Raw genomic sequence first — 144,179 nt, forward strand, 5'->3', positions numbered from 1 at the left:
AGGCTCAAAGATCGCTGACGCTCAGATGGCAGTAGTCGAGCTGAAAGAGTACCAAAAGACTGCCGATCCGAGTGAATTGCTGCGAACCAAGAAGCCCGCCTCAGAATCAGCTTTTCAGTCGGCTGGCGAAACAAAGACAGTCCACATTCACCCGACCGACCCCGACGCTGCTCCGACTCACATCTCGACGACGCTCGACTCCAAATAGGAAGAAGCGCTCATCCAGCTCCTCCGTGAGAACTGGGATATCTTCGCATGGAAACCCTCTGACATGCCTGGAGTTCCCAGAGGGTTGGCTGAGCACCGTCTACGAGTCGACCCAAAATTCAAGCCTGTGAAGGAACATCTTCGACGGTCTGCCGTCCAGAAGAAGCAAGCCATTGGCGAGGAAGTGGCTTGGCTCTTAGCAGCAGAGTTCATCCGAGAGATTTACCACTCCGAGTGGCTCGCCAATGTCGTCATGGTCCCCAAAAAGGACAAGTCGCTCCGCATGTGCATTGACTTCAAGCATATCAATCGGGCCTGCCCGAAAGATCATTTTCCCCTCCCTCGCATCGACCAAATAGTCGACTCGACTGCGGGGTGCGAGAGACTGTCTTTCCTAGACGCCTATTCCGGATACCATCAGATCCGTCTGTATGGGCCCGATGAGATCAAAACAGCTTTCATCACTCCATTCGGGTGCTTCTGTTACGTCACCATGCCGTTCGGCCTCAAGAACGCCGGAGCCACGTTCATGAGAATGATTCAGAAGTGTTTACTCACTCAAATCAGTCGGAATGTGGAGGCATACATGGACGATATCGTGGTCAAGTCCCGAAAAGGTTCCGACCTGCGGGCTGACCTTGCTGAAACCTTTGCCAATCTCAGGAGGTATGATATCAAGCTCAATCCATCAAAGTGCACATTCGGAGTTCCAGGTGGAAAGTTACTCGGTTTTCTCGTTTCCGAACGAGGGATCGACGCCAATCCTGAGAAAATTGGCACCATACTCCGGATGAAGCGTCCTGTACGCGTGCACGATGTCCAAAAGCTTACAGGCTGCTTGGCCGCTTTAAGTCGATTCATTTCTCGTCTCGGTGAAAAGGCGTTGCCTCTTTACCGACTGATGAAGAAGTCTGACAAATTCGAGTGGACTCCAGAAGCTGATGCAGCGTTTGCAGATCTCAAAGCTCTGCTCTCCACCCAGCCGGTGCTTGCTGCCCCAATCAGCAAAGAACCTTTGCTGCTTTACATTGCAGCCACAGGACAAGTTGTCAGCACAGTACTTACGGTCGAGCGGGAAGAGGAAGGAAAGGCCTTCAGAGTTCAGCGCCCAGTCTATTACGTGTCTGAAGTTTTGACCCCTTCAAAACAAAGATACCCCCATTACCAGAAGCTTGTATATGGGATTTACATGACCACAAAGAAGGTTGCACATTACTTCTCTGACCACTCCATTACAGTCGTCAGCGACGCCCCACTGTCAGAGATTCTGCACAACAGAGATGCAACTGGTCGAGTGGCCAAGTGGGCGATTGAACTCCTTCCCTTAGATATCAAGTTCGAGGCAAAGAAGGCTATCAAGTCCCAAGCAATCGCAGATTTCATCGCCGAGTGGATTGAACAGCAACTTCCGACTCAAGTTCACTCGGAGCACTGGACCATGTTCTTCGATGGATCTAAGATGCTTAATGGTTCCGGCGCGGGAGTAGTCTTAGTCTCCCCCCGAGGAGATAAGCTCAGATATGTTCTCCAGATTCACTTTGATTCCTCCAATAATGAAGCAGAGTATGAAGCACTTTTGTATGGGTTGCGCATGGCCATTTCACTCGGCGTCCGTCGCCTCATGGTCTATGGCGATTCGGATTTAGTGGTTAACCAAGTGATGAAGGAGTGGGACGTCAGAAGTCCGGCTATGACCGGTTACTGCAACGCAGTAAGAAAGCTAGAAAAGAAATTTGAGGGGTTGGAGCTTCATCACATTCCCCGACTGAAAAATCAGGCAGCTGATGATCTGGCAAAGATAGGCTCCAAGAGGGAAGCCATTCCCAGCAACGTGTTCCTGGAACACATCCACTCGCCGTCAGTCCAAGAAGATCCCTTCACAGAAGAAACCCCGCAGCCGAAAAGTGCCACAGATCCGACTGAAGTCGAAGTTCCTGCCGTGGTCGACCTAATCATGGAAGTCTTGGCGATCACTCCCGACTGGACGGTACCGTACATCGCGTATATCCTAAGAAAAGAACTCCCGGAGGACGAAGAAGAGGCTCGACAGATCGTCCGTCGATCCAAGGCCTTCACAGTCATAAAAGGACAGTTGTACAGAGAAAGCGCGATTGGAATCGGTCAGAAGTGCATAACACCGGAAGAAGGTTAGATGATCCTTGATGAGATCCACTCGGGGACCTGTGGTCACCATGCATCCTCTCGGACTATTGTGGCCAAAGCATACCAAGCGGGATTTTTCTGGCCAAGAGCAAATGAGATGGCAAAGGAGATAGTCGACAAGTGTGAGGGGTGTCAGTTCTACTCCAACATGTCACGCAAGCCCGCATCAGCCCTGAAGACCATTCCACTCGTCTGGCCCTTCGCTGTCTGGGGACTGGACATGGTCGGTCCTCTGAGAACAGGCAGGAGCGGTTTCACCCATGTGCTTGTGGCAGTCGACAAGTTTACCAAATGGATTGAAGCTAAACCCATCAACAACCTCGATGCTTGCACTGCTATTAGTTTCGTCAGAGGACTAACATTCAGATATGGAGTCCCTCACAGCATCATCACTGACAATGGGTCAAACTTCGATTCAGACCAGTTCAGAGCCTTTTGCGCCTCTCAAGGCACTCGAGTCGACTATGCATCAGTCGCCCATCCCCAGTCGAATGGACAAGCTGAAAGAGCAAATGGTCTGATCCTCAAAGGACTAAAACCTCGACTAATGCGTGATCTCAAGCACGCGGCAGGTGCCTGGGTCGACGAGCTTCCGTCAGTTCTGTGGGGATTAAGGACCACCCCTAACCGGTCGACTGGAAGAACCCCATTCTTTCTTGTTTATGGAGCCGAAGCCGTTCTGCCAAGTGATCTCCTTCACAACGCTCCCCGAGTCGAGCTTTACACCGAAGATGAAGCAGAACAGGCTCGGCAAGATGCAGTAGACCTCCTGGAAGAAGAAAGAGAGATGGCCATGATCAGATCGACCATTTATCAGCAAGACTTGCGTCGATTCCATGCCCGGCATGTGAAGAGTCGAGCCTTCCAAGAAGGAGATTTGGTCCTCCGAGTGGATCAACAGAAACCACACAAGCTTGCTCCTACTTGGGAAGGCCCCTTCATCATCACCAGAGTCCTCCACAACGGAGCGTATCACCTCTACAATGTTGATCGCCAGATCGACGAGCCGCGAGCTTGGAACGCGGAGCTGCTCCGCCACTTTTACACTTAAGTTCCTTCCTATAAAGATGTAATAAGAGAAACTTCCGCAGTTCATTTTTATCAAAGTCAAGAGTGTTCCAATGATTGCTGTCACTTTTGTTTACATACGAAAACCCCCAGTGGGTGACTTAGCCGCGAATCCGTTTCGCCTAAGTTCAAAAAAATCCTACCGAGTGGAGAGCAAACCTCCCACTCGGGGGCTTAGCTGCAGTCCAGCACTCGCCTAAGTTCTCCTACGAAGAGACTTAGCTGCAGTCAGCACTCGCCTAAGTTTGAAAAATCCTACCGAGTGGAGAGCAAACCTCCCACTCGGGGGCTTAGCTGCAGTCCAGCACTCGCCTAAGTTCTCCTACGAAGAGACTTAGCTGCAGTCAGCACTCGCCTAAGTTTGAAAAATCCTACCGAGTGGAGAGCAAACCTCCCACTCGGGGGCTTAGCTGCAGTCCAGCACTCGCCTAAGTTCTCCTACGAAGAGACTTAGCTGCAGTCAGCACTCGCCTAAGTTTGAAAAATCCTACCGAGTGGAGAGCAAACCTCCCACTCGGGGGCTTAGCTGCAGTCCAGCACTCGCCTAAGTTCTCCTACGAAGAGACTTAGCTGCAGTCAGCACTCGCCTAAGTTTGAAAAATCCTACCGAGTGGAGAGCAAACCTCCCACTCGGGGGCTTAGCTGCAGTCCAGCACTCGCCTAAGTTCTCCTGCGAAGAGACTTAGCTGCAGTCAGCACTCGCCTAAGTTTGAAAAATCCTACCGAGTGGAGAGCAAACCTCCCACTCGGAGGCTTAGCTGCAGTCCAGCACTCGCCTAAGTTCTCCTACGAAGAGACTTAGCTGCAGTCAGCACTCGCCTAAGTTTGAAAAATCCTACCGAGTGGAGAGCAAACCTCCCACTCGGAGGCTTAGCTGCAGTCCAGCACTCGCCTAAGTTCTCCTACGAAGAGACTTAGCTGCAGTCAGCACTCGCCTAAGTTTGAAAAATCCTACCGAGTGGAGAGCAATCCTCCCGCTCGGGGGCCTAGCTGCAGTCCAGCACTCGCCTAAGTTCTCCTACGAAGAGACTTAGCTGCAGTCAGCACTCGCCTAAGTTTGAAATCCTACCGAGCGAGAGCAAACCTCCCGCTCGGAGGCTTAGCTGCAGCCCAGCGCTCGCCTAAGTATGAAACACATCTCATTTCCCAAGGACGACGAGGGGCAGGTCGACTGCCACCTTCTCCTGGAGAGCTTCGCCACAAATACAATGTGCGCTCCCTCCCACTCTGCAGTAACAGGGTGTAGATCGACTACTACCTTCTTCTTCGGAGCTGCACCACAGACACAAAAGTTATTTCGAGTGAAGATCAAATTCCACTCGACGGGTCATCCACAAACAGATTCAACGACAAATCAAGTTCAAATAAAGCCTAAAAGGTCCCAGAGACCTCAGATCAAAGTACTCGAGCCCCCGGCTCGGCAGAGTTTAGCTATTACACTTCCACTCGGCATTCCGAGGCAAATTTAAGGCAGAGTTTAACAGATTACAAAATACACTCGGCATTCCGAGGCAAGTTTTTTTTCATTCCTCAGGAGGAGGAGGACTGGCAGGGGCGACAAACTCATCCAAGTCGACCCCGTCTGCGATACGGGTAGTAGCAGCAATAAATGTCTCCATGAAGTCCTAGAAGTTGTGCTTCCTCGTGTTGGCGACTTGGATGGCGGCCAGCTTCTCCTCCCGCACCTCCTTGCAATGGACGCGGACTAGAGACAGAGCCACGTCAGCGCCACACCAAGCTGAAGACTTCTTCCACTCCTGCACTTGGTCAGGGATTCCGTTGAGTCGAGTCATCAGAGACTCGAGATCATTCTGGAGCGTAGACTCTGGCCAAAGCGTCGGGTCGATCCTCGTCATGGCAACCTTCAGTCGAGCCAAGTAATCCATGACGCCGTCAACACGAGATTCCAGTCGGAGCAGGTTCATGGCAGCTTCATCTTTCACCGGAGAGTTGATTGGATCCAAACCTGTTTTGATCCGCCCAGTCTCCTCTTCAAAGTTCTGGCAAAGTTCTGCATACACGACCCAAGGATAAGTCAAATTTTGTAAAACCGAGCCGACACAAAAAAAACCCAGTCGGAACTGAGTGTGCACCTTCGAGCTTGATGTACAACTTCTTGGCAAGGCTCCTCAAGTAGCTCTCTAGGTCGTCCCTCCTGCGAGCGATGCCTTCCATCTTCTCGTTCAGGCTGAGGTTCTCCTTCTTCCAACGCGAACACTCCCTGTTGGCTTCATTCAGAGCGGTCTTCAACTTGGTATTATCTCCTTCTAATTGGTCGACCGAAGCCAGCTTCTGTGCGGCCAGAGCGGTCTTGTCATGAGCCTCCTTACGGGCAGCAGCCAAGTCCTGATCCTTCTTCGCCAGAACTTCTTTCAGTTTTTCTGCAAAAAAATGATGAGTGAGTCGGAGAAAGCGAAAAGATACTCAAGCATAAAAACTAACCAGTCGACAAAGGCGTCTTACCTGCGGCGCCGTCTCTGACCTTCTGCAGCTCTGTCCTGGCCAGCTCCAGATCAAGGTTCATTTGAATTTGCTGCTTCTCCAAGTCAGCCAAGCGGGTTCCAAGATCACAAGATCTCTGAAGTCAAAGGGGAGGAGTTACAATTTCAGTAAAAAAAGCAACAAAGGCAATAAATACTAAGACTACGGTCGACTGCCAGCAGTCCACCATAGTCTCGGGGACTACACCCAGTGGGTGCACTTAGCGTGCCCCCACCGGTTCCTATCCCACCCGACCGACCCCTGAAGTCGAGTCCAAGACAAGTTGCTTCCGAGCAGCTAAGAGACAATAATGGAGTTTCTAAGACTACAGCCGAAGCGAAACATTCGACAGTAGCCTCGGGGACTACACCCAGTGGGTGCACTCAGCGTGCCCCCACAGTAAAAAAAAGAGAGAAAGACGTCGACTGCCCGCAGTCGACAGGATACCGTTCCATTCGACATGACCCGATCAGACAGAGCGAAGAAACTCAACTACAACGACTCAATTTAAAGACTACAGTCGACTGCCAGCAGTCCACTGTAGTCTCGGGGACTACACCCAGTGGGTGCACTTAGCGTGCCCCCACTCGTCCAAGAATTGGCAAACACACCCAGTGGGTGTATAAACTTAAAGATCTTCGGAAAAGAGATTCTTCAAAGGACATATCGAAACAGACCAAGTGTTGAAGTCGACTGACCTGGACATTGCTCTGAAGAGCCGAGCTTGCGTCATAAGCCGCCTGGCAAGCCTCCCGAGCCAGTTTCACCTGTTCCATCATGATTCCAGCCTGGCGTACAGCCTCCTTCGCAGCAGCCGCTTGGTCCTCAGGGACAGGGTACGCAGCAAAAAGCGAAGACGGATCCATAGTCGACGCTGAAGGCCGCACACTCGTTAGAGGAACAACGAAAGTCACGGAAGCCCGAGTGGGTTCGCCATCGTCCCGAACTACGGCCTCAGGTGCCGGAGTGGATTGCGGAGTCTTGCCAGCCAACGCCTTCTTCTTCCTCTTCACCCTCAGTGGTTCGTTGTCGTCATCGTCCGGGAGGTCAATAACATGAGGAGGAGCTGCAAGGAAAACATTCAATCGACCAGAGTCGCAATAAAGTTTCAGTCGACTCGAAAGCAGGACGTCAGTGATCAGGGTTGGAGGTGACAGCGTCCTCCATCTCTTGGTCGTCGTTCCTGGCGGAGACCTCAGAAGTTGCACCACTGCAAATCTCGAAAGTTAGTCAGTTGGCCCAGTGAATCGACCAAGGATCCGTCCACAGTCGACAAAGGAAAGCAAGTGTTATTGTTACCCAGAAATGGTGGGAACAGCTATCTTCATCTTGGGCAAGGCCTTGGGCAGCTTGGATGGCGTCGCTCGTGGGTGCTTGGGAGCCTTCCCGGTCGGCGGAGGAGAAGAAGTCCGAGGGCGTTTCGACGACTGCCCAACAGGAGCAGTCGCCTTGCCACGTTCCTGCGCTGGATCGTGGGTGAGCTTGGATCGCCCCTCCGGGCGGGAGGGTTCAGCCTCCTCCTCCTCTTCGCTGGAAAGATGTCGTCGCCTTCCTCTCCCTCACTGTCGGACTCCCACTCGCCCTGGTCGTCCCCGCTCTCGCCTCCGCTCCCCTCACCTTCCTCAGTCGACCCTTGTGCCCCGTTGGGCGTCGAGTACATCTCAGTGGTCGCCTGGAAGACAACAGACAGGACGAAAGTCAATCGACTTACCCAAAGAAGACCAATACAGAAGGCCAGATATCCGACACAAAGACATACCTGATCCACTTCATATGAGTTGTCGAGTGGAATTACCCTTCTGGCTCCTCGGGGGTTGTCTTTGTTCCCCGTGATGCTTGACAGCCACCCCTCCAGCATCTCGTCGGTGACCTCCTCCGGGTGGATCCGAGTGGTGTCGTCAAGGCCAGAATACAGCCACATCGGGTGGTCTCGCGCCTGGAGCGGTTGGATGCGCCTCTGGAGAAAGACCTCTAACAGGTCCATCCCAGTCACCCCCTCACGGACAAGCTCAACCACTCGACCCGCCAATACCTTGACTTGGGCCCTTTCCTCCGGCGTGACTTTCAGAGAGACAGGTTTCTCGGCTCGGTCGAGGGAAAAAGGAGGAAGACCAGTCGACTGTCCGGGGGTCGCCTGGTCCTGGCAGTAGAACCAGGTCGACTGCCAGCCGCGGACCGACTCCGGGAAGGTGATAGAGGGGAAACAGCTCTTCCCCCTCGTCTGGATCGCCAGGCCCCCGCACAGCTGGATCACTTGCGTCTTCTCATCACTCGACTTGGCCTTTTTAACCGACTGAGAGCGGCAATTAAAAATATGCTTGAAAATCCCCCAATGCGGACGACAACCCAGGAAGGCCTCGCACATGGAAATGAACGCGGCAAGATAGACTATGGAGTTGGGGGTAAAGTGATGGAGCTGCGCTCCGAAGAAATTCAAGAAGCTCCGGAAGAATGGATGGGGAGGCAGAGAAAACCCTCGGTCGATGTGGGTGGCGAGGAGCACGCACTCACCGTCGCGGGGTTGAGGTTCGATCTCCCCCCCCGGGAGACGCGCAGCCTCGTGGGGAATGGCTCCTCCCTCGACCATGTCGTCGAGATCTTCCTGCCGGAGCACCGATGGCATCTAGTCGCCCTGAATCCAACCCTTGGGCAGGGCGGTCCGGGAGGAAGATCCGCCTCGTGCAGACCTCTTTCCTTTCCCCGCCGCCGCCACCTTCTTCACGCGCTCCAAAGCAGTGGTCTTGCCCTTCACCATCGTCGCCGGCGAGGTCTCACACGAGCTAACAGCGCTAGGGTACGACCGAAGGTCACGGGAGGGCTGGCGAAGGGAGAGAGGAAGAAGGAAGAAGAAGAGAAGCGCACGGCTTGGAAACCCCGAGCCGGCAACTTATAAGGGGCCGCTCCCGAGTGGCTGACTGGTAGGCCCAGGCAGTCCAGTCAAATCCCGCAGCAGACGCGCGCGCAGCACGTGGCGAAAAAGGCGACGCGAGGATCGAGGAGTTTCCGCTTTATCACTTCCGATTACTATGGATGCTCCTGTCCCGCGCGCTTCCCAAAATCCGAATCCCGTGAGATCCGCGGGCCGCAGAACCACTTGCCAAAAACAGAGTATCCCGCTCGCACCAACACTCGGCATGTCGCAAGCAAAGATATTCACTCGACGAAAGGCCTGGAATGGATCAAGGCGACTGAAAGAGGTTGATGACGTCATCCGTGACAACTGACCCTAAACGAGGCACTCATACAGCCCCAAAGAACCAGTCGGAAAGGATCCCCAACTCTTTCCCCACTCTAACCTCGATCCATTCGGGGGCTAATGATGAAGCTATGTACCTAGGGTAGGGGCACGGACCCGTCCAAAGAGCCCTACCCAAGGACATCCCTAGAAGAAATCACCTATCAATCGACTTGAAGGTACCCCACTCGACAGGTTCAAGACACTCGACCAAGAAGCTACCACTCGACCATGAAGCTAATCACTCGACTGACAGGAGACCTACAGTCACTCCGTAGGCAAACGGTCAGCTGTTAAGTAGTCTTCATGGTCATTATAGCACTTTATTAGAGGCGTTACCAGTAACGCCCAATCTTAAATGTACCTTAAACCCTGCATTACTGAGGGCAGGAGGGGGCCGACAAACTCTATATAAGCCAGCCCCCTCCTCAGTATGAAGGGATCGCACCCCTGTAATCCATACACGCATAATCCAGTCGACCGCCTCCGGGCTCCGAGACGTAGGGCTATTACTTCCTCCGAGAAGGGCCTGAACTCGTAAACCTCGCGTGTAACAACTTCCCAATAGCTAGGATCTAGCCTCTCCATACTCACCCCCCTACATCACTGTTAGAGTCAGAACCAAGACAGGCGGGACCCGCCTGTCAGCCTCTCTGTCCTTTCTAAACGAACCGTTTTCTGAAAGCGTCTTCTGCCAAATGCGTTTTCCCTCTGGGCCGGCGTATTCTTTATCGAAGCGTTTTCTGTTTTTACAAGTTAAACCCTAGAAACTTTCTGTTTCATTACAGATGAGTCCCTGGACAAAAACCTTTATAACTTTTAAACAAAAATATATTTTTGATTGATTCTTTTTCTGTCCTCTTTAGAATTTTGTCTAGTTTTTTATCAGATTTATTTGAAAAAAAAATTGGAATAATTTTTGTGCACCTCTCGGTATTTACGTTAGCGCGTGTGTTTTCTTTATACCGTAGATACCGAAGGAGGTGACGGAACCGCGGACTTCACCGAGCTAGGCTCCAACTACTCTGAACCAGGCAAGCATGTTTGAACTTTTGATATGATGATTGTTTTGGCATGTTTGCATTAAGTAGTTTCATGGCATGTTGATGAGCATACCGACGAATGTCATGTTACATGCAACGATGAGGCAAGTGAGTTTCGAAAATCCATAAGTGGATGGATGTGAGTATGCATGGCCATGTGTTGGCATGAGGATGGGTAAGATGGCAGTGTTGTAGCATGCCAGTCTTATGCCAGACTATATGACTTCAGTGTCAACCCGTATCGGACCAGTTCCTTCCATTTTTCCTTCCCTGTACTACCACATGTTTTCCGCAAGGAATATGGCTTAGTAAGTTGCAAACCGCTTTCTTGGTACACACCAAAAGGAGAGGCCGTGATGATGGTTCCATGGCCCTAGATTAGAGCCAGTCATCCGGTCAGGGGGCATGGGTGTTTCCGGTTGGGACCGAGAGGGGGGCACCCCTTAGAGAGCGTGTATATAAATTTGATCCCATGCTATTCGAGATTGTGATCTCCCTGTCTCAAAAGTTTTTCTTGGACGATGTCTAGGGTGATTCCTGGCATCGAGAGGTAGGATGGGTGTGTACTGGCTAGCTGTGTTTTCTTCCGAAATACTGTAAACGGAACTAGTCCTTCGTGACTACGAAAATCCGTTGGCTGTGGGAAAATTTTTGTACAAACTCTGTAGAGTCATATATTCCGTTGAATCATCTATTCCATGTCCAAGTTCGGTATTATCTTATCCTGACAAATGTTAGTTTTGATGACAGAGACTCCGGTGAATCACATGAGTGCTAAGTCCGGTTAAATGTTTATTCCTGTGGATGGACTAACCCGTTTATTATCATGAATTGAATATTTATTATGAGTATTATTTACTTGTGAATAAAAGCCCTTTCTGCGATGTCGCTCAGACGTCCGACTGTGGCATTGTTATTATTTACTTTCAATAAAAGCCCTTTCTGTGATGTCGCTTAGACGTCCGACTGTGGCATTGTTATGATTTACTTTCAATAAAAGCCCTTTCTGCGATGTCGCTCAGACGTCCGACTGCGGCAGTACTGTTATTTACTTCCAATATAAGCCCTTTCTGTGATGTCGCCCCGACGTCCGACTGTGGCACGCATGTCTTTTATTTTCAGTTTAAGCCCTTTATGTGGTGTCGCTTAGACGCCCGACTGCGGCATGATCTTTATTTATTTGTTCACCCTTCGAGGCGTCGCTTCAGACACCTGATCGGTTTCCTATTATTTCTTTTTGTTGGGTTTTCAGGCGGACTACCGCCGATTCCCTTTTTACTTACCTTGCTTGCTAAATTTTGAATGTGCATTGGTAAATTAATCATGACGCATCCATGCATGCATTTGTTATATCTTACGTCCGAACTGTCTTGCGAGTACTTTCAAAGTACTCACCTGGCTTGTTGATTTGGCCAGATGCTGACGAAGGAGATCTCATGGATGAAGAATTCGATAGTGAGTCCGACGCCTAGAGGAATCCCAGTCAGTCTCGTGCGACCCTGGATTTGGTCACTGTATTATATCCGCTTCCTCTACCAAATAAATTCATCGAGCCTCACCTCGACGCTCGATGAGATGCCAGTTTTAGAGTCATGTATCTCACTCCCCGCTGTGATTTTCCACCACCACCCTATCCTCGAGTCAGTAGTATGCCTCCACACCACTGTGTCATATCCGCCATTATGTATAATTATTGGTGTGCTTGTAATAATTTGGTTGAGCAACCGTAGCTCGACCCTGTAATATATTTTGTGCTACTGGCTTATTGTATCAAGAATTTGTCTACCAGTAAGGAGGATTTTTCTCATACTGGACTCAAAAGATTGGTTTCTCAATAAACATTTTTATTGAAAAACCAGTTGTGACAGGATACTTTGATTGATATGCACGAAGGCACCGACTCCGTCAAGGAATCCAAATTGGATGTGCTTCAAAGTCAACTTGACAAGTTCAAAATGAAGCATGGTGAAGGTGTTGCTGAAATGTACTCTAGGCTTGCTCTTATCACAAATGAGATTGCCGGCTTAGGGAGTGAAGAGATGACCGATAGATTCATCATCAAGAAGATCCTAAGAGCCTTGGATGGAAAATATGATACTGTGTGCACATTGATCCAAATGATGCCAAATTACAAAGATCTCAAGCCAACGGAAGTCATCAGAATAATTGTTGCTCATGAGATGTCACTCAAGGATAAAGAGGAACTTCACAACAAATCAAGTGGTGCTTACAAAGCCTCATGTTAAGCCCCCACATCATCGAGTGAGAAACAAACCTTCAATGAAGAATTGAGCTTAATGGTTAAGAACTTCAACAAGTTCTACAAGAGTAGAAGCAAAGAGAGAAGCTCCAAGTCAAGGTCCTACAATGACAAAAGATCTTCTAGTCGAGAGCGAAATTGCTACAATTGTGGAAGGCCTGGACACTATTCCAATGAGTGTACGGCCCCCTACAAGAGAAGAGAAGATTCTCCCAAGAGAAGAAGTAGAAGAGAAGAATCACCATCTACAGAAAGAAGGAGTAGAGATGATCGTTATGAATGAAGACCCTCACAGAGAAGCAAGGATTCGGAAAGAAAGTACAAGTCATCAAGGAGCTACACAAAACGAAGATATCAAGCTCATGTTGGTGAATGGGTATCCTGCTCCAACTCCGACAACCACTCCGAGAGAAGCTATCACTCCGACTCCGAATATACTCAAGATGAAGGTGTTGCCGGTCTAGCACTTGTGACAACCAATTCCTACGACATATTTGACTCACCAAATGAAGGAGTTGGAACATGCTTCATGGCTAAAGGCCCAAAGGTATCACACCCCGAGTATGTTGATTTCAATAGTGATGAAGATGACTTGTTAGGTGATGATGATTTACTTGTTGATAACTCTAGTGATGAATACTATGATGAAACATCAATTAATCATGCTAATCAAGATAAAACGAATGACAATGATAAGGAGAAGATTGAGTCTCTAACTAAAGAACTAAACACTCTTAAGTTAGCTCATGAAACTATCTTAGGAGATCATCGAGAACTTTTAAGGACTCATGAGAAATTGCGCTTTGAAAAGCTCAACCTTGAGCAAGAGCATGAGTTCTTAAAAGCAATCAATGATGATCTTCGTAAGAAAAGTTCTTCTTACATTGCCAAGCGTTTACTCTTATCCACTTACATGCCTCAAGTCAAGTCTAGTAACAAGAACAAGAAAGATTCTTCCTCTAGTAGTAACAATAATCATGCTAAATCCAATATTGTTGCTTCTAGTAGTTCTCTTGATTCCACTAATGATTCTCTTAGCCAAGTTACACTTGAGCAAGAAAATAGCATATTGAAGGGAATTATAGAGAAAGGTGTTTACAAGAGCCTTGCCGGAAGTAAGCAATTCGAGGAAATTGTACGCAAGCAAGGAAGGCACCGGAAGAATCAAGGTGTTGGTTTTGAACGAAAGTTGAATGCCAATGGAGTTGAGTGGGAAGAAGATCAATACCCCAAGACGAAGTTTGTTCCTCAACAAGAGAAGTATGATCCTACTTCTTTCAAAGGGACACAAGCTCAAGATGATCTTCCACCACAAGACCACAAGCAAAAAGGCAATGACAAGCTTCAAGAGGAAATTGATGCATTTGAAGAAGCTCCTAAGGCCTTGGTCAAGTGGGTTCCCAAGACTACTTCAAGTTCCACTTCATCAAGTACAACTACAACACCGAGGATTCCCATCAAGATGGTGTGGACCCCGAAGAAGAACTAGAGAGTTCTTGAGGGTGACTCCGCCAACATACTTCACTCTTATCATCTTGGCAAGAACAAGTGCAATCAACTTCCACATCTTGCACTAGTTCAAGGAGTCACAAACCCTCTTGTTGGTAAGACAAGGGACAAGGTAACCTAAAAGTCTTCATAGACATCATCTTGTGTGTGCATCACTCTATGTCTATGGATATCCTTGTTTGTTCCTTGTGGGACTAACCCGTGTAGGTATTGAAAGTGCAACTCACTCCAATGGATAGCTTCAAATGATCTACATCAACATTGAGCATCCACATCTTCAACATCTACATGAAGTCATCATCGACAAAACCCAAGGTTAGTTCATCCCTCTTAGGGGGGATCTCACATCTAGGGGGAGCTTTACTCTAAGAATTGAGCTAAAGCAACTCTAATGGTGTGAACACAACAAATGCTTTATGTAAAAGTGGTAACCCCACTTGTGCCTAAACGATGAGTATGACCTATGATCAAATCTTCTCATTTGACTCCTAAGTCAATATACTCATATATAGATGACCTAGTCATCGCCAATTGTTTGATAGATGCTAGAATTGGTTGTGCATGCTTTGCCACATATTTCAATTGCCATTTTATTGTGTGAGCATGTTGATTGCGTATTTTACTCATTCGAGGACATCCACTTGTTGTTTTGATTGAGTGGTTTTCTTTTCTTTTGCCAAGTGGATGGACAAGAATGCCTAAGAACCCTCTCTAGCTATCTATGCTTTTCTCGTCTCAAACTCTATTCATGCTACATCACAAAATTTGATCAAGTCAGATTCGAACCACTCTGTGTGAGGAGAACTCGGAGTCCCCGATTCGTCATAGACTTAAACTTCCAAAACTTCTTTGTGCTTTTCGGTGTGACCGATTCCTCCATTTCGGTCATACCGAGATCACTAAGTCGATCTAGGTTTTCAATCTTGCTGCAACCGATTTGAACCTTTCGGTCACACCGAGTTTCAGTAACTGCTTGCAGTTATGAATCTCGGTGCCATCGAGTTGTTCCACTCGGTCACACCGACAGGGTCGGGCTATATGTACTCACGGGCAAAATTTTGGAAATTTCTCCGAAACCCCTTCGCCCGCGCATAGCTCGCTCTGCCTCCTGGGTCTCCGGATCGTCCTCCTCGTCACCAGCCGCCTCCTATCGCTGGTCTTCGCTGCCGTCAACGGAATTCTTCCCCGCCGTTGCCACCGTAGCGAGTTCATCGCCGAACTAGGGTATGGACTCGATCACAGTGCTATCCCCGTCCGATTCCTAGCACATTGTGTTCATTATGATTCTTACCAGGATTGAAATGCTTCTATCTAGTCAAAACACTCCGTAGATTAAAGTTGAATTGAAACTTTAGGGTTAGGTTTCCGCCGAAACCATCTTGGACCATCCGAGTTGTGGAACTCGGTACCACCGATTCGGCTCAGGCCATTGCACATGTAATTTTCGGTCTGACCGAGAATTGCAAATCGGTGTGACCGAGTTCAGGACTTTGTGAAACCCTAGCAGTCTCGGTGCCACTGAACTGTGACTCGGTCTGACCGAGTTCACTAGTTTAGGTTGCAACAGCTGCTTCGGTATCACCGAGTTTACAAATCGGTTGATCCGAAATGCTTTCTGTGGAAAACTAAAACTAAGTTTTTGACTCATTCTTTTGCAAAAACCTCTACATTTTGTGATGCTCATCCACTCTATCTCATCTATATCTATTCACAGGGTCTGCTATCAGTGTTTGCAATATGTCTGATCAGAGTGACAGCCAGAACAGGTCAGAGGAGCAGGTTCACCTGAGTGAGGGCACTTGTCCCTCTAGAAGTTCAGATGATGGTAGCAGGAGCACTCCCAGCAACTTGCCCAAAGCTGCCACCAGAACAAGGAAGAAGAAAACTTTAGAGTCTGAGGATGAAGACTATATGGCAGTTGAGGACGAGGCCACTTCCAAGAAGAAAGTGGTTAAGAAGGAATATAGCACTACTGCTGCCACCAAGCCAGGCATGAAGCAAAAGGTTCCTGCAAAAAAAATTCCAATGTCTAAGGCCAGAGCATCTACTCAAGTCCCTTTGGGATCTGAACCCAAAGAGGCTGCTTCAGAAGGGAAGAAGAGGAAGGAGAGGATCAAAAAGACCATTTCTAGAGTGCTTGGGAGATCCTCAATCATGAGAGATTCTGAAGAGGAAGAGGAAGAGGAAGAAGAGGTTGCTGCACCAGCACCTAAGGCCCAGAAGCTTATGGGTGATGCTATCAGGACAGGGGCTGCTTCATCAAAGCCCAAAGAAGCACCCAAAGCAGCCTCCAAGCCCAAGAGTGCACCTAAGAGGAATACCAGGAGTATACCAGCTGCTGAGAAGAACAAGGCCCCAGTGCCTGAAGTTGCTGCTGATGAAGATGATGAAGGACAAGTCCTGAGAAAGCTCAAACCCAAGATTCCAGACCACAATGATGCTCATCTTGTGGCTGAGAACATGAAGATCAGGAGAGACTCAGGGTTGAGGCTATGGAGAGAGACAGATCCATATGCTACCAGGAGAAGGACTGATGTTGATTACAGGTTCCACACAAAGGAACAACATGACTTCTATGAGACAGTGTTGTTGGACAAGAAGCCTATAGTGTGTGAAATGAGGTGGGTCGACTGGAAGTATATCAAGGAAAATGAGGAACACTATCCTGGTGTGTTTGACAGCTTCAGTGCTTGTGGAGTTGCAGACTTTGTTGGGCAGAAGCTCACAAAGTGGAATGAGGAGCTCATAATGCAATTCTACTCCACAACACACTTCTATCCAGATGGCAGGATAGTATGGATGTCTGAAGGTACAAGGTACCACTCAACTATTGAGGAATGGGCAAATCTGATCAATGCTCCTAAGGAAGAAGAAGATGACTTGGATGTCTATGCCAAGAAGATGGATCACAACTCTATGGCAAACATGTACAAGGAGATTCCTGAAGATGATCTTGGGACTCACCAGTTTGGGTCAATAAAACACTTGCTGTCAAGGCTGCCTACAATCAATTGGATCCTTAGGCACACTCTCTTGCCCAAGTCTGGTGATCACAGAATGATTAGAGGCCATGCAATTAACTTGCTACATATATTTGATGTGCCACAGAAGTTCAAGGTCATGAGCCTTATAGTTGAGACTATCAAGAGGACTGCAGCTGACCAAAAAAGAAGTTGTGGATATGCCCCACAGATCCAGGAGTTGATAAACTCAAAGATGGGCACAGGCACATACTTGTTGGATAAGGAACACTTGCCTATCTATCCTGACTTTGAGGACAATCAAGTTGTGATGAATGAGAATGAACCATCATCAGTACAAGCTCAAGAGAAGAAGGAGAAAGCAAAGAAAGAGAAGGCTGCCAAGATGCCAACTCAAGAGGAGGCATCTGAGAACTTTTTGAAAAGCAAGCAAGATCAGCTTGGCTACTTGATTGCATCCACTCTGAGGATTTAGAAGGGACTGGCCACCCTAACTCAAAACCAGGAGAGCTTGGAAAGAATCGTGGAGCAAAAATTCTATGATTTAGATGTCAAAGTAACTGACATTCAGTCAGTTCTGGAGCAGCTACAAGATGACATGCAGGAGAGGAAGGGCAGAACAACCACTGATGCATTTGCCAGAGTGCCTCGAGCTCAGAGATCAACTGCAGTGCCAGTAACAGACACCAGAGCCACTTCATCTGCACCAGCTACAGCTTCAGTGCCACCAGCTCCAGCACCTACTCCATCAGCTCCATCCACATCAACTGAAGCCTTCATCCTTGGCGTTCTCCGGACACCACCACCTGAAGACCAAGCCTGAGAGACGTTCTAGTGCTATGCATTTTCTATGAACTTTTTGGTAACTTGTTGCCAAAGGGGGAGAAAAATGTATAGATCATAAGCTTTGAGAGAGAGAGAGAGAGTTTGCTTTTGTTCTCTCTTGCTTTGGTGGTTGAACTTTGTCTGTCTTTTGATTGCTTGAGATACTATGCTATTATTTGTGAGACATTGATGATCATGTCGTTGATCATAAGCTACACTTATGCTTGTTAGATGATATTATCTTACTTATCCTAATATGATCATTCACTTTGCTTGGTGATGAGTGCATGTATTTAATTCTTATCATTTTGAGCGCTCCACCAAGATGTATGTGACATGGAAGAGCAACCCATGATCCTAACTCATTGTGCATTTGCAGTCCAAAGCAAATCTTAAGATATGCACAAATTTAGGGGGAGCTCTTGCTTTTCACATACCTCTCAAAGCGACAACATCTTTCACTCTTATTATCATTTGTCGAAGCTTTGATCTATATGTTGTCATCAATTACCAAAAAGGGGAGATTGAAAGTGCAACTATCCCTGGGTGGTTTAGGTAATTCCTAACAACATATAGCTCATTGAGCTAACATTATTCCAAGATTAATATTTCGAGAAAAGTTCAATGAATGGCATGGCATGGATGAGGAAAGTGGATCCCTCAAAATTATAAGGACAAAAAGTTTGGCTCAAGCTTGAAGCTCAAGACTCTACATTTTATATTTTAGTGATCCAAGATTACATTGAGTCTATAGGAAAAGCCAATACTATCAAGGAGGGATGAGATGTTGCTTAATGGCTTGCTTGCTCAAAATGCTTAGTGATATGCTCCAAAATACTCAACTACCTTCCCACATCCACATATGACCTAAACCAAATGTCAGACTCGGCCCCACCGATTCTTTCTATCCGGCGCCACCGAGTTTCAAATGTCATAGCCACTGCCACAAACCCTAGGCAAATCGGTCTCACCGATAGGGATCTCGATCTCACCGAGATGGGATTGTAATCTCTCTGTTTCCCTTTGCAACGTTTCGGTCTTACCAAGATGAGCAATCGGTCCCACCGAGATTGCAATGTAAACTCTCTGTTTCCCTTTTGTAACATTTTGGTCTCATCGAGATGAGTGAATCGGTCCCACCGAGTTTACCTGACCAACTCTCTAGTTAGCTTATTACCAAAATCGGTCCCACCGAGTTTGTGTAATCGGTCACACCGAGATTACGTTATGCCCTAACCCTAACCATATCGGTCCTACCGAGTTGCATCTCAGTCCCACCGAAAATCCTAACGGTCACTAGGTTTGCTGGATCAGTCCGACCGAGTTTGGCAAATTGTGTGTAAAGGTTAGATTTTGTGTGGAGGCTATATATACCCCTCCACCCACTCTTCATCCCTGGAGAGAGCCATCAGAACATACCTACACTTCCAATACACATTTTCTGAGAGAGAACCACCTACACTTGTGTTGAGGTTAAGATATTCCACTCCAACCATATGAATCTTGATATCTAGCCTTCCCCAAGTTGCTTTCCACTCAAATCTTCTTTCCACCAAATCCAAATTCTGTGAGAGAGAGTTGAGTGTTGGGGAGACTATCATTTGAAGCACAAGAGCAAGGAGTTCATCATCAACACACCATTTGTTACTTCTTGGAGAGTGGTGTCTCCTAGATTGGCTAGGTGTCACTTGGGAGCCTCCGACAAGATTGTGGAGTTGAACCAAGGAGTTTGTAAGGGCAAGGAGATCGCCTACTTCGTGAAGATCTACCGCTAGTGAGGCAAGTCCTTCGTGGGCGACAGCCGTGATGGAATAGACAAGGTTGCTTCTTCGTGGACCCTTCGTGGGTGGAGCCCTCCGTGGAATCACGCAACCGTTACCCTCCGTGGGTTGAAGTCTCCATCAACGTGGATGTATGATAGAACCACCTATCGGAACCACGACAAAAACATCCATGTCTCCAATTGCGTTTGAATCCTCCAAACCCTTCCCTTTACATTCTTGCAAGTTGCATGCTTTACTTTCCGCTGCTCATATACTCTTTTGCATGCTTGCTTGAATTGTGTGGAGATTGCTTGACTTGTGCTAAGATAGCTAAAATCTGCCAAGAACTAAAATTGGGAAAAGGCTAGATTTTTATTTGGTCAAGTAGTCTAATCACCCCCCTCTAGACATACTTTCGATCCTACAGATGATAGCCAGACCGCAGATCAAGCTTGGAGAAGACCGTAGCACCCGCCAGTTCATCGAGCAGTTCATCCACAATCGGCAGGGGAAACTTGTTCTTGATCGTCGCGTCATTGAGCCGGCAGTAATCGACGCAAAACCTCCAGGTGCCGTCCTTCTTCTTGACCAACAACATAGGTGCCGTGTAGGGGCTCACGCTGTGTGTAATTATCCCTGAGTCCAGCATCTCTCGGACCCGCCGCTTGATCTTGTCTTTCTGCAGAGGAGAGTAGCGGTAGGGGCGAGTATTGGCCGGGATCGCCCTTCCACCAACGTGACGGCGTGGTCATACTGATGGTGTGGTGGCAGTCCGTGGGGCGCGGCAAAGACGTCGGCGTACTCGTCGAGGAGGTCTGCAAGCGGGGTGTGGCTTGGTGACTTGCACTTGGTTTGAACAGGCGAGCAAGCATCCACCATGGCCATTGCCCAAACCTCGTTGTCGGCGATCAACTTGTGAAGTTCGGCTGGCTCCACCACCGTTAGGGTCTCGGTGGCCTTCGGTTTGACGCCGCGTAGCGTGACCTGTTCGCCATCGTGGAGGAATGAGACGAACTTGTCTTGCCAGTAGCAATTCATGGGGCTGTGCTGCGCCAGCCAGTCCATGCCCAGTATGCCGTCGTAGGCACCGATGTTGAGCTCGCGCATTGGTGTCGAGAAGGTGTGCCCCTGCATCCACCACTTCAGGTCGGGCACGATGCAATCGCAGGTAAGGCGGTCGCCATTGGTGACCCGTACTTCCACCGGCGGTAGAGGTTGGGTTTGCGCACCGATGTGGTCGACAAAGCTCTTGTTGACGAAGCTGTGGGTGCTGCCCGAGTCGAGGAGGAGCAGCATGACTTGGTTTCCTACCAGCGCGCGCAGGCGAATAGTACTTGGCGAGTCAGAGCCGCCCAGCGCCTGAGCTGACAGAACGCAACACTCCGCAGCCAGATCTGGTGGGGCGGGCTCGTCCAAGAGCTGGAGAGCATGGATCGCGTCGTCGGAGAGGACCTCTCCATGCTCTCCCACATGGATGGTGAGCAATTGTGCCGGCTGCGTGCAGCGGTGCTCCCATGAGTATTTGTCACCGCACTTGAAGCAGAGGTTGTTGGCGCCTGTAATCCTACAACTGACGCTCCCGAGCGAATTCGTCACCGGCAGCGCGTGGGGCTGCCGCTTGGCACGGTTTCGCCGCGTTCGTTAGTAGAGGAGGGCGCCCTGGAGGGACTGGTCGGACCCGTGGGCATGTCATGCCCAGCTCTTCCTCCTGAATGTGCGCCAGCACGGACGCGCGGGTGATGCTCGACAGGGCTTGTAGGCGAACCGCGGCGCGCAGCTCGTCCTTTAGGCCCAACAAGAACTGGGTGATGAAGAACTTGTTGTTGATGAAGGGATCCAACACCAATAGGTGATACATGAGTTCATCAAACATCGTGCGATAATCGGCGACGCTGCCAGTCTGCCGTAGTTGGAGAAGACGGTGCATAGTGAGCTCAAACTCGTCCACGCCGAACTCTTCGAGCACGGCGGCGGAGAACATGTCCCATGACAGGTTGGGGTGACTCTGGCGAAACGCCTGGAGCCAGTGCGCTGCTTGCCCCTCGATGTAAAGAGCAGCACTGGGCACCCAAAATTGTTGGCCACCTTGTAAAGCTCAAAGTATGCCAAGCACCAATCCAGCCAAAGGTAGGGTGCGGATCCATCGAAGCGGGGGAAATCGTGTTTTGGGGGTTTGTGGTAGGAGCTCTTTGGGTAGCTGGGGCTGGGCGGCGGCGCGGTGACCCCAGCCAGAGGCGCACCGAGAGGGGGAACCGGAATGAGTGGTGGTCGGTTGTCCCCCAAACGAGCGTGAGCAGAGGCGGGGCGATGGGGCTCCGTGTGGGGGGGCTGGTGGCGCGGAGACGGCGGTGGCGGTGGTGGTGGTTGTGGTACCAGCGTGGTGACACAGCCTGCCGGAGAGGCCGAGCCATCGACGGTCTTGCGGGCCGCATCGATGTTGGCCTACGTCAGATCGAGCTGCCGCGAGAGACCCCGCAGCTGCAGCGAGATCTGGTTGTTGAAGGAGAGTTGCGCCTCGAGTTGCTTGTCACGGAGAGCGGTCTGCTCGCCGAGCTTGGTGAGGAGGGAGTCGAGCATTTTAGCGATGTGGGCGTTTCCTTCCTCCATGGTTTCCAGGACTTGCCGCGTCACAATGGAGGGCTTCGAGGGTGCTGTTGCTCCTGCCTGAAAGGGGATCAAACCCCGCGACGGATTTCAGGCGAGATCCGGCGAGCGGACTCGCACCGTGCGCGGTGGATGTTACCGATCCACCTCCCAAGCTTCAGAAGGTGCAGCGGCGGCGAGGGGAAGAAAATTTTCTGTCTCCGAATACCAATGTAATGCCCCTGATCCGAGAGGTGATCGGCGATCCAGAGAGGGTGAGAAGGAGCAGGTGAGGAAAGGGGATGAGCTTGGAGAAGGGGTAGGGATTGCAGAGGGAAGTTTAGATACAGAAGTGATTTACACACGCATGCCTCACACGGCCACAGGCGGCCACCTTTATCGTCACCCACGCCTCAACTTGGCCGGCCAGCTGGCTGGGCCCACCAGCCAGCTCTTAGGCACACTAACAGCTGGTTAGGTGTGACACGGGGCTGCCAGACCGCCGCCTCGTCTAGCTCCTCTGCCGGTCGCTCACCCAAGCCAGGGCACACAGTCGCAAGTACGCAGCTAGAATAATTAGGCAATGTCACGATTAATTTCGGAATATAAATTATATGATTAAAGCAATTATTTTTTTGCAGGCAAAGCTTGCATATCATTTCATTTCATTGATAGAATAAGTCAGATTGAGTATAGTAGATGATTCAATACATGTCACGCACGCAAGAGACGTGAACATGGTGCACGAAATGGGCAGACATGAGATGCTCGACCCAAACATAGAAACACAATAAACTCGCCGACCAGAGAAACAGTCCAACCAACAACTAGACAACCAATATCTCCAAAGACAGCATCGAGGACGTCGTGAGAATACAAGACAACGCCTTCACGAAGAAGAACGACACCAAGACGCCATCGTCATCCGATCTGCAATACCAAACCTAAAGTTTCCCCTGATGCTCGAAGAGGGGCATAGATATCAGCCATGGCAGCGCCTCCAAGAAGGGAACGACCCCCACACATGTCTTCGCTGCCAGCACAAGATGCAGGGATTTTCTCTAGCCAAATTCAGAGCAGTCCCAAGCCGTCGGAGAACGAGTCAGAGAAGAGGAAGTCGAGCCTAGGACGGAACTGCGACTGTAGTAAGGGGAGCCATGCCCGATGCCAAAGGAGGCACCGGTTGTTGCCGGACGTGTGAGCTTTGAAGGAGGGCAAGGCTATGTGGCTGGGCGGAATGAGAAGCAGTGAGGGTGCGATGGTGGCCGAAGGCCCAAATGAGCAAGGATCTAGAAGGAAGTGCAGATCCAGGCTACCGGGACCGGAGCAGCAGGGGCGCCAGCGGGCCAAAGGAGCTGGAAGGGGACGCAACTCCTGGAGCGTGCCAGAGCCAAAGATGTGCCTAGATGGACGCCCAACCAAGGGCACCCGCAGGGTGTTGGGTCCGGAGATGCCAAGGAGCCAGCGAGGCATAGGAGCAAGAAAATAGTGCACCTCCTAGGGTGCGCCTGATCCGAAGTCACGCAGGCCGGCCATGGACGCATGTCCTTGGCCGCCGGGCCAAAGTAGCCCTTGCAGGGCAGGGATGAATGATGAAGGAGTCTTGCACGCAGCCAAACTCACGGTCGACGCGCTACAAGAAGCAGCAACAACCGGTCACAACCCTGCACCTCCATGGTTGCCTCCGGAAGACGCTGACCCGAGCAGAGGGACGAGTGGTGGGGGTCGGGGCGCAGCAAGGAGGGCACGCCTGGTCGCACCAGGAGGAGCATAGCCGAGGAGACCAAACACTCCAGCTGCGGGCCGGGAAAGACAGCACCAGGGGAGGCCGCTCCCACCGCCAGTGAAGGCCGTCAGAGCCTACAGTGAATGGATCTGGGGGAGTGGCGAAGCGGAAGGGCAGGCGCGAGGGGGAGAACGGCCCCGCCGCCGCCATCCCTGGGTCCGACACAGCTTCCCCGGGTGTCCCTCCGACGGCAGCCGGCGGCGCGGGGATGGGCGGGAGGAATGGCGGCCGGCGGTGGCCGTGATTCCCCCCGAGTCACTTGGTGCAGCGATGTGAGGGTCGGGAGGCTCTGACTTTCATATTAACACAATTTTTAGCATGCATAGATGAACAAAACATCATAAACTACAACATCCCATGCAAAATGAAGCTAGTATAATAAAAGACTGGATCATATGAAGACACGCATACTGATTGACTGCAGATGAAGTACCGGTGGTTGTTGGAGAGGCAATGTTGTTGGTGAAGACCAGCCGAAGCAGAGGTTGATGAATATAACGCGCAACAGCGCCTTTTTTGAGGTAAACGACTCGTGGTGAAAACGCGATCAGCCACATGAAGCGCTTTTCAATAACCTATTTTGCCCTTTCCCAGTGCAAGATCACAAGGATGAGAGGCTCCGGAGACCTGCTCTCTCATACGTCTCCGTCGTATCTACTTTTCCAAACACTTTTGCCCTTGTTTTGGACTCTAACTTGCATGATTTGAATGGAACTAACCCGGACTGATGCTGTTTTCAGCAGGATTGCCATGGTGTTATTTTTGTGCAGAAATAAAAGTTCTCGGAATTACCTGAAAATCAACGGAGCATTAATTTGGAATATATAATGAATATTGGAAGGAAGATCCACGTCAGGGGCTGCCCCACCTGTCCACGAGGGTGGAGGCGCGCCTGCCCCCCTGCCTTGTGGGCCCCCTGATGCTCCACCGACCTCAACATGGACTCCATATATTCACTTTCGGGGAGAAAAAACCAGAGGAGAAGGATTCATCGCGTTTTACGATACGGAGCCACCGCCAAGCCCTAAACTCTCTTGGGAGGGCTGATCTGGAGTCCGTTCGAGGCTCCGGAGAGGGGAATCCGTCGCCATCGTCATCATCAACCATCCTCCATCACCAATTTCATGATGCTCACCGCTGTGCCTGAGTAATTCCATTGTAGGCTTGCTGGACGGTGATGGGTTGGATGAGATTTATCATGTAATCGAGTTAGTTTTGTTAGGGTTTGATCCCTAGTATCCACTATGTTCTGAGATTGATGTTTCTATGACTTTTCTATGCTTAATGCTTGTCACTAGGGCCGTGTGCCATGATTTCAGATCTGAACCTATTATGTTTTCATCAATATATGAGAGTTCTTGATCCTTTCTTGCAAGTCTATAGTCACCTATTATGTGTTATGATCCGTTAACCCCGAAGTGACAATAATTGGGATACTTACCGGTGATGACCGTAGTTTGAGGAGTTCTTGTATTCACCATGTGTTAATGCTTTGTTCTGGCACTCTATTAAAAGGAGGCCTTAATATCCCTTAGTTTCCGCTAGGACCCCGCTGCCACGGGAGGGTAGGACAAAAGATATCATGCAAGTTCTTTTCCATAAGCACGTATGACTATATTCGGAATACATGCCTATATTACATTGATGAACTGGAGCTAGTTCTGTGTCACCCTAGGTGAAAGTGCTAGTTATCGACTAGAGGGGGGTGAATAGGCGATTTTTACGAAAGTCTTCAAAACATGGAAGTTTCGAAGACAATCGATAGAAATGAACCTATTAACATGCAGCGGAAGGTAGACTACACTAGGCAAGCCATAGTCAAGTATTCAATGAAGTGAAAGCACAAAGACTAATAGTAGCTAGCCAGTGTGGATCAGGATGGAAGACAGTATGAAGCCAATCAGAACAAGCAGTCACACAGTAAAGACAAATAGATAATGCAAACAGGCAATGACTTCACAAGGACCAACTATAAATAAAGAGATGGGAAGGATAGAACTAGTTGCTCGTTGAAGACAATGATTTGTTGGACTAGTTCCAGTTGCTGTGACAACTATACGTCTGGTTAGGGATGCTGAGATTTAACTCAGAAGACCGTGTCTTCACCTTATTCCCCTTGGGCTAAGGACACCCAGTCCTCTCCCAATCACTCTGGTAAGTCTTCAAGGTAGACTTCCAAACCTTCACAGACTTTGTTCACCGGCGATCCACAATGACTCTTGGATGCTCAGAACGCGGCGCCTAACCGGCTGGAGGATTCACAGTCCTCAAGTGTAACAAGTCTTCAGATCACACAAACAGGAAGACTTCAGTGATGCCTAACACTCTTTGGCTCTGGGTGTTTAGGGCTTTGTCCTCGCAAGGATTTCTCTCTCAAAGGCTTCGAGGTGGGTTGCTCTCAAACGACAAAAGCCGTGCACTAACTCTGAGTAGCCATCCAATTTATGGTGTAGGGAGTGGGCTATTTATAGCCACTAGGCAACCCGACCTGATTTGTCTGAAATGACCCTGGGTCACTAAGGAACTGACACGTGTTCCAACGGTCAGATTTCAAACACACGCGGCAACTTTACTTGGGCTACAAGTAAAGCTGACTCATCCAGCTCTGGATAATATTTGCATCACTTCAGTCACTCTGACTTTGTTCACTGGGACCCCACTTAACAGTACGGTGGTTCCTATGACTCAACAAAGAAGAAAAGGAAACAACGAAACAACTAAGTCTTCCCGCTCCATAGTCTTCACGTGATGTCTTCTCTTGTCATAGTCTTCAATGTGAATATCTTCACATACCACCTTTGTCTTTAATGTCTTCATACATTTTTAGGGGTCATCTCCGGTAGGAAAACCGAATCAATGAGGGACTACTACCTGTGTTATCCTGCAATTCTCACAAACACATTAGTCCCTCAACCAGGTTTGTCGTCAATACTCCAAAACGAACTAGGGGTGGCACTAGATGCACTTACAATCTCCCCCCTTTTGGTGATTGATGACAAACTGGTTGAAGTTTTCAACGGGGATAAAAGTATGTGAAATTGTAAAGGATTTAGGTATTGTCTTCGTAAGTAGAAGAAAGGCTCCCCCTGAAGATGTGCATATAAGTATTTTGCTTTTGAATGCAAATGCACATGACAGGTTGTACTTGCGGAGCTCCTGTTCTACTTATGAAGACAATCCATCATGCATGAAAGTATATAACGAAGATAATGACATGCATAATGAAAAATGGATGTCTGCAAAATGACTTTGTGCGGAATTTATCATCGCACATGCGGAATTTATCATCGCGTCACATAGTGTCGAAAAGGTAGCAGATGACCATCAAGTTTAAGTGTTACAACTCAAAACGAACCAAATGTATCAAAAGCGAGAGTTGTAAGCACTTGGCAAATGTAGCAAAAGTATAGCAACCACCCATATGGATCCGCTTGAAGACTATCAACTCATATGCTTCTCCCCCTTTTGCCAGTAATGACCAAAAAGGGTTGAAGACATAGAGCTTCTACTCATTCCCATGAGGAGTAGGCGAAGTAGCAGGGTCGCCGTTGAGGTTCGGTGGTGCAGAAGAACTTGGTGCAGTGTCGACACGCGCTGAAGTTGGAGGTGGAGAGGTAGCATCATCTTGATCATCTATGACTCTGGCATTGACTGTTGCAGCCGAGGAAGAATAGTCAGAGTCTTCAAGTGAGGGAGTCCAATGCAAGTGAGCATTTCTTGGAGGAGTTGAGTCAAACTTGAATCTCTCTATGAAGCCATTGTCTTGAAGATCAGCTTCAGCACTGAGCAATGTCAAACTCTTCCAAGACCTCCGACAGGTTTCATGTGTAACAAAGGCATTCTTGGTGGCAAGATTGCGAATGCGATTGACGTCCACCAAGAGGCTTTGCATCCGACACTTAAGCCAGTCATGATGCTTATCCTGTTTCTGATGTACAGCGACGAGAAGCTCTTAGTCATTGAGAACACGAGATCGCTTCCGAGGCCTTTGAGCGATGGTACTTGCAGTGGCTTCAGTTTGGGTGCGAGGGGCACGTGTATTGCCAGCCAAGGGATAAACACGAGAAACGGCCAGAACTCCTTCGATGGGCTGGGTGAAGCTTTGATGATCGACATTGTGAAGATAAATTGGCTCCTTTGCAGGCTCTAGGTAAATGGCTTCGACAGACAGATCAACCTCTGGCAAGAATATAAGGTGATTGCACGCAGACGGCTGATAGTTGATAGCAGAGTGAAGCTTGATGAGGCGCATTACCCATGGAGCATAGAACTTCAGACCAAAGATGTCGGAGCCAGATGCAGCCAACTGCCCGATGAAAAAGTCTTGAGCATTGAAGCTGATGCCATTGAAGATATAGAAAACCAAAGTCTTCATTGCTCCTTCAAGCTTCGCTATAGATGAATGTCCTTTGATAGGCCATAGAGTTCGCCTGATGATATGATAGATGGTGCGGGGCAGATACTCTAGGTCTTCAACAAAGAATTCCATTGGGTATTCAGCGTCGCGTGGTAGAGGCTTCATCATGCTCAGCATTTGGCTCATGTTAGGCTCTGGCTTCTGAAAAATGCTCTCCAAAGCATTCTGGTGTTGCTGACAACCTGGTTCATAATATTCGCCAGGAGTGGGCAGGGCTATGAGCTCAATGATGTCTTGGGATTTAGCTTCATGATGTACATCGCCCGTCATCCACTCAAGGATTCAAGTCTTCGGATCCCTGTTGTATCCATGAATGTGGAGGGTAGCATAGAATTGAAGCAGAAGTTCTACATTCCAATGTTCCTTGTCAGTCACAAAGTTGAGCAGACCCGCATCACGGAAGCAGTCAAGAGCTTCTTCAAGGCAAGGCAATCCAGCAATGGCTTCATAGTCTAGATGCATATGAGGGAAAATGCGCCCCTGATTGTATAAGATGCAAGAATAGTAGCTGCGTTGCTGATAACTCCAGAATCGATCTGAGGTGATTCTTGGCCTTGTGTAGGGGTTCTTGTCACTGTCAAAGAATGTGTTGTGTGCCTTGAAGCCATTCAGATTAAACAATCCTGGTGAGGTTGCAGTACTTGGAAACCGTGGTAGCCTCGGCTTTGGCTTCTTGACCTGAGGCCTGTGCTCCACATGATATTCAAATTGTGGACCGGCAGCAGGTGGAGGAACCAGAATGGGCCAGTGGACGGTGGTAAGTAGCCCTTGATAGAATGCTTGCTCAATGGTGTGTGGCCTGGGAGGTGGTACAGGAGCAGAGGCATTATCTTCGAGCAACAGATTTGCTTCGGGTGCTGCATTGGCTTCAGGTGCATTCACTTCTGGCACCACATTGACTTCAGGTGCCATATTAGCTTCAGCCATGGCAACGTCATTGACTTCAGTGTTGAGGTTGGTGGCCGCCTCAGTATTGGTAATGTCCACTTCAGGAGCTGGAGGGTCGGACATGTTTTCTTCGAGAACAACTTCAGGGTTGGACGGGGGTGTAGCAACACGTTCTTCTTCTCTTGGTTCTTCTTCTTGGTCAGCGGCTGATGCAGCCGGAATATCTTCAGCCGCTTTGGCTTCAGATTCAGGGATGTTCGCAGTAGGAGAGGCTTCAGGAAAGACTTCGCGTGAAACGGATTGGCGCTCTTCTCCTTCTGGAACACTTGACAAAGTGACATGCGGCCTTGGTCCTTTGCGAAGCCTGCGAAACGCTGGCGACGCCTGTGGAGATGGATTTGGTTGGGCCTCAAGGTCTTCATCTTCAATCACGGGAGTGGTGACCTGGGTTGGGGGAGTAACTGATGTTTCTTCATCACGAAGGGATTCTTGAGAGTGATCAGCCCATGAGTCATCCTGAGCAATTGGAGTCAATGGACGACCAATGCTGATGTGTTCGCTGTTCGTGAGAACATGCGAGGATACCAAATTGTGCTTGATCTGAGGAAGGACTTCATCATCTTCAACATTGTCTTGATGACCAATGTCTTCAGCTGCGGTGGGGTCAACAGCTGGAATGTCTCCAGCTTCAGGAGCCTCTGTGAAAGCAGGCTCATGAACTATCAACTGGCGCTCATGATGTTCAGACGCAGGATGAGCCACTGAGATTGGCTCGACAACAAGGGGAGCAGCCCGGTCTCTCTTCTTTGTCTTTCTCTTCTTAGTCGGTGGAGCATCATCAGTGGTGGCTTTGGTCTTGCACTTTCGGGCTTCGGCTTCAGCTGCCCTAGTTTTCTTGAGCTCTGAAGCCACTGTAGGAACCTTAGGCTTCAAGCCTGTCATACTGGCCGGGAAGACAATGTGAGGTTCTTCCTGCCTTGATGCTTTTGGTTGGGCCATAGCAGGCTTCTTCTTCTTGGCAGCCATTCTGGGGTCGATGCCTGGTCGCCCCAAAGCCTTGCGCTTTTCAACTTCATTGTAGCCTTGAACACATTTGGCAGTGAGATTCTTCATGCGCTCACGAGAACCTCTTTCTTCTTCATGTTTCTTGTGAAACGCCTCCTTGAGCTCATGCAGCATGACCTTGAAGTTTCGAATGTCTTCAACATTGAGCTTGGCCATGTGCTTCTTGAACTGAGCCTTTTCATAATCAATCTTGTGCTTCAGCTCAACAATCTTCTGTGCAAGAGCCAGCTCAGGAGCAATGGCTCCATGGAAAGAGAAGCCGAGGCCAACTGGGAGCTGAAGATCATCAAAACTGAGGTCTGGGCTGTCAAACCACTCATCAATAAACTTGTACATGATCTCCACATCAAAGAGGGGAAGATCATTGAAGATTTCCGCCTCTTGCTTGCTCTTTATCAATTGCTCAAGAGCATCATCGCCAAGATCGTCGTCGCTAGACAGATCAATAGCGTCATTCTCGTTTCTCAAAACAGCAGCAGGAGTCAGAACATGACTAGAGGAGTGCACGGGCTTCTTCTTTTTCTTCTCAGCCTTGGAGATGCGAGAGAGATCTTGCTACCTCTTGAGCTTGTGTTGGATTTCCCCGAAGAGGAAGGGATGATGCAGCCGAGTAGCGTAAGTATTTCCCTCAGTTTTTGAGAACCAAGATATCAATCCAGTAGGAGGCCACACTCAAGTCCCTCGTACCTGCACAAAACGATAGCTACTCGCAACCAACACGATTAGGGGTTGTCAATCCCTTCACGGTCACTTACGAGAGTGAGATCTGATAGATATAATATTTTTGGTATTTTTGGTATAGAGATGCAAAGTGAAAAGTAAAAGGCAAAGTAAAAAGCAAAGCAAGATTAAAGTGATGGAGATTGATATGATGAGAATAGACCCGGGGGCCATAGGTTTCACTAGTGGCTTCTCTCAAGAGCGTAAGTATTCTACGGTGGGTGAACAAATTACTCTTGAGCAATTGACAGAATTGAGCATAGTTATGAGAATATCTAGGCATGATCATGTATATAGGCATCACGTGTAACGCCCTCGATGTGGCTATATCTCCTACGTGTCGAAGCATGACTTAGAGGCATAACCACATTGAAAGCAATGTCGCAAGTGAGGTAATCTTCACAACGACCCATGTAAATGAAGAAAGGGGAAAGGTACATAGTTGGCTTACACTCGCCATGTCACACAAATACATAAATAAGTCATTACATTCATCCAATAAACTCAGGGTCCGACAACGGTACCAAAATAAAGATCAACCCCCAAATGCGATAAAATCCCTGATCGCCCCAACTGGGCACCACTACTGATCATCTAGGAAAGACACATAGTAACAACGAGAGTCTTCATCAAACTCCCACTTGAGCTCAAGCGCATCATCTGGAACGGTATCATCGGTGCCTGCATCTGGTTTTGGAAGGAATATGTGAGTCACGGGGACTCAGCAATCTCACACCCTCACGATCAAGACTATTTAAGCTTATAGGTAAGGCAAATGTATGATGTGGAGCTGCAGCAAGCGACTAGCATATATGGTGGCTAACCTATTCGCAAAAGAGAGCGAGAAGAGAAGGCAAAGGCACGGTCGAACAACTATGATCAAGAAGTGATCCTAGAACAACCTACGTCAAGCATTACTCCAACACCGTGTTCACTTCCCGGACTCCGCCGAGAAGAGACCATCACGGTTACACACGCGGTTGGTGCATTTTAATTAAGTTAAGTTTCAGGTTATCTACAACCGGGCATTAACAAATTCCCATCTGCCCATAACCGCAGACACGACTTTCAAAAGTTCAAATCCCTGCAGGGGAGTCCCAACTTAGCCCATCACAAGCTCTCACGGTCATCGAAGGATATTCCTTCTCCCAAGACAATCCGATCAGACTCGGCATCCCAGCTACAAGACATCCTCGACAATGGTAAAACAAGTCCAGCAACACCGCCCGAATGTGCTGACAAATCCTGATAGGAGATGCACATATCTCGTTCTCAGGGCACACTCAGATGAACACTATGTACAACTAAAACCAAACCTCAAGTTTCCCCGAGGTGGCGCTGCAAGTGGCTCTGTTTGGACCAACACTCAAAGGAGCACTGGCCCCCCCGGGGGGGGGGGGGGATTAAATAAAGATGACCCTTGGGCTCCGGAAACCCAAGGGAAATAGATGCTAGGTGGCAAATGGTAAAACCAAGGTTGGGCATTGCTGGAGGAGTTTTATTCAAGGCGATCTATCAAGGGGTTCCCATTATAACCCAACCGTGTAAGGAACGCAAAATCCGGGAACATAACACCGATATGACGGAAACTAGGGCGGCAAGAGTGGAACAAAACACTAGGCATAAGGCCGAGCCTTCCACCCTTTACTAAGTATATAGGTGCATTAAGATAAACAAGATAATATGGTGATATCCCAACAATAAACAAGTTCTAACAAGGAACGATCTCGAATCTTCACCTGCAACTAGCAACGCTATAAGAGGGGCTGAGCAAAGCGGTAACATAGCCAAACAACGGTTTGCTAGGACATGGTGGGTTAGAGGTTTGACATGGAAATTTGGGAGGCATGATAAGCAAGTGGTAGGTATCGTAGCATAGGCATAGCAAAAGAGCGAGCATCTATCAAGCAAAGATAGAAGTGATTTCGAGAGTATGGTCATCTTGCCTGCAAAGTTCTCAGAGTTGCCTTGATCCTCATAAGAGAACTCCACGGCCTCCTCGTTCACGAACTCGTCTCTCGGCTCTACCCAAACAAGAACAACAAGCAAAAGGAACACAATCAACCACGTGCAATGCTCAAGCAATATGATGCAAACATGGTATGATATGCATGATGCGATATGTGATGCATATGCAAGATTTGGAAAGGAATGATTGAACCTGGCCTCAACCTGGAAATCCAAGAGTGCCACTGGAAAGGTGAGATGATTTCGGTCGAAATCGATATAAAGATCACCGGAATCGGATGCACGGTTTGGTAATGGCAAGAAAAACAAATATGGCACCGGTCTGCGATTAACAACAAGTAGCCATCTAAATGCATCAAGATAAATATGCTACAACACTCAAACATGACAACAAAATACATGGCAGGGATCCACTCATGAAGCTTGACAAAAGATGAACACTGAGCTACGGCTAATTCTTCCATTCACATGTTCAAACAAGCACGACAAAAGTGCAAATGATAACAGGTTTCAGACTTAGTGAAATTAACACAAGTCTGGAATTTATCATCAGGAAGCAATCTTTAGAGCATGAAAACTACATGCCACAGGAACATATCATGGCAAAGAAAGGCATGGCATGAAGCTACTCTAAGCATATAACAAAAGTCCCTTAGTGACCTTGAGCCAAAAGGGATCAGAAAATACAATTGCAAGCATGTGAACATAGCAAAACATAAACAGATTCAGACTTGGTGAAAAACTGGAGCATGCAAAACAGTTAACAAGTAGGCATGTTTACGAGCTCGATGCACTCACTACAAGGCATTTCATGACAAACTAAGCATACACTCATCAAGAAGACATGGCATAGAAGCTAGACATGGCAAGAACAACATCATAGCATGCACGGATCAATAGCAACAAGCTTGGCAAAATTGCTAAACATGTCAACAATCTGCCAGGAACAATTTTATAGCAAAAGTAGAGCTCGATTGACTCAAGCTAGGATGCTCCATAATTGCAAAAAAAGACATGGATGGATAGAGCACCACAATATATACAAAACATCCTTACTGATCATGCTCAAAAGAGGCACGGATCACTAGGAAACAACATGAACATATGGCATAAAAATAATGACAGGGCAAGGACTTACTGAAATTCTAAGTCCCTGAAATCAGCATCATTGAGTAAGCTACTTTGCATGCTTGTGCTAGTCACCAAAAAGATCACAAAAATACATGGCATACACCTCTGTAAAGATGGCATGGCATTCTACAAAACACATGTAGAGCTCAGGATCATAGCATGCACACATTAATCATGGCAAAAATGACAAAAGGCCAATTGCTTAAACAGATCTAAAATATTCCTCACATAGCCCTCTTCCAACAGCATTTCGGGCATCAAGATGAGCTCAAATGAAAATGATGCAATGAGATGAAATGATGTACTCGTCGGGACGAACATTTTGATATGCTACACGCACGAATCGGAGCTACTGGTGCAGAGTTATGACATGTCAAAGTATGCATAAAATTCTAGGGTTTCGGGGAGAAGTCAACCGTGTTTGGATCTGGATCTGAAGCTACTGTAGCTTCACGTGAACCGAGGTTCGCCGGAACCCTCGAGGTCGCCGGAGTTTGAGGTTGAGGCGGCTGGGACGTGTTGCGGGGAGGCGAGGAGGTCGGTGGAGAGGGGCCGGACGGCGGAGAGCGAGCCGCGGCGAGCTTCTCCGGCGTAGGCGGGTCGAGGAGGCGGCGGCCAGAGCACTGGAGGGCGTCGGGGCGGCGAAGCGCGCCGGCGGTGATGGCGTGCGGTGGCGCGGCGGAGGGAGCGGCGCCGGACGGAGAGAAGACACGAGCGCGGGCGGTGCTCCGCTTCGGGCCGGACACGGGCGGGACAGGTGGCGTCGGCGAATTGGTCGGCGGCGGCGGGCGGACACGTCCGATCGGTGGGATTTTGTCCGGCGGCGGCGGGGACGAAAAAGGCTAGGGTTTCGTCCGGATTTCAGGGAAGGGATCTATATATAGAGGTAGAGGGAGCTAGGAAGCTCCAAATGGAGTGCGGTTTTCGGCCACGGGATTGTCATCGAACGCTCTAGACGATGGAGGGGTTTTTGGTGGGTTTTGGGCCACTTTGGAGGGGTGTTGGGCTGCAACACACACGAGGCCTTTTTGGTCCCTCGGTTAACCGTTGGTGTATCAAACGAAGTCCAAATGGTACGAAACTTGACAGGCGGTCTACCGGTAGTAAACCAAGGCCGCATGACAAGTCTCGGTCCAATCTGGAAATTTTTAACGCCCGCACATGAAAAGAGGTAGAAAGGACCACCGAAGGACATAGGAGCGCCGGAATGCAAAACGGACAACGGGGAAAATGCTCGGATGCATGAGACAAACACGTATGCAAATGCAATGCACATGATGGCATGATAAGAGAGCATGACAAAGACAAAACACACGGAGACAAAAACCCAACAACGAGGAAATAAAATAACTTAGGGCCGAGAACGGCAAGAGTTGGAGTACAAATAAGGTAAATTACATCCGGGGTGTTACAACACTCCACCACTACGAAAGGATCTCGTCCCGAGATCTAGGACTGGAAAAACTCCGGGTACTCAGAACAAAGGTGATCCTCGCGTTCCCAGGTGGCTTCATGGTCGGAATGATGTGACCACTTGACTTTGAGGAATTTAATTGACTTGTTGCGAGTCTTGCGCTCAGTTTCTTCAAGAATAGCAACTGGGTGCTCATGATACGAAAGGTCTTCTTGGAGATCAATGTATTCGAAGTTGACGGTGCGGTCAGGAGTCTTGAAGCACTTGCGGAGTTGAGATACATGGAACACGTCGTGCACGTTTGTGAAGTTGGAGGGAAGCTCAAGTTGATAGGCGAGATCGCCTCTCTTGCCTAAGATCTTGAAAGGACCCACGTATCTAGGGGCAAGCTTCCCTTTGATACTGAAGCGACGAGTACCTTTCATTGGAGAGACGCGGAGGTAAACATGGTCTCCGATCTCGAAAACCAAATCACGATGTTTGCTATCATAGAAACTTTTCTCGCGCAATTGCGCGGCTTTGAGGTTATCACGAATGACTTTGCACATCTCTTCTACCTCTGTGATCAAGTCATTTCCAAGAAGTTGACGTTCACCAGTCTCTGACCAGTTAAGAGGAGTACGACACTTCCTGCCATAGAGAATTTCAAATGGGGCCTTGCCCGAACTCGCTTGAAAGCTGTTGTTGTAGGAGAACTCGGCATATGGAAGACAATCTTCCCACTTCATATCGAAGGAGATGACGCAAGCCCTGAGCATATCTCAAGAATCTGATTGACACGCTCGACTTGGCCACTAGTTTGGGGATGAAAAGCTGCGCTGAAACGGATGTTGGTGCCCATGGCCTTCTGAAAAGAATCCCAAAACTTGGAGGTGAAGATGCTGCCACGATCTGAAGATATCAACTGCGAAATGCCGTGCAGAGAGACAATCCGGGAGGTATATAGCTCTGCCAATTGAGCTGCTGTGATAGACTCCTTGATAGGAAGGAAATGAGCCACTTTAGTGAGTTTGTCGATGACAACGAAGATAGCATCATTGCCACACTTGGACTTTGGAAATCCAGTCACGAAGTCCATCTCAATATGGTCAAACTTCCATTCTGGAATGGCAAGAGGTTGGAGGAGACCAGCTGGCCGTTGGTGTTCTACCTTCACTCTTCTGCAGACATCACATTCATTCACGAACTGAGCAATTTCGCGCTTCATTCAAGTCCACCAATACGATTGCTTGAGGTCATGGTACATCTTTGTACTTCCAGGGTGGATAGAGAGGAGTGAATTATGAGCCTCATTCATAATGACTTTACGAAGGTCACCTTTAGGCACAACAATGCGATCCTCGAAGAATAGAGTATCCTTGTCATCAAGACGATAGCACTTGTACTTGGGTTGACTCTTGGCAATCCCAATCTTCACATTCTTCACCATAGCATCAAGAAGTTGAGCCTCGCAAATCTTATCTTCCAAAATAGGAGAGACTTGAAGGTTGGCCAGAAATCCTTGAGGAACAACTTGCAGATTGAGTTTGCGGAAAGCTTCACAAAGCTCGGGTTGGTAAGGCTTGAGAATCAAACTGTTGCGGTAAGCCTTCCTGCTCAAAGCGTCAGCAATTACATTGGCCTTGCCTGGAGTATATTCGATACTCAGATTATACTCTTGAATCATTTCGACCCAACGAGTCTGCCTGAGGTTGAGATTAGGCTGAGTGAAGATGTACTTGAGACTCTTGTGGTCAGTGAAGATGTCCACTTTTCTTCCCAATAAGAGATGTCTCCAAGTCAAAAGAGCATGCACAACTGCCGCCAACTTGAGGTCATGAGTGGGGTAGTTCTTTTCATTGGACTTCAACTGGCGAGAAGTATAGGCCACAACTTTCTTCTCTTGCATCAACACTGCACCAAGACCTTGAAGAGAGGCATCACAGAAGACCTCAAACGGTTTGGACTCATCAGGAGGAGTCAGAACTGGAGCAGTGACTAACTTCTCTTTCAAGGTGTTGAAAGCGATGTCACATTCAGGAGACCAAACGCACTTGACGTGCTTCTGAAGAAGGTTGGAAAGAGGCTTCACGATCTTTAAAAAGTTCTCAACGAACCTTCGACAATAGCTTGCGAGACCAAGGAAGCTGCGGAATTGCTTCACGTTCTGAGGTGGTTCCCAAGTCACAATTGCAGACACCTTCTCAGGATTCACAACAATGCCCTTGGCAGAGATGATATGCCCAAGGTAGAGAACCTCATCGAGCCAAAACTCGCACTTTGAAAACTTGGCATAGAACTGATGTTCTCCGAGCTTATCCAGAACCAAACACAAGTGCTTGGCATGATCTTCCTTGTTCTTGGAAAAGACCAAAATGTCATCGAGGTAGACCAAGACGAAGTCATTTGTGTAGGCGTTGAAGATGAAATTCATCATGCGAGAGAATGTTGGCGGAGCGTTGACGAGGCTGAAAGACATGACAGTGTATTCATATGAACCATAGCTTGTTCTGAAAGCTGTCTTGGGGATATCTTGTTCACGAATGCGAATCTGATGATAGCCCATACGGAGATCAAGCTTGGAGAATACTTGAGCACCTTTGAGTTTTTCAAACAGCTCATTGATGTTGGGAAGTGGGTACTTGTTCTTTATGGTCTTCTTGTTCAATGGACGGTAGTCGACACAAAGTCGGTCCGTTCCATCCTTCTTCTTGACAAAAAGAACACCACAACCCCATGGAGAAGAACTTGGTTGGATGAGACCCATTCACTCTTGAATATCGAGTTGCTTTTTCAGCTCCTTCAACTCTTCAGGTCCAAGCTTGTAAGTACATTTGCAAACAGGGTCCGTGCCAGGCTCAAGATTGATGACGAATTCAACTGGCCGATGCGGAGGAATTCCTGGAAGCTCTTCTGGAAAGACGTCTTGATATTCGCAAACGACTGGAATTTGAGAGATGGCATCCAGCTCGCCCTTCTCATTGAGAGAAAACAGACGGATGGTATCATCATGAGCGGCAAAGACAATTACATCCTCAGACGAATGAGTCAATTGAATCTGCTTGGCAGCACAATCAAGATGAGCCTTGTGCTTAGAAAGCCAGTCCATTCCAAGAATAAGATCAATATCTGAGTTACCAAGAACATTAGGAGAAGACAAGAACTTATAGTCACCCAATGTGATTGAAACATCCAGAACGCATACTTGAGAAGTCATTTGACGGGCCGGAGAGACAATAGCCAAAGGTTTCGGCAACACTTGATTAACAAAATCATGCTTAGATGCAAAAGGTCTCGAGATGAAACAATGCGATGCACCAGTGTCAAAAAGAACTCTTGCAGGAATATCGTTAACAGGAAGGTTACCCATGATGACATCTGACGAGTCCTCTGCCTGAGTTGCATTCATCAAGTTGACCTTGGCGTGCTTGGGGTTATGCTTGACCACAACTGTACTTGCAGATCTCACAGGAGGAGGAGGAAGACGCCTCTGATTGAAGCATTTGTTGGCATAGTGACCCTTCTGTTGGCACTTGTTGCACGTGACCTCTGAAAGCGGACGGTGATACGGAGCACTTGATCTTGGAGCTTGAGACGAAGTCTTGTTCTGAAAGCCTGGGTTGGGTGGGTGGGAAGATCCATTGCCACCTTTGCTCTTCTGCTGATAAGGCTGACAGAACGGAGGAGGAGGTAGCCAATACTTTTGCTGCTTGGCCACTTGAGTTGAGGAAGAAGGAGTTGCATCTCTGACTCGCTTCTTGGAAGCATCACACTTCAGTTGGGCAGCCTCTTGCTTCATTGCCATGTTGTAAAACTCATCGTACTTCTTGGGCTCAAAAAGGACGAGAGCTAGCTGGAGTTCTTCTCTGAGACCACCTCTGAACTGGTATATCATGCTCTTCTCATCAGGGACATCTTGCTTAGCGAAACGGGCGAGCTTATGAAACATGATGTTGTACTGGTAAACAGACAAAGAGCCTTGCTTCAGGTTGCGGAATTCCTCACGCTTGCTCTCAACAACACTCTGAGTAATGTGATGAGCTTTGAAGTCTTGACGGAATTCATCCCAGGTAATCACACGGCCTCCTCTGGAATCTTTGTATTGCTGAAACCATTCTGCAGCTTGGTCTTTGAGTTGGAAGGATGCAAACTTGACAAAGTCCTCAGGCCTGACGTTACTACACTTGAAATGCTTGCATATGTCCACGAGCCAATCATCAGCGTCTGAGGCCTCGACACAGTTGCTGAAGGTCTTTGGCTGGTTAGCAAGGAACTGCTTGAGTGTAGCAAACTGATTCTGATTGTTGCCATGGCCATGATTCCCTTGGTTGCGCTCTTGAAGAATTTGCATGATCAGCTGCGTGTTTGCATTGGTAGCAGCCATCACAGCTTGCCATGCCTCCAGAGGTGGAGGTGGTGGTGGCGGATCCTGATTCTGATTGTTGCCTTTAGCATGAGCCATCCTGAAGAGGGTGACATCCGTTAGCATCTTGACAGACATATATTCAAGCTAAATCAAACGGATTGAAATTGCAACTTATAGTCTTCACATCCGAACAAAATGAACGAATGCATTCCAATTGAAATGGTCACATTTCCATAAATTGAGAAGCCACTTGAATAGATGTAGAAGAAAAACAACAAGGTACGGACAAGAACAAATACTTGGTGAGGATTACCCAATCCCAAACCAAATATCCGCGGAAGAAGAACTAGAGCTACAAGAATTCCCACCTATTAAACTCCCGAACCTTTCAGGTTATGCAATCAGGTGTTGGGGATATAGGGGAAGCATAATATCTCACCCAAAGCTAGCAAATCCTACATCCAGCTGTATCCATCCTTCAACACATAACCAAGAAACCTTCGAAAATCATTTACCTCAACCTTCGAAAAGCATCCGTTATACAAGTTATGGCAATACTCCCGAACTCCCGCCCCAGTACTGGGTGGCGTCGAGGTTATCTCACCAACAACTGCATAAAAGAGATTTTCGATGTCGGCGAAACTCAGGTATTCCAGAATCTCAACAATAAAATCGTGACGACAACACCTCAGAGCTCAACTCCCCGGGACACTGCCACAACCCCTAAATGACAGGAGGCACCAAGAACAATGTTCTTGTCACAAAACCACTGGAATGATTCCAAGATACCCAAGTGATCCTAAATTTTTTTAGTGAAATTTGAGAAGAGAAGAGTCAAAACTCTACGTCAGGATGCCTTACCAGAGCGACGAAGGGACTGAGGAGTAAAAAGAATTCCTAACTCTCCGATATATATAATCCAAAATGACTCAAAACATTTTTCTAGACTCAACAACGCTAGCGATTCGATCAAGCAGGGGGCTCCTAAGGTCGGGGAAGGCTCCGATTACCAACTTGTAACGCCCTCGATGCGGCTATATCTCCTACGTGTCGAAGCACGACTTAGAGGCATAACTGCATTGAAAGCAATGTCGCAAGTGAGGTAATCTTCACAACAACCCATGTAAATAAATAAAGGGGAAAGGTACATAGTTGGCTTACACTCGCCACGTCACACAAATACATAAATAAGTCATTACATTCATCCAATACACTCAGGGTCCGACTACGGTACCAAAATAAAGATCAACCCCCAAATGCGACAAAGTCCCTGATCGCCCCAACTGGGCACCACTACTGATCATCTAGGAAAGACACATAGTAACGACGAGAGTCTTCATCGAACTCCCACTTGAGCTCAAGCGCATCATCTGGAACGGTATCATCGGTGCCTGCATCTAGTTTTGGAAGGAATCTGTGAGTCACAGGGACTCAGCAATCTCACACCCTCGCGATCAACACTATTTAAGCTTATAGGTAAGGCAAAGGTATGATGTGGAGCTGCAGCAAGCAACTAGCATATATGGTGGCTAACCTATTCGCAAAAGAGAGCGAGAAGAGAAGGAAAAAGCACGGTCGAACAACTATGATCAAGAAGTGATCCTAGAACAACCTACATCAAGCAGTACTCCAACACCGTGTTCACTTCCTGGACTCCGTTGAGAAGAGACCATCACGGTTACACACATGGTTGGTGCATTTTAATTAAGTTAAGTTTCAGGTTATCTACAACCGGACATTAACAAATTCCCATCTGCCCATAACCGCGGGCATGGCTTTCGAAAGTTCAAATCCTTGCAGGGGAGTCCCAACTTAGCCCATCACAAGCTCTCACGGTCAACGAAGGATATTCCTTCTCCCAAGACAATCCGATCAGAGTTGGCATCCCGGTTACAAGACATCCTCGACAATGGTAAAGCAAGTCCAGCAACACCGCCCGAATGTGCCGACAAATCCCGATAGGAGCTGCACATATCTCATTCTCAGGGCACACTCAGATGAACACTACGTACAACTAAAACCAACCCTCAAGTTTCCCCGAGGTGGCGCTGCAAGTGGCTCTATTTGGACCAACACTCAGAGGAGCACTGGCCCGGGGGGGTTTAAATAAAGATGACCCTTGGGCTCCGGAAACCCAAGGGAAATAGAGGCTAGGTGGCGAATGGTAAAACCAAGGTTGGGCATTGCTGGAGGAGTTTTATTCAAGGCGAACTGTCAAGGGGTTCCCATTATAATCCAACCGTGTAAGGAACACAAAATCCGGGAACATAACACCGATATGACGGAAACTAGGGCGGCAAGAGTGGAACAAAACACCAGGCATAAGGCCGAGCCTTCCACCATTTACCAAGTATATAGGTGCATTAAGATAAACAAGATAATATGGTGATATCCCAACAATAAACAAGTTCCAACAAGGAACGATCTCGAATCTTCACCTGCAACTAGCAACGCTATAAGAGGGGCTGAGCAAAGCAGTAACATAGCCAAACAACGGTTTGCTAGGACATGGTTGGTTAGAGGTTTGACATGGCAATTTGGGAGGCATGATAAGCAAGTGGTAGGTATCGTAGCATAGGCATAGCAAAAGAGCGAGCATCTAGCAAGCAAAGATAGAAGACATTTCGAGGGTATGGTCATCTTGCCTGCAAAATTCTCAGAGTTGCCTTGATCCTCGTAAGCGAACTCCACGGGCTCCTCGTTCACGAACTCATCTCCCGGCTCTACCCAAACAAGAATGAAAAGCAAAAGGAACACAATCAACCACGTGCAATGCTCAAGCAATATGATGCAAACATGGTATGATATGCGGGATGCAATATGTGATGCATATGCAAGATTTGGAATGGAATGATTGAACCTGGCCTCAACATGGAAATCCAAGAGTGCTACTGGAAAGTTGAGATGATTTCAGTCGAAATCGATATAAAGATCACCGGAATCGGATGCACGGTTTGATAATGGCAAGCAAAACAAATATGGCACCAGTCTGCGATTAACAGCAAGTAGCCATCTAAATGCATCAAGATAAATATGCTACAACACTCAAACATGACAACAAAATACATGGTAGGGATCCACTCATGAAGCTTGACAAAAATGAACACTGAGCTACGGCTAATTCTTCCATTAACATGTTCAAACAAGCATGGCAAAAGTGCAAATGATAATGGTCGGTGGCGGCGGGCGTACACGTCCGATCGGTGGGATTTTGTCCGGCGGCGGCGGGGACGAAAAAGGCTAGGGTTTCGTCCGGATTTCGGGGAAGGGATCTATATATAGAGGTAGAGGGAGCTAGGAAGCTCCAAATGGAGTGCGGTTTTCGGCCGCGCGATCGTGATCGAACGCTCTAGACGATGGAGGGGTTTTTGGTGGGTTTTGGGCCACTTTGGAGGGGTGTTGGGCTGCAACACACACGAGGCCTTTTCGGTCCCTCGGTTAACTGTTGGAGTATCAAACGAAGTCCAAATGGTACAAAAATTGACAGGCAGTCTACCGGTAGTAAGCCAAGGCCGCATGACAAGTCTCGGTCCAATTTACAAATGTTTAACACCCGCACATGAAAAGAGGTAGAAAGGACCATCGGAGGACATAGGAGCGTCGGAATGCAAAACAGACAACGGGGAAAATGCTCGGATGCATGAGACGAACACGTTTGCAAATGCAGTGCACATGATGACATGATAAGAGAGCATCACAAAGACAAAACACACGGAGACAAAAATCCAAGAACGAGGAAATAAAATAACTTAGGGACGGGAACGGCAAGAGTTGGAATACAAATAAGGTAAATTACATCCGGGGTGTTACATCACGTCCGTGACAAGTAGACCGAAACGATTCTGCATCTACTACTATTACTCCACTCATCAACCGCTATCCAGCATGCATCTAGAGTATTAAGTAAAAAACAGAGTAACGCTTTAAGCAAGATGACATGATGTAGAGAGATAAATTCATGCAATATGAAATAAACCCCATCTTGTTATCCTCGATGGCAACGATGCAATATGTGCCTTGCTGCCCCTTCTGTCACTGGGAAAGGACATCGCAAGATCGAACCCAAAGCTAAGCACTTCTCCCATGGCAAGAAAAACCAATCTAGTAGGCCAAACCAAACTGATAATTCGAAGATACTTGCAAAGATAACCAATCATACATAAAAGAATTCAGAGAATATTCAAATATTATTCATAGATAGACTTGATCATAAACCCACAATTCATCGGTCTCAACAAACACACCGCAAAAAAGAAGAAGATTACATCAAATAGATCTCCACAAGAGAGGGGGAGAACTTTGTATTGATGTCCAAAAAGAGAGAAGAAGCCATCTAGCTAATAACTATGGACCCGAAGGTCTGAGGTAAACTACTCACACTCCATCGGAGAGGCTATGATGATGTAGAAGCCCTCCGAGATGACGGCCCTCTCCGGCGGAGCTCCGGAACAGGCCCAAGATGGGATCTCATGGATACAGAAATTTGCAGCGGTGGAATTAGGTTTTTGGCTCCGTCTCTGTTCGTTTGAGGGTACGTAGGTATATATAGGAGGAAGAAGTACGTCGGTGGAGTTTCGATGGGCCCACGAGGGTGGGGGCGTGCCTGGGGGTATAGGGCGCGCCCCCTACCTCGTGCCCACCTCGAAGCTTCCTTGGCGTAGGGTCCAAGTCTCCTGGGTCATATTCGGGAAGAAAATCACGTTCTAGAAAGGTTTATTCCGATTGGACTCCGTTTGATATTCCATTTCTTCGAAACACTAAAATAGGCAAAAAACAACATATTCTGGGCTGGGCCTCCGGTTAATAGGTTAGTCCCAAAAATAATATAAAAGTGGAAAATAAAGCCCAATATAGTCCAAAATAGTAGATAATATAGCATGAAGCAATCAAAAATTATAGATACGTTGGAGACGTATCAGATCTTCAGACTGCACACTTGGTGCAGGAGGAGCAGTGGCCAGAGGCTTGCGCGACACTTTTGGTGGAGTGGAAAGCTTCGAAGCCTTAGATTTCTTGTGCTTCTTTGGCTTTGGTGGTGCAGGCGCTTCGTCAGAGTCAGCGTCGTCTGCAGAGTGATCCAAGGCTGCCCCTTGAACTTGAATGTGAGTGATGAGACCTTCTAAGTTGTAGAAGGGCCCAACAAGATTGGGTTCAGCTTCGCGTGTGCCATTGGCACGTGGCACAGAGGGGCCTGGGTTGAAGTCTAATCCACAAGACTTCTTGTTTTCCCTGGCCGAGTTCTTGGCAAACTGAAAGTTGCGCTTGAACAGATTGTCATCTCAACACCATAGCAATGACAATGGGTCGGCATCAGTAGGCTGTGGCCCTCGGACCATGCAAGGGTAGAATACTTGAGCAATGGCTTCAGTTCTGATCTTGGGTTGAAGATTTTTATAGAGAATATCTCCCCAAGGATGCGTGATAGCATTCTTCTCAGCATACTCCTTAGTGACGAATCTGTACTTGAACAATTGCTCGGCCCAATATCTTCGAATCCATTGGATTCGTGTCTTGCGCTGACCATAGATTTCTTCGGGGTCAGTTTTGTATAGTTCATAGAGATCTTCGGGCAGATCCATTGATGTACCCCCACGGTGCTGTCTGCCACCCTTCCTTGCTGATTTCTCTGTTGCCATGAAGTTTAGACTAAAAGGCTTCGACACTGTCAAAGTCTTCCGTCTGCTGGTCAGACAGGAACTGGCTTCGGGAGAATTTATGTGATGTTGTAAGAACTCTGCAAATGAATGCAGACTATGAGAACCAAGGGATTCTCCCACGGACATGTACCTGTGACAGCATTAGAGATGCGAGGGAAGGGGAAGAGGTCATATGCATTCTTAGAAGATTTTGAAGATAAATCAGTTTAGAAGACATTGACCTCATAGTGCGAAGACATTCACTCATATGTAGAGAGTTGGTTCCAGATTTGTATGAATCCATGAATAAGTACACGTGAGGAATCTAACTACTTTGTGAAGCATAAGTGAACATACTTGGCATGTTATGAGATGCAGAACAGGATAGATCCAACTTTGTAGGAACAGAAACCACTTATGGTTGAAAAGGATGAATCTATCGGATCAAAAAGGACTATAAAAAGAGTTTCTATTTACCACTCGAGGAACTGCTAGACGGAGTAGGAGATGAGGCCGAGCAGTTCGATCTTCCGTGCCCTAACTTCGCGACGGAGGACACCTACGACGACGGCAGAGAAGACGATGTCCGCGGCTGGCGTGATGACGACGTGAAAGTGCAACTATCCCTAGGTGGTTTTGGTAATTCATAACAACATATAGCTCATTGAGCTAATGCTATTCCAAGATGATTATTTCAGGAAAGCTCAATGATTGGCATGGCATGGATGTGAAAGTGGAACCCTGAAAATGCTAAGGAAAAAGGATTGGCTCAAGCTCAAAAGCTCAAGACTCTTCATTTTATATTTTAGTGATCGAAGATCACATTGAGTCTTTAGGAAAAGCCAATACTATCAAGGAGGGATGATGTGTTGCTTAATGAGCCTCTTGCTTCATGTGCTTAGTGATATGCTCCAAAACCCTCAACTACTTTCCCATATCCACATATGACCTAAACCCTAAGCCAAACTCGGTCCTACTGATTCTTCCTATCCGGCGCCACCGAGTTTCACTTGTCATTAGCCACTGCCAAACCCTAGCAATTCGGTTCTACCGATAAGGATCTCGGTCTCATCGAGATGGGATTGCAAACTCTCTGTTTCCCTTTCGTAACTTTTCGGTCTCACCGAAAGAGCGAATCGGTCCCACCGAGATTGCAATGTAAACTCAGTGTTTCCCCTTTGTAACTTTTCGGTCTCACCGAGTTCCACTCGGTCTCACCAAAAGAGCAAATTGGTCCCACCGAGTTTGCCTGACCAACTCTCTGGTTAGCTAATTACCAAATTCGGTCTCACCTAGTTTGTGTAATCGGTCTCACCGAGATTACGTTATGCCCAAACCCTAACCATATCGGTCCTACCGAGTTGCATGTCAGTCCCACCAAAAATCTCTAACGGTCACTAGGTTTACATTTTCGGTCCGACCGAGTTTGTTGATTCGGTCCCACCGAGATTGGAAAACTGTGTAATGGTTGGATTTTGTGTGGAGGCTATATATACCCCTCCACCTCCTCTTCATTCGTGAAGAGAGCCATCAGAACACATACACCATTCCAACTCATATGTTCTGAGAGAGAACCACCTACTCATGTGTTGAGACCAAGACATTCCATTCCTACCATATGAATCTTGATCTCTAGCCTTCCCAAGTTGCTTTCCACTCAAATCTTCTTTCCACCAAATCCAAATCCTATGAGAGAGAGTTGAGTGTTGGGGAGACTATCATTTGAAGCACAAGAGCAAGGAGTTCATTACCTACACACCATTTGTTACTTCTTGGAGAGTGGTGTCTCCTAGATTGGCTAGGTGTCACTTGGGAGCCTCCGACAAGATTGTGGAGTTGAACCAAGGAGTTTGTAAGGGCAAGGAGATCGCCTACTTCGTGAAGATCTACCGCTAGTGAGGCAAGTCCTGTGTGGGCGATGGCCATGGTGGGATAGACAAGGTTGCTTCTTCGTGGACCCTTTGTGGGTGGTTGCTTCTTCGTGGACCCTTCGTGGGTGGAGCCCTGTGTGGACTCGCGCAACCGTTACCCTTGGGTGGAGCCCTGTGTGGACTCGCGCAACCGTTACCCTTCGTGGGTTGAAGTCTCCATCAACGTGGATGTAGGATAGCACCACCTATCCGAACCCCGGGAAAAACATCCGTGTCTCCAATTGCGTTTGAATTCTCCAAACCCTTCCCTTTACATTCTTGCAAGTTGCATGCTTTACTTTCCGCTGCCAATATACTCTTTGCATGCTTGCTTGAATTATGTGATGATTGCTTGACTTGTCCTAAATTAGCTAAAATCTGCCAATAACTAAAATTGGGAAAATGTTAAGTTTTTATTTGGTCAAGTAGTCTAATCACCCCCCTCTAGACATACTTTCGATCATTCTTCGGTATCACCGAGTTTGAAAATCGGTAGATCCGAGATGATTTCAGTGGGAAACTAAAACTAAGTTTTTGGATCATTCTTTTGCAAATGTCTCTGCATTTTGTGACGCTCATCCTTTCTACCTCATCTATAATCTGTTCACAGGGTCAGCAGTCAGAGTTTGCAGCATGTCTGATCAAAGTGATAGCCAGAATGTGTCAGAACAACAAGTGGTGATGAGTGAGGGCACTAGTCCCTCCAGTTCTTCTGATGAAGGCAGCAGGAGCACTCCTAGAAACTTGCCAAAGGCTGCCACGAGACAGAGGAAGAAGAGAACTTCAGACTCCAAAGATGAAGACTATGTGGCAGAGGAAGAGGCCACTTCCAAGAGAGTTGAGCCAGCTCAAGGCACTAAGCCAGGCCTGAAAATCAAAAGGCCAGCAGGCAGGCAGCCAATGTCAAAGGCCAGAATGTCAACGGAGAAGCCCATAGAGCCAGTTGCAGCTGAGGGCAAGAAAAGAAAGGAAAGGGTGAAGAAGACTGTGGCTAGAGTGCTTGGCAAAGCTTCCATCATGGAAGAGGAAGAAGAAGAAGAGGTAGCTGCACCAGCACCCAAGGCACCCAAGCTAATGGGAGATGCCATAAAATCAGGGGGAGCTGCTTCCAAGGCCAAGCCAGCTCCAAAGCCAAAGCCAAAGAGGAACACAAGAAGCATTCCTGCAGCTGAAAAGAACAAGGCCCCAGTGCCTGAAGCTGCAGAAGAAGAGGAAGAGAATGTCCCAAGGAAGCTAAAGCCCAAGATCCCAGACCACAACGATGCTCATCCTGTGGCTGAGGATATGAAGCTTAGGAGAGATTCAGGGCTGAGGAAGTGGAGAGAAGCAGACCCATATGCTTCAAGGAGGAGGACTGCTGTTGACTACAGGTTTCACACCAAGGAGCAGCAGGATTTCTATGAGACTGTTTTGCTTGATAAGAAGCCAATAGTCTGTGATATGAGATGGGTTGATTGGCAATACATTAAGGACAATGAGGAGCACTATCCTGGAGTGCAAGACAGCTTCATAGCTTGTGGAGTAGCTGACTTTGTTGGGCAGAAGCTCACAAAGTGGAACGAGGAGCTTATCATGCAGTTCTACTCCACGGCACACTTTTACCCAGATGGAAAGATCACATGGATGTCTGAGGGTACAAGGTACCAATCCACAGTTGCTGAGTGGGCACAGATCATTAATGCCCCAAAGGAGCAAGATGATGACTTGGATATCTATGCCAAGAAGAAGATGGACCACAACTCAATGTCAAATATGTACAAGGAGATCCCAAATGAAGCACTTGATACCCTCAAGTTTGGCTCAGTACATTACCTTCTGTCAGGGCTCCCGACTATCAATTGGATCTTGAGGCACACCTTATTGCCCAAGTCAGGTGATCACAAGATGATCAGAGGCCATGCTATCAACTTGCTACATGTGTTTGATGTGCCTCAGAAGTTCAAGGTGACTATCAAAAGGACTGCAGCAGATCAGAAGAGGAGTTGCGGATATGCCCCTCAGATTCAGGAGCTCATCAACTCCAAGATGGGCACGGGCATATACTTATTGGACAAGGAACATTTGCCCATCCGTCCAGATTTTGAGGACAATGAAGTTGTCATGACTGAGAATGAACCGTCATCTGCCCAAGCATTCGCAAAGAAGGAGAAGGCAAGAAAGGAGAAAGCTGCCAAGATGCCAACTCAAGAGGAGGCATCTGAGTATTTCTTGAAGACTAAACAAGAGCAGCTTGGTTACTTGATTGCATCCACGCTGAGGATTGAGCAAAGTCTAGCCACCCTCACTCAGAATCAGCAGAGCCTAGAGAGAATCATGGAACAGAAGTTCTAATACTTGGATGTCAAAGTAACGGAAGTTCAGTCTGCAGTGGAGCAGCTCCAAGATGACATGCAGGAGAGGAGAGGCAGGACTACCACTCATGCCTTTGCCAGAGTGCCAAGAGGTCCGAGGTCGTCTGCCGTGCCAGTTGCTGACACAAGAGCCACCACCTCAGCACCAGCCACAACCTCAGTTCCACCAGCTCCAGCGTCTACTTCATCTCCAACTCCAGCGTCTACTTCAGCGTCTATCAAAGCCTTCGTCCTTGGAGTGATCCGGACTCCACCACCACCTGAAGATCAAGCCTGAGAGTCGATCAAGTGCTATGCATTTTCTAGGAACTTTTTGGTAACTTGTTGCCAAAGGGGGAGAATATGTATAGATCATAGGCTTCGAGAGAGAGAGAGAGTGTTGCTTTTCTCTCTTGCTTTATTGGTTGGTTTTTCAAACTTGTTTGCTTTTGAGTGCTTGAGATACTACGTCATTATTTGTGAGACATTGATGATCATGTGTTTGATCATAAGCTACACTTAATGTTTGCTCAATGCTATTATCTTATCTATCTTATGTGATCATTCACTATTCTTGGTGATGAGTGCATGTATTTCATTCTTATCATTTTAAGCGCTCCACCAAGATGTATGTGACATGGAAGAGTAACCCATGACTCTAACTCTTTGTGCATTTGCAGTCCAAAGCAAATTTTAAATATGCACAAATTTAGGGGGAGCTCTTACGTATCACATACTTCTCAAAGCGATGATATATTTCATGCTTATTATCATTTATCGAAGCTTTGATCTATATGTTGTCATCAATTACCAAAAAGGGGAGATTGAAAGTGCAACTATCCCTAGGTGGTTTTGGTAATTCATAACAACATATAGCTCATTGAGCTAATGCTATTCCAAGATGATTATTTCAGGAAAGCTCAATGATTGGCATGGCATGGATGTGAAAGTGGAACCCTCAAAATGCTAAGGACAAAGGATTGGCTCAAGCTCAAAAGCTCAAGACTCTTCATTTTATATTTTAGTGATCCAAGATCACATTGAGTCTTTAGGAAAAGCCAATACTATCAAGGAGGGATGAGGTGTTGCTTAATGAGCTCTTGCTTCATGTGCTTAGTGATATGCTCCAAAACCCTCAACTACTTTCCCATATCCACATATGACCTAAACCCTAAGCCAAACTCAGTCCTACCGATTCTTCCTATCTGGCGCCACCGAGTTTCACTTGTCATTAGACACTGCCAAACCCTAGCAATTCGGTTCTACTGATAAGGATCTCGGTCTCACCGAGATGGGATTGCAAACTCTCTGTTTCCCTTTCGTAACTTTTCGGTCTCACCGAAAGAGTGAATAAGTCCCATCAAGATTGCAATGTAAACTCAGTGCTTCCCCTTTGTAACTTTTCGGTCTCACCGAGTTCCACTCGGTCTCACCGAAAGAGCAAATCGGTCGCACCGAGTTTGCCTGACCAACTCTCTAGTTAGCTAATTACCAAATTCGGTCTCACCGAGTTTGTGTAATCGGTCTCACCGAGATTACGTTATGCCCAAACCCTAACCATATCGGTCCTACCGAGTTGCATGTCAGTCCCACCGAAAATCTCTAACGGTCACTAGGTTTACATTTTCGGTCCGACCGAGTTTGTTGATTCGGTCCCACCGAGATTGGAAAACTGTCTAACGGTTGGATTTTGTGTGGAGGCTATATATACCCCTCCACCTCCTCTTCATTCGTGAAGAGAGCCATCAGAACACATACACCATTCCAACTCATATGTTCTGAGAGAGAACCACCTACTCATGTGTTGAGACCAAGACATTCCATTCCTACCATATGAATCTTGATCTCTAACCTTCCCAAGTTGCTTTCCACTCAAATCTTCTTTCCACCAAATCCAAATCCTATGAGAGAGAGTTGAGTGTTGGGGAGACTATCATTTGAAGCACAAGAGCAAGGAGTTCATTACCTACACACCATTTGTTACTTCTTGGAGAGTGGTGTCTCCTAGATTGGCTAGGTGTCACTTGGGAGCCTCCGACAAGATTGTGGAGTTGAACCAAGGAGTTTGTAAGGGCAAGGAGATCACCTACTTCGTGAAGATCTACCGCTAGTGAGGCAAGTCCTGTGTGGGCGATGGCCATGGTGGGATAGACAAGGTTGCTTCTTCGTGGACCCTTTGTGGGTGGTTGCTTCTTCGTGTACCCTTCGTGGGTGGAGCCCTGTGTGGACTCGCGCAACCGTTACCCTTGGGTGGATCCCTGTGTGGACTCGCGCAACTGTTACCCTTCGTGGGTTGAAGTCTCCATCAACGTGGATGTAGGATAGCACCACCTATCCGAACCACGGGAAAAACATCCGTGTCTCCAATTGCGTTTGAATTCTCCAAACCCTTCCCTTTACATTCTTGCAAGTTGCATGCTTTACTTTCCGCTGCCAATATACTCTTTGCATGCTTGCTTGAATTATGTGATGATTGCTTGACTTGTCCTAAATTAGCTAAAATCTGCCAAGAACTAAAATTGGGAAAAGGTTAAGTTTTTATTTGCTCAAGTAGTCTAATCACCCCCCTCTAGACATACTTTCGATCCTACACGACCTCGGTGAGGTCGCGGCAGCGAAGCGCTTCGTCGCCGGCATCGTCGAGGGCTAGCGGTGGCGCTAGGGTTTGTGCGAGAAAGAGAAGTGGAAGAAGAGATAATGACTGGGGTGTGGCGTGTATTTATAGGGACAAGGACGATGCAGCGTTGTTACGCAGGTGCCCCTGGCGGTTCACATATGAAGGACACGTGGCGATCATGCAACTCATTGGAGGTTGTCCCATGTTCCCACGTACGCCTGGATTGTCGGGTGGTTGTTCCCGCTTCTCCGGGTTTCAGGCAAAAAGGATTGAGCATTTTAAAACAGATTTAATGTTTGTCTTTGTATCTTCTGCTGACAAGGACGCATCGAAGACATTTGACAGTTTCAATAGAAATCATATGATTTGGATAGATAGATTTGAGACGGGAGCATAGAAAGGTTAGGGTCCGATCACATTCACTTAGTTCAAAAGATCCAACGAGAAGACATAGATATAAGTGAATGCTGTAGAGGACATAACGCAAATACATGAATATATCCGAATGGGACCAAATCAATATAGTGAAGATAAACATGAAGCCATGTTAATATTGAAGACAAACCAAATGCGAAGACTTTGCAAATATAACGCCAACAGAAAAATACTCCAAACAAAAGTTTGGTGGTGGCGTTACCCACCGTATAGGAAGTATTAGACCCAGACACGGCGAACAATTATCGTGGCGCTCTGAAGTCAAATTCTGCATTAATGTATTCACACTTAGAGTGTAAGTCTTCATTATTTGAAGATACATGTTACTTCATGTGTTGCACATCTAAGTCATCAACATGCATAAGTGTTAGGATGTGTGCATGATCACATGACATTTGAGGATTCCAAGATATTTAGCTCACACCGCAACTTGCAAAACCTTTTCTCATCCAAGGGCTTTGTGAAGATATCTGCCAGTTGCTCTTCAGTGTTGACGTGAATGATATCAATATCTTCCTTCATGACATGATCTCTGAGAAAGTGATGACGGATCTGAATGTGCTTTGTCTTTGAGTGCTGAACTGGGTTGTTGGCAATCTTGATGGCGCTTTCATTGTCGCAGTAGAGTGGCACTTGCTTCAGATGAATGCCATAGTCTTTGAGTGTTTGCTTCATCCAAAGAAGCTGAGCGCAGCAAGATCCAGCAGCAATGTATTCAGATTCACCAGTGGAGAGAGATACACCGTTCTGCTTCTTTGAAGACCAACACACAAGTGATCATCCTAGAAAGTGACATGTGCCTGATGTAGACTTGTGATCCACATTGTCACCAGCATAATCAGCATCCGAGAATTCAACTAGATCAAACTCTAAGCCCTTTGGATACCATAATCCTAGTGTTGGGGTGTAAGCCAAATATCGAAGAATTCGCTTCACAACTAAGTGATACGATTCCTTTGGTGCCTCTTGGAATCGGGCACACATGCAAACACTAAGCATGATATCTGGCCTAGATGCACATAAATAAAGCAAAGAACCAATCATGGAGCAGTATACCTTTTGATCGAATTCTTTACCATTGGCGTCAGGATCCAGATGACTCTTGGTAGGCATTGGCGTCGCATAACCTTTGCAGTCTTGCATTCCAAACTTCTTTAGGCAATCTTTGAGGTATTTTTCTTGAGATATGAAGATGCCATTGCGTTGCTGCCGTATCTGAAGAACAAGGAAGAACTTCAGCTCACCCATCATGGACATCTGATATTGCTCTTGCATCATGTATCCAAACTCATCACTGTATTTCTAATTAGTGCAGCCGAATATAATGTCTTCCACATATATTTGGAACACAAACAGTTCACCATCATATGTCTTCGTGAAGAGTGTGGGGTCCAGGGAACCAAGTTTGAATCCTTTGCTCTTTAGGAAGTCTTTGAGTGTGTCATACCAAGCACGAGGGGCTTGTTTGAGGTCATACAGTGCCTTGTTGAGATTGTAAACCATGTGAGGATGTTTTGGATCTTCAAAACTAGGCAGTTGTGCAACATACACTTCTTCTTCAATCTTGCCATTGAGAAAGGCACTCTTCACATCCATTTGATACAGAAGGATGTTATGATGATTTGCATAGGCTAGCAGTATGCGTATAGCTTCAAGCCTAGCCACAGGAGCAAATGTTTCATCAAAGTCAATTCCTTCAAGTTGAGTGTATCCTTGAGCAACGAGACAAGCCTTGTTTCTGACAACTTGACCATGCTCATCTTGCTTGTTGCGATATATCCATTTAGTGCCTATGATATTGTGTTTACGAGGATTAGGACGCTTGACCAGTTCCCATACATTATTCAGCTCGAACTGTTGAAGCTCTTCTTGCATAGCTTGAATCCATTCAGGTTCCATGAAGGTTTCATCAACTTTCTTGGGTTCAGATATTGAGACGAATGCAAAGTGCCCACAGAAATTTGCTAGTTGTGTTGCCCTTGAACGAGTGAGTGGACCAGGTGCATTGATGCTATCAATTATCTTCTCAATCTGTACTTCATTTGCAACACGAGGATGAACTGGACGAAGATTTTGCTCTTGCTGATCATTGTCATCATTTGAAGAATTGTCTTCAGGTTGATTAGGTGCAGAGATGATAAGTTCCTCTTCAGGCTGTACTTCAGATGGTATGATTTCTCCAGTTCCCATAAGCTTGATGGATTCACTGGGTGGAATTTCATCTAGCACATTTGGCAGGTGCTCTCTTTGCGAGCCGTTACTCTCATCGAACCGCACATCCATAGTTTCAACCACTTTATAGTGAAAGAGGTTGAAGACTCTGTAGGAGTGCGAATCCTTTTCGTAACCATGCATAAAACCTTCATGTGCTTTCGGTGCAAATTTTGAAGTGTGATGTGGATCCTTGATCCAGCACCTAGCACCAAATACTCTGAAGTAACTGACATTTGGCTTCTTACCAGTGAGGAGTTCATAGGATGTTTTCTTCAGAAGCTTGTGAAGACAAACACGGTTGATGACATGGCATGCAGTATCAATAACTTCAGGCCAGAACTTTCTTGGTGTCTTGTATTCATCGAGCATCGTCCGAGCCATCTCAATGAGTGTTCTATTCTTGCGTTCCACGATGCCATTCTGCTGCGGCGCGTACGGAGCTGAGAACTCATGAGTGATGCCCAATGTATCAAGATAATTGTCGAGGTTGGTGTTCTTGAATTCAGCACCATTGTCACTTCTGATGTGCTTGAACTTGACGCCCTCGATGCCTATGACGTGCTTCTTCTTTGCAAGAGTATGCAAGTTCCTCATGCCAACATGCCCTAGCCTCCGATGCCAGAGCCATCATTCTGAAGCTTTTGCAAGAAGACATACGGCAAGCTGTGGTCCTGTTGAGAAATCTACCATGTACAAATCATCTTTCCGAGACCCTTCAAAGACTAGAGACTTGTCAGATTCCATTAGTACAAGGCAACAATATTTTCCAAATATCACAATCATGTTCAAATCGCAAAGCATTGAGACAGACATTAAGTTGAAACCAAGGGATTCAACAAGCATCACTTTATCCATGTGCCGATCCTTTGAGATTGCAACTCTACCTAGACCCAATACCTTGCTTTTGCCAGTATCAGCAAATGTGATGTGACTTTTGTCAGATGGACGTAGGGTTGAGTTCATGAGAATACTTCGTTTGCCAGTCATGTGATTAGTACATCCACTATCAATAATCCATTCTGAAGCAGCTGGTGTCATACCCTACAGTGCAGTTAGGGGGATAGGCTTTACGAAGAGCATTGTGAAGCATAAACATTTGACGAGCAAGAGGATTATTAAAGCTTAGATCGAGGTTAGGACTGATAGGACAAGTAGCAAGCGACTCAGGAACAAAATACATAATAAGACCATTTGGGCATTTAATCTTGCGCCCTACAAGATGTTTTAGGTCCCCAACAATAGCTTCAGGCGCATTTGATTTTCGGCTGGAGACCTTTCCCTGCAAAAGAGAGTTAAGTTTTCTTAGCCACCCACATCTTCAAGGGTGGCTTCGAAGCAATGAGTCTAAGTGCAGCATCTGAGAACTTTGGCTTTGAAGCCCTAGCAAATAGTCTTGCAGGTGGAGAATAGTACTCATAAGAATAAGCAGAGTAGTTCTAGGTCTTATGAACATGGCGGTTTGATGAAACACGCTCATATTCATAGGCCTGAGTATGGTTTCCCTGCAAAACATTTGTGTTAGTGCGACTCAGGTGAGTCCTCCGTCTGTATGAAGACTTTGGACCATATGAAGCATGTGGTCTGGGGTTTGTCTTCTTCCCTTGTGGTGTCATGACGACATTCACAAGAAGATTCTCCAGACACCTTTTCGGCACCCAGACTTTCTTCATAGGTGGCCCATTCCTGTAGTTAGTACCAATATACTTGGCAAACACTTCACCATTCTGATTCTTAAACGGTTTATAGTTTGCATCAAAGGATTCATCAATGACGATGGGATTAGCACAAGTGAAGCCAGATAGAGTGCATGGATCCACTGAAGGTTCCTTTGCAGCAACCCATGTAGTTTTGGGGTACTGCTCAGGTTTCCAGTAAGAGCCATCAACATTCATTTTCCTTTCGAACCCAACACCCTCTTTCCTAGGGTTTCGGTTCAGAATCTGCCTTTTGAGGACATCACATAGTGTCTGATGGCCTTTGAGACTTTTGTACATCCCTGTTTCAAGCAATGTCTTCAATCTAGCATTTTCATCAGCAATAGCAGTGGCATCCTTAGCAGAGGGGTTAGTTTCCACATCAACAGTTGAAGATATTGCAACAGTAGCAGCAATAGAACATTCAGCAACAGAAATAGCGTTATCATGCTCAAGGCATTTAAGACATGGTGGTTCAAATCGTTCCTGGGTGGGGCTGATCTGTTCAGCGTGAAGTGACTCGTTTTCCTTTTGAAGATCTTCATGAGCCGCTCTCAATTTCTCAAGTTCTTGCTTCCTTTGAAGATAATCATAGGAAAGCTTTTCATGAGTTGTTGAGAGCGTTTCATGATGACTTTCAAGTTCCTCATACTTAACATGAAGATTTTTATGTCTTCAATTAAGGACTGAGACCGAGTCATTTCAGCATCCAACAGGTCACCGCTTTTGTCTAATAGTTTTTGAATATGTTCCATAGCTTTCTGTTGTTCAGTTGCAATTTTAGCAAGTGTTTTGTAGCTGGGTTTGGAATCACAATCAGAGTCATCTTCATTGGATGTTTGATAGTGAGTATTGCGCGAGTTTACCTTGGCATCGCATGCCATGAAGCAATAGGTGAGAGCGGAGTTGTCCTTGTCATTAGCATCGGCGTCAGTGACGAAGTCATTGTCTTCAGTGTTGAAGATGGACTTGGCAACGTAGGCTGTAGCCAGACTTGCAACGCCAGAATCAGACTCCTCCTCAGACTCCACCTCCGCCTCCTCAGAAGTACACTCCTCTGAATCCATTTCCTTGCCAACAAATGCACGAGCCTTGCTAGATGAGCTCTTCTTGTGTGATGAGGGCTTTGAGGAAGACTTGGAAGAAGACTTTGAGTATTTCCTCTTCTTCTTGTCGTCAGAATCATATTCCTTGCTCTTCTTCTTCTTCTTCTTCTTCTTGTTCTCATTGTCCCACTGCGGACACTCAGAGATGTAGTGACCAGGTTTCTTGCACTTGTGGCATGTTCTCTTCTTGTAATCATGAGCAGAAGCTTCATCATTCCTTGAGCTAGATCGTGAAGACTTTCTGAAGCCTTTCTTCTTGGTGAATTTTTGGAACTTCTTCACAAGCATAGCAAGCTCCTTTCCAATGTCTTCAGGATCATCAGAACTGCAGTCAGATTCTTCTTCAGATGAGGAAACAGCTTTTGCCTTCAAGGCACGAGTTCGGCCATAGTTGGGACCGTAGATATCTCTTTTCTCAGAAAGCTGAAATTCATGTGTGTTGAGCCTTTCAAGTATGTCAGACGGATCGAGTCTCTTGAAGTCAGGGCATTCTTGAATCATCAGGGATAGGGTGTCAAACGAGTTGTCAAGTGATCTCAGGAGTGTCTTGACGATTTCATGCTTGGTGATCTCAGTAGCGCCGAGAGCTTGAAGCTCATTTGTGATGTCAGTGAGGCGATCAAACGTGAGCTGAACATTCTCATTGTCGTTTCTCTTGAAGCGGTTGAAGAGGTTGTGAAGGACACCGATCCTTTGATCTCTCTAGGTTGAGACGCCTTCGTTAACCTTGGAGAGCCAGTCCCAGACTAGCTTAGATGTTTCCAGAGCACTCACACGGCCATACTGCCCTTTGGTCAGATGACCACAGATGATGTTCTTGGCAGTGGAATCCAGTTGAACGAACTTCTTGACATCAGCAGCGGTGACACCTTCACCAGCCTTGGGAATGCCATTCTTGACGACATACCAGAGGTCGACATCAATGGCTTCAAGATGCATGCGCATCTTATTCTTCCAGTAGGGATATACAGTTCCATCGAAGACGGGGCACGCAGCGGAGACTTTGATTATCCCTGCAGTCGACATAGCTAGAACTCCAGGTGGTTAAACTGAATCACACAGAACAAGGGAGTACCTTGCTCTGATACCAATTGAAAGTGCTAGTTATCGACTAGAGGGGGGTGAATAGGCGATTTTTATGGAAGTCTTCAAAACATGGAAGTTTCGAAGACAATCGATAGAAATGAACCTATTAACATGCAGCGGAAGGTAGACTACACTAGGCAAGCCATAGTCAAGTATTCAATGAAGTGAAAGCACAAAGACTAATAGCAGCTAGGCAGTATGGATCAGGATGGAAGACAGTATGAAGCCAATCAGAACAAGCAGTCACACAGTGAAGACAAATAGATAATGCAAACAGGCAATGACTTCACAAGGACCAACTGTAAATAAAGAGATGGGAAGGATAGAACTAGTTGCTCGTTGAAGACAATGATTTGTTGGACCAGTTCCAGTTGCTGTGACAACTGTACGTCTGATTAGGGAGGCTGAGATTTAACTCAAAGGCCATGTATTCACCTTATTCCCCTTGAGCTAAGGACACCCAGTCCTCGCCCAATCACTCTGGTAAGTCTTCAAGGTAGACTTCCAAACCTTCACAGACTTCGTTCACCGGCGATCCACAATGACTCTTGGATGCTCAGAACGCGACGCCTAACCGGCTGGAGGATTCACAGTCCTCAAGTGTAACAAGTCTTCAGATCACACAAACAGGAAGACTTCAGTGATGCCTAACACTCTTTGGCTCTGGGTGTTTAGGGCTTTGTCCTCGCAAGGATTTCTCTCTCAAAGGCTTCAAGGTGGGTTGCTCTCAAACGACAAAAGTCATGCACTAACTCTGAGCAGCCATCCAATTTATGGTGTAGGGGGTGGGCTATTTATAGCCACTAGGCAACCCGACCTGATTTGTCTGAGATGACCATAGGTCACTAAGGAACTGACACGTGTTCCAAGGTCAGATTTCAAACAAACGTGGCAACTTTACTTTGGCTACAAGTAAAGCTGACTCATCCAGCTCTGGATAAGATTTGCTCTCATTGTCTTTGCTCAAAGACATAGGATTTTGGTTAAACATGACTTCAGTCACTCTGACTTTGTTCACTGGGACCCCACTTAACAGTACGGTGGTTCCTATGACTCAACAAAGAAGAAAAGGAAACAACGAAACAACTAAGTCTTCGCGCTCCATAGTCTTCACGTGATGTCTTGTCTTGTCGTAGTCTTCAATGTGAATATCTTCACATACCACCTTTGTCTTTAATGTCTTCATACATTTTTAGGGGTCATCTCCGGTAGGAAAACCGAATCAATGAGGTACTACTACATGTGTTATCCTGCAATTCTCACAAACACATTAGTCCCTCAACCAGGTTTGTCGTCAATACTCCAAAACCAACTAGGGGTGGCACTAGATGCACTTACACTAGGTTATGACTGTTGCATGATGAACCGCATCCGGCATAATTCTCCATCACTGATCCATTGCCTACGAGCTTTCCATATATAGTTCTTCGCTTATTTACTTTTCCGTTGCTATTGTTATTATTACTACAAAATACCAAAAACATTACTTTTGCTATCGTTACTTTGCTATCTTTACCACTACTATCATACTACTTTGCTACTAAACACTTCGCTACATATATTAAGTTTCCAGGTGTGGTTGAATTGACAACTCAGCTGCAAATACTTGAGAATATTCTTTGGCTCCCCTTGTGTCGAATCAATAAATTTGGGTTGAATACTCTACCCTCGAAAACTGTTGCGATCCCCTGTACTTGTGGGTTATCAAGACTCATTTCTGGCGCCGTTGCCGGGGAGCATAGCTCTATTCTTTGAGTCACTTGGGATTTATATCTGCTTATCATTATGAAGAACTTGAAAGACGCTAAAACAAAAATTTATCTCTCAACTACGAGGGGAGGTAAGGAACTGCCATCTAGCTCTGCACTTAATTCACCTTCTGTTTTGAGTAAGCTTGCAACACCTATACCTGCTTCTACTATTAATTCTGATATGTCGCATGTTATTGATGATGCCACTTATGCTATGCATGATACTTATGATGAAACTACTTCTATGCTTGATACTACTGTGCCACTTGGTGAATTTCTTGATGAACAACTTGCTAGGGCTAGAGAGAACGAAATTATTGAAACTGATAACATTGATGAAAGTGATGATGAAGACTCTCCCCCTAGATATGAATTACCTGTTGTGCCTGAGGGCTATGTTATGGATGAAGAAACTACTAGAGATTTTCTTGCTTGCAATGATAGGAGTGATCTTAAGAAATTATTAGCTAAGTTGAAACAAATAACTCTGAATGCTAGAATGAAATATGATCCTGCTTATGCTACTTCACCTATCTTTGTTACTGATAAGGATTATGAATTCTCTGTCGATCCTGAGATAATTACTTTAGTTGAATCTGATCCTTTCTATGGTTATGAATCTGAAACTATTGTGGCACATCTTACTAAATTAAATGATATAGCCACCCTATTCACTAATGATGAGAGAACTCACTACTTTTATATCCTTAAATTATTTCCGTTCTCATTAAAGGGTGATGCTAAGATATGGTTTAATTCTCTTGATCCTGGTTGTGTGCGTAGTCCCCAGGATATGATTTATTACTTCTCTGCTAAATATCTCCCCGCTCATAAGAAACAAGCTGCTTTAAGGGAAATATATAATTTTGTGCAAATTGAAGAAGAGAGTCTCCCACAAGCTTGGGGGAGGCTTCTCCAATTACTTAATGCTTTGCCTGATCATCCTCTTAAGAAAAATGAAATACTTGATATCTTTTATAATGGACTAACCGATGCTTCCAGAGACCACCTGGATAGTTGTGCTGGTTGTGTTTTCAGGGAAAGAACACCAGATGAAGCTGAAATTCTATTAAATAATATGTTGACTAATGAAAATAATTGGACACTTCCTGATCAATTCCCGAACCAACTCCTAAGCCAACTCTGAAGAAGAGGGGTATTCTATTTCTCAGTCCTGAAGATATGCAAGAGGCAAAGAAATCTATGAAGGAAAAAGGTATTAAAGCCGAAGATGTTAAGAATTTACCTCCCATTGAAGAAATACATGGTCTTAATTTACCGTCTGTTGAAGAAATACATGGTCTTGATAACCCGACACAGGTAGTAAAGGTAAATTCTCTCTATAGATATGATAAAGCTGAAATCCCATTTACTAAGTTTGCTAGCCCATGCTTGGATGAGTTTGATGACTTTATGGTTAAGAATGAAAACTTCAATGCTTATTTTGGTAGAGAATTAAAACGCAATGCTGATATGCTTGAAAACTTGGGTGATTATATGGCTAATGTTAAAGGTGAACTTAAACTTATTAGTAATCATTCTTCTATGGTTACCACTCAAGTAGAACAAGTACTTAAAGCTCAGAATGATTTGCTTAATGAATTAAATAGTAAGAAAAATGATAATGTTGTTAGAGTTATGACTAGAGGTGGTAAAATGACTCAGGAACCTTTGTATCCTGAGGGCCATCCTAAGAGAATTGAGCAAGATTCTCAGAGAAATATTATTGATGCACCTAGCCCTTCTAAAAGGAAGAAAAAGAAAAATGATAGGACTTTGCATGCTTCTAGTGAACCTGTTATTGACATACCTGAGAATCCTAATGATATCTCTATTTCTGATGCTAAACACAATCTGGTAATGAACATGAGCCTAGTAATAATGTTAATGATGATGTTCATGTTGATGCTCAACCTAGCAATGATAATGATGTAGAGATTGAACCTGCTGTTGATCTTGATAACCCACAATCAAAGAATCAACGTTATGATAAGAGAGACTTTGTTGCTAGGAAGCACGGTAAGGAAAGAGAACCATGGGTTCAGAAACCCATGCCTTTTCCTCCTAAACCATCCAAGAAAAAGGATGATGAGGATTTTGAGCGCTTTGCTAAAATGATTAGACTATCTTCTTGCGTATGCGTTTGACTGATATGCTCAAAATGAATCCTTATGCTAAGTATATGAAAGAAATTGTTACAAATAGAAGAAAGATACCGGAAGCTGAAATTTCCACCATGCTTCCTAACTATACTTTTAAAGGTGGAATACCTAAGAAACTAGGAGATCCCGGAGTACCAACTATACCATGCTCCATTAAAAGAAACTATGTTAAAACTGCTTTATGTGATCTTGGAGCCGGTGTTAGTGTTATGCCTCTCTCTTTATATCATAGACTTGATTTGAATAAGTTGACACCTACTGAAATATCTTTGCAAATGGCTGATAAATCAACTGCTATACCTGTCGGTATTTGTGAGGATGTGCCTGTTGTGGTTGCAAACGTTACTATTTTAACGGACTTTGTTATTCTTGATATTCCCGAGGACGATAGTATGTCTATTATTCTTGGAAGACCCTTTTTGAATACTGTAGGGGCTGTTATTGATTGCACCAAAGGCAATGCCACTTTTCATGTTAATGGCAATGAGCATATGACACACTTTCCGAGGAAACAACCTCAAGTTCATAGTATAAACTCTATTGGAAAAATTCCATCGATTATTTTTGGAGGTTTTGAATTTCCTCTTCCTACTGTTAAGAAGAAATATGATATTCTTATTGTTGGGGATGTGCATATCTCCGTTGAGGTAACCTAGTGTTATTCGAAAATTCTCGGGTTCCATGTTATTCGGAATGAGTTTGTTAACAAGACCTGAACAACCTTGTTAGTGGATTCTTTTTGATGAGCATGAGATGGATGAATTTAGAAAAGACAACTCTGTGTACCCTCTTTTTATTTTCTGTTATTTATATTAAATGAAGCAAAAATAGTAATTTCTGTCTGTTTTCTGAATTATCAATGCAATAAAAAATACCTCGAAAATAAAAGTTCCCCAAATGCCCTAAAAATTAAATATGATTTTTTCTAGAATATTTTAGAATATCTGGCACTGAGAACACAGTAGGGGGAGCAAGCACCTGGCCACGAGGGTGGAGGGTGCGCCCTACCCCCCTGGGCGCGCCCCTTGCCTCATGGGCCCACGGTGGCTCCCGTCCACTTATCCTAGCTACCACACATTCCTTCTTCCTCCCACAAACACCACTAACCAGCTCAAACCCGAGTCCAAGCTCATTTTGCTGCCATTTTCGATCTCCTTGCTCAAAGCACCCCTCACAAAACTTCTTTGGGGGATTGTCCTTGGTATGTGACTCCTCCAATGGTCTAATTAGTTTTTGTTCTAGTGCTTTATTCATTGCATATTTTTGCTGCTTAGGTGACCCTGTTCTTGAGCTTGCATGTCAAATTTATATGGTCAAAAGTAGTTTCAATGCATGATATTGACTCTAGACACTTGTAGGAGTAGTTGCTATCAATATTGTTGAGCTTGGTTCACTTTTATTTTGAAGTTACTAAAAATTTCAGAAATTTTCAGAAAAAGATGAAGAGATTTTTGAGGGGCTCATCGAGCCGAAGCTCGAAGGATAAGCAAAGTGAGGAGGATAAGAGGCCCAAGTATAATCCCCCTCGCACCATGGAAGTTTGGCCGTGTGAATGGCCTTGTGATAATTTCTTGAGAGCAGCTGGGATTTATGATGATTTCTATGAAATGGCTGAGAATACAGGCCTCACCGCCTTCCTCCATGACCAAAGCGAATAGTATCTCTTGCTCACCAATATCTTTGTGCAAAACTTTCATTTCCATGCTAGGAGCTCACCGCCTACGGTGGAATTTTATTTATATGATGAGCATAAGGAGATGTCACTTCATGATTTTGGTCGGGTTTGTTTGATCCCTTTCAAGGGCAGCGTAGAGGAACCCCATCGTGATGATGTGGATGGGTTTATTGACACCATTACTGTAGGGGAAACGAGGAAGGTTTCCGATGCACGAATTACTAGCATACACTTTCCTGTTCTACGTTACTTTGCTATATTTGCTAGTAGATGCTTAATTGGGCGCGGAAACTATGGAAACCTGAGTGCCCCTGATATTGTTATTTTGTGCCATGCCTTATTTCGTGATGATACATTCAACATGGGCGCTATTATTGCAAAGCGGTTAAATCTTAACCATACTAAGGGCCCCGTCCTTGGAGGCATCTTCGCCTCGCGCCTCGCTGCACATTTTAACATACCCATTAGGCATTAAGAGAAGGAAGAAAAATTGCTGCCTCCTGTTTATTTAGATTATAAGAGTATGGTAGCACACGATTTTATTGTTAAGAATAGGGAGAAGGAGCTTAAGTACAAATTAATATTTGGTAAAAATCATCCTGAGATTATTACCCTGCCTGCTCCTTCCTTGTTTGATTTATCTGCAGGCAAGTACCTTGTTCCTTTGGAGGCCATTCACGCCTACCGGAACCCTATATCAGCTACAGAGCCGGAGCCGGAACCACAATTTGATCCTCCACGACAGTCTGATTATCAGTGGGATCCGGAGGTGATTGCCAACCAGTGGCAATCCGAGGCTTCTTCACAGTACAACCCCAACTATTACTTTGGATATCCGCCAGGCCAGCCGTGGCCATAGACCAACTTAGGCCAAAAGCCTAAGCTTGGGGGAGTACGTATTTCTCACCGACATTACATTCATGTTCACACACTCATTGCTAGTTGTCGGTGCTCATACTTTTTTAGTGTATCATCCATGCTAGTTTATTTTCCTTTTTATGCTTTCTTCTTGTGTGTTTGATAAACCTTAAGAAAAACCAACAAAATAGTTGTAACTTTTAGTTAGTTTACTTTCCATGCTTGTGGTAGTAATTAAAAAGAAAACTCAAAAAGATTTCTCGTACTTCTTTTGCTTGTTGGGAGCTTTCCTGTGTAAATAGTTTTACTTCTTTTCTTTCCTTTGGGGGTCGATAGGAGAAGACCATAATGAAAATGTTAAAGTGGCTCTTATATGCATTATCATTGATTTGACAAAGAGCCCATATTACGTTATCTTTTCTCTTGAATTGAATGCTTGCAGATTCCAGCTTAGTCCAATGCACGTGCACTATTATTATTATCCACACTATTCGGTCGTGCAAGTGAAAGGCAATAATGATGTTTATATGATGAACTTATTGAGATGACAAAAGCTGGTATGAACTCGACCTCTCTTGTTTTTGTAAATACGATTAGTTCATCGTTCCTGATTCAGCCTATTATGAATAAGCATGTTTGCAATGACAATTAGAGATTATAGTTGCTTATGCCATGCTTAATTAGCTATGAGCTTATAATGGTTTACCTTGCATACCAACATGCTATTAAAATGGTTGTGATGTGGTATGATAGGGTGGTATCCTCTTTTGAACGATTCGAGTGGCTTGCCTTGGCACATGTTCACACATGTAGTTGAAACAAAATCAACATAGCCTCTACGATATTTATGTTCATGGTGCATTATATCCTACTCATGCTTACATTCGATGTTGATTAATTTTAATGCATGTTCATGACTGATGTCGCTCTCTAGCTGGTCGCTTCCCAGTCTTTTGCTAGCCTTCACCTGTACTAAGCGGGAATACTGCTTGTGCATCCAATTCCATAAACCCCAAAGTTATTCCACATGAGTCCACCATACCTACCTATAGACAGTATCTACCTGCCATTCCAAGTAAATTTGTATGTGCCAAACTCTAAACCTTCAAATAAATATCCTGTTTTGTATGCTCGTATAGCTCATGTATCAACTAGGGCTATCCGTATCTTCCATGTTAGGCGGGTTATTCTCAAGAGGAGTGAACTCCGCTCCTCACTCACGAGAAAATGGATGGTCACCGAGATGCCCAGTCCCATGCTTGATGCAAATCAAATCAAAATAATTGCAAACAAAACTCCCCGGGACTCTTGTTAGTTGGAGGCACTCATTGTTTCGAGCAAGCCATGGATTTATGCTTGTTGGTGGAGGGGGAGTATAAAATTTACCATTCTGTTTGGGAACTGCCTATAATGTGTGTAGCATGGAAGATATCGCCACCTCTCGGTTGTTATGTTGACAATGAAAGTATACTGCTCAAAATATTATTCATATCTATTTCAAAACCGAGCTCTGGCACCTCTACAAATCCCTGCTTCCCTCTGCGAAGGGCCTATCTATTTACTTTTATGTTGAGTCATCACCCTCTTATTAAAAAGCACCAGCTGGAGAGCACCGCTATCATTTGCATTCATTACTGTTAGTTTACATTGACTATGACTTGACTGGATCTCTTTTACCATGAATTACAATGTCTAGTCAGTCCTTGATCTTTAAAGGTGCTCTGCATTTATGTTTTGCGGTTTCAGAAAGGGCTAGCAAGATACCATCCTGTAATATCATATCATGATTGTTTTGAGGAAGTGTTGTCATCCGAGATTTATTATTATTGCTCGCTAGTTGATTATGTCATTGATATGAGTAAACATGAGACCTACATGTTATTGTGAATATATTTAGTTCATAATCTTTGCTGAAAACTTGAATGCTGGCTTTACATATTTACAACAACAAGAGCAAACATAGTTTGTCAAAGTTTTTCTTTATCACTTTCAGTTTATCAACTGAACTGCTTGAGGACAAACAAAGGTTTAAGCTCGGGGGAGTTGATACGTCTCCATCGTATCTACTTTTCCAAACACTTTTGCCCTTGTTTTGGACTCTAACTTGCATGATTTGAATGGAACTAACCCAGACTCACACTGTTTTCAGCAGAATTGCCATGGTGTTATTTTTGTGCAGAAATAAAAGTTCTCAGAATTACCTGAAAATCAACGGAGCATTATTTTGGAATATATAATGAATATTGGAAGGAAGATCCACGTCAGGGGGTGCCCCACGTGTCCACGAGGGTGGGGGCACGCCTGCCCCCCTGGGCGCGCCCCCTGCCTCATGGCCCCCCTGACGCTCCACCGACCTTAACCTGGACTCCATATATTAACTTTCGGGAAGAAAAACCAGAGGAGAAGGATTCATCGCGTTTTACGATACGGAGGCGCCGCCAAGCCCTAAACTCTCTCGGGAGGGCTGATCTGGAGTCCGTTTGGGGCTCCGGAGAGGGGAATCCGTCGCCATCGTCATCATCAACCATCCCCCATCACCAATTTCATGATGCTCACCACCGTGCATGAGTAATTCCATCGTAGCCTTGCTGGATGGTGATGGTTTGGATGAGATTTATCATGTAATCGAGTTAGTTTTGTTAGGGTTTGATCCCTAGTATCCACTATGTTCTGAGATTGATGTTGCTATGACTTTGCTATGCTTAATGCTTGTCACTAGGGCCCGAGTGCCATGATTTCAGATCTGAACCTATTATGTTTTCATCAATATATGAGAGTTCTTGATCCTATCTTGCAAGTCTATAGTCATCGATTATGTGTCATGGTCCGTTAACCCTGAAGTGACAATAATCGGGATACTTACCGGTGATGACCGTAGTTTGAGGAGTTCATGTATTCACCATGTGTTAATGCTTTGTTCCGGTACTCTAATAAAAGGGGGCCTTAATATCCTTAGTTTCCGCTAGGACCCCGCTGCACGGGAGGGTAGGACAAAAGATGTCATGCAAGTTCTTTTCCATAAGCACGTATGACTATATTCGGAATACATGCCTACATTACATTGATGAACTGGAGCTAGTTCTGTGTCACCCTAGGTTATGACTGTTGCATGATGAACCACATCCAGCATAATTCCATATATTGTTCTTTGCTTATTTACTTTTCCGTTGCTATTGTTATCATTACTACAAAATACCAAAAACATTACTTTTGCTATCGTTATTTTTGCTATCGTTACCACTACTATCATACTATTTTGCTACTAAACACTTTGCTGTAGATATTAAGTTTCCAGGTGTGGTTGAATTGACAACTCAGCTTCTAATACTTGAGAATATTCTTTGGCTCCCCTTGTGTCGAATCAATAAATTTGGGTTGAATACTCTACCCTCGAGAATGGTTGCGATCCCCTATACTTGTGGGTTATCACTCTCTCATCGCCAATGTTCGGGATGAGGTCGATGGCGGTTCAAACAATATAAAACCACCTAGACACCAATGTCTCGGCGTCCTCTTTCGAAGTGCCAAGAAGATAGCCCTCCCTGACAATTCTGCACACTTCGGCTCCTCTGGCCTCAAATGTAGAGACGTCTCGGGATCAGGGAACCACGCAAAAATAATTTTACTGTAATCTGATGTGGGCCTTGCAACCAAGAAAGGCCTAACAAAGGGTGAAGAAGCCAGAGATATGAAGTATGGAATTCGGAGATAGGTGGTGGAGTTGGATCCCATAAAACTCTAGGAGACCCCTAAGGTAGGGGTGGTTTGGGAAACCAAGACCCCTGAGAAGAAAGGGGAGGAAGCATACTCGCTCCTCCCCACGGGTGTTGGATAGTCGTCAACAAAAAACCGTTTACCTACAGAAACCAACCAGAATGGACGGGTGCAAAATATGGATCTAGCAGATATCCTTGGGTCGCCAGCCGATTCATTTATGCTCGAGCAATTAAGCAATTCGTCCAATCTCCTTCGAGGGGGCCATTTGGGCACTTCGACGAGCCAAAGGCATTCTCCATTGTTGCAAATCTAGAAGCTGTAGCGGAATGAAGTAGGTGGGGTGAGTAGTTTCTCCCCTATCGCCTTATATCTACCGTGACAAGACGGGTCAGAGTGGGTCGCTTGAGTCCCCGTGTCGTGGTGGGTGCACGACAGATGCCAAAGGATGCCAAAAGAGAGGAGGAGGCTCGAGGGCACCGGTGGGATCCAGAGGCGAGGTCGGCATGAGCGAGCGAGGGACGCAAGACATATCCAAGTTCGGGGCTCTCCGAAGAGATAACACCCCTAGTCCTGCCGAGCGTGGTTTATATGTGGATGTTACAAGCTTGCTCCTAGAGCTGTTTTGGGGAGGAAGGAAGACATGCCAAAGCATTGGTCACTCCTTCTCCTTGTGTGTGTGTTCTACCGATCGTATGATTGTGTGCCTGTGCCCGTGTACATGGGGGCTCCTAGGGGGTTTTATAGGTCAATCCCCCGGGGTTACAATTGGTAAAGTTACAAAGCCATGGGGCTGGGATGTGAGCACCTGGGAAGCCGGTGCTGGGACCCGCCTCGTGCCAGGGCTCGCCGGGTTCTCTGGGCACGGGCCCCATGCACTACAGGGCACTGTTCTCTATCTTGTCGATCATCAGGAGTGGTCGGGTCGACCCGGCTACAGTGGCACACCACCTGGTCGCCGTCAGCTCACGTGAGCAGTGACGAAGGGCCCACTATAGCCACACCGGCCTCGATCAGCGGAGTAGGTAGGTCACTGTTGCCACGCCCCCGCTGGTCCGAGGAGTTGATGGGGCACTGTTGCCACGTTCATTGATAGAGGCTAAGGTGTCCCGTCTTTCAATGAGATGGTGGCTATCATTTTGGAGGAAGTCGACTTTGACGATCCGACTACGAACGTGCGAGGACGTCGCGCCTTAGCAATCGCTAAACCAACTCCGAGAGGTTATTGACCATGCCGGAGCACGATCAACCTGACCATGAAGGTATGTTTCCTGCAGGCAAACGAAGAACAAGCAAGAAACTAAGATTGGAATCTAGATATTGCAAATATAAGAGGAAAGCTTTATTGATCAAGGTGGGGTTCTGTGACGCCTTTGTCTTGTCGTTGAACACAAACGAAGTACGCGAAGTTGCACCTATGGCAAACTATAATCTAAACAAAACCCAAAGTCTAAACGATGCCCTAAGGGCTGTAGATATGGAGGAGAGAGGGGGGAATTTCGTGGCCCTTGGAGGAGGGGTCCGAAACCAACCCCAACTCTTGTTTCTCCACACATACGGACTCTAAAAATAGCCTATAATCAAGTACTTCGAAATTACATGGGCCTGGCCCAAAAATAAGGTGACGCAGCACCTAGAATAGCCTCTGGACAAAATTTATGAAGTGGCGTCTTGAATATTTCGTCCAAGGTTTCATGCCCTCATTATGGTGGCTTCAAAGTCCTAGAATCATCACTTGTAACTCCGTTCTTGTTCCCCTTCCGCATGACATCATCTCCATGCTTGAACTTTCTCCAAGGTTCATCTGTCTTGTCCAAGCTAGACCCTTCATTTGTAAGCAAAACAAACGTATCCAATTTAGGCAGCATCATATTCTCTTGAACATTAGAATCGCTACCAAGAAACAAAAGTACCCGGTAATTCAATTGGCGTGCACGAGCTCTAGTAATTGGTCTAGTATGTATAGCAGCAGGGGCTATGGGTGTAACAATGGTATTAATCTCCTCATCATCCTCCCCTTCTTGAAATTAAGTCGTCCTCGACGGAAGCTCATCTTCCTCACCCAAATAAGGCTTCAAATCTGCAATGTTAAAAGTGGGACTAACTCCAAAATCTGCAGGCAGCTCAAGTTTATATGCATTATCATTTATTTTATCTAACACCTTAAAAGGACCATCAGCACGTGGCATTAGCTTTGATTTGCGCAAATTAGGAAATCTATCCTTACGCAAATGTAACCAAACAAGATCTCCATGTGCAAACATCACATGTTTTCTACCCATATCTCCAGCAAGTTTATATTTAGCATTCATACGCTCAATGTTTTCCTTAGTTAACTCATGCATTTTTAAAATCAATTCAGCACGTTCTTTAGCATCAAAATTAACCTTCTCCAAAGATGGAAGAGGCAACAAATCAATAGGTGCACGAGGTAGGAAACCACACAATTTCAAAAGGGCACATCTTAGTAGTAGAATGCAATGGACGATTATAAGAAAATTCAATGTGAGGCAAGCATTCTTCCCACATTTTCTTATTATTCTTCAAAACAGCCCTAAGCATATTAGACAATGTTCTATTGACTACTTTAGTTTGTCCATCAGTTAGGGGGTGACAAGTAGTACTAAAAAGCAGTTTAGTCGCCAAATTAGCCCATAAATATCTCCAAAAGTGGCTAAGAAATTTAGTATCATGATCTTAAACAATAGTATTTGGCACACCATGCAAGCGAATAATTTCATGAAAGAACAAATCAGCAACATTGACAACATCATCGCTTTTATGACATGGTATAAAGTGTGCCATTTTCGAGAATCTATCCACGACAACAAATATGCTATCCCTCCCCTTCTTTGTTCGAGGTAAACCTAAAACAAAATCCATAGATATATCCTCCCAAGGAACACTAGGTACAGGCAAAGGCATATATAAACCATAAGGATTGAGTCGTGACTTAGCTTTTTGACATGTAGTGCAGCGAGCAACAAAACGCTCAACACCCCATCTCATCTTTGGCCAAAAGAAATGTGTAGCCAGTACGTCCTTCGTCTTGTTCATGCCAAAGTGTCCCATTAATCCTCCTCCATGCGCCTCCTGCAACAACAAAAGACGAACGGAGCTAGCTGGAATGCATAGCTTGTTAGCACGGAACACAAATCCATCATTAACGACGAACTTGTTCCATGTTCTTCCTTCTTTACAATTCTGCATTACATCTTTAAAATCAGCATCATGCACATATTGATCTTTGATGGTCTCCAAACCAAATATTTTGAAGTCAAGTTGTGAAAGTATAGTATAGCGATGAGACAATGCATCAGCAATAACATTTTCTTTACCCTTCTTGTGTTTAGTGACATAAGGGAAAGTCTCAATGAATTCAACCCATTTAGCATGTCTACGATTCAGTTTAGCTTGACTTTTAATATGTTTCAAGGATTCATGATCAGAATGTATAACAAATTCTTTGGGCCATAAATAATGTTGCCATGTCTGTAAAGTACGAACAAGAGCATATAATTCTTTATCATAAGTAGAATAATTCAGACTAGGCCCACTCAATTTTTTAGAAAAATATGCAATAGGTTTGCCATCTTGTAATAACACACCTCCTAATCCAATTCCACTAGCATCACAATCAATCTCAAAAGTCTTATTAAAATCAGGAAGTTGGAGTAAAGGAGCATGTGTCAACTTATCTTTCAATACCGTGAAGGCTTCTCCTTGTGCTGTACCCCAAACGAAAGGTACATCCTTCTTTGTAAGCTCATTGAGGGTGCAGCAATGGTGCTGAAATTTTTCACAAAACGCCTATAGAATCCAGGAAGGCCAAGAAAACTCCTCACTTGTGTGACCGTTTTGGGTTGAGGCCAACTCTCAATAGCTTCAATCTTGGCTTTATCAACTTCAATTCCTTGTGGAGTAACAACATAGCCAAGAAAAGATACTCGGTCGATGCAGAAGGTGCACTTCCCAAGGTTACCAAACAAATGTGCATCGTGTAGAGCAATAAAAACATCACCTAAATGTTCCAAATGTTCCTCCAAAGATATGCTATAAATCAGTATATCATCAAAATAGACTACCACAAATCGTCCAATGAAAGCACGTAAAACTTCGTTCATTAATCTCATGAAAGTACTAGGTCCATTAGTTAACCCAAAAGGCATGACTAACCACTCATATGATCCAAACTTAGTTTTAAATGCTGTTTACCACTCTTATCCCAATTTCATACGAATTTGATGGTATACACTACGCAAATCAACTTTGGAGAATATTGTAGAGCCACTCAATTCATCAAGCATATCATCTAGCCTAGGAATAGGATGACAATAACGAATAGTAATATTATTAATGCCTCTACAATCAACACACATATGCGAGGTACCATCCTTTTTGGCAATAGTATAATAGGAACAACACAAGGACTAAGAGATTCACGTATATAACCTTTGTCGAGCAGCTCCTGTACTTGACGCATAATCTCCTTCGTCTCCTCTGGATTGGTACAGTATGGCGCACGGTTAGGCAGCGAAGCATCGGGAATTAAGTCAATCTGACGCTCAATCCCTCGAATAGGTGGTAATCCCGGTGGCACGTCTTGTGGAAAGACGTCAGCGAACTCCTGCAAAATGTTAGTGACAGTAGGAGGCAAAGAGGAAGGTACATCCTCAAAAGAAAATAACGCCTCTTTGCACACGAAAGCATAGCATACAGATTTACTGAAATCTAGATCATCAATATCAGATTTGCTGGCAAGTAAACATGCACTTTTCAATTTAATTTCAGAAGCAACACTAGATGGTTTATTATTAGGCTTCATTTGTTGCTCAAATTCTTTTGCCACAATCTGATTTTCACTCTTATGTTTCTCCTGTTTTGCTTTATTAGCTCTATTAATATCATCTTTCCAAATGGAATCAGGAGTCATAGGAAGCAAAGTAATATTTTTGTCCTTATGAACAAGAGTATACTGATTATTTCTACCATGGTATACAGAATTTTTATCAAATTGCCATGGTATACCAAGTAATAAGGAACATTCTTGCATACGTACCACATCACAATCAACATAATCAACATATGTAGAGATACTAAAATGCACACGAACAGTACGTGTTACCTTAACCTTGCCGCCGTTGTTGAATCACTGGATGTAATAAGGATGTGGATATGGTCTTGTGGTGAGAGATAGCTTCTCCACCATCTCCATGCTAGCCAAGTTGTTGCGGCTCCCTCCATCTATGATGACGCGAACAGAACGTTCCTTCACAACTCCCTTTGTATGGAAAAAATTATGCCTCTGAGTTTGCTCACCTTGTGTAACCTGCACACTCAAAACACGTTGAGCAACTAAACATTCATACCTGTCAGCATCTTCAGCAGCCATGTATTGCGTCTCATGATCAGAATCATCTCCACCATGTTATTCACATGTAATAAGAGCCAAGGTCTCCTCATCATAGTCACTAGCGGACTCATACCCACCATCCTCAATAACAATCATCACACGCTTAGATGGGAATTGTCTCGCATAATGACCTCCACCCTTCCAACGACGACAAATAATATCATGCGTTTGCCCTGTTGATGTCATGGATGAAGAAGAGCTCTGTGCAAGCCCAGAAGGTGTGCTCTTGGCAGATAGTGGTGGTTGTGTCTGCTTTCTTGTATCATGGTTGGCGGTGGCAGCTGACGGAGGCACCGGTGCAGCAGAACATGTGGAAGTAGAGGATGCACACGGTGTCCATGATGAAGGTCGACATGCAGAAAATTTAGTTCGCGCCAATGCCTGTCGATCCTGCACTTCACTTTCAGCTTTGCAAGCAAGATGGAATAAACGAGTGATATTAGTATATTCCTTATACTCTAGAATGGTCTGAATCTCTCTATTTAATCCACCCATAAAACGTGCAAGAATAGCTTCATTCTCCTCAACAATATCACATCGAATCATGCCGGTTTGTAATTCCTGATAATATTCTTCTACATAATTTTTTCCTTGTCTTAAGCGTTGCAATTTTTGAAGTAATTTATGTTGATAATATGGTGGAACCCAACGGGTATGCATAGCAGTTTTCAAAGCAGCTCAAGTAGCTGGAATAGGATATAATCTACAATGTTCGGACCACAGAACACATGCAAAACTAGTGAAAGCACAAACAGTAGCAGGAACACGTCTCTCCTCAGGATATTGTAAACATGTAAAATGTTTTTCAATTTCTAACTCCCAAGTTAGATATATATCAGGAACATATCTACCCTCAAATGGTGGAATATTCAATTTTAGTTTAGGAAGATGGTCATGATCTCATACCTCAGGTGGTTGTGCGGCCCTACCATTGCGATGATATGCATGAGGATGACCTGGTGGCGGTGGTGCTGGTGGTTGTACGTAGTTATGATTTTGATCAACCTCATCCTCGTAATGGTCCTCCACCTCCGCAGGAGCAGCAGAAGCTACAGAAGCATCAACAGCGGCACCAGAATTTTGACCAGGCTCAAGGGGAATGCGCCGTGCCCGTCCCACTTGATTTGGAAGGCGATGTTGTTGTTGTTGTTGTAGAGGTGTGTTAGGTGCAGCCGGTGGTGGTGGTGGAAGACACGCGAGCAATTCATTAAACTTGTTATCGAGCTTTGTTTCGAACATCTTCTCCATGCCATCTATCTTCTCCATGGCCTCTTCAAATCTGTTTAGCACATCTTGCACCTGTCCACTCATCATTTCCTGAAACTTATCATGAAGCTCCTTGTTCGTCAAGTTCTCCTAGTCAATATCGTCGGCTTGTGATCCTGCCATGGTTAGCAGCAACAGAAACACACAAGAATATGATCCTACATACTACTAACAAGAGGTGGTAGTGGGTGTCACAAATCCATCAAGCAAATCTCAAATTCTTACCAGTTCTTACCCAACAGCAGGCGGTGATCGGCAACCGTTGTAGTCAAAAATCTTAAAGCTTGGATAGAGCGATTACCAGGGAGAGTCAAACGCATGACGTAGATGTATGTGGAGCTAGGAAGGCTTATAATATGGTAGCAAAAATGGTCAGCAATAATCAATTTCGAGATGCAAAGTTGAATAAACGCTCAATGACGGTGCTGTGCTGGTCCTAGCCTAGACCGTACTAGAGACGCGAGCCTAGAACACGAACAAAATCACGACGCGGCACATAAACAAGGGAAAAGCACACTCTAGAATTTTTTTTTCGCTCTGTTTTTTTGGCGCTCCTTTTTTTGCGCTCCTCTTTTTTGTGTGAAAAATCACTATAATGGCGAGTGTCTCAAAACTCTTCCCAGGTCAAACTGACAGGATGTGCACGAAATTATTTTGACTATTTTTTTCGAAAATCAGGGAAGCGACGATGAAAAAGTGCGACAAAAAATCACTATGATGGTGAGTGTCTCAAAAGACTTAGAAAAGCCTAAAAATAGGATAGGGAAAAATATTTTTGGTCACCGAAATTTTGGCCTAAAAATTGCCCGGGGGTCACCAGACTCTTTTTTTTTTCTTCCGAAACCTACTCAGGCAAGGAAACACGAATTGGAAATTAGATGGATCTTGAAAACAAACCTAATATGAAAAGAACTCGGATTGGTGATGGATATATGATGGTAAGATATGGCAGCGATGGTGGTATATGGATAGGGATTGGTGGTGGTATATGGATACGGATTGGTGATGGTATATGGAGACGGATCGGTGGTGGATAAGCGGTGGTGGCATGACAACTTATGACCAGAACTCGAAACTCTAAAAGACTAGGCTCTAAGACCATCAACTAGACACGACGGTGCAACCGCAAATTCAACAAAGCAAAATACTGAAAAGACTATGCAATGGCTCAGACTGGTTCGGATATGATGAACTAACCCTAAGTTTTTTGGCTTTTGCGTGGACTGTAGGTATGAAGAACATACTCGATCTAAACTATGAAAAACTATAAAATCTCACCGAGCAACCTGGAAATCTGATACCACTTAATAGAGGCTAAGCTGTCCCGTCTTTCAATGAGATGGTGGCTATCGTTTTGGAGGAAGTCGACTTTGACGATCCGACTACGAACATGCGAGGATGTCGTGCCTTAGCAATCGCTAAACCAACTCCGAGAGGTTATTGACCACGCCGGAGCACGATCAATCTGACCACGAAGGTCTGTTTCCTGCAAGCAAACGAAGAACCAGAAAGAAACTAAGATTAGAATCTGGATATTGCGAATATAAGAGGAAAGCTTTATTGATCAAGGCCTTTGTCTGGTCGTTGAACACAAACGAAGTACGCGAAGTTGCACCTATGGCGAACTTTAATCTAAACAAAACCCAAAGTCTAAACGATGCCCTAAGGGCTGTATATATGGAGGAGAGAGGGGGGGAATTTCATGGCCCTTGGAGGAGGGGTTCGAAACCAACCCTAACTCTTGTTTCCCCACACATACGAACTCTAAAAACAACCTATAATCAAGTATTTCGAAATTACATGGGCTTGGCCCAAAAATAAGGTGACGCAGCACCTAGAATAGCCTCTGGATGAAATTTATGAAGTGACATATTGAATATTTCATCCAAGGCTTCATGCACTCATATGGTGGCTTCAAAGTCCTGGAATCATCACTTGTAACTCCGTTCTTGTTCCCCTTGCGCATGCCATCATATCCATGCTTGAACTTTCTCCAAAGTTCTTCTGTCTTGTCCAAGCTAGGCCCTTCATTTGTAAGCAAAACAAACGTATCCAGTTTAGGAAGCATCATATTCTCATGAATATTAGAATCATTACCAAGAAACGAAAGTACCTGGTAATTCAATTGGCGTGCACGAGCTCTAGTAATTGGTCCAATATGTATAGCAGCAGGGGCTATGGGTGTAACAATGGTATTAATGTCCTCACCATTCATCCCTTTTATGGGGACTTGCTCCGTCGTACGCCTTTGATGGGATGGGAGCTGACTCGTGGTCGGGTTGAGGAAGACGGCACAAGGGAGCTGGCATGGTGGAGAAGTCTTGGCCTGCCGGGTTCGGCGGCATGCGCCAGCCTTCTTAGCCAGGTTGAGGAACTCGGCCAAATGCGAGCCGAATTGAGGGGTGCTACTGGCCCCGATGTTTTCGAAAAGGATCTGGGTTCCGTTGCCTGCCCGGGGTTCATCCCCCCGACAGTAGTCCCCAGAGCTGTGAAGGCTCGCCGGCTTCAAGCAGGGGGGCTTTCGCAGTTTTCCCCCTGAGAAGGCGGCTGTTGATGAAGCTTGCCACCGTCGGGTTCGGCAACACCCACTGTGTGCCGGCTTCTGGAAGCCGGATTGCGGCATCCTGCCATGGGCGGGAAACTGAGGAGTCTGTCGAATCTTGAGCAGGATCTCGGGCCAACTACGTGGTAGTTGGGTTGAATCTTAAATGCACTATCTTGCTTTCCGTAGCAACTGGACGCTTACCGGGTCAGTGTCTACAACCGGCTACTGGACAAGCACCAGCAGCTCACGACGTGGCTCGCTGCCAGGGAGGAGGCGCTTCGCTTTGCCGAAGGTAAGCTTCTTGTGTGCTCTTAGTGGGGGTGAGCTAGCGCACCCACTAGGTGTAGCCCCCCGAGATTCGGGCCAACTACGTAGTAGTTGGGTCGAATCTTAAAGTAGTCTTGACTTTGGCTTGATTCTATGTCTTTGTTGAGCAGCTGCCGTAGCCGAGGTGCCGTCTTGGCGAACCCGACTAATCTGAGCCGGCCACTAGTGCGACCAGGCTGTTGCCCATGCCGGCCGGCTTCGGGTCGAGGTGGGGGAGGCAAGGGCGGAGGTGGCGGAGGCCCAACGGGCCCTTGCCGAAGCCGGTTGGCTGCTGTGACAGGAGCCGACTGCAGGCCAAGGTGGAGTGCCTCAGGACGGAGGCAACCAAGGAGACGAAGGCCCAGCAGGCCCTCGCTGAGGCCGGCCAGCAGTGCGACCGGCTGGCCAATGACAAGGGCCAAAACTCCAGGCCGAGGTGGACCGCCTGAAGACGGCGGTGGCCACGGCAGCGGAGGCCCACCAGGCGGAGCTCCTCCGTCTTGAGGAGGAGCATGAGAAGGCAGCCGCCGCCAAGGACGCCGAGCTGAAGGCGGCTGTTGATAAGGTCGTCGGTCTAGAGAAGGTGCTCCAGGACCTCGACCGTGCTGGCAACAGGGACCGGCACGGTATGTTGCTCGAAGCGCAGCACCTGGACAAGACCTTTGCCAGTAAGTGCTTCCTTCGGATTCTATCGGACTATGAAACCGGCTTCCTTTTCTTTTTGTCGCTGACTTATCTTGCTCTTCTTTTTGATACGGCACTTCTCGGAGACGCACATGGTGGCGGAGGAGGCCGTTGGCTTCCAGCGGTCGCCGCAGGGGGTCGTGGGCACCGGGGTTGACCCGCACGTTGCCTAGAACTTCTCGCGGATCATGAGCGCCGCCAAGGCTTGCCTACAGGTCTTGGACGAGCAGATGGCTTGGATCTCTAAGGCCGGTGTGGGGACGTGAAAGCACAAGTGCTCCCTGGGTGATTTTGGTAATTAATGTCAACATATCTCTTGTTGGACTAATATTTTCATCTAGTATATTTCATATGAGTTCAACAGTGGAGTGGCTTGGACAAGAGGATGTGGAACACCTTCAAGATGCTAAGGACAAAGATTGGTTCAAGCTCAAGACTCTACATTTTTCATTTTAGCGATCCAAGATCACATTGAGTCCATAGGAAAAGCCAATACTATTAAAAGGGGATGAGGTGTTGCTTAATGGCCTGCTTGCTCAAAGTGCTTAGTGATATGCTCCAAAGCCCTCAACCACTTTCTCATATCCACATATGTCCCAAACCAAAAGTCAAACTCGGCCCCACCAATTTGATCTATCTGGTGCCACCAAGTTCATTTGACATAGCCACTGCCAGAAACCCTAATCAGTTCAGTCTCACCGAGATGGGCTTGCAAACTCTTTGTTGCCTGTTGCATCTATTTCGGTCTCACCGAGATATGCAATCGGTCCCATCGAGTTTGCTTGATCAACTCTCTGATTTGCTTATTACCAAAATCGGTCCCACCGAGTTTGTGTAATCAGTCAAACCGAGTTGAGGTTTTACCCTAACCTAGCACATCGGTCCCACCGAGTTGATCATATCGGTCCCACCGAAATTCCTAACGTTCACATTTTGAACCATATCGGTCTGACCGAGTTTCTCGACTCGGTCCCACCGAGTTTGGTGAAATGTGTGTAACGGCTAGATTTTGTGTGGAGGCTATAAATACCCCTCCACCCACTCTTCACTCGTTGAGAAAGCCATCAGAACATGCCTACACTTCTAGCATACATTTTTTGAGAGAGAATCACCTACTCATGTGTTGAGACCAAGATATTCCATTCCAACCATAAGAATCTTGATCTCTAGCCTTCCCCAAGTTGCTTTCACTCAAATCATATTTCCACCAAATCCAAATCTGTGTGTGTGTGTGAGAGAGAGAGAGTTGAGTGTTGGGGAGACTATCATTTGAAGCACAAGAGCAAGGAGTTCATCATCAACACACCATCTATTACCTTTTGGAGAGTGGTGTCTCCTAGATTGGTTAGGTGTCACTTGGGAGCCTCCGACAAGATTGTGGAGTTGAACCAAGGAGTTGTACGGGCAAGGATATCGCCTATTTCGTGAAGATCTATCCAAGTGAGGCAAGTCCTTCGTGGGCGATGGCCATGGTGGGATAGACAAGGTTGCTTCTTTGTGGACCCTTCGTGGGTGGAGCCCTCCGTGGACTCGCACATCCATTACCCTTCGTGGGTTGAAGTCTCCATCAACGTGGATGTACGATAGCACCACCCATCGGAACCACGCCAAAAATCTCCGTGTCTCCAATTGCGTTTGCACACTCCAATCCCATCCCTTTACATTCTTGCAACTTGCATGCTTTAGCTGCTCATATACTCTTGCCATGCTTGCTTGAAATGTATTGTGAATGTTTAAAACTTGTGCTAAAACTCCACCTTAACTTGAAGAAATTCAAAACTGCTACTTTTCTTTGTTAAGAGTCTATTCACCCCCCTCTAGACACCTCTTCTCGATCCTTTCAGGACGACGGCGGCCCTCTGGCCTGGCGCTGTTGTGCCGAACACACTACAAAAAAATACACTTCCGTTATGATACGTGTTTGTCACAGTAGGTCACGTTTTCTATCATGCATGTACATCCATGACAATTTCATGACAGAATCAAGATAGTCATACCTGTGCTGTCGTAGAAGTGTTCCATGACATTACCAAAATTATCATCACGGAAGTGTCCACTTCCATGACGATAAATCGAGCGTCATAGAAGTGTTTTCGTCAAGGGTAACCGACACGTGGCGTTCACCGTAACGAGTCGTGTTAAGCTATCGGCTCCGGTTTTGGATCCGATAACCCGTTAACAGCCCGGACCAATGGGGATTTTCCACGTGTAAAATTCTCATTGGCTAGAGGAAACACGTGTTGGCTCACCGTTGGGACAGATGTCATCCACTCATTGGACAGGAGGCGCCTATGATACGTCGACACGTGGCACGACCCAACAGAGGCCCATTCCGGTGAAAAGGCCGACCTGTTTGACTTGGTCAAAAGGTAACGGGCCAGCCCACGGAAAGCCTGTTAACGACCTGTTCGTATATCACCCATTTACGGCCCGCTAACTCCTGGCCCGTTATGGCCTATCGGAATTAAGCCCAGTAGCTTCATCTGGGCCGTCCAATATGATTCCAGCCCGTTGTTACTTCCGGCCCATGTATGGCCCATGATGTCTTTCGGCCCATATGAGGCCCATCGTAACTCTGGGCCCAATAAAGGCCCGACATGAAACTGGCCCATAATGAACAGTGTATCGCTTTATACCCATTAATGACCCATTATTCCGTCGGCCGTTTCCAGCCCATGTTAACTTTCGGCCTTCTAAGGGCCCATTTATTCTTGGGCTCATTTCTAGAATTCGGTTAGTTACGATCCGTTACTGGCCTGTTCCGTTTGTGGCCCAATTCAGCCCATGGTTACATTCGGCCCATTTGTGGCCCGTTAACCTGTCGGGCTATTTTCATAGTGCTATCAAATATGGCCTATTAACGGCCCGTTATGGTCCAGTAGTACGACCCATGTTTGGCGAAATGATTATACGCCTTGTATAAGGCCATGGATCCTATGACCCGTAGAATACCAATGGACCCTACGACCCGTAGAAGGCCCATGGATCATAAGCCCCGTAGAAAGTCCATGGATCCTACGGCCCGTAGAAGGCCCATGGATCCTATGGCCCATAGAAGGCCCATGGATCCTACGACCCGCAGGAGGCCCATGGTTACAACAGTCCGTGTGTTGCCATGATTATTGTGGCCTAGTTACCAAAAATAGGTTATTGTGGCCACTAGAAAAACGCGGGAAAAGAACTGCAGTGACTACAAGCAAACAACTAAACAAGACAATAAGGAAATAAATAAGCAAGCAACTAATGCTAGCCTATTACAGCTATTACACATACTACACCCACTGGGCATCAAAGTTCGCCACCAGTGCAAATATAGGGAGCGAAGCAGCATATTACATACACTGGCCGTCAAAATTGGCCACCAGTGCAAATAAACATGGCAGCAAAACAAGAGCATAACTGAAACAACTTTATAAGAGCTCAAGAAACGTTATCCTGGGTATCCACCATGCTGGCAATAAGCTTAGCAAGCTTATTAGCTTTGTCCTGTTTGGCACTAAAATCGTCCAACGCTTGCCGTTGCACCAGAAAGTATGCATCTGAATGCTCCAGGGATTTTCGCAGTCCTTCCGCTTCTTGTCGCAGCACAGCTGATTGATGTATTTCAGCTTGTAGTGGAGACTCAAGAAACCGAACTGATTCAGACAGTGAGTTTGCATAGCTTGTGCAAGTGGTAGTGGCCAGTAACTCGAACACTAAACAAAGACATGACTTTGGGGTTGTATCACTGTCTTCAAGATAGTCTTCCTTAGTTGTTTTATCAGCTTTGTTGGAGATCAACAAGGATATCTCACTATGCTGAACCTTATCTGCATTACTTCCTTTACCATTGCTTAATAAGGCACTCTTCCCCAATATTCTGTCAGCATTCTAAAAGAAGAAACAAGCAGACACATAACAGGTTTAGCATGTACTACTATATGAAACTCATTTTAGTGAACCAGTTCATTAGTAAGGTGGATAGGATTAAACTACCAAGTCTTATATTGCCAAGTACTAGTACATAATAAAAGCATCAAACAAACATATATCTATGTCCTATGGTCACTGCATTGTCTTGCCAAATCAAAATAGAGACATGGTTCAAATCATATCAGTTCAATACAAAGTAGCAATGAAAGAATACAAAGCATGGGAAACTACACAGCACAACAAGATTTCAGATGGGTACGATGGGTCTACATGTACAACAACACTATTGGCTCTGTTGTGATGCTAGTAATGTGCCTGATATGAGAAGTCAACTGTATACACAATTGAAATTGAAATCAACAGAGCTATTAAGAGCAAACCTGTTAAAGAAACATGCGTGAACATACCTGCTGTGCTATTGGAGTTTCTATTGGATCCTTCAATTTAAAAATAAGTTTGTATGAGTAAATACAGTAATACAAGAGCAAAGCAGTATGCACGATAGCAATGGAATCTTAAATTAGAACAGTTGTTCTTCAGGTTTAAGCACTTGTTCTACATGAACAGAGTACAGTAAGACACAAGAATACATTACTTAAAAAAATGAGCTCATAGACCTTACCACATTCTTGGTTCGGGACCAGTACAGAACAAGGCGTTCCCAGTCATCGTCTAGTAAATGTGTCTTAGGAGAACGTAAGGGAATTTGATGAGTTTCTTTGCCAGTGAAGTACATTTTCTTCAGGTAATTCTGATACTGCCACCAAGCATTCTTGAAGATAGCAAAGGTATTAGCACAGGTTACCTCATCATGAGCTTCCAAAATGGTCCTTCACTATAGAGAAAAATGGGAAAATTTTCTGTATTATAACCATCATGGAGGTCGAATGTATGGGACAAAGTAAAGTAATTGCCATGAATAACATTACTTACACATAACTCCTGGACAAACACCTACAACTGGCATTTTCCTTCATCTTCAGTATAATATTTCCAAGATGGGAAGATACACACATAGGATTTAACAACATCAAATGCGATAGATGCTAAACTACGACTGGATGGTTGTGCTTCCTCCACAGGAATAGGCGTACTAACTGGTGGAGTTGGGGTTCGCCGTGGTAGTACTGGCCCTTTGGGAACTGGAGCTGCCTTACTAACTGCTCTTGTTTGGGATCTCTGTGGTGGAGATGGTGTTGTGGCAACAGGAACTGGGTTACTATCTGCTAGGGTTGGGGTTAGATTGTGTGAAGCTGGTTCTCTGACCATCATAGTAGGCGTACAATCTGCGAGAGTCTGGGTTATGTGTGGTAGGGATGGTTCTCATGCATGTACAACCGGGGTGCTATCTCCACCAAGAGGTGGCACTATTTTATTTGAAGACCATGTTTTTACTCCGCTAGATACTGGCATCAAGCGCTCCAATTTAAATGTCTGGTAAACAGGAAACATAGTTGAATGTACAGACATTGTATGAGAGACATATGCAATAGATCGAGTGGAAAAAAGAGGGCATGAAATAGTTGACATGTATTGTAACACCCCGGATGTAACTTGCCATATTTGTAACTCCAACTCTTGCCATTTTCGGCTATGTGATATGATATTCCCTTCGTGGTTGGGTTTTGTCTTTGTTTTGCATTCTGTTCATGTCATGCATTTCATATCATGTCATCATGTGCATCTCATTTGCATTCATGTTCGTCTCATGCGTCTAGTCATTTTCTCCGTTGTCCATTTCGCAATCTAACGCTCTCTCGTGCCCCGTGGCACCCCTCTAATCTCGTTTCGTGAGAGGGAGAAAAACGTTCTCGGAATGGGCCGAAATTTGTCGAGTGGCCTTGGTACATCACCAGTAGGCTGCCTATCAAATTTCGTTCCATTTGGAGGTCGTTTGATGCCCCAACGGTTAACCAGGTAACCGCAAAAGCCCTCTTCTGTTGCAGCCCAACACCCCTCCAAAACAGCTCACTAGCCCATCTAAACCCCCTCCATGCTCTCCGTCGTTGGATCACGGTCGTGTGGGCGAAAACCGCACCTTATTTGGACACTTCTAGCTCCCCCTACCTACATATATGGGTCTCCCCCCGAAATTCTCGCAGATGAAACCCTAGCTTCCCTCTCCTCGTGCCGCCGGACGTGTCCGACCCGGACCGGACAGATCGCGCCGCCGCCCTCCACCAATCCTGACGTGCCACGTGTCCCGCCGCCACCACAGCCGCCGCTGGCCCGCTCGGCCCATGGGGAGCCCGCCCCGGGCCGGACCGGACCCGAGCGCGCGCGCGCCACGCCACCGCGCGCGCCCCGACGCCACCGCGCCGGACCTTCGCGCCAGCGCCGCGCCTCCCGTCACTGCACCTCACCGGCAAGTCGCCGGAGGACGCCACCGCCTACTCCACCGCGTGCAGCCTCGACCACCGCCACCGCTCACTGCTCCACCGACCCGCCTCCATTGCGCCTCGCCTCCGCCTCCACTGCGTCGCCCCGCCGGAGCCGCCGCCCTCGCCGGAGTTCGCCGGCCGGATCTGGTGGATCGGGACAAGATCCACCGGGATTTCATCCAAACACCTCGCCTCATCCCGTACCGCTCCGTCCCACGTTGACTTTTCGGAGGTTGAAATTTCTCCAAGTCCCTATATCTGCAATGTTATGTTGCCCCCTTTGACATGTCATATCTCCTTGCATATAGCTCCGTTTTGTGCACATGATATATAAAAATGTTCGTCTCGTGATACTCTTCATGTTACTTTCATTTGCATGCATGTTATTGTCTGTATTGATGCCATTATCATGGTTGCAAAAGTGCTATATGATAACTGCTGTCTGTTAATGGAACTTGATGATTTGTCATTTTCGTGGCATTTTGTGTGTGCATCTTATGAACATGATGTCTACATGTTTTATGAGCTCCAGCATACCATCTTTACAGGGGTGCACATCTTGTATTTTTGTGATCTATGCGGTGACTAGCACAAGAATGCAAAGTAGGCTTCATAATGTTGCTGATTTCAGACACTTAGTGATTTTGCTAAGTCCTTTTCCTGTTATGTTTTGATGCCATGTAAACTTGTTGCTACCATGAGATCCATGCACATTTTGAGATAGTCTAGTAAGAGTGTTTTGAAGATGTGATACCGTTCTATCAATTCACGCCTCTCGTTCCAATTATGGAGTATGCTAGCATGTCATTTTGTTGCTCTACTTTTGCTAAATAATGTTCCTGGCAGATTGTTAACATGATATTCAATATTGCTATGTGTTTTGCTGGTGATCCATGTGCCCTACGAACTTGCTCTTGACATGCTTAGCTTCTTGAATATGTCTAATTCATGTTGGTTACCTTTTCATGCCATGATATGCCATGTGGTGAGTGAATTGAGCTTGCAAAGTTGCTATCGTGAATCTGTTCTTGCCATGCCATGTTTTCTTCTAAGTCTAAATCTGTTTATAAAACTTGCTATGTTTGCATGGGTGTAATCATATTTTATGTGCCTTTTTGGCTAATGTTTAGTAAGGGAGTTTTGTTAAGTATGTTTAGCACTAGCATGTCATGCCTTTGTTTGCCATGATATGTTCCTGTAGCATGTTGTTTTCTTGCTCTAAACATTGCTTCCTGATGTTGTTTTTGACATGTTAGTATTTTCTCCAAGTCTGTGAAGCTGATATCATTTGAATTTTTGCCATGCTATTTTGAGCTTGTTCTAGTGAGAACTAGCAGGAGCTTGGTGTTCATGATTTGTAGAGCTTCACCTGTTCTTTATGCTTAAATGCTTTGTTTCCATGTTGGCGTGCTGTAGCATAGTTTCTTGTTGCATTCTAAGTGCTATCATGCTGTTAATCGCAGATTTGCACCATTCTTGTTTTGCTTGTCATTTGCAAACTGTGCATCCGTTTCCGGTGATCCTTATATCGATTTTGACCGAAATCACCTCATCTTTCCAGCGGCATACTTGTTTTGACAAGTTGATGGCTTGATCATCTTTTCCCTTCCGGTGTACCCATATGCATTGCACATCATATCTTGCATTCCATGCCATGTATTGCATCATGTTGCTTGTGCGTTGCACCGTGATTGATTGTTGTTCCATTTCCTATGTTCTTGCTTTGGTAGAGCCGGGAAACGAGTACGTGAATGAGGAACCTGTTGAGTACGCTAATGAGGATCAACCTTTCGACTACTCTGAGAACATTGCAGGCAAGATGACCATACCCTCGAAATCACTTCTATCTTTGCTTGCTAGCTGTTCGTTCTATTGCTATGTCGCGCTACCAACCCCTTGTTATATCATGCCTCCCATATTGCCATGTCAAGCCTCTAACCCACCTTCCTAGCAAACTGTTGTTTGGCTAAATTAACGCTTTTGCTCAGCCCCCCTATAGTGTTGCTAGTTGCAGGTGCCTTGCAGGTTGTTCCATGTTGGAACATGGATATGTTGGGATATCACTTTTATCTCTTACTTTAATTAATGCATCTATGTACTTGGTAAAGGGTGGAAGGCTCGGCCTTTTGCCTTGTGTTTTGTTCCACTCTTGCCGCCTTAGTTTCCTTCATACCGGTGTCATGTTCCTTGATTTTGCGTTCCTTACGCGGTTGGGGTTATGAGACCCCCTTGACAGTTTGCCTTGAATAAAACTCCCCCAGCAAGGCCCAACCTTGGTTTTACAGTTGCCTAACAACCTATAACTTTCCCTTGAGTTCTGCAGACCCGAGGGTCATCTTTATTTTAACCCCCCGGGCCAATGCTCCTCTGAGTGTTGGTCCGAACCGAGTAGACTGCGAGGCCACCTCGGGGAAACTTGAGGGTTGGTTTTACTCGTAGGATGTATCATCCGGTGTGCCCTAAGAATGAGATATGTGCAGCTCCTATGGGGATTTGTTGGCACAGTCGGGCGGTCTTGCTGGTCTTATTTTACCATTGTCGAAATGTCTCGTAACCAGGATTCCGAGACTGATCGAGTCTTTCCGGGAGAAGGAATATCCTTCTTGATCGTGAGAGCTTGTGATGGGCTAAGTTGGGACACCCTGCAGGGTATAAACTTTCGAGAGCCGTGCCCATAGTTATGTGGCAGATTGGAATTTGTTAATATCCAGTTGTAGAGAACTTGACACTTGACTTAATTAAAATGAATTAACTGCGTGTGTAGCCGTGATGGTCTCTTTTTGGCGTAGTCTAGGAAGCGAACACGGCTTTGGGTTATGTTTGAACGTAAGTAGTTTCAGGATCACTTCTTGATCACTTTTAGCTTCACGTCCGTTTCATAGCTTCTCATCTTACTCTTATTTGCATATGTTAGCCACCATACTTGCTTAGCGGTTGCTGCAACTCCACCTCATTACCCTATCCTACCCATAAGCTTAAATAGTCTTGATCTCGCGGGTGTGAGACTACTGAGTCCTCATGACTCACAAATACTTCCCAAACAGTTGCAGGTGCCGATGATACCAGTGCAGGTGATGCTACCGAACTCAAGTGGGAGTTCGACGAGGACCTTGGTCGTTACTATGTGTCATTTCGTGATGATCAGTAGTGGAGCCCAGTTGGGACGATCAGGGACCTAGCATTTGGGTTTATCTTCCTTTTTCATTTGGATTTGACCGTAGTCGGTCTATGAGTGTATTTTGGATGAAGTATGAATTATTTATGTATTGTGTGACATGGCGAGTGTAAGCCAACTCTATTTATCCCTGTCTTGTTCATTACATGGGATGTTTGTGAAGATGACCCTTCTTGCGACAAAACCACTATGCGGTTATGCCTCTAAGTCGTGCCTCGACACATGGGAGCTATAGACACATCGTGGGTGTTACAAGTTGGTAATTACAGCCATCCCTGACTTAGGAGCCCCCTGCTTGATCGAATCACTGACGTTGTTGAGTCTAGAACAAAATGTTTTGATTCTTAGGATTATATATAACAGAGAGTAGGATTCTTTTTACTCCTCGGTCCCTTCGTCGCTCTAGTGAGGCCTCCTGACGTAGATGTTTTGTCTTTCCTCTCCTCAAATTTCATGAATTTTTTTAGGATCACGCGGGTATCTTGGAATCGTTCCGATATTCTTGTGATGAGAACATTGTTCTTGGTGCCTCCTAACATTTAGGGGTTGTGGCAGTGTCTCGGGGAGTTGAGCTCTGAGGTGTTGTCGTCACAATTTTATAGTTGCAGTTCTGGAATACCTGAGTTCGCCAACTTCGAAAATCTCTTTTATGAAGTTGTTGGTGAGATAACCTCGACGCCACCTAGTACTATGGTGGGAGTTCGGGAGTATTGCCATAACTTGTATAACAGATGCTTTTCGAAGGTTGAGGTACACGATTTCTGAAGGTTTCGTGGTTATGTGTTGACGGATGGATACAGTTGGAGCGTAGGGCTTGTTAGTTGTGTGATATATATTGTGCCTCCCTGTATCCCCAACACCAGATTGCATAACCGGAAAGTTTCGGGAGTTTATAGGTGGGAATTCAAGTAGCTCTAGTATTTCTTCCCATAGATATTTGGTTTCTGATTGGGTAATCCTTACCACTTATTTGTTCTAGCTGTACCTTGTTGTTTCATTCATCAACCTTGTCTAAGTGGCTTCTCAACTTAATGGACGTGTGATGTTAAGTTTGGAATTCATTCGTTCATCCTTATTCGAATATTTATTGTGAGGACTATATGTTGCAATTTCTATCCATTGATTCAGCTTGTCTATCTGTCTATCAAGATTCTAACGGATGTCACCCTCTTTAGGATGGCTCCTCCAACGCGACTGAATCCGGAACGCAATGATGGGAGTCCAGCGAACCCTCCACCTCCATCTCCGCCTCCGGAGGCATGGCAAGCTGTCATGGCAGCCATCTGCCAATGCCCAGATGCTTTTGGAATTCTTGCAAGAGCGCAACCAAGGCCAAGGCATCCAAGGAAATCAAGGCCAAGGAACTTCAACAATCAACCTCAGTTTGCTACCCTCAACCAGTTCCTTGCAAACCAGCCAGAGTCTTTCAGCTACTGTGTCGAGGCCATGGACGACGACGATTGGCTCGTGGACATCAACAAGCATTTTGAATGTAGCAACGTCAGGCCTGAGGACTATGTCAAGTTTGCTTTGTTTCAACTCAAGGACCAAGCTGCTGATTGGTATCAACAATACAAAGATTCCAAAGGAGGTCATGTGATTACCTGGGATGATTTCTGCCGAGACCGCAAAGCTCATCATATTCCAACAAGTGTTGCTGAGAGCAAGCATGAGGAGTTCCGCAATCTCAAGTGAGGCAACATGTCCCTGTACCAATACAACATCCAGTTTCAGAAACTTTCTCGCTTCGCAAGGCAGGATGTTCCTGATGAAAAGAGCATGATCTATCACTTCAGAGGTGGCCTCGATGAAGATCTACAGTTAGCTCTCGTTCTTGTTGAGCCTACTAAGTTTGATCAATTCTATAACTTGGCCCTCGAGTAAGAAGGTGCTCAGCTCAAGTGTGAGGCTTCTAAGAAGAGAATCAGGGATGCAGTTCAGTTTCTTCCTCCTCACAAGTGGCAGCCAAGCAACAGAAGTTCTGGCTTCCTCCTCCTCCATTTCGTCAGCCCTACCAGCAGAAGAACAAAGGTGTCCATGGATCTTCCCACTCACCCAACCCAGGCTATCAGAACAAGTCTCAGACTCAAGCTCCAAGGTCAAGTTCTCCTTATCATCGTCCGCTCTCAGAGGCGACTTGCAACAAGTGTCAGCAGACATGTCACTATGCAAACAAGTGCTTCAATCAAAGGCGCCTTCTGCCTCCTCCTTCTATAAGGTCTTCAAGCAATACAGTGGTCAAGCATAATCCCAGCATGCTAAGGTGAACATGATGAACATAGCTCAGGCAGTGGATTCTTCAGAAGTGATCATGGGTAATCTTCCAGTTAATGATATTCTTGCAAAAGTCTTATTTGATACTGGTGCATCGCATTCTTTCATGTCATACCCATTTGCATCGAAGCACAATGTTGACACAGAGATTTTGTCCAAAGTTATGCAAGTTGTTTCTCTGGGAAAGCTTATGACTTCTAGTTTGGTTGCTCCCGATGTCTCTGTCCAGTTGGGCAACTATAAATTTCTGGCTTCTCCAATTGTTCTTGGTGACTCGGATATTGATCTAATTCTTGGTATGGACTGGCTTTCTAAGCACAAGGCTCGGCTTGATTGTGCTGCCAGGGAGATTCAATTGACACACTCTTCTGAGGATGTGATCATTTATGGCGCTCGGGATGAAACCATTCGATTGTTTTCTCTCAATGAGAAGGGCAAGTTGGATGCAATTTCTCAGATTCCAGTCGTTTGTGAGTACCAAGACGTTTTTCCAGAAGAGCTTCCGGGAATGCCTCCTCACCAGCCAGTTGAATTCATTATCGGTCTTGAGCCTGGCATGGAACCCGTTTGCAAGTGTCCATACAAGGTTGGACCTAAGGAGTTGAAGGAATTGAAGAAACAACTTGTTGGGGATATAGCTACCAGGTATGACCCGCCCAGGAGGGGCTGGGTCAACCCCAATGGCGGGTTATAAAAGAATCCCAGTAATATTCAGGGTGATAGTTTATAAGACTTGTAGAAGGCCTAAGCCCAGAGGCGGCTTAAGGCCCGATATTGTAAACCAGCGTATGTAAAGAAAGACTTGTAAAGAAAGGCATATAAAAGAAGTCACTGAGCCGGACACTTTTTATGAGCGGCCGGGACTCTGTAGGTCGCTAGACGTCAACCCATGTATATAAGGGGACGACCCGGCGGCGGCTCAGGACAAGAAAACCAGAGATCGATAGCCAAGCTAGCGGATTCGCTCCTTGGTCATTGAAACCTCGCAATACAACATCAACTGGACTAGGCCTTACCTTCACCGTAAGGGGCCGAACAGTATAAACAGCTCGTGTCCTTTGTCCCGATTAACCCCTTTAAGCTTCCTAGTTGCGATGGCCCCACGACCAAGTCCTTTCGCTAGGACATCTGCCATGACAATTCCATGACAGTTGGCGCCCACCGTGGGGCCTGAGCACGGTGGATTTGAGTTCTTGAAGGGCAACTTCGAAGGGCTCAAGGGATACGCTATGGGCCGTATGACCAAGAGTCGTCGCAGCAAGCTCTACATCGACGACGAAGGCTGGGGCCCCGAGGCTGGCTCAATTGAGTATGGGTACCGGGTCCCCTTTGGCGGAATCCATGTCTTCATCGACTGGATCAATGAGTCGGGCCCTGAGCCGGATGTCTGCACCAACCTCATCGAGACGGCTTAGCGCGCGAGATCCGCCCGGGCTCAACCTGCCATGAGGCATGCCTTAGTGGGTTGCATCCATGGAGGTGAATTCTCTGAAGGATCAGTGGATGGCGGTGAGACGACCATCTGTTCCGATGGTGAGTCGTCCTCAGGCGAGACAGATTCTTTGTATCAGCTACAAGATGGCGTGCTTGGGGGCTGTTCCGATGGCAGCAGTATTCTGGACCTCTCCGAGCCGCCGAATTGAGCCGGAGTTTTCATGGCTGGCACTCAACCCGGGCAGAACTCTACGACTGCGGCAACAATAACCACCGGGTAGGCAGCAGCCGGGTCAGGAGACCCCGCGCGCCCCCGGCTCAGGTGCTAATGGACCTCATGGATAAGTTGACGACTCTGTTGACTGTTGTAGTGGAGCCAGCAGATAAGGCTCAGCATGACGCGGAGGTGGCACGGCTACGCGAAGAGATGGCACAGGCCAAGGAAAATTTAGCAGCAGAAGAGATCAGGATGGCCGTGGAGCAGGCGGCTTTGGATGCTCGTGCTCAGCAGCTTCAAGCGGAGACTTTCCGGCTCTCGGTGGATCTGAACGCGTCAAACAAGGTCATGAGGAGAAGACACGAGAAAACTCAGTCATGTCTGCCTCTGACTTACGATCCTAGGAACCTTTTCCACACACCCGGGGCTGGTCCAAATAACCCGCCGGAGGCAAACTGGATCACGACACCCGGGGCTGGTCCAAATAACCCGCCGGAGGCAAACTGGATCACGACACCCGGGGCTGGGGCACCGGTTCAACCGTGGGCCATGGAGTCACCCCGTATGAATACGACTCCGCCTCATTACACACCAATACAACCGGGTCACTTTTCTAACCCTTTGGAGAATCTCATTGCTGCGTCGGCTCGTTTGGCGGCTCTCCCGATGGAAGGCGACTCTCCGACAACAATTGAAACACGAAGGTGAGAGAACTTCTTTAGATGGCTCTAGCGCAGCGGGATGCGTACTCTTACAGTCGAGACAGAATCCATTCAACCCGTCGCCCAAGTCGGAGCCCGAGCTATAGCAGGCATATGGACTCAGCCGCTATGTCGAGCAACGCTCAATGCCATAACCAACCGCGCAGGCATGAGCCGGCGCAGGGTGGAGCCCTTAACTTGGCGGATCAGGAGAGAATCCATCAAGAGGCTGAGCGGGCGGTTCAACTGGCAGCTGAGCAGGCGGCTCATCAGGCTTTTCCGGTTTATCCGGCAACCTCTGTTGAGGTAGGAGTAGCCACAAGAACAAGAGGTGTCCCTTGCCTGGTGTCGGTTATACGTAATGACGCTTGCGAAAAGACTTTAAGGGGCCTCGTAAGGTGCCTAATTATATGGCCGACTTGCAGCCTGGGGCATGGATTGAAAGTTATGAGATGGCGATGGAGCCGTTGGAGGTGAGCGATGCAACAATGGATAAGTATTTCACTATGAGGTTGGATGGAACGGCTCGCACTTGGTTGAAAGGGTTGCCACCCAATTCCATCGGCTCATGGGCGAAGTTAAAAGCCCGGTTCATTCAGAACTTCAAGGACACATGTAAACAACCTATGTCAATCGTGTACCTGACTAATTGTAAGCAAGAGGAAGGTGAGTCCACGACCCATTGGGTGCGCCGGGTCAAGGAGATAATACATTCATCTGATAAGATGGACGCCGGCTCTGCGGTCTTAATGTTGGAGAAAAATTGCTATTTTGAACCTCTGAAACAAAAGCTGGGGCAGCTCAAGCGTGATTGTAATGACATGGGCCAGTTGATGGCGGCCCAGGTCAAATATGTTGATTCTGACAGTACCAAGGATCCCATGTCTGATGAAGAAAAAACAGGGAAGGGAAAGAAGAACGGCAACGGCAAGGGTCACCAGCATAACCCGACGAATCAAGGAGGTAATAAACATAAGGCTGACGAGTTTGTGGCTAGCACCAATACACAGGGCAACAACCAACGACGCAAGGGTAGGCCACCTCCTCGGCCAGGCAGGTCAGGTCCCACCCTCGAACAACTACTGAATGAACCTTGTCCAAGACACGATACCCGGGAGAAGCCAGCTACCCATCTGTGGAAGGACTGTACGATCATGAAGGCATTTAAAAATTCCAACATGTTTGATGGTAGCCACGGACCTGGCGGCGGTTCAGGCAGAGGCGACTTTCATGGCCCGGGCGCCGGTTCAGGCGGGGGCGGTTTTCATGGTCAGGGCCATCGGGGTAACCAGGGTGGCTATAATCAGCAACCCGGCCAAAGTAACCAGCAACAACATCAGCAATAGTCCGGGTATCAGAGTAATCCAAAACAGTTGAATAGGTGGCAGTACCACGTATTTACCACTAGTTTATGCAAGAGGGGCCAGAAGCTTCATAAGAGGGTTGTCAATGCTGTTGAGCCGATGATTCCATGTTACTTGAGCTGGTCAGAACAGCCTATTGTGTGGAGTAGGGAAGATCACCCTCCCCGGGTTGATAATCCGGGTCACTTTGCCTTGGTGGTGGCACCTCAGGTTGGTGGATATAAGTTCACTAAGGTGCTCATGGATGGATGCAGTAGCATCAACATCCTCTATTATGAGACGTTTCGTCGGATGGGGTTGACTGATAAGAGTCTTAAACAATCCAACACTATTTCTCATGGTGTTGTGCTTGGTAAGTCGGCATACCCAGTTGGTAAGATTGAACTGGAAGTAGCCTTTGGGGATGAATATGATTCCAGGGCTGAGAAGTTAACTTTTGAGGTGGTTAAGATCAAAAGCCCATATCATGCTCTGTTTGGACGGCCGGCTTATGCCAAGTTCATGGCTCGGCCGTGTTATGTGTATCTGCAGCTAAAGATGCCGGGTTATAAAGGCACCATCACAGTACATGGAAGCCGGAAAATAGCTCTAGAATGTGAAGAAGGTGATGCCGCTTATGCTGAGTCTGTTTGTGCGATAGAGGAGATAAAGTTTTATAAAGATAATGTTGACCCGACAGACATGACGTCTTTGAAGAAGCCAACTATGGAGAATGAACCGGTGTTGAAATTCAAGTCAGCTGATGACACCAAGATGGTTGATTTTGTGCCTGGCGACTCATCCAAACAGTTCACCATCAGTGCCAACTTGGATCCAAAATAGGAAAGTGCGCTCATCGAGTTCATCCGTGAGAACCGGGACATCTTTGCATGGAAACCTTCTGACATGCCGGGTGTCCCGAGAGAACTCACTGAGCACACTCTTAATATTGATCCGAAGTTTAAGCCGGTCAGGCAGTTTCTTCGACGGTTTAACGAGGAAAGGCGTAAGGCCATTGGAGAAGAGGTGGCCCGGCTCTTGGCGGCCGGGTTCATTGTTGAAGTTTTTCACCCAGAGTGGTTGGCTAACCCAGTGCTTGTACTCAAGAAGAATGGCACCTGGCTTATGTGTGTGGATTACACCGATTTGAACAAGGCTTGTCCGGCCGATCCTTTTGCTCTCCCTCGTATTGATCAGATCATTGGTGCTACGACGAGTTGCGAGCGTTTGAGTTTTTTGGATGCATATTCAGGTTATCATCAGATCAAGATGGCAGTTAAAGATCAGGAGAAGACGGCTTTCATCACTCCGTTTGGAGCCTTCTGCTATGTGTCTATGCCTTTTGGACTGAAAAGTGCCCAATCGACTTATCAACGATGTGTACAGAATTGTCTTTACAGTCAGATTGGGCGTAACGTTTATGCTTATGTGGATGACATAGTGGTGGAATCTAGAGAGAAGGAAACCTTGGTAACTGATCTGAAGGAGACCTTTGAGAACCTCCGGGTCTACAAGATGATGCTTAACCCGGCCAAATGTGTTTTTGGAGTCCCAGCTGGCAAACTTTTGGGTTTTTTGGTGTCTAACAGAGGTATTGAGGCTAATTCGGAGAAAATTAAGGCAATTACATCTCTGGCCAAACCGGTGTGCATTAATGACGTTCAGCGTTTGGCGGGTCGCATCACTACCTTAAGCCGGTTCATAAGCCGGTTAGGGGATAAGACAATGCCTTTGTATAAAATGATGAAAAAGGCGGATGCCTTTGTCTGGAGTGATGCTGCTAACTCTGCTTTTGAGGATCTGAAGAAACAGCTCGTTGAGCCGCCGGTCCTTGCGGCTCCGGTTGAGAAAGAGCCGTTGTTGTTATATGTAGCTACTAACTCACGTGCTGTCAGTGTGGCCAATGTTGTGGAGCGCAAGGAGGCTGGCAAAGAACATCCGGTCCAACGACAGATGTCCTCGTTGAAATGGAGTGAGTCGGAGGAAATAGTTACCTCTTCTTCTACGGCCTGGCTGGCCCCCGTGTCGTCCTGGCAATAGTCAGTGTCAATAAGGTTATTAAAAAACTGACCAAGGGAGTCAAGGGCTACCTCCGACTCAGTATCATCGTCAAGCTTTAACAGGTCCGAAGCAGTGCTCCTTTTCTTCTTGGACCTCCGGGTCGTCTTCCGGGCGGCTATGGCGGCGACTCTAGCCTTCTTGGCAGCTTCATGGTCATACTTGGCCTTCCAGAAGTTGGATCTGGCCTATAAACAAATAAACAGGATAAAAGGTCATGCAAGTATTCAAAACTATCGAGGAAAACACAAAAAGAGAAAGAGGTCAGGGGTTTTTCACCTCTGGTGTCGGGTTAAGTTTGCAGAAGGGGTTTAACCCAACCTTACTGCAGTCCTCATATTTTCCGTTCACAAGGATGGTTGACATTGCAACAATGTCTTCTTCAGTTAGTTGTACCGAGCTATGACGCAGAGAGTCATTTGGGCCTCCGCCATACTCATACATCAATTTGGATCGGTGGCTTAGAGGGATGACCCGCCATGAGATCCAGCAATGGATCAAGTCAACTCCGGTTAAGCCATTCCCCAATAAGGCATTAATCCTTTTAATAGATGGAATAAGCTTCTTGCGTTCAGCAGCAGTAAGTTTATCAGGGAGCACAAACTTAGAATCCAGACGTTCCGCGCGATAAACCGGCAGTGGTTTTTCATTGGCTGGAGACGTATCTTGGCAATAGAACCAGGTCTGATTCCAATCTTTGGGATGACTCAGTAAGACTATTAAGGAAAAGATGGCGCCCTGTCAGCGCTGAATTGAGATTCCACCGAGTTCCAAGCTAGGGCCATTGGTACACTCATTCTGGCGGTTCAGATAAAAGTACTCTCTGAAGAGTTCCACAGTTGGCTCTTCTTGAAGATACACCTCACAGAGAACTTGAAAATTGCAGATGTTGGATATGGAATTGTGTTCAAGGTCTTGAGGGTGAAGTTTGAAAAAAATGAAGAACGTCTCTGAAGAACTTTGAGCCGGGTGGTGAAAAACCCTGATTCATGTTGTCAGTGAAGACAATAACTTCACCATCTTTGGGATTAGGCCGTTCCTCGTCCGGGTCAGGAGCACGATAAGACATAACATTTTTCTCTGGCAAAAATCCAATGGTGACAAACTCTTTCAAGTTATCATCAGTTACTGTGGAGGGGACCCAGTTGCACACTGTCGCTGCTTTTGATGGCATGATGAAGAAGGGGAAGTTGAAAAGAAAGCAATTTGCCAGTTCAATTTATTTGATGAAGTTACAGGTTCATGATCATGATACAGATGAATCATGGCAACTTAAATAAGGGCTAATGACATATAAAGGAAAGCCGGAGTCATAAGCCGCCATGACTAAAGATATTCAAAGGATGCAAGAAACAGAAAATGGCTAAGTGTTGGCACAAACAAGTTTACCAAGATGTCATTATTATTTTAGATCAAATGGCCATTCCGAAAAGAAAATATTCTAGACCTAAAAATCTAGTACAGATGAGTTCGTGAGTTATAATGAGGCATCTGTACAGAAAAAAGGGATTTACTGGTATAAAAAATGGACGCAAAACAAATACCACACGAGTTATGTGTTCCTTTCTGGATCAGAAGAGATTGCGAAGGAAGAACTACAAGAAGATCCATGATGAATAGCGAAGAACACCGATGAACTCGCAACCCTAATACAGATCTAAGTGCGTGAAAAAGAAGGGACTTACGAAATGCAGATCTACTGCGAAGAGTCGCCGCGGTTCTCTGGACGAGCTCAGGGTGTTGCAGCGGCCGACGTTGAGGGCAACGGTGAGTGCTACGGCAGCGGTGGAGCTCGAGAAGCATAGGGGTAGCGAGAATATGGAAGGAAGAAGAAGAAAGAAGAAGGGCCGGCCAAGCCTATTTATAAGGGGATAAGTGAACAGGCAGGCGCGAAAATTGAGGAAGACCAAAATAATGATTATCCAGCTAAACGGACACCTTGATTCTCGAAAGACATTAAAAGATAAAAGATCCGTTGAAGATGATGTCATAGTAGGCTTTCATGTTTTCAGAAGATGACGTCATGGTGGGTTACAGAGTTTTTTTTAGACAGAGGAAGATAGATTTCATCTAAGTGTTGAAGATTGACACAGAACAAAGTTCAAGTCAACCTGGGGCCTAATGTTGGGGATATAGCTACCAGGTATGACCTGCCCAGGAGGGGCCGGGTCAATCCCAATGGCGGGTTATAAAAGTAGCCCAGTAATATTCAGGGTGATAGTTTATTAAGACTTGTAGAAGGCCTAAGCCCAGAGGCGGCTTAAGGCCCAATATTGTAAACCGCCATATGTAAAGAAATACTTATAAAGAAAGGCATATAAAAGAAGTCACCGAGCCGGACACGTTTTATGACCCCGCCGGGACTCTGTAGGTCGCCAGGCGTCAACCCATGTATATAAGGGGACGACCCGGCGGCGGCTCAGGACAAGAAAACAAAAGATCGATAGCCAAGCTAGCGGATTCGCTCCTTGGTCATTGAAACCTTGCAATACAACATCAACTGGACTAGGTATTACCTTCACCATAAGGGGCCGAACCAGTATAAACCTCTCGTGTCATTTGTCCCGATTAACCCCTTTAAGCTTCCTAGTTGCGATGGCCCCATGACTAAGTCCTTTCACTAGGACATCTGCCGTGACAATTCCATGACACAACTCGACGAACAAGAGCATCTGGGTTTGATCAGACCGAGTTCATCTCTGTGGGGTTGTGGTGTTCTTTTTGTCCAGAAGAAGGATGGCACGGAGCGACTTTGTGTCGACTATCGTCCATTGAACAAGAAGACAATAAAGAACAAGTATCCTCTTCCCAACATTAATGAGCTATTCGAGCAACTTAAAGGTGCTAAAGTATTCTCCAAGCTTGACCTACATATGGGTTATCATCAGATTCGCATTCGTGAACAAGATATCCCCAAGACAACATTCATAACAAGCTATGGTTCTTATGAGTATACCGTCATGTCTTTCGGCCTTGTCAATGCTCCTACAACGTTATCTCACATGATGAACTTCATCTTCAACCCCTACACAAATGAATTCATCCTGGTGTATCTCGATGATATCTTAGTCTTCTCCAAGAATAAGAAGGATCATGCCAAGCATTTGAGATTGGTGCTCGACAAGCTCAGAGAGTATCAATTCTATGCGAAGTTTTCCAAATGTGAGTTCTGGCTTGATGAAGTTCCTTATGTTGGTCATATCATCTCTACCAAGGGCATTACTGTTAATCCGGAGAGGGTTTCCGCAATTGTGAAATGGGAACCTCCTCAGAATGTCAAGCAGCTCCGCAGTTTTCATGGGCTTGCAAGCTATTGCCGAAGATTCGTTGAGAATTTCTCTAAGATTGCAAAGCCTCTTTCCAACCTCCTCCAGAACCATGTCAAGTATGTCTGGACACCTAAGTGTGACGTTGCTTTCAACACCCTCAAAGAGAAGCTTGTCTCAGCTCCTGTCTTAACTCCTCTTGACGAATCCAAGCAATTCGAAGTTTTCTGTGATGCCTCATTGCAAGGTCTTGGCGATGTGTTAATGCAAGAGAAGAAAGTTGTGGCTTATAACTCTCGTCAGTTGAAGCCCAATGAGGGAACTACCCCACTCACGATCTTGAGTTGGCGGCAGTTGTCCATGCATTAATAACATGGAGACATCTCTTGTTGGGAAGGCAAGTGGACATTTTCACAGATCACAAGAGCCTCAAGTATATCTTCACTCAACCGAACCTCAACCTCAGGCAAACTCGTTGGGTCAAAATGATTCAAGAGTACAACCCAAGTATTGAATATACTCCAGGAAAGGCCAATGTGATTGCAGATGCTTTGAGCAGGAAGACTTACTTCAACAGCTTAATCCTCAAGCCATTCTAACCGGATCTTTGTGAAGCTTTCCGCAAACTCAACCTCCAAGTTGTTCCTCAAGGTTTTCTTGCCAACCTTCGAGTCACTCCTACATTGGAAGACCAAATTCGTGAGGCACAACTCCTTTACACCATGGTGAAGAAGGTAAAACGTGGTATTGCCAAGGGCCTATCCACATACAAGTGCTATCACATTGATGACAAAGACACATTATTCTTCAAGGACCAGATTGTGGTTCCTAAAGGTGATCTAAGGAAGGTCATAATGAACGAGGCGCACAATTCTCTTCTATCCATTCATCCTGGCAACTCAAAGATGTACCATGACCTCAAGCAGTTGTATTGGTGGACTCGAATGAAGCGAGAGATTGCTCAATTCGTGAATGAATGTGATGTCTGCCGAAGGGTGAAAGCAGAACACCAACGACCAGTTGGTCTCCTCCAACCTCTTGCTATTCCAGAATGGAAGTTTGATCATATCGAGATGGACTTCGTTACTGGATTTCCTAAGTCCAAGCGTGGGAATGATGCTATTTTCGTTGTCATTGACAACCTTTCAAAAGTGGCTCATTTCCTTCCAATCAAAGAATCTATCACAGCAGCTCAGTTGGCAGAGCTATACACCTCCAGAATTGTCTCCTTGCACGGTATTCCGCAATTGATATCTTCAGACCGTGGAAGCATTTTCACTTCTAAGTTCTGGGACTCCTTCCAAAATGCCATGGGCACCAACATTCGCTTCAGCACAACTTTCCATCCTCAAACAAGTGGCCAAGTCGAGCGAGTCTGTTGGGGATAGAATGATCAGTTATGACCCGCCCAGGAGGGGCGGGGTCAACCCCAATGGCGAGTCACGAAGGAAGCCCAGTAAACACTCAAGACAATAGTTTATTAAACCTTATAGAAGGCCTAAAGGCCCGGAGGCGGCTTAAGGCCCAATATTGTAAACCGCCGTATATAAGGGAAGACTTGTAAGGAAAGGCATGTAAAAGAAGTCATCGAGTCGGACACGTTTTATGAGCCAGCCGGGACTCTGTAGGCCACCAGGCATCAACCCGTGTATATAAGGGGACGACCCGGTGGCGGCTTAGGGCAGAAACAAGAGATCGATAACCAAGCCAGCGAACTAGTCTCTTGGCGATCGAAACCCCAGCAATATCAACACAACTAGACGTAGGCTTTTACCTTCATTGTAAGGGGCCGAGCTAGTATAAAATCTCTCGTGTCCTTTGTCCCGATTAACCCCTTTAAGCTTCCTAGTTACAATGGCCCTACGACTAAGTCCTTTTGCTAGGACATCTGCCATGACAATTCCACGGCAGTTGGCGCCCACCGTGGGGCCAGCGCACGGTGGATTCGAGTTCTTGAAGGGCAACTTCAAAGGGCTCAAGGGATACACTGTGGGCCAGATGACCAAGAGTCATCGCGGCAAGCTCTACATCGACGACAAAGGCTGGGCCCCCGAGGCCGGCTCAATTGGGTACGGGTACCGGGTCCCCTTCGGCGGAATTCATGTCTTCATCGGCCGGATCGACGAGTCAGGCCCTGAGCCAGACGTTCACACCAACCTCATTGAAATGGCTCAGCGCGCGAGATCCACCCGTGTTCAATCTGTCGTGAAGCATGCCTTTGTTGGTTGCATCCACGGCGGTGAATACTCTGAAGAATCGATGGATGGTGGTGAGACGGCTGTCTGTTCTGATGCCACATCATCAACGGGAGAGACGGACTCTTTGTATCAGCTGCAGGATGGCATGCTCGGGGCCTGTTCCGATGGCAGCAGTATTCTGGACCCCCTTGAGCCGCCGAATTGGGCCGGAGTCTTCATGGCAGGAACACAGCCGGGGTAGAACTCCACAGTAGCGGCAGCAACAACCACCGGGTCGGCCGCAGCCGGGTCAGGAGACCCAGCGCGCCCCCGGCTCAGATTCTGACGGACCTCATGGATAAACTGACGACCCTGTTGACTGCCGTGGTAGAGCCGGCGAATCAAGATTAGCATGACACAGAGGTGGCGCGTGTACATGAGGAGATGGTACAAGCTAAAGAAAATTTAGCAGCATAGGAGGTCAGGATGGCCGTGGAGCAGGAGGCTTTGGACGCTCGTGCTCAGCAGCTTCAGGCAGAGACTTTCCGGCTCTCGGTGGATCTGAACGCGTCAAACAAGGTCATGAGAAGAAGGCATCAGAAAACTCAGTCATGTCTACCTCTGACATTCGATCCTAGGAACCTTTTTCATACGCCCGGGGCCGGGGCAAGTAACCCGTTAGAGGCAAATCAGATCACGACACCCGGGGCACCGGTTCGGCCGCGCGCCATGGAACCGCCTCGTATACATACCACTCTGCCTCATTATGTACCAACACCGCTGGGTCACTTCTCCAATCCCTTGGAAAACCTCATTGCAGCTTCGGCTCGTTTGGCGGCTCTCCCGACGGAGGGCGACTCTCCGGCGGCGATCAAAACACGAGGGGTGAGAGAACTTCTTCAAACAGCTCTAGCGCAGTAGGATGCGTACTCTTACAGTCGAGACATGATCCATTCAACCCCTCGCCCGAGCCGGAGCCCAAGCTACAGTAGGCGTATGGATTCAGCTGACATGTCAAGCAATGTTCAATGCGACAACCGACCGCACATGCATGAGCCGGGACAGGCTGGAGCCCTTAACTTGGCGGATCAGGAGAGGATCCGACAAGAGGCTGAGCAAGCGGTTCAACTGGCGGCAGAACAGGCGGCTCATCAAACGTTTCCGGCTTATCCAACAACCTCGGTTGAGGCAGGAGTGGCCACAAGAACCGGAGGTGTTCCTTGCCTGGTTCCGGCCATACGTAATGAGCGTTTGCCAAAGGATTTCAAGGGGCCTCGTAAGGTGCCTAATTACACAGCCGATTTGTAGCCTGGGGCCTGGATTGAGAGTTATGAGATGGCCATGGAGTTGTTGGAGGTTAGCGACGCGGCAATGGCTAAATATTTCACCATGATGTTGGATGGAACGGCTCGTACTTGGCTAAAAGGGTTGCCCCCCAATTCCATCGGCTCATGGGCGGAGTTAAAGGCCCGGTTCATTCAGAACTTCAAGGACACATGCAAACAACCTATGTCAATCGTGGACCTGACTAATTGTAAAGAAGAGGAAGGTGAGTCCACAACCCATTGGGTGCGCCGGGTCAAGGAGATAATTCATTCATCTGATAAGATGGATGCCGGATCGACAATATTAATGTTGGAGAAAAATTGCCGTTTTGAACCTCTGAAGCAGAAGCTGGGGCGGCTTAAATGTGACTGCAATGACATGGGCCAGTTAATGGCAGCTCTCGTCAAGTATGCTGATTCTGATAGTACCAAGGACCCTGTGTCTGATGAAGAAAAGACAGGGAAGGGAAAGAAGAACAACAACGGCAAGGGTCACTAGCATAACCCGGCAAATCAAGGAAGTAATAAACGTAAGGCTGACGAATTTGTGGCTAACACCAATGCGCAAGACAATAATCAATGGCGCAAGGGTAGGCAACCCCCTCGGTCGGGCAGTTCAGGTCCCACCCTTGAGCAACTATTGAATGAACCTTTTCCAAGACACGACACCCGGGAGAAGCAAGCCACCCATCTGTGGAAGGACTGTACAATCATGAAGGCATTCAAGAATTCAAATGCATTTGATGGAAGTCACGGCCCTGGCGGCGGTTCAGGTGGAGGTGGCTTTCATGGCCCGGGCGCCGGCTCAGGTGGAGGCAGTTCTCACGGTCAGGGACATGTGGGTAACCAAGGAGGTTATAATCCACAACCCGACCTAGGTAATCAGCAGCAATCTGGATATTAGAGCAACCCAAAATAGTTGAATAGTGGGTAATATCATGTGACTACCACTAGCTTGTGCAAGCGGGACCAAAAGCTTCACAAGAGGGCTGTCAATGCCGTTGAGCCGGCGATTCCGTGTTACTTACGGTGGTCAGAACAACCTATTGTGTGGAGCAGAGAGGATCACCCTCCCCGGGTTGACAATCCGGGTCACTTGGCCTTGGTAGTAGCACCTCAGGTTGGTGGATATAAATTCACTAAAGTGCTCATGGATGGAGGCAGTAGCATCAACATCCTCTACTATGAGACGTTTCATTGGATGGGGTTGACTGATAAGAGTCTTAAGCAATCTAACACTATTTTTCACGGTGTGGTACCTGGCAAATCGGCATACCCAGTTGGCAAAATTGAACTGGAAGTAGCCTTTGGGGATGAATATGATTCCAGAGTGGAGAAATTAACCTTTGAGGTGGTTAAGATCAAAAGCCCATATCATGCTTTGTTTGGACGGCCGGCTTACGCCAAGTTCATGGCTCAGCCGTGTTATGTGTATCTGCAGCTCAAGATGCCGGGTTATAAGGGCACCATTATAGTACATGGAAGCCGGGAAATAGCCCTGGAGTGTGAAGAAGGAGAGGCTGCATATGCTGAGTCCGTTTGTGCAACGGAGGAGCTGAAGTTTTATAAAGATAATGTTGACCCGACGGACATGACGTCTCTAAAGAAGCCAACAACGGAGCATGAACACGTGTTGAAATTCAAGTCAGCTCATGACACCAAGACGGTTGATTTTGTGCCCGGCGACTCATCCAAGCAATTCATCATCAGTGCCAACTTGGATCCAAAATAGGAAAGCACTCTCATCGAGTTCATCCGTGAGAACCGGGACATCTTTGCATGGAAACCTTTTGAAATGTCGGGTGTCCCAAGAGAACTCGTTGAGCACACTCTCAATATTGATCCAAAGTTTAAGCCGGTCAGGCAATTTCTCCAACGATTCAACGAGGAAAGGCACAAGGCCATCGGAGAAGAGGTGGCCCGGCTCTTGGCGGCCGGGTTCATTGTGGAAGTCTTTCACCCATGTAAGTGCATCTAGTGCCACCCCTAGTTGGTTTTGGAGTATTGACGACAAACCTAGTTGAGGGACTAATGTGTTTGTGAGAATTACAGGATAACACAGGTAGAAGTCCCTCATTGATTCGGTTTTCCTACCAGAGATGACCCCTAAAAATGCATGAAGACATGGATGTCAAAGGTGGTATATGAAGATATTCACATTGAAGACTATGACAAGAGAAGACATCGCATGAAGCCTATGGAGCTCGAAGACTTAGATCTTTCGTAGTTCTTTTTCTTCTTCTTTGTTGAGTCATAGGAACCACCGTACTGTTAAGTGGGGTCCAAGAGAACCAGTCAGAATGACTGAAGTGATGCTTAACCAAAACCTATGTCTTCGAGTGAAGACTATGAGAGCGAATCTTGTCCAGAGTCAGACAAGTCAGCTTTGCTTGTAGCCCAAGTAAAGTTGCCGTGTGAGTTTGAAATCTGACTGTTGGAACACATGTTAGTTCCTTAGTGACCCAGGGTCATTTCAGACAAATCAGGTCGGGTTACCTAGTGGCTATAAATAGCCCACCCCCTACAACCATAAATGGTTGGCTGCTTAGAGTTAGTGTACGGCTTTTGTCGTTTGAGAGCAACCCACCTCGAAGCCCTTGAGAGAGAATTCCTTGCGAGGATAAAGCCCTAACCACCCAGAGCCAAAGAGAATTAGGCATCACTTAAGTCTTCTTGTCTGTGTGATCTGAAGACTTATTACACTTGAGGACTGTGAATCCTCCAGCCGGTTAGGCGTTGCGTTCTGAGCATCCAAGAGACATTGTGGATTGCCAGTGAACGAAGTCTGTGAAGGTTTGGGAGTCTACCTTGAAGACTTACCAGAGTGACTAGGCGAGGTCTGTGTGACCTTAGCTCAAGGGGAATACGGTGAGGACTGGGTGTCCTGAGCTGCGTGTTCAGGACTGGGTGTCCGGGACTGTGTGTCCTCAGGTTTAAATACCTAGCCGCCCTAACCAGACGTACAGTTGTCACAGCAACTGGAACTGGTCCAACACATCATTGTCTTCAATGAGTCACTGGTTTCATCCTTCCCTTCTCTTTACGTACTGTTACTCCTTGTGAAGTCATTGTATCATTGCACTACCTTTTATCTTCACTGAGTGACTGCGTGTTCTGTTTGGCTTCATAATATCTTCCTACCTGATCCTTACTACATTGCTGCTATTAGTCATTGTGCTTTCACTCTGTTGAATACTTGACTATGGCTTGCCTAGTGTAGTCTACCTTCCGCTGCAGGGTAATAGGTTTATTTCTATCGTTTGTCTTCATAACTTCCACGTTTTGAAGACTTTCATAAAAATCGCCTATTCACCCCCCTCTAGTCGATATAACGCACTTTCAATTGGTATCATAGCGAGGTACTCCTTTGTTCTGTGTGATTCGGTTTAACCACCTGGAGTTTTAGCTATGTCGACTGCAAGGATAATCAAAGTCTCCGCTGCGTGCTCCGTCTTTGATGGAACTGAATATCCCTACTGGAAGAATAAGATGCGCATGCATCTTGAAGCCATTGACGTCGACCTATGGTATGTCGTCAAGAACGGCATTTCCAAGGCTGGAGAAGGTGTCACTGCTGCTGACGTCAAGAAGTTCGTTCAACTGGACTCTACAGCCAAGAATATCATATGTGGTCATCTGACCAAAGGATAGTATGGCCGCGTGAGTGCTTTGGAAACATCTAAGCTAGTCTGGGACTGGCTCTCCAAAGTCAACGAAGGCGTCTCAACCCAGAGAGATCAGAGAATCAGTGTCCTTCGCAACCTCTTCAACCGCTTCAAGAGAAATGACAATGAGAATGTCTAGCTCACATTTGATCGACTCACTGACATCACGAATGAGCTTCAAGCCCTTGGCGCTACTGAGATCACCAAGCATGAAGTCGTCAAGACACTACTGAGATCACTTGACAGTTTGTTTGACACCCTAGCCCTGATGATTCAAGAACGTCCTGATTTCAAGACACTCGATCCGTCTGACATACTTGAGAGGCTCAACACACATGAGTTTCAGCTTTCTGAGAAAAGAGATATCTATGGTCCAAACTATGGGCGAACTCGTGCCTTGAAGGCAAAAGCTGTCTCCTCATCTGAAGAAGAATCTGACAGCAGTTCTGATGATCCTGAAGACATTGGAAGGGAACTTGCTATGCTTGTGAAGAAGTTCCAAAAATTCACCAAGAAAAAAGGCTTCAGAAAGTCTTCCCGATCAAGCTCAAGGAATGATGAAGCTTCTGCTCATGACTACAAGAAGAAAACATGTCACAAGTGCAAGAAACCTGGCCACTTCATCTCTGAGTGTCTGCAGTGGGACAATGAGAACAAAAAGAAGAAGAAGAGCAAGGAATATGACTCTGACGACAAGAAGAAGAAGAAATACTCAAAGTCTTCTTCCAAGTCTTCTTCAAAGTCTTCATCACACAAGAAGAGCTCATCTGGCAAGGCACGTGCGTTTGTTGGCAAGGAAATGGATTCAGAGGAGGAGTCCACTTCTGAGGAGGCAGAGGTGGAGTCTGAGGAGGAGTCCGATTCTGGCATCGCAAGTCTGGCTACAGCATACGTTGCCAAGTCCATCTTCAACACTGAAGACAATGACCTCATCACCGACACTGATGCAAATGACAAGGACTACTCCGCTCCTACCTACTGCTTCATGGCACGTGGTGCCAAGGTAAACACACGCACTACTCACTATCAAACATCTAGTGACGATGACTCTGATTGTGGTTCAAAACCCAGCTACAAAACACTTGCTAAAATTGCAACTGAACAACAAAAAGCCATGGAACATATTCAAAAATTGTTAGACAAAAGCGATGATCTGTTAGGCGCTGAAATGACTCGTTCTGAGTCCTTAATTGAAGACATAAAAAATCTTCACGTTAAGTATGAGGAACTTGAAAGTCGTCATGAAACGTTCTCAACAACTCATGAAAAGCTTTCGTATGATTATCTTCAAAGGAAGCAAGATCTTGAGAAATTGAGAGCGGCTCATGAAGATCTTCAAAAGGAAAATGAATCACTTCGCTCCAAACAGATCAGCTCCGCTCAGGAAGGATTTGAACCACCATGTCTTAAGTGCATTGAGCGTGATAATGCTACTACTGTTGCTGAATGTTCTACTGCTGCTACTGTTGCAATATCTTCAACTGTTGATGTGGGAACTAACCCCTCTGCTGAGGATTCCACTGCTATTGCTGATGAGAATGCTAGGTTGAAGACATTGCTTGAAACAGGGATGTACAAAAGTCTTAAAGGGCATCAGACACTATGTGATGTCCTCAAAAAGCAGATCTTGAACCGAAACCCGAGGAAAGAGGGTGTTGGGTTCGTAAGGAAAATGAATGCTGATGGCTCTTACTGGAAACCTGAGCAGTAACCCAAAACCACATGGGTTGCTGCAAAGGAATCTTCAGCAGATCTATCCAATCTATCTGGCTTCACTTGTGCAAACCCCATTGTCATTGATGAATCCTTTGATGCAAACTATAAATTGTTTAAGAATCAGAATGGTGAAGTGTTTGCCAGGTACATTGGTACTAACTGCAGGAATGGACCGCCTATGAAGAAGATCTGGGTTCCGAAAAAGTGTCTGGAGAATCTTCCTGTGAATGTCATCATGACACCACACATGAAGAAGACAAACCTCAGACCACAGGCTTCATATGGTCCAAAGGCTTCATACAGACAGAGGACTCACCTAAGTCGCACTAATGCAAATGTTTTGCAGGGAAACCATACTCAGGCCTATGAATATGAGCGCGGTTCATCAAACCGCCATGTTCATAAGACCAAGAACTATTCTGCTTATTCTTATGAGTACTATTGTCCGCCTGCAAGACTTTTTGCTAGGGCTCCAAAGCCAAAGTTCTCAGATGCTGCACTTAGACTTATTACTTCTAAGCCACCCTTGAAGATGTGGGTGGCTAAGAAAGCCTAACTCTCTTTTGCAGGGAAAGGTCTCCAGCAGAAAACCAAAATCATCTGACGCTATTGCTGGGGACCTTAAACATCTTGTAGGGCGCAAGATCAAATGCCCGAATGGTCTTACTATTGACTTTGTTCCTGAATCGCTTGCTACTCTCCCTATCAGTCCTAATCTGGATCTAAGCTTTCATAACCCACTGGTTCGTCAAATGTTTTTGCTTCACAATTCTCTTCGTGAAGCCTATCCCCCTAACTGCATTGTAGGGTACGACACCAGTGTCTTCAGAATGGATTATTGATAGTGGGTGTACCAACCACATGACTGGCAAAAGAAGCCTTCTTATGGACTCAACCTTACGTCCATCCGACAAGAGTCACATCACATTTGCTGACACTGGTAAAAGTAAGGTATTGGGTCTAGGTAGAGTTGCAATCTCAAAGGATCAACACATGGATAAAGTCATGCTTGTTGAATCCCTTGGCTTCAACTTAATGTCTATCTCAATGCTTTGCGATTTGAACATGATCGTAATATTTGGAAAATATCGCTACCTTGTAATAATGGAATTTGACAAGTCTCTAGTGTTTGAAGGGTATCGGAAAGATGATTTGTACGTGGTAGATTTTTTGGCAGGACCATAGATTGCCGTATGTCTTCTAGCAAAGGCTTCAGAATGCTGGCTCTGGCATCGGAGGCTAGGGCATGCTGGCATGAGGAACCTCCACACCCTTGCAAAGAAGAAGCATGTCATAGGCATCGAGAGCGTCAAGTTCAAGAAAGATCACTTATGCGGTGCCTGTGAAGCAGGGAAGATGACGAGGGCCAAACATCCCTCGAAGACAATCATGACAACCACTCGACCCTTCGAACTGCTCCACATGGATCTTTTCGGTCCCACTCATTACTCAACTCTTACTACTACTGCTTGCCTCTATGGCTTTGTTATTGTTGATGATTATTCTAGATATACTTGGGTGCACATAATCCTCTACAAGACTAAAGTGCAGGATGTCTTCAGATGCTTCGCCGATCGAGCAATGAACAACTATGGCGCCAAGATAAAGCACATCAAAAGTGACAATGGCACTGAATTCAAGAATACTGGCCTTGATACATATCTTGATACCTTGGGCATCACACATGAATTCTCAGCCCCATACATGCCACAGCAGAATGGCGTCATCGAACACAAGAACAGAACACTCATTGAGATGGCCCGAACGATGCTTGATGAATACAAGACTCCAAGAAAATTCTGGCCTGAAGCCATTGATACTGCATGCCATACAATCAATTGTGTTTATCTTCACAAGCTTCTGAACAAGACATCTTATGAGCTCCTTACTAGCAAGAAGCCAAATGTCAGTTACTTCAGAGTATTTGGTGCCAGGTGCTGAATCAAGGATCCACATCACACTTCAAAATTTGCACCAAAAGCACATGAGGGTTTTATGCTTGGATATGGAAAGGATTCGCACTCCTACAGAGTCTTCAATCTCTTTCATTATAAAGTGGTTGAAACAGTGGATGTGCGGTTTGATGAGACTAACGGTTCACAAAGAGAGCACCTCCCAAATATGCTAGATGAAGTTCCATCCAGCGAATCAATCAAGCTTATGGGAATCGGAGAAATCATACCCTCTGAAGCTCAACCTGAAGAGGAACTTATCATCTCCGCACCTGATCAACCTGAAGACAATGCTCAGCCTGAAGACAATCCCACTAACAATGACAATGATCAGCAAGAGCAAAACCTTCGCCCTGTACATCCTCGTGTTGCCAATGAAGTGCAGATTGAGAGAATAATTGACAGCATCAATGCACCCGGTCCTCTCACTCGATCAAGGGCAACTCAGCTGGCAAATTTCTGTGGGCACTTCGCATTCGTCTCAATAACAGAACCCAAGAAAGTTGAAGAAGCCTTCATGGAACCTGAATGGATTCAAGCTATGCAAGAAGAGCTTCAACAGTTTGAGCTGAATAATGTATGGGAACTGGTTAAGCGTCCTGATCCTCGGAAGCACAACATAATAGGCACCAAATGGATATATCGCAACAAGCAAGATGAGCATGGTCAAGTTGTCAGAAACAAAGCTCGTCTCGTTGCTCAAGGATATACTCAAGTGGAAGGCATTGACTTCGATGAAACATTTGCTCCTGTGCCTAGACTTGAAGCCATACGCATAATGCTGGCCTATGCCAATCATCACAACATACTTCTATATCAAATGGATGTGAAGAGCGCCTTTCTCAATGGCAAGATTGAAGAAGAAGTGTATGTTGCACAACCGCCTGGCTTTGAAGATCCAAAACATCCTAACATGGTATACAAGCTCAACAAGGCACTGTATGGCCTCAAACAAGCCCCTCGGGCCTGGTATGACACACTCAAATACTTCCTGAAGAGCAAAGGCTTCATACCTGGTTCCCTAGACCCCACTCTCTTCACGAAGACATATGATGGTGAACTATTTGTGTGCCAAATATATGTGGATGACATTATCTTCGGCTGCACCAATCAGAAGTACAGTGAAGAGTTTGGATATATGATGCAAGAGCAATATCAGATGTCCATGATGGGAGAGCTAAAGTTCTTCCTCGGTCTCCAAATACGACAACAACACAACGGCATCTTCATATCTCAAGAGAAGTATCTCAAAGATTGTCTGAAGAAGTTCGGTATGCAAGACTGCAAAGGCTTCACGATGCCAATGCCAGCCAAGCATCATATGGGTCCCGACGACAATGGTAAAGAGTTCGATCAAAAGGTATACCGCTCCATGACTGGTTCTTTGCTTTATCTATGTGCATCTAGGCCAGATATTATGCTTAGTGTTTGCATGTGTGCTCGATTCCAAGCGACCCCAAAGGAGTCGCATCACTTAGCTATGAAGCAAATTCTTTGATATTTGGCTCACACCCCAACTCTAGGATTATGGTATCCAAAGGGCTCAGAGTTTGATCTGGTTGGATTCTCGGATGCTGATTATGCTGGTGACAAAGTGGATCGCAAGTCTACATCAGGCACATGTCACTTTCTGGGACGATCACTTGTATGTTGGTCTTCAAAGAAGCAGAACTGTGTATCTCTCTCCACTGCTGAATCTGAATACATTGCTGCTGGATCTTGCTGTGCTCAGCTTCTATGGATGAAGCAAACACTCAAGGACTATGGCATTCATCTGAAGCAAGTGCCACTCTACTGCGACAACGAAAGCGCCATCAATATTGCCAACAACCCAGTTCAGCACTCAAAGACAAAGCACATTGAGATTCGTCATCACTTTCTCAGAGATCATGTTGTGAAGGAAGATATTGATATCATGCACGTCAACACTGAAGAGCAATTGGCAGATATCTTCACCAAGCCCTTGGATGAGAAGAGATTTTGCAAGTTACGGTGTGAGCTAAATATCCTGGAATCCTCAAATGTCCTGTGATCAGGCACACATCCTAACACTTATGCATATTGATGACTTAGATGTGCAACACACGAAGTAAAGTATATCTTCAATCAATGAAGACATACATTCTAAGTGTGAATACATTAATGTGGAATTTGACTTCGGAGCGCCACGATAATTGTGCGCCGTGTCTGGGTCTAATACTTCCTATACGGTGGGTAACGCCACCACCAAATGTTCTGTTTGAAGTGTTTCACTCATGGCGTTACATTTGCTATGTCTTCACATTTGGTTTGGCTTCAATCTCAACATATCTTCATGATTATCTTCACTATGTTGATTATATATATATATACTAGTGTTCTGTCCTCTACAGCATTCACTTATAGCTATGTCCTCTTGTTGAATCTTTTGAACTAAGTGAATGTGATCGGACCCTAACCTCTCTATGCTTTCTATCTCAACCTCTATCTCTCCAAATCATATGCATTCTATTGAAACTGTCGAATGTCTTCTCTGCGTCCTTGTCAGCAGAAGATACAGTGACAACCATTAAGTCCATTTTTCAATGCTCATTCCTCCACCTGAAACCCGGAGAAGTGGGAACGACCACCCGACAATCCAGGCGTGCGTGGGACGTGGAACAAACCCCAATATGCTGCATGATGGCCACGTGTTCCTCAGATGCGAATCGCCAGGGGCACCTGTGTGATAACGCAGTGCCGCCCCTGTACCTATAAATACACACCTCACAACAGTCATTATCTCTTCTTCCACTCTCGCACGAACCCTAGCGCCACCGCTAGCCCTCGACAACGCCGGCGACGAAGCGCTTCGCTGCCGCAACCTCTTCGACGCCGTCTTCACGCCGACCGCGGACATCGCCTTCTCCGCCGTCGCCGTAGCTGTCCTCCGTCGCCAAGTTAGGGCACGAACGATCGAACTGCTCGGCCTCCTCTTCCACTCCGTCTAGTAGTTCTTCGTGTGGTAAATAAAACCTCCTTTTTACGGCCTCTTTGATCCTATAGCTGTATCACTTTCTACCACAAGCAGTTTCTCTTCACACAAGTTGGATCTCTTTCATACTGCATCTCATAACATGCCTAGTATATTCACTTATGCTTCACAAAGTAGTTAGATTCCTCACTTGTACTGATCCGTGGATTCGTACAAATCTGGAACCAACTCCTTATCTATGAGTGAATGTCTTCGCACGATGAGGTCAATGTCTTCTAAACTGATTTATCTTCAAAATCTTCTGAGAATGCATATGACCTCTTCCCCTTCCCTCGCACCTTAATGCTGTCACAGGTACATGTCCGTGGGAGAATCCCTTGGTTCTCATAGTTTGCATTCATTTGCAGAATTCTTACAGCCTCACATAAATTCTCCTGAAGCCAGTTCCTGTTTGTCCAGCAAGTGAAAACCTTTGAAGCCTCTGAACATATTGAAGCCTTTCAGATTAAGGTTCATGGCTTCAGAAAAATCAGCAAGGAAGGGTGGTAGAAAGCGTCGAGGAGAAACATCAAGAGATCTGCCCGATGACCTCTCAGAGCTGTACAAGACAGATCCTGAAGAGGATTACAATCAGCGCAAGACGTGAATCCAATGGATTCGATGCTATTGGGCAGAACAGTGGTTCAAGTACAGATTTGTGACCAAGGAATATGCTGAAAAGAATGCCATCAAGCGACCATGGGAAGACATCCTCTACAAAAATCTTCAACCCAGGACCACAGATGAAGCCATTGAACAAGGCTTCTATCCCTGCATGGTCTGTGGATCACAGCCTGCAGATGCTGACCCATTGTCCCTGCTATGGTGTCGTGATGACAATCTGTTTAAGCGCAACTTCCAGTTTGCCCAGAACTCAGCGAAGCAGAACAAGAAGACTTTGGGTTTAGATTTCAACCCTGGTCCCTCTGCTCCCCGTGCCGATGGAACTCACGAAGCTGAACCCAATCTTCTTGGGCCCTTCTACAATATTGAAGGCCTCATCACTCACATCGTGGTTCAAGGGACAGCCGTGAATGAGCCTGCAGATGACGCTGAATCAGATGAAGCGCCTGCAGCGCCGAAGCCAAAGAAGCTGAAGCAGCCAAAAGCTTCAAAGCCGGCCTCTGCACCAAAAATCTCACGGGCGAAGCCACTGGCAACTGCACCTCCTGAAGACAGTGTGCAGTCTGAAGATTTGTCACGCAACTCCAAGCCCCAGAAGGTCAAGATGCCTCTGCCACACACCAGCCAAGAGCTAACAGCTGCTGCCATTCTGCGCAATGATGCCATTGATCCGTCAAGTGATGAAGATCTTGCAGATGACGCTCTTGAGCAACTCATCAAGAGAAAAGAAGAAGCAGAAATCTTCAATGATCTGCCTCTCTTTGATGTAACAATCATCCACAACTTCATTGATGAATGGTTTGACACGCCAAACATCAGCTTCGAAGATCTGCAACTACCCATTGGCCTCAGTGTCGCCTTCCATGGCGCCATTGCTTTAGAGCTAGCCCTCGCTCAGCGCATCGTCGGACTGAAGCAAAAGATTGACTATGAAAAGGCTCATTTGAAGAAGCATATGTCCCATCTTAGCGTGCAAGAGGTGAAAAACTTGAAGATTATGCTGCACGAGCTCAAAGAAGCCTTTCTCAAGAAACGCGCAGAAGCTCAAGGTTCTCGGGAGCGTATGAAGAACCTGGCTGACAAGTGTGTGCAAGGCTACAACGAAGCTGAGAAGCGCAAGGCCCTTGGGCGTTCGGGCATTTATCCCAGGATGGCTGCTAAGCAGAAGAAGAAGCCCATTGTGACCGAACCTCTCGCACCAAGGCAGGATGCAGATCCCATTGTCTTCCCAACTAGAATGACTGGCTCAAAGCCAAAAAGCCGGTCAACCGCTTCAGAGCTGAAGAAGACGAGGACTGCTGAGGCTGAAGCCAGGAAGAGGAAACATCCTGAAGCCTCTCCTACTGCCCCCTCTAAGAAGAAGAGGAAGACCAAGAAAGAACGGGCTGCTCCCACAGAGCCTTTGATTGTTGAACCCATTTCCATGGTTCGTCCTGTCGCTGAACACCAACTGACAATCCATGAGCCCGCTTTCACAGAGGCTCATGAAGCTGAAGACTTTCCAGCAGCTGATCTCATCGCTGCTGACGACATTGGTCACCATGACCATGTAGAAGATGGTGCGGTCCTTCCTCAGCCCGAGCATAGCGAACTCATCAGCATTGGCCGTCCTCTGACGCCAATTGCTCAGGATGCTTCATGGGCTGATCGCTCACAAGAGGAAGAAGACTTTGAGGCCCAACCAACTCCAACTACACAGGCGTCGCCTGCGTTGCGCAGGCTTCGCAAAGGACCAAGGCCTCCAGTCTCTGCGTCTGAAGCTGAAGCTGCTGAAGACATTCCAGCTGCATCAGCCGATGAAGAAGAAGTCCCACAAGCTGCTACTCCCCTGTCCCACCAAGAAGCGGTTCTCGAGGAGAACGTGGTTGTGATCGACCCTCCAGCTCGTCAAGTGGAGGTTGAAAATCTTTAGGCTGCCACCACCAACACCAATGAAGCCACTGACGTTGTCATGGCTGAAGCTAATGTGGAGCCCTCCCTAACAAAAGCACCAGAAGTCAGCGAAGCCACTGATCCCACTGCTTCTGTTCCTGCGCCTGCTGCCGGTCCTCAGTTCGACTATCATGTTGAGCACAGGCCTCAGGTACAGAAGCCAATCCCAAGATTGCCCAGGTTCCCAAGTCCTACATCAGCACCTGGATCCTTCAATATCAATGGCTGCAGAGCAGACAACACATTCTTCAATAGCTCCAGGAACCCCTACTCGAGGGAAAGAATATCATCTGATCGGTTCTGGAGCTATCCGCAGCGAAGCTATTACTCCTGCATTCTATACAATCAAGGTCGCATCTTCCCACACAAGCGTCTTAACATTGAAGCAATAGCTGGTCTGGCCTGTCTGTAAGAAGCTCTGGATTGCTTCAAAGAGGTTGGATTGCTGCCATTCGTCACTGACCAAGAGCATTGGAACGAAGAGTTGCTGCTCCAATTCTATGCCACACTTCACATCCGCGGGTATAACAGAGATCCGAAGACTTGGGTTCTGGAGTAGATGACAGGAAACATTCATCACGAAGCCAAAGCCTTTGACATCATTGAGCTCACTGGCCTACCCACTCCCGGCGATCTCTACGAATCTGGCTGTCAACTTCACAGTGAAGCTGTGGAGAGCATCTTTCAGAAGCCTGAACCTAACATGAGTCAGATGCTCAGTATGATGAAGCCATTACCCCAAGATGCTGCATATCCCAAAGAGTTCTTTGTTGAAGACCTAGAGTATCTGCCAAGGACTATTTATCACATCATAAGGTGAACTCTCTGGCCCATCAAAGGGCACTCTCCACATGCCAAGATGGAAGGTGCAATGAAGACTTTGGTCTTCTATATTCTTCATGGAAAATGCTTCAATGCACAGGACTTCTTCATTCGCCAACTTGCTGCATCAGGCTCTGATCTGTTTGGCTTGAAGTTCTACGCCCCATGGGTAATGCGGCTAATCAAACTTCACTCTGCTATCTCATATCAGCCATCTGCTCGCAATCATCGGATTTTTCTGCCTGATGTGGATATGTCTATTGAAGCCATCTATCCTGAGCCTGCCAAGGAACCTCTAAGTCTTCAGAATGCAGAGCATCAAAGTTTTTCTCAGAACATTGAAGGAGTTGAAGCAGTCACTCGTGTGTATCCTTTGGCTGGCACTACACGTGCACCGCATCCTGCTCTCACTGAAGCCACTGATAGTACAACTGGCCCATGTCCCAAGAAGTGCACTCGTGTTCTCAATGACCGAGAGCTTCTTGTGGCTCTTCATCAAAAACAGGATAGGCATCATGACTGGCTAAAGCGTCAAATGCAAAGCCTCTTGGTGGATGTTAATCGCATTCGCAATCTTGCCACCAAGAATGCCTTTGTTGCTCATGAAACCTCTCGACGCACATGGAAAGGGCTGACGCTGATGTGTTCTGAAGATGATCTTCAAGAGGATGGCTTCTCTAAGCGCTTCAAGTTTGACTCCACACCTCCTCGAAGGGAAGTGCTGCGACGAACTCCATCTCTTGAATACTCTGAGTTCTCTTCCTCTGCTGCAACTGTAAATGCCAGAGTGATCGAGGATGACAACGATGCTACTTCACCGCCGCCTCCTTCAGCATGCTTCGACACTGCTCCAAGCTCTTCTGCACCGCTGAACACCACCAACGACCCTGCTGCTTCACCTACTCTTCATGGGAACGAGTAGAGGCTCTATGTCTTCAAACCTTTTTGGTCCTTACTGACAAAAGGGGGAGAAGCATATGAGTTTAATAGTCTTCAAGCGGGTCCATATGGGCGGGTGCTTCATATTTTGCTTCGTGTTTACAACTCTCGTTTTGATACATTTGGTTCTTTGAGTTGTAACACTTAAACTCGATGGTCGTCTGCTACCTATTTGCCATTTTGTGATGCGATGATAAATTCCGCATGTGCGACGATAAATTCCGCACTTAGATCATTTTGCAGACGTCCATTTTCCATTATGCATGTCATTATCTTCACATACCTTCACATGCATAGTGGATTGTCATCATAAGTTGAAGAGGATCTCCACAAGCACAACCTGCCATGTGCATTTGCATTCCAAAAGCAAACTACTTATATGCACATCTGCAGGGGGAGCCCTTGCAACTTATGAAGACAATTCCTTATCCTTTACAATTTCACATATTATATTCCCCGTTGAAAACTTCAACTAGTTTGTCATCAATCACCAAAAAGGGGGAGATTGTAAGTGCATCTAGTGCCACCCCTAGTTGGTTTTGGAGTATTGACGACAAACCTAGTTGAGGGACTAATATGTTTGTGAGAATTGCAGGATAATACAGGTAGAAGTCCCTCATTGATTCGGTTTTCCTACCAGAGATGACCCCTAAAAATGTATGAAGACATTGATGTCAAAGGTGGTATATGAAGATATTCACATTGAAGACTATGACAAGAGAAGACATCGCATGAAGCCTATGGAGCTCGAAGACTTAGATCTTTCGTAGTTCTTTTTCTTCTTCTTTGTTGAGTCATAGTAACCACCGTACTGTTAAGTGGGGTCCAAGAGAACCAGTCAGAATGACTGAAGTGATGCTTAACCAAAACCTATGTCTTCGAGTGAAGACTATGAGAGCGAATCTTGTCCAGAGTCGGACAAGTCAGCTTTGCTTGTAGCCCAAGTAAAGTTGCCGTGTGAGTTTGAAATCTGACCGTTGGAACACATGTCAGTTCCTTAGTGACCCAGGGTCATTTCGGACAAATGAGGTCGGGTTGCCTAGTGGCTATAAATAGCCCACCCCCTACAACCATAAATGGTTGGCTGCTTAGAGTTAGTGTACGGCTTTTGTCGTTTGAGAGCAACCCACCTCGAAGCCCTTGAGAGAGAATTCCTTGCGAGGATAAAGCCCTAACCACCCAGAGCCAAAGAGAATTAGGCATCACTTAAGTCTTCTTGTCTGTGTGATCTGAAGACTTATTACACTTGAGGACTGTGAATCCTCCAGCCAGTTAGGCGTCGCGTTCTGAGCATCCAAGAGACATTGTGGATTGCCGGTGAATGAAGTCTGTGAAGGTTTGGGAGTCTACCTTGAAGACTTACCAAAGTGATTGGGCGAGGTCTGTGTGACCTTAGCTCAAGGGGAATACGGTGAGGACTGGGTGTCCTGAGCTGCGTGTTCAGGACTGGGTGTCCGGGATTGTGTGTCCTCAGGTTTAAATACCTAGCCGCCCTAACCAGACGTACAGTTGTCACAGCAACTAGAACTGGTCCAACACATCATTGTCTTCAACGAGTCACTGGTTTCATCCTTCCCTTCTCTTTACGTACTGTTACTCCTTGTGAAGTCATTGTATCATTGCACTACCTTTTATCTTCACTGAGTGACTGCGTGTTCTGTTTGGCTTCATAATATCTTCCTACCTGATCCTTACTACATTGCTGCTATTAGTCATTGTGCTTCCACTCTGTTGAATACTTGACTATGGCTTGCCTAGTGTAGTCTACCTTCCGCTGTAGGGTAATAGGTTTATTTCTATCGTTTGTCTTCATAACTTCCACATTTTGAAGACTTTCATAAAAATCGCCTATTCACCCCCCCTCTAGTCGATATAACGCACTTTCAACCCAGAGTGGTTAGCCAACCCGGTGCTTGTACTAAAAAAGAACGGCACCTGGCGTATGTGTGTGGATTACACCGATTTAAACAAGGCTTGTCCGGCTGACCCTTTTTCTCTCCCCCGTATTGATCAGATCATCGATGCTACGGCGGGTTGCGCACGTTTGAGTTTTCTGGATGCTTATTCAGGTTATCATCAGATCAAGATGACAGTTAAGGACCAGGAGAAGACAACTTTGATCACTCCGTTTGGAGCCTTCTGCTATGTGTCTATGCCCTTCGGGCTCAAGAGTGCCCAGGCAACTTATCAACGGTGTATGCAGAATTGCCTTCACAATCAGATTGGGCGTAATGTTCATGCTTATGTGGATGATATAGTGGTAAAGTCCAGGAAAGAGGAAACCTTAGTCACAGATCTGAATGGGACCTTTGATAACCTCCGGGTCTAGAAAATGATGCTTAACCAAGCCAAGTGTGTTTTTGGAGTCCCAGCTGGCAAGCTCTTGTGTTTTTTGGTGTCCAACCAAGGTATTGAAGCTAACCCGGAGAAGATTAAGGCAATCACATCCCTGGCCAAACCAACATGCATTAATGCCGTTCAACTGTTGGCGGGTCGTGTTGCTGCTTTGAGCCGGTTCATAAGCCGGTTAGGAGAGAAGGCGATGCCTTTATATCAGATGATGAAGAAAACGGATGATTTCATTTGGAGCAATGTTGCGAACTCTGCTTTTGAGGATCTGAAGAAACAGCTTGCTGAGCCGCCGGTCCATGCTGCTCCAGTTGAGAAAGAGCCGCTATTGTTATACGTAGCCGCCAACTCACGAGCTGTTAGTGTGGAAATTGTGGTGGAGCGTAAGGAGGTTTGCAAGGAACATCCGTTTCAATGGCCAGTTTACTACGTCAGTGAGGTGTTGATTGAATCTAAACAAAGATATCCACATTGGCAGAAGCTCGTGTATGGAGTGTTCATGGCGAGCCGGAAGCTCAAACATTACTTTCAAGGTCACCCAATCACTGTGGTTAGCTCTGCTCCTTTGGGAGACATCATTCAAAATAGAGAAGCCATTGGACGAGTCACCAAGTGGGCCATTGAGCTTGGGTCTCATGGGTTGAAGTATGTACCACGTACTGCGATCAAGTCTCAAGCACTTGTTGACTTTATTAATGACTGGACAGAGATGCAGATGCCGGAGGAGAAACCAGACAACATGTATTGGACTATTCACTTTGATGGGTCCAGAGAGTTGGAAGGCTCGGGGGCTGGAGTTGTTTTAACCTCCCCTCTAGGTGACAAATTTTGTTATGTGTTACGGCTGATGTTTCCTTGCACGAACAACGCAGCGGAATATGAAGCATTGCTCCATGGTCTTCAAATGGCTAAAGAGATGAGCCTGAGCCGGGTTGGGTGTCTTGGCGACTCAGATTTGTTAGCTCAACAGGTGTCAGGCAAGTGGGATTCCAAAGATCCTCTCATGGCGGCTTATCGCCGGGAAGTTGATGCTGTTGCAGGGCATTTTAAAGGTTATCAGGTGGAGCACATTGACCGTAGGGAGAACGAAGCGGCGGATGCTTTAAGCCGGTTGGGATCTCAGTGTAAGCCGGTGCCACCTAACACCTTTTTGGATGTTTTGCATAACCCGTCTGTTAAGTTACCTACAGAAGAAGATCTAGCCGTTCCTGACCCGGAGGCGCAGTTGGTGGCGGCTCTTCACGTCATCCCAGATTGGACCGTACCGTTCTTGGCTTACATGACCCGGGGCGAGTTGCTAGTGGATGAGACCCTGGTCCGACAGATAACCCGGCGGTCTAAGTCAATGACGATTTCTGACGGAGAACTATACCATCGCAGTGTCTCTGGAGCGTTTCAGTGGTGTGTTTCCCCTGAAGAAGGCCAAGAAATACTTCATGAGATCCATGAAGGTGATTGTGGTCATCACGCCGGGTCAAAATCTCTGGTGGCCAAAGCTTTTCGTCATGGTTTTTATTGGTTGACGGCTCACGCTGATGCAGAAGATCTGGTCAGTAGATGTGATGGATGTCAAAAATTTGCACGAGGAGCACATGTGCCGGCTCAAGAGTTGCGGATGATTCCAATCACTTGGCCGTTTGCGGTCTGGGGGCTTGACATGGTTGGACCTTTCAAAAGGTTTAAGGATAAAAAGACACATCTTTTAGTGGCAGTTGACAAATGCACAAAGTGGGTTGAGGCAGAACCAGTGAGTAAGTGTGATGCGGCCACAACGGTTCAGTTCATGAAAAAGGTGATCTTCCGTTTTGGTTTTCCACACAACATTATCACTAACAATGGTACCAATCTATCCCAAGGGGCTATGGAGGAGTTTTGTCAGTGCAAGCATATCCGGCTTGATGTCTCTTCTGTAGCTCATCCCCAATCCAATGGTCAGGCTGAGAGAGCAAATCAGAAAATATTGAAAGGTCTCAAGCCCCGGCTTATGGTTCCCTTACAGCGAACACCGAGTGGTTGGGTAGAGGAGTTACCCTCGGTGCTGTGGAGTATCAACACGACCCTAACAGATCTACATGTTATACACCCTTCTTCATGATTTATGGAGAAGAAGCAGTGTTGCCTAGTGACATCCGTCATGACTCGCCCCGTGTGGCGGCTTATGTTGAAGCTAACAATGAACAAGCCAGACAGGATGGACTTGACTTGTTAGATGAGGAAAGAGACTTAGCAGCGGCTCGATCAGCAATTTATCAACACGACCCGTGCCATTATCACATCCGCCGGGTTAAATCCAGGACTTGTCAAGAAGGTGACTTGGTGCTCTGGCTCATCCAGGATCTATCAGATACACACAAGCTATCTCCACCTTGGGAAGGACCCTTTGTGGTCAACAAGAACTTAAACAATGGGTCATATTACCTCATTGACGTTCGAGAGCACAAAGACTCACGTAAGTCGGAAGAGGAGACCCGCCAGCCGTGGAACATTGCTCAACTTCGGCCATACTACACCTGAGCCACCGACTCTCATCATGTACATACGTTGACGTTATATATACTATGATAAGTAATAAAGCAGGACCTACGGTCTCTTTTCTTTTCAGAAAGAGTATACATCTTTATTATTTTTTACAACTATTTTCAAATGACTATTAAGGAGCTGATCATATTTGAATCAAGTCTAACCTTTTTTGGTCCAGCTTATGATCGTATTCGAATCTAGCTGCAACTATCATGGTCACTTGGGGGCTTCCTGTTCAAACCCAGGTCGTATTCGAACCAAAGAGAACATAGATGTCGTAACCCTTTTGATCGGCTCAAAGCCAAACTCACTAGGGGGCTTCTTGATCATATGCGAATCACAGCTTAACCCCTTTTGGGTCCGACTTGGATTGTATTTGAATCAGGGTCGTTAAAAACCTCTCAAGGTCATTTGGGAGCTTCCTGTTCAAACATGGGTCATATTCGAATCAAAGAGAACATAGTTGTCGGTACCCTCTTGATCGGTGCAACGCCAAAGCCACTGGGGGCTATATGGTCGTATTCGAACCTTAGCTTAACCCCTTTGGTCCGGTTTACTGATCGTATTCGAATCAAAAAACCCCAACCTTTAATTACAAGGTTAATTTTGTTTAACACCTGTTATTTGCCTTATTGGTTTTTTGTTGTCTCAATTTCACAAATAATCAGCATGGTCTTTTCACCGACTGGACTATTTGACGACAGGCCGCCGGGGCATGATAATCATTAAGTATTCAGAAGCATTGACTTCTCAAAAAAGACTGGATTATCAACTTCATCACCCGCGTCATTTAAACCGGTGGTCCAGAGATCAAAGGTACAGGTGTGGCTATTGTTTATGAACAGTTGCTTTCTGTATTAATCAAAGGTTATTTCAGCCTTGTTTCTTTTGACATATGGTTCTGTTTTTTACTATGATAAAAATATTGGCTATAAACCGGGTGTTCTGACCCGTTTGGTATTAAGCCACCAAGCCAGTTTTTTCCTTTTTATCTACAGGAACAGAGTTGAAGTATTGCAGGGACAACCATAAATATGATGCATATATTAACATCAGAAAGCACAGAGTAACACACGGTGTCTTATGCGCGATAGCATAGGCAGAATATGCAGTGTTTTCAAAACTAATCTAGTACAAGGCTTTTACAAGCCCATGAAGATGGTCATCACTCCTCCCTCACTGGTTCACCGCCCTTTGCTGATTGGAAGCTGGGTTTTGACCAATCAAAACCGTTTACGGCAATAAATTCTGCTTCTTCGTCAATCAGGCCTGCCGGATCAACTTCGGGAGCAAATGTATGTTCACGAACATGCGGGATTAAATCTGTCACCTTGTACGAGGGAGTTGCCATCTTCTTATTTTCCACATCAAAACCCGGCTAATACTTGTCGATATTGGTTTCATCTCCAAGAATAGTCGCGTGAGGTCGAACTCCGCGCACGCAAGCCATGAAGTCATCTTGTTCAAAGGGAGATCCGTCTTCCTTCACGGTAGGATACCCTCTGGCTACATCCGCCAGGTCTAGATCTGGCACCCAAGCCTTGGAGTGGCTCAGGGTAGTCAAAGCTCCGGCTCTGGCACAGGAGCGCTTCACTTCTTGGAACCTGGCGGGTAAGATTGACAACTTTTTTAAGACGTCATTGAGCCAGTTGGGTCCTTGATTGGCAGGAGAGATAGCGGCAAGTGCCCGTTGTGCGCCAATATACAATTGCTCCACTAAGGTATACACCACCATCAGTTTAATCGCATTGTCTTGGCTCAGATTCTTGCTTCGTGGGCCTGCACATATTTTGTAAACAAAGAGTCAGCTGGCGGTTTATATTCCGGATCAACAGAGAGTACACAATATCAAATACAGATGGCTTACCAAAGATGGCGGCCACCATTTGAGACACCCGGTCCTTTAATCCGGTCTGCTCCGTTGTAACCTCTTCAAGGGCTGCCTCAGCTTTCTCGACGCGTTGTGTCAACAACGTTTTTTCCTCAGCCCAGGTTTTCTTCTTGACAGTCAAGCTGGTTTTCAAATTTTCCGTCTCAGCAAGACTCAGTTGCAGTTTGGAGTCAGCAGACTTGATTTCTGCTTCCTGATCGGCTAGCCGGGTCTTTGCATTAGTTAATTGCAAGTTCAATTCAGATAAAGCATTCTACAAAATGTACACAGATGTATCAAGGTTTCCATTAAAGTCCAAGAGTCAAGATTCAAGTCTCAAGTACTTTTGCATTACAAAACCACTTGACACTTGGGGGCTAATGTATGCCAAAACAATTTCTTAATACTTCAAGTCCCAAATACTTTACAAAGTAACAACACTTGGCACTTGATAACGCACAAGTATAGGGGATCGCAACAGCTTTCGAGGGTAGAGTATTCAACCCAAATTTATTGATTCGACACAAGGGGAGCCAAAGAATATTCTCAAGTATCAGCAGCTGAGTTGTCAATTCAACCACACCTGGAAACTTAGTATCTGCAGCAAAGTGTTTAGTAGCAGAGTAATATGATAGTGATGGTAACGGTAACAAAAGACTAATGAAAGCAAAGTAATGTTTTTGGTGTTTTGTAGTGATTGTAACAATAGCAACAAGAAGGTAAATAAGCGTAAACCAGTATATGGAAAGCTCGTAGGCATCAGATCAATGATGGATAATTATGCCAGATGCGGTTCATCATGTAACAGTCATAACATAGGGTGACACAGAACTAGCTCCAATTCGTCAATGTAATGTAGGCATGTATTCCGAATATATTCATACATGCTTATGGAAAATAACTTGCATGACATCTTTTGTCCTACCCTCCCTGTGGCAACGGGGTCCTAATGGAAACTAAGGGATATTAAGGCCTACTTTTAATAGAGAACCGGAACAAAGCATTAGCACATAGTGAATACATGAACTCCGCAAACTACGGTCATCACCGGTAAGTATCCCGATTATTGTCACTTCGGGGTTCACGGATCATAACACATAATAGGTGACTATAGACTTGCAAGATAGGATCTAGAACTCTCATATATTGATGAAAACATAATAGGTTCAGATCTGGAATCATGGCACTTGGGCCCTAGTGACAAGCATTAAGCATAGCAAAGTCATAGCAACATCAATCTCAGAACATAGTGGATACTACGGATCAAACGCTAACAAAACTAACTCGATTACATGGTGAATCTCATCCAACCCATCACCGTCCAGCAAGCCTACGATGGAATTACTCACGCACGACGGTGAGCATCATGAAATTGGTGATGGAGGATGGTTGATGATGACGACTGCGACGAACCCCCCTCTCCGGAGCCCCGAACGGACTCCAGATCAGCCCTCCCGAGAGGTTTTAGGGGTTGGCGGCGGCTCCGTATCATAAAACGCGATGATTTCTTCTCCCTATTTTTTCTCCCCGAAAGCAGTTATATAGAGTTGGAGTTGGAGTCGGGGGGTCTCTAGGGGGCCCATGAGGTAGGGGGCGCGCCCTAGGAGGGGGCGCCCCCCACCCTCGTGAGAAGGGTGTGGGCCCCCTGGTCTTCATCTTTGGCGAGGATTTTTTATTATTTATTGTAAGGTATTCCGTGGAGTTTCAGGTCATTCCGAGAACTTTTGTTTTCTGCACATAAAACAACATCATGGCAATTCTGCTGAAAATAGCGTCAGTCCGGGTTAGTTCCGTTCAAATCATACAAGTTAGAGTCCAAAACAAGGGAAAAAGTGTTTGGAAAAGTAGATACGACGGAGACGTATCAACTCCCCCAAGCTTAAACCCTTGCTTGTCCTCAAGCAATTCAGTAGACAAACTGAAAGAAATAAAGAAAAACTTTTACAAACTCTGTTTGCTCTTGTTGTTGTAAATATATCAAGCTAGCATTCAAGTTTTCAGCAAAGATTATAACTAACCATATTTGCAATAATTCTCAGGTCTCATGATTACTCATATCAATAGCATAATCAACTAGCGAGCCATAATAATAAATCTCGGATGACAACACTTACTCAAAACAATCATAATATGATATAACAAGATGGTATCTCGCTAGCCCTTTCTGAGACCGCAAAACATAAATGCAGAGCACCTTTAAATATCAAGGACTGACTAGACATTATAATTCATGGTAAAAGATATCCAATCATAGTCACACCCAATATAAATTAATAGTAATGAATGCAAATGACAGCTGCGCTCTCCAGCTAGTGCTTTTTAATAAGAGGGTGATGACTCAACATAAAATTAAATAGATAGGCCCTTCGCAGAGGGAAGCAGGGATTTGTAGAGGTGCCAGAGATCGGTTTTAAAATAGAGGTGAATAATATTTTGAGCGGTATACTTTCATTGTCAACATAACAACCAAGAGATGGTGATATCTTCCATGCTACACACATTATAGGCGGTTCCCAAATAGAATGGTAAAGTTTATACTCCCCCTCCACCAACAAACATCAATCCATGGCTTGCTCGAAACAACGAGTGCCTCCAAAATACATCATGCCCCAGGGGGAGTTTTGTTTGCAATTATTTTGATTTAGTTTGCATAAAGCATGGGACTGGGCATCCCGGTGACCAGCCCTTTATCTTGTGAGTGAGGAGCGGAGTCCACTCCTCTTGAGAATAACCCGCCTAACATGGTAGATACAGACAACCCTAGTTGATACATGAGCTATTCGAGCATACAAAACAGGATGATTATTTGAAGGTTTAGAGTTTGGCACATACAAATTTACTTGGAACGGCAGGTAGATACCGCATATAGGAAGGTATCGTGGACTCATGTGGAATAACTTTGGGGTTTAAGGAGTTTGGATGCACAAGCAGTATTCCCGCTTAGTACAGGTGAAGGCTAGCAAAAGACTGGGAAGCGACCAACTAGAGAGCGACAACAGCCATGTACATGCATTAAAATTAATAAACATTGGATGCAAGCATGAGTAGGATATAATCCACCATGAACATAAATATTGTGAAGGCTATGTTGATTTGTTTCAACTACATGCGTGAACATGTGCCAAGTCAACTCACTTAAATCATTCAGAGGAGGATACCACCCTATCATACCACATCATAACCATTTTAATAGCATGTTGGCACGCAAGGTAAACCATTATAACTCATAGCTAATCAAGCATGGCACACGAAACTATGATCTCTAATTCTCATTGCAAACATGTTTATTCATAACAAGCTGAATCAAGAACAATGAACTCATCATATTTACAAAAACAAAAGAGGTCGAGTTCATACCAGCTTTTCTCATCTCAGTCAATCCATCATATATCATCATAATTGCCTTTCACTTGCACGGCCGAACGATGTGAATAATAATAAGAGTGCACGTGCATTGGACTAAGCTGGAATCTGCGAGCATTCAATAAACAGGAGAAGACAAGGCAATATGGGCTCTTTTGTTAGATAAACAATAATGCATGTAAGAGCCACTTCAACAAGTTAATCTTGGTCTTCTCCTACTGACCCCCAAAGAAAAGAAAATAAATAAAACTATTTACACGGGAAAGCTCCCAACAAACAAAAGAAGAAAGGGAAATATTTTTGGGTTTTCTTTTTAATTACTACTACAAGCATGGAAAGTAAATTAATTAAAAACTACAACTATTTTTTTGGTTTTCTTAAGGTTTATTAAACACACAAGAAGAAAGCATAAAAGGAAATAAACCAGCATGGATGATACAATGAAAAAGTATGAGCACCGGCATCTAGCAATGAGTGTGTGTGAACATAAATGTAATGTCGGTGGGAAATACGTACTCCCCAAGCTTAGGCTTTTGGCCTAAGTTGGTCTATGGCCACGGCTGGCCTGGCTGATATCCATAATAATAGTTGTTGGGGTCGTACTGTGATGAGGAAGAAGAAGGCTCCGATTGCCACTGGCTGGCAATCATCTCCGGATCCCACTGATAGTTAGACTGTCGTGAAGGATCAAATTGTGGTTCCGGTTCTGGCTCCTCGGCTGGTGCAGGGTTCCGGTAGGCGTGGATAGCCATCAATGGAACAAGGTACTTGCCTAAAGTCAAATCAAACAAAGCAGGAGTAGGCAAGGTAATAGTCTCAGGATGATGTTTATTGAAGAACAATTGATATTTAAGCTCTCCTGCCCTATTCTTAACAATAAAATCATGTGCCACCATACTTTTATAATCTAAATAAACATGAGGCAGCCCTTTTTCTTCCTTCTCAGCATGCCTAATAGGTATGTTAAAATGTGCAGCTAGGCGTGTGGCATAGACGCCTCCAAAGATGGGACCCTTAGTACGGTTCATACTTAACCGTATAGCAATAATGCCGCCCATACTAAAAGTGTTATCACTGTATAAACCTTGGAGCAAAATAATAATATCAGGGATACTAAGGTTTCCAGGGTTTCTACGACCAATTAAGCAACGACTAGCAAATAATGCAAAGTAACGTAAGACAGGAAAATGCATGCTAGTGATTCGTGCATTGGAAACCTTCCTACTTTCCCCTACAGTGATAGTATTAATAAATCCCTCCACACCATCATGATGTGGTTCTTCTGTCTTGCCCCCAAAAGGGACTAAACAAATCCGACAGAAATCATAAAGTGACATCTCCTTATGCTCATCATATAAATGAAACTCCACCGTAGGTGGTGAGCTCCTAGAATGAAAATGAAAGTTTTGCACAAAGGTATTTGTGAGCAAGAGATACTGATCGCATTGGTCGTGGAGGAAAGCGGTGAGGCCTACATGATGAGCCAACTCATGAAAATCTTCATAAATCCCGGCTGCTCTAAAGAAATCCTCAGAAGGCCATTCACACGCCCGAACCTCCGCGGTGCGCGGCAAATTATACTTAGGCTTCGGTGCCTCTTCCTTCGAGCTTTGGCTCGATGAGCCCCTCAATAATCTCCTCATCATTTTCTGAAAAATTCTGAAATTTTTAGTAACTTCAAAATAAAAGTAAACCAAACTCAATAATATTGATAGCAACTACTCCTACAAGTGCCTAGGGCTTATATCATGCATAAAAACTACTTTTGACCATATAAATTTGACATGCAAGCTCAAGAACAGGGTCACCTAAGCAGCACAAATTTGCAATGAATAAAGCACTAGAACAAAAACTAATTGGACCAATGGAGGAGTCACATACCAAGGAACAATCTCCCCAAGTAGTTTTGTGAGAGGTGCTTTGAGCAAGGAGATCGAAAATGGCAGCAAAACGAGCTTGGACTCGGGTTTGAGTTGGTTTTTCGTGTTTGGGGGAGGAAGATGAAGTGTGTGGCTGAAAGAATAAGTGGAGGAGGGCTACTATGGGCCCACGAGGCAGGGGGCGCGCCCTCCACCCTCGTGGCAAGGTGGTTGCCCCCTGGTGTGTTCTTTGTTCCATAAATCCTCAAATATTCTATAAAAAATCATATTTAATTTTCAGGGCATTTGGAGAACTTTTATTTTCGAGGTATTTTTATATTGCACGGATAATCAGATAACAGACAGAAAATTATTTATTTTTATTTTATTTAATATAAATAACAGAAAGTAAAAGTGGGGTACAGAAGGTTGTGCTTCTAGTTTCATCCATCTCATGCTCGTCAGAAGGAATCCACTAACAAGGTTGATCAAGTCTTGTTAGCAAACCCATTCCGATTAACATGAAACCAGAGAAATTTCGAATAACACTAGGTTACCTCAACAGGGATATGCACATCCCCAATAATAAGTATATCATATTTCTTCTTGACAGTAGGAAGAGGAAATTCAAAACCTCCAAATATAATCGATGGAATTTTTCCGATAGAATTGATACTATGAACTTGAGGTTGTTTCCTCGGAAAGTGTACCGTATGCTTATTACCATTAACATGAAAAGTGACATTGCCTTTGTTGCAATCAATAACAGCCCCTGCAGTATTAAGAAAAGGTCTTCCAAGAATAATAGACATACTATCATCCTCGGGAATATCAAGAATAACAAAGTCTGTTAAAATAGTAACATTTGCAACCACAACAGGCACATCCTCACAAATACCGACAGGTATAGCAGTTGATTTATCAGCCATTTGCAAAGATATTTCAGTAGGTGTCAACTTATTCAAATCAAGTCTATGATATAAAGAGAGAGGCATAACACTAACACCGGCTCCAAGATCACATAAAGCAGTTTTAACATAGTTTCTTTTAATGGAGCATGGTATAGTAGGTACTCCTGGATCCCCAAGTTTCTTTGGTATTCCACCCTTAAAAGTACAATTAGCAAGCATGGTAGAAATTTCATCTTCCGGTATCTTTTTTTATTTGTAACAATATCTTTCATGTACTTAGCATAAGGATTCATTTTAAGCATATCAGTCAATCACATACGCAAAAATATAGGTCTAATCATTTCAGCAAAGCGCTCAAAATCCTCATCATCCTTTTTCTTGTATGGTTTGGGAGGAAAAGGCATGGATTTCTGAACCCAAGGTTCTCTTTCTTTACCATGTTTCCTAGCAACAAAGTCTTTCTTGTCATAACGTTGATTCTTTGATTGTGGGTGAGGGAGTCCTGGATTAGGGGGTATCCGGATAGCCGGATTATATCCTTTGGCCGGACTGTTGGACTATGGAGATACAAGATTGAAGACTTCGTCCCATGTCCGGATGGGACTCTCCTTGGCGTGGAAGGCAAGCTTGGCAATACAGATATGTAGATCTCCTTCCTTGTAACCGACTCTGTGAAACCCTAGCCCCCTCTGGTGTCTATATAAACCGGAGGGTTTTAGTCCGTAGGACAACATACAATCATACCATAGGCTAGCTTCTAGGGTTTAGCCTCTCTGCTCTCGTGGTAGATCAACTCTTGTACTACTCATATTATCAAGAATAATCAAGCAGGACGTAGGGTTTTACCTCCATCAAGAGGGCCCGAACCTGGGTAAAACATCATGTCCCCTGCCTCCTGTTAGCATCTGCCTTAGACGCACAGTTCGGGACCCCCTACCCGAGATCCGCCGGTTTTGACACCGACATTGTTGCTTTCATTGAGAGTTCCACTGTGCCATCGCCGTAAGGAAGGAGGCCTCGTCTCGTTGTTAAAAACAACATTACTGCCGGGGGAGCCCTGGCTGTCGGCCAAACTCTCCGGCTAGGCAGTTTCATCATGACCGCCCGTTCGGCCGCTGCACCGATGATGACTTCTAGGGTCATCAAAAACAGCCTCCACGCCGGCTTGGAATTTTCAGAGCAGATGGATCCAATGGAGCTCTCTTCCCTAAACGAGCTCTTGGATCGTATCGCCGCCTTGGGAGTCACTACAGACTATGATCGAATTGGGCTTAAACCCGATCAAATGGAGATTAACTCTCCACCAGTCACCCATCATATTGCGGTGGTGGAGGAACAATGCGGCGATTCTTCCTCTATCTTGAGGACTAACTATGTCCGGATTCCTGAACTCTCCGAGCCGGACACCCATTTACGGGAGGACATCACCCAAGCCCTGAACCTAGAGTCAGGTAGCGGGCCAGACTTATCGGGCAACATCCCTAAATCTGAACTTCTAAGATCGAAAACTCCTCGGCCCCTAGGTCTCAGATCGGGTAGGGGTTCGGACTCAAATCCACCCACCCACCCAGACATGAACGATCTTTCCCACATCAGGCAAGAGCCCCATGAAACAGTACATCATTATTGGGCTAGATTCCTCCTTGTGATGAACAAGGTTAAGGACTGTCGCGAGGAAGACACAGTCTCATTTTTCTGCAATAATTGCACGGACAAGGGAATCCTTAACGCCTTAAGTCACCGTGACATATCACGCTTCGCTGACTTGGCGTCCATAGTACGAAAGTACTGTGCGATGGAAAGCGCTTGGAAAACCGAAACGGAATTTTTGGATAGTCCGGCTCGGAATATACACCCAGTCCGAAGTAAAAGGGTGCACTATCATAAGATACCCGAGTTAGTTACAAAGAAACAAAAACCCTCTACAGGGCATGGAACCGTATTGGAGGGATGGCTCAATGGCCCCTGCAAAATTCATAGTACAGCGGATACCACACCAACACACAGCCTTAGAGCATGTTGGGTACTCCGGCAGGTGGCCAAAAGTGGTGAGGATCTTCTCATCCCAAATACCACAGAGCATTATCCCATGGATAACAATACGGTATTAACAGTCTTTGAAACCTTCGCATCAAATAATAGGTGCAAGCGAACACTCCGCAGCCTCGCCGAAATCTGCCACGTGGCAGCAATGAATCCATGGAGTGACACGTCTATTACCTTCAATGCTAGTGACGAACCTAAATTCCGAACAGCCCGAGCACCAGCTGCACTGGTCCTCAGTCCAATTGTGGACGGCTTTTGACTCACCAAAGTACTCATGGACGGCGGCAGTGGATTGAACCTCATCTATGAGGAAACTCTTCAAAAAATGGAAATAGACTGGAACCGCATTGAGCAAAGCAGCACAACCTTCAGAGGAATCATCCCCAGTCGGGAAGCACGCTGTGCTGGGAAAATCACACTAGATGTGGTATTCGGCACGCCGGAGAACTATAGGTCCGAAGAAATTACATTCCAAGTGGCCCCGTTCAGTAGTGGATACCACGCCCTTTTAGGACGGGAGGCGTTCACGATCTTCCAAGCCATACCCCATTATGGGTACATGAAGCTCAAAATGCCCGGGCCCAACGGAATCATCACTCTCGCTAGTGATCCGGACACAGCACTCCGCGCCGAAAACAAAACAGCCGCATTGGCCCTCGAGGCATTATCCGAAGCCCTTTCGGCCGAGGAATTAACTGCGCTACGCTCCACAGTGGACAGGGACGACGTGATACTTGACAAGAGATCCAAGTCCACCTCTTTTAAACCAGCGGATGAAATAGTCAAATTCCAAGTCCACCCAATGGACCCTACAAAAAACAGCCTCCATCGGGGCACAGTTAAACCCCGCCGTGGACGCCGCACTACGAGAGTTCCTGCGCGAGAATTGGGACATATTCGCCTGGCACCCCTCAGACATGCCAGGAATCCCACGCAGGCTGGCCGAGCACAGCCTCAATATTCTAAAGGGATTCAAGCCGGTCAAGCAGACTCTTTGGCGTTTCTCTGAACCTAAGAGACAAGCTATGGGAGAAGAACTAGCCAAGTTATTGGAGGCCGGATTCATTAGAGAAATAAAACACCCGGACTGGCTAGCAAACCTGGTGATGGTACCAAAGAAGGACAAATCCTGGCGCCTGTGTGTCGATTTTAAGGACCTCAACAAGGCCTGCCCAAAGGATCCCTTCCCCCTCCCCCGCATTGATCAAATTATCGATGCTACCGCAGGACACGAGTCATTGTGTTTCCTCGACGCATACTCCGGCTACCACCAAATCAAGATGGCGGAGTCCGACCAAGCCGCAACGGCATTTATCACACCATACGGCCCCTTCTGTTTCAACACAATGCCTTTCGGGCTCAAAAACGCCGGCGCAACATATCAGCGCATGATTCAGACATGTCTGGAGAAACAGATCGGCAAAACAGTAGAGGCATACGTAGATGATGTGGTCGTCAAAACCAAACACGTCGACTCTCTAATAGACGACTTGAGGCTCACATTCGACAACCTCCGAAAATACGACATCAAGCTCAATCCGGAAAAATGCGTTTTCGGCGTACCAGCCGGAAAGCTCCTGGGCTTCATTGTCTCCAGTAGAGGAATTGAAGCTAATCCGGCCAAAATCCGAGCTCTGTCACAGTTGGCTACCCCAACAGACCTCAAACAAATCCAGAAATTAACTGGATGTGTGGCGGCTCTAAGCCGCTTTATCTCCCGCTTAGGAGAAAAGGCATTACCCCTTTATCGCCTCCTTCGGCGCACCGAACACTTCGAGTGGACGGACGCTGCCACAGCCGGATTGGAAGAAATAAAAGCCATACTGGCAACCAACCCAATCCTGGCCGCGCCAAACATCGGCGAACCAATGTTGTTGTACATTGCGGCAACTCATCAGGTTGTAAGCGCAGTGCTCGTCGTCGAACGAGAAGCGGACGGACATAAATTCCCCCTTCAAAAGCCGGTATATTATGTATCCACTGTCCTCACTCCATGCAAGTCACGGTACCCACATTATCAAAAGATAGCCTATGCGGTATTCATGGCATCCCGGAAGCTGCGACACTACTTTCAAGAGTGTTCGATTACAGTAGCCTCGGAAGTGCCACTTAATGATATTATAAACAACCGCGACGCCACGGGCCGGATTGCCAAATGGGCCATTGAGCTCCTCCCGTTCGACATAACATACAAACCCCGGCGAGCCATTAAATCGCAAGTATTGGCCGACTTTGTCGCCGAATGGACGGAAGCCGAACTACCTAAAGAGTACGGCGCATACTCCAATTGGATCATGCACTTCGACGGCTCCAAAATGCTGGCTGGTCTGGGGGCTGGCGTCGTCCTGACGTCCCCAACCAGAGATACAGTCCAATACATACTGTAGATACTGTATACAGACTCCAACAACGTAGCCGAATACGAAGCCCTGTTACATGGTCTTCGGATGGCAGTTTCCATGGGCATTCAACGCCTGGATGTGCACGGGGATTCGAACCTCGCAATATCCCAAATAAATGGAGACTTCGATGCCAAGGATCCGAAGATGGCGGCCTATCGAAACGCCGTCCTAAAGATGTCAGCTTGGTTCGAGGGGCTCGAATTTCACCATGTGGCTCGGGAAAACAATCAGGCGGCGGATATCCTCACCTGCATCGGCGCAAATCGCGATGCGATCCCCCCAACATCTTTTTGGAGAGGTTGTTTAAGCCATCCGTGGTATGGGAAGGGGACACCGGTAACAATAGTCCGGACCCGGCCAAAATACCCGATACCTAACACTCTGACATAATCGGAGGCTCTGCCACCGAAATAACACCTTCAGCCCACGTAATAATGGCCATCGTCGCCCCGTGGACAGAACCATTCCTGGCCTACCTAACTAGGCAGGAACTTCCCGAGGACCAAAATGAGGCACGCTACATAGTGCGGCAATCTAGAGCCTACAGGGTCCACGAGGGAGAGCTGTATAAAAAAGTACTACCGGAATCCTTCAAAGGTGCATCTCCGGAGAGGAAGGGCGGAAGCTTTTGGCAGAAATTCACGCCGGACTCGGCGGCCACCACGCCGCAGCCCGGGCCCTTGTAAGCAAGGCCTTCCGTACAGGTTTTTATTGGCCGACGGCCCGGGCAGACGCACAGGACTTGGTCCAACGCTGCGTCGGTTGCCAGCTTTTTGCAAACCAAAGCCACATGCCACCCACCGCCCTCGAAACAATCCCCATTACCTGGCCCTTCGCAGTCTGGGGGCTTGACATGGTTGGACCCCTTAAAGGGGGAACCCATAAGAAAAAATACTTACTGGTCATGGTGGATAAATTCACCAAATGGATAGAAGCCAAACCTGTTAAAACGGCCAAATCCGGACCGGTGATAGACTTCATATCCGGGGTTGTACACCGTTATGGCGTCCCCCACAGCATCATCACTGACAACGGCACGAACTTCACGGCCGACGAGGTAAAACTCTGGTGCAGCAACATGGGCATCAAGCTCGATTATGCTTCTGTCTATCACCCACAAACCAATGGCCAAGTTGAGCGAGAAAATGGTCTTATCATGAGCGGCATCAAACCCAGACTAGTGCGGTCCTTAAAGGAGTCTAACACGCACTGGGTAGAGGAGCTCGACTCCGTACTCTGGGGGCTGCGGACCACGCCGAATCGTACTACCGGATACACACCCTTCTTTATGGTGTACGGCGCAGAGGCGGTTCTGCCCTGCGACATAATTCATGACGCACCTTGAGTGCGCATGTACAAAGAAAGAGAAGCTGAGCTCGATCGGCAGGACAGTCTGGACACCCTGGAGGAGGAGCGCGACGTGGCAAAAGCCCGTTCCGCATTCTATCAGCAACAGGCTCACAGATACCAAAGCAGAGAAGTACGGGCCAAAACTTATAACGTTGGCGAGTTAGTTCTACGCCTGCCGGAGAAGAAAAAAACCAAGCTCGAGCCCAAATGGGAAGGTCCCTTCATTATTGACCAAGGTCTGACCGGTGGAGCGTACCGTCTGCGGGATGCATCGAATAATCGACTTGAGCCGAACCCATGGAACGCAGCCAGACTCCGAAGATTCTACGCCTAGCGCCGGACTCTATGTTCGTCTCTTTCCTCTATCCATTTTTTGCATATACATTATCTGTCTTTTTTCCCTTTCTTTCTTTTATTCTTTCTCAAGGCCTTCAAGGGCCAACTTGTGCCTCGCTTGCACACTATTGACGCGCTAACCGCGCTCATTATACCTGGGGGCTTCTTACACAGAAGGTTAATTATTTATCTGGCTTCATGCCCCGCACATGTGTTATTCTTCCGCATGTACCTTTTCTTCGCCATTATATGCATCGATATGACTTAAGTTTTGGCCAAGCTGGGTTGCTTGGCTCTTGTATTTATGCCCTACATTCCCGTTAATTCGGCTAGGGCATAAGGGGAGCACCTCTCCGATAGTTACTGTCGGGTCAGCCGGATGTGTACCTCAGACTGGGTGAAGCCGAAAGCTAGCGTTCTTAAGGGAATACTCGGTCAGTGAACAAAAGATGATTTTTATTTATTTTCCATATGTGCCCCCAGATGTTTTTGCCTGCGTCTCCTCTCGCAGTCCGGACATGCACTTTAGGGCATGCGTACCCAGGGAAAGGAACCCCTAACGGAACTATTCTCCCTGGAAGATGTTTCTTACTACCCATGTAATATAACATAACTAGTTGGGTACTTGTCTGTTCAAGCACTAATGACCCCTACGCCTGGTTTCCACGCATACCCCGGTTCTTATATAACTGAGCGGGTATTCGGACACACTCCGGACTATCGGGTCCTGAGGTTGAAGCGAAAAGGTCCGCCATGACAAATGATTTACAATCCGGCTAGAAGGCATTATACATGTCACTTTAATTACATAGTCATGTAGACTGACTAAATTCCTCTTCTATACCATCCAACAGGCTGTCTAGCCTACAATCCTGTTGGGAATACTTTGCGGCTAATTCTACTTGCCCATACACTAAGCTAACGGGGATCTCTTTCCCATCGGGCCCCACAGGTCCGACCTCGGCCATGTGGTTTGGGTCAGCCTTGGTATACCGCGTCTTCACCATGGCCCAGGCTTCCCTGGCACCTTGACGGCAGGCCGATATCTTCCATAATCGGAAGCGCCGCCGTGCTCCCTTGAGCTTCTCCGCAAGCTCTCCAATGCCTTCTGGCAGGGAGACGGATGGCCACAAGGCCTGGGCAATACCTTGCATCACCTGCCGAACTTGTTCGTGCAGTCGTGAGAGCTCGGGTAGAAGATCACCCGCAGACCCGGGCATCTCCTCCGCGGGACGACCCGTCAGCATACCTGCAGACATAATTCTGTTAGCCAGCTTCTCCGCCGCCCCCTTTTAAGGGTTCATCCAAGCACTTACTGAAAATGCCGCGTCGAAGCCGCTTATTCTCCTTCTCGGAGTCCGCAAGCTGGGCTCGAACATCCTTCAGTTCCACGCTCAGCTTGGTATTGGCGTCTTGGAGATTATTTTTCTCCCCTCTGACCTCAGTCATCATGCGTTCGCCAGCCTTTAGCTATCGTACGACATGCTGGTCCTCCGGATTCTCTCTGGATTCATCTGCGATATCTATTGTTAGATCTGCAGCCACACCGCACGCTATATGGTACCTATCATTCTTTGAAAGAAATGTTACCAGCTGGGGACTTTTTAGGTTCCTTCAATGCGGCAACGGCGGCCCGAAGTTGGGTCTTGCATTCCTCCAGCTCCTGTGACAGTCGAGTATTCTTCTCTGTAAGAACCTGCACAATAGATGATCCTTAAATCAGTTCTGCTAACTGTTTCAAGTCTCAGGGGCTACTGATACATATAATCGTCAGATTTGCTTACCCGTACATCCGTTACATACTGGTCTGTGGCTCTGGCTAGACCATTTTGAGCAGCACGGAGGTATGCGTCTCCAGAATTGAAGGCATCAAATGCCTCTGGTGAGAAGCAAGCGTCACGGAGTACGGCCCGGCGACGCCTATGATTCATGGCGCTCTCCACTTCTGAATTTGTAGCGGATAGTCTATCCGCATCCTCTGTAGGGGGAGTATCCGGCGTCCGCCCCATGTCGGCTTCCGCCTCTATGTCCGGTCCTGGAGCCCGACTGGTGGAAGCATGATCGGCAGCCTCACCGGACATATTCCGGCGAGCGTTTTTTCTGTTAAAGAAACATGGACGTCATTACATTTTGAGAAAGACGACAACCACGGAGCGGGGTTTTTGTCATACCTCTGCGCCGGCGTCTCCGTCCTGACCGCCTTCCTTTTTGGCCTACCCGGCCTCGGTGCCTCTTGTTGGCGAGTTGCTGCGGGTTCGGCACGGCGTCCCGAATGCCTTCCCTGTAAAACACCATATGTATATGGTAGGTGAAGTATCTAAAAGGGGATCCTAGTTTTTGGAGTTGGGATTTTGGTTTTTCTTACGAGCGACGCAGGGAGCAGTCCGGGATAGTCGGCCGTAATGGCCACCATGGCGTCATCATAGCTCAATTGATAGAACTGCCGGTCTATCAGCTTCATGAATATGTCCGGATCTTCTTCGAGTCCGGGACTGAGGGCCCGGTCGGGGTCCTCTGGTTGTGGGGATGGGCTGTTGACCTCCCTTATGGCTTTTCGCAGTTCCTGCCGTAAAATGGCAAGGTGAGTACCTACGACAAAGAATGTGGGAAGAATGGGAGTAAGGAGATATAACTCACCCAGCTTGGAGGGTTGTACATGGAGAATCCATCCCGTGGCTTGATGCGGATGAACTCCTCTTCCTCTCCCTTGAACAGCTCGGACAGGATTTTTGCTAAAGCAGCAGCGTTGTCCGGACCCTTACGCCCGCAACGGGTGGCATCGTCTTCCCCGTTAAAACACCACAGGGGGTGCCCTCGATATTGAAGTGGCTGCACTCCCCGCATTATGCATATTGACATAACCTCGATTACTGTCAATCCTGATTGAGCCAGCGCTTTAATCCGGTTCATCAGGTAAAGGACTTCTCCGTTGTCTTCCTCCTGGGGGCTCCGTGGGCGCCAGCTTCGGCGTTTCTTCAGAGGAGCATTGTTGAACTCAGGAAGACCCCGCCGAACAGGGTCCGGAAGGGGGACGTCCTCCATATAAAACCATTCCGAAGGCCAGTCCTCGGACGTCTTCTTCGGAGTACCGGACAGGTATCCGGTTTCGGCGATGCGCCATATTTCGGCTCCGCCCACTTGATAAAGTGACCCCTCCTGTGTGCGGGGGACGAGGCAAAATAACCTTTTCCACAGCTCGAAATGAGCCTCGCAGCCCAGGAATAACTCGCAGAGGGCAACATAGCCGGCGATGTGTAATATGGAAGCAGGGGTGAAATTATGCAGTTGGAGGCCGTAAAACTCCAGGAGCCCGCGGAGGAACGGATGAATTGGAAATCCGAGTCCCCTTAATAAGTAAGGAACAAGGCATACCCGCTCCCCTGTAGAGGAGCCGGGGAAGCTCTCCACTTGCTCCCCGCCATTGTAGGTGGCGAGCCTGGCTCGGACGGGAACCATATACGCTGGAGGGAGAAATCCCTTAGTCTGCAGTTCGACTAATCGACTGTGTGGGACAGAACACCTCTCCCAATCACCGGGCTTAGGGCTACGGGGGCGGGAGGAGGAGCTGCGGAGGTCGGCCATGCTGGAGTGGATTTTTCCGAAGCGCGCTCCGATGGATTCTCGCTGGGGGAGGATGATATGGATTGGATCTAAGAATCCCCATCCCTTTAATAGACAATTTATTTATCTGGCTAGGGGGGCGAATGTAAAAACGCCCTGGCTCCTCATATTCATTCGACGCGTGGGAGATAGCCCTTATTGGGCGCAGAAGCCAAGAGGTCCAACATTTATGGGGCCGGACACTGCTTAACAAACATTCAAAACTTGGAGAAGAACCCGCCTTGCAATGCCGAAGACAATACTGCGTGTCGGACTTGACGTCATTGAAGCCTGGTTCGGGGGCTACTGAGGGAGTCCTGGATTAGGGGGTATCCGGACAGCCGATTATATCCTTTGGCCGGACTGTTGGACTATGAAGATACAAGATTGAAGACTTCGTCCCGTGTCCGGATGGGACTCTCCTTGGCGTGGAAGGCAAGCTTGGCAATACGGATATGTAGATCTCCTTCCTTGTAACCGACTCTGTGTAACCCTAGCCCCCTCCGGTGTCTATATAAACCGGAGGGTTTTAGTCCGTAGGACAACATACAATCATACCATAGGCTAGCTTCTAGGGTTTAGCCTCTCTGATCTCGTGGTAGATCAACTCTTGTACTACTCATATTATCAAGAATAATCAAGCAGGACGTAGGGTTTTACCTCCATCAAGAGGGCCCGAACCTGGGTAAAACATCGTGTCCCCTGCCTCCTGTTACCATCCGCCTTAGACGCACAGTTCGGGACCCCCTACCCGAGATCCGCCGGTTTTGACACCGACAGTGGCTACAAATCAACAGCATTCATAATCATTATCATTACTAGTTACTTATATAAGATATCGTCATTTCATTAGGTGTTGAATGGTTTCCAACATCAGCAATAATATCATTTGTATGGGGCCGCAATAGTTCACTAGAAGTTTTCACAGTCTTTTATTTTTCTTCTTCTTCTTTTTAGAAGAACTAGGTGCATCAATATTATTTCTCTGATAATCTTGCTCAATTCTCTTAGGGTGGCCTTCAGGATACAAAGGTTCCCGAGTCATTCTACTAGTTCTAGTAGCCACTTTAACAGCATAATCATTTTTCTTACTATTCATCTCATTGAGCAATTCTTTTTGAGCTTCAAGTAGTTGTTCTACTTGAGTGGTAACCATAGAAGCATGTTTGCTAACAAGTTTAAGTTCACCTCTAATATTAGCCATATAATCACCTAAATATTTAATCATATCAGCATTTTGTTTTAATTGTCTACCAAAATAAGCATTGAAGTCTTCTTTCTTAAACATAAAATTATCAAACTCATCCAAGCATTGACTAGCAATTTTAGTAGGAGGGATTTCAGCTTTATCATATCTATAGAGAGAATTTACCTTTACTACATGTGTCGGGTTATCGAGGTCTGGAGGTTCTTCAATAAATAAAGGATTAGGATCATATATTTCTTCATCAGGCGGTGAGACCATGTATTTCTTCAATAGGAGGTAAATTCTTAACATCTTCAGCTTTAGTACCTTTTTCTTTCATAGATTTCTTTGCCTCGTGCATATCTTCAGGACTGAGAAATAGAACACCTCTCTTCTTCGGGGTTGGTTTAGGGATAGGATCATTAATTGGAGCAGGAGCTGGCTCAGGAGGTGCCCAATTATTTTCATTTGTCAACATATTATTCAATAAGATTTCAGCTTCATCCGGTGTTCTTTCCCTGAAAAGAGAACCAGCACAACTATCCAGGTAATCTCTGGAAGCATCGGTTAGTCCATTATAAAAGATATCAAGTATTTCATTTTTCTTAAGAGGATGATCAGGCAAAGCATTAAGTAACTTGAGAAGCCTCCCCCAAGCTTGTGGGAGACTCTCTTCTTTAATTTGCACAAAGTTGTATATTTCCTTTAAAGCAGCTTGTTTCTTATGAGCAGGAAAATATTTAGCAGAGAAGTAATAAATCATATCCTGGGGACTATGCACACAACCAGGATCAAGAGAATTAAACCATATCTTAGCATCACCCTTTAATGAGAAAGGAAATTTTTTAAGGATATAAAAGTAGCAGGATATCTCATCATTAGTGAACAGGGTGGCTATATCATTTAATTTAGTAAGATGTGCTACAACAGTTTCAGATTCGTAGCCATGAAAAGGATCAGATTCAACCAAAGTAATTATATTAGGATCAACGGAGAATTCATAATCCTTATCAGCAACACATATAGGTGAAGTAGCAAAAGCAGGGTCAGGTCTCATCCTAGCATTTGGAGATTGCTTATTCCATTTAGCTAATAACCTTTTGAGTTCATATCTATCTTTGTAGGCTAAAATAGCTAAAGAAGCATCTTGATCAAATAAATAACCCTCAGAAATAACAAGTGATTCTTTATCATCACTTTCATCTTCATGATCAGATTCAATATTTTCAATCTCTCTAGCCCTAGCAAGTCGTTCCTCTAGAAAATCACTAAGTTGCATAGTAGTATCAGGCATAGAGGTAGTTTCATCACAAGTATCATGCATAGCAGAAGTAGCATCATCAATAACATGTGACATATCAGAACCAATAGCAGAAGCAGGTGTAGGTGTCGCAAGCTTACTCATAACAGAAGGTGAATCAAGTGCAGAGCTAGATGGTAGTTCCTTACCTCCCCTCGTAGTTTTGGGATAGATCTTGGTTTTTGGATCTCTCAAGTTCTTCATAGTGTCCAGCGGATATAAATCCCAAGTGACTCAAAGAATAGAGCTATGCTCCCCGGCAACGGCGCCAGAAATTAGTCTTGATAACCCACAAGTATAGGGGATCACAACAGCTTTCGAGGGTAGAGTATTCAACCCAAATTTATCGATTCGACACAAGGGGAGCCAAAGAATATTCTCAAGTATTAGCAGCTGAGTTGTCAATTCAACCACACCTGGAAACTTAGTATCTACAGCAAAGTGTTTAGTAGCAAAGTAATATGATAGTGATGGTAACGGTAACAAAAGAGTAATGAAAGCAAAGTAATGTTTTTGGTGTTTTGTAGTGATTGTAACAATAGCAACAGGAAAGTAAATAAGCATAAACCAGTATATGGAAAGCTCCTAGGCATTGGATCAATGATGGATAATTATGCCGGATGCGGTTCATCATGTAACAGTCATAACATAGGGCGACACAGAACTAGCTCCAATTTGTCAATGTAATGTAGGCATGTATTCCGAATATAGTCATACGTGCTTATGGAAAAGAACTTGCATGACATCTTTTGTCCTACCCTCCCGTGGCAGCGGGGTCCTAAAGGAAACTAAGGGATATTAAGGCCTCCTTTTAATAGAGAACCGGAACAAAGCATTAGCACATAGTGAATACATGAACTCCTCAAACTACGGTCATCACCGCTAAGTATCCCGATTATTGTCACTTCGGGGTTAACGGATCATAACA

This window comes from Triticum aestivum, chromosome 5A (genome assembly GCF_018294505.1).
Source record: "Triticum aestivum cultivar Chinese Spring chromosome 5A, IWGSC CS RefSeq v2.1, whole genome shotgun sequence".
Classification (NCBI taxonomy): domain Eukaryota; kingdom Viridiplantae; phylum Streptophyta; class Magnoliopsida; order Poales; family Poaceae; genus Triticum; species Triticum aestivum.